Source organism: Castanea sativa, chromosome 6 (assembly GCF_040712315.1).
Source record: "Castanea sativa cultivar Marrone di Chiusa Pesio chromosome 6, ASM4071231v1".
NCBI lineage: Eukaryota > Viridiplantae > Streptophyta > Magnoliopsida > Fagales > Fagaceae > Castanea > Castanea sativa.
The window spans coordinates 43,020,414-43,151,338 of record NC_134018.1 but is presented as its reverse complement, the minus strand read 5'-3'; the positions used below and the strand labels follow the sequence as shown (position 1 = coordinate 43,151,338).

General features: G+C 34.7%; 11 protein-coding genes, 1 non-coding gene and 1 pseudogene across 18 annotated transcripts in view; 6 read left to right on the top strand and 7 right to left on the bottom strand.

The window, feature by feature from the left end:
• Window positions 1-3,517: 3,517 nt before the first annotated feature.
• On the top strand, window positions 3,518-6,285 carry LOC142637939 (putative serine/threonine-protein kinase-like protein CCR3). 2 transcript variants are annotated; one of them, XM_075811916.1, is made up of 2 exons: window positions 3,518-4,546; window positions 4,640-6,285. In XM_075811916.1, exons 1-2 carry the CDS (start codon window positions 3,652-3,654, stop codon window positions 6,007-6,009), a joined length of 2,265 nt encoding a protein of 754 aa, XP_075668031.1. In that variant the 5' UTR covers window positions 3,518-3,651; the 3' UTR covers window positions 6,010-6,285. The 2 variants fall into 2 exon arrangements, with proteins under 2 accessions (XP_075668031.1, XP_075668030.1); XM_075811915.1 differs by having other exon boundaries at window positions 3,519-6,285.
• An 8,086-nt stretch (window positions 6,286-14,371) lies between these two features.
• Window positions 14,372-23,121, bottom strand: LOC142640982 (NF-X1-type zinc finger protein NFXL2). The gene is made up of 13 exons (XM_075815328.1): window positions 21,914-23,121; window positions 21,006-21,119; window positions 20,865-20,920; window positions 20,518-20,584; window positions 19,694-19,786; window positions 19,183-19,268; window positions 18,911-19,073; window positions 18,591-18,764; window positions 18,192-18,382; window positions 17,892-17,973; window positions 17,527-17,733; window positions 14,951-15,040; window positions 14,372-14,863 (listed from the first exon to the last, which is right to left on the bottom strand). The coding sequence occupies exons 1-13, from the start codon at window positions 23,054-23,056 to the stop codon at window positions 14,705-14,707; spliced, it is 2,625 nt and encodes an 874-aa protein (XP_075671443.1). The 5' UTR covers window positions 23,057-23,121; the 3' UTR covers window positions 14,372-14,704.
• Window positions 23,122-28,717: 5,596 nt separating this feature from the next.
• LOC142639304 (phosphoinositide phospholipase C 2-like) lies at window positions 28,718-34,520 on the bottom strand. The gene is made up of 9 exons (XM_075813509.1): window positions 34,079-34,520; window positions 32,939-33,135; window positions 32,124-32,259; window positions 31,805-32,050; window positions 31,485-31,717; window positions 30,729-30,846; window positions 30,049-30,201; window positions 29,836-29,922; window positions 28,718-29,306 (listed from the first exon to the last, which is right to left on the bottom strand). The coding sequence occupies exons 1-9, from the start codon at window positions 34,373-34,375 to the stop codon at window positions 29,013-29,015; spliced, it is 1,761 nt and encodes a 586-aa protein (XP_075669624.1). The 5' UTR covers window positions 34,376-34,520; the 3' UTR covers window positions 28,718-29,012.
• A 7,958-nt stretch (window positions 34,521-42,478) lies between these two features.
• On the top strand, window positions 42,479-45,872 carry LOC142638770 (pentatricopeptide repeat-containing protein At3g16610-like). 4 transcript variants are annotated; one of them, XR_012845049.1, is made up of 3 exons: window positions 42,479-42,779; window positions 42,870-45,387; window positions 45,461-45,872. XR_012845049.1 is itself a non-coding variant. In XM_075812835.1 (2 exons), exons 1-2 carry the CDS (start codon window positions 42,687-42,689, stop codon window positions 45,054-45,056), a joined length of 2,280 nt encoding a protein of 759 aa, XP_075668950.1. In that variant the 5' UTR covers window positions 42,479-42,686; the 3' UTR covers window positions 45,057-45,872. The 4 variants fall into 4 exon arrangements, 1 of the variants encoding a protein (XP_075668950.1); XR_012845050.1 differs by having other exon boundaries at window positions 45,458-45,872; XR_012845048.1 differs by having other exon boundaries at window positions 42,870-45,723; window positions 45,846-45,872.
• Window positions 45,873-47,402: 1,530 nt separating this feature from the next.
• LOC142637869 (phosphoinositide phospholipase C 6) lies at window positions 47,403-52,702 on the bottom strand. Its single transcript, XM_075811819.1, has 9 exons — window positions 52,127-52,702; window positions 51,033-51,229; window positions 50,690-50,825; window positions 50,384-50,605; window positions 50,081-50,301; window positions 49,854-49,971; window positions 48,596-48,748; window positions 48,430-48,516; window positions 47,403-47,995 (listed from the first exon to the last, which is right to left on the bottom strand). The coding sequence occupies exons 1-9, from the start codon at window positions 52,460-52,462 to the stop codon at window positions 47,702-47,704; spliced, it is 1,764 nt and encodes a 587-aa protein (XP_075667934.1). The 5' UTR covers window positions 52,463-52,702; the 3' UTR covers window positions 47,403-47,701.
• Window positions 51,705-51,776, top strand: TRNAC-GCA (transfer RNA cysteine (anticodon GCA)). The gene has a single exon. It is a non-coding gene; the product is annotated as a tRNA-Cys (tRNA).
• Window positions 52,703-54,967: 2,265 nt separating the features above from the next.
• On the top strand, window positions 54,968-58,389 carry LOC142638466 (peptidyl-prolyl cis-trans isomerase CYP20-1-like). Its single transcript, XM_075812495.1, has 8 exons — window positions 54,968-55,122; window positions 55,227-55,280; window positions 55,410-55,488; window positions 56,680-56,727; window positions 56,832-56,855; window positions 57,049-57,231; window positions 57,370-57,445; window positions 58,028-58,389. Exons 1-8 carry the CDS (start codon window positions 55,045-55,047, stop codon window positions 58,164-58,166), a joined length of 681 nt encoding a protein of 226 aa, XP_075668610.1. The 5' UTR covers window positions 54,968-55,044; the 3' UTR covers window positions 58,167-58,389.
• A 2,662-nt stretch (window positions 58,390-61,051) lies between these two features.
• Window positions 61,052-64,040, bottom strand: LOC142637957 (protein EARLY FLOWERING 4). 2 transcript variants are annotated; one of them, XM_075811943.1, is made up of 3 exons: window positions 63,533-64,040; window positions 62,362-62,403; window positions 61,052-61,350 (listed from the first exon to the last, which is right to left on the bottom strand). In XM_075811943.1, exons 1-3 carry the CDS (start codon window positions 63,935-63,937, stop codon window positions 61,324-61,326), a joined length of 474 nt encoding a protein of 157 aa, XP_075668058.1. In that variant the 5' UTR covers window positions 63,938-64,040; the 3' UTR covers window positions 61,052-61,323. The 2 variants fall into 2 exon arrangements, with proteins under 2 accessions (XP_075668058.1, XP_075668059.1); XM_075811944.1 differs by lacking the exon at window positions 61,052-61,350 and adding an exon at window positions 61,832-62,258 and having other exon boundaries at window positions 63,533-64,038.
• A 9,083-nt stretch (window positions 64,041-73,123) lies between these two features.
• LOC142640942 (DNA replication complex GINS protein PSF3-like) lies at window positions 73,124-75,857 on the bottom strand. Its single transcript, XM_075815274.1, has 7 exons — window positions 75,748-75,857; window positions 74,810-74,993; window positions 74,655-74,723; window positions 74,473-74,573; window positions 73,952-74,044; window positions 73,687-73,826; window positions 73,124-73,594 (listed from the first exon to the last, which is right to left on the bottom strand). The coding sequence occupies exons 2-7, from the start codon at window positions 74,852-74,854 to the stop codon at window positions 73,485-73,487; spliced, it is 558 nt and encodes a 185-aa protein (XP_075671389.1). The 5' UTR covers window positions 74,855-74,993; window positions 75,748-75,857; the 3' UTR covers window positions 73,124-73,484.
• Window positions 75,858-83,356: 7,499 nt separating this feature from the next.
• LOC142638124 (uncharacterized) lies at window positions 83,357-87,434 on the top strand. Its single transcript, XM_075812122.1, has 2 exons — window positions 83,357-86,063; window positions 86,959-87,434. Exons 1-2 carry the CDS (start codon window positions 83,369-83,371, stop codon window positions 87,432-87,434), a joined length of 3,171 nt encoding a protein of 1,056 aa, XP_075668237.1. The 5' UTR covers window positions 83,357-83,368.
• Window positions 87,435-113,785: 26,351 nt separating this feature from the next.
• LOC142638391 (uncharacterized) lies at window positions 113,786-117,862 on the top strand (annotated as a pseudogene).
• A 2,152-nt stretch (window positions 117,863-120,014) lies between these two features.
• Window positions 120,015-124,127, bottom strand: LOC142638876 (GDSL esterase/lipase CPRD49-like). Its single transcript, XM_075812943.1, has 6 exons — window positions 123,900-124,127; window positions 122,402-122,479; window positions 121,711-121,851; window positions 121,131-121,207; window positions 120,896-121,045; window positions 120,015-120,436 (listed from the first exon to the last, which is right to left on the bottom strand). Exons 1-6 carry the CDS (start codon window positions 124,008-124,010, stop codon window positions 120,223-120,225), a joined length of 771 nt encoding a protein of 256 aa, XP_075669058.1. The 5' UTR covers window positions 124,011-124,127; the 3' UTR covers window positions 120,015-120,222.
• A 3,325-nt stretch (window positions 124,128-127,452) lies between these two features.
• LOC142641256 (putative ABC1 protein At2g40090) overlaps window positions 127,453-130,925 on the bottom strand; it is a 6,917-nt gene continuing 3,444 nt past the window's right edge. The window contains exons 8-13 of one of the 2 annotated variants that reach the window (XM_075815656.1): window positions 130,418-130,529; window positions 129,265-129,356; window positions 128,986-129,165; window positions 128,556-128,669; window positions 128,261-128,359; window positions 127,899-128,033 (exon numbers count right to left, since the gene is read on the bottom strand). In XM_075815656.1, coding sequence (XP_075671771.1) covers window positions 128,291-128,359; window positions 128,556-128,669; window positions 128,986-129,165; window positions 129,265-129,356; window positions 130,418-130,529 — 567 coding nt within the window. In that variant the 3' untranslated portion in view covers window positions 127,899-128,033; window positions 128,261-128,290. Of the gene's footprint in view, window positions 128,034-128,260; window positions 128,360-128,555; window positions 128,670-128,985; window positions 129,166-129,264; window positions 129,357-130,417; window positions 130,530-130,925 lie in introns of both variants that reach the window. The other variant, XM_075815655.1, reaches the window with a different exon arrangement.

Here is a 130,925-nt window from a genome sequence, read left to right as displayed (position 1 = left end):
GCAACTTATAAGACTATAAACAACTTTAACATGTAAAAAAAAAAAAAAAAAAATTAGACCTAGCAAACGGGTATGGTCGGGTTAATCAAGTTTGGGTAGAAATTTGATTGTCTTAAAATAGGTTGTGACTTGTGAGTAAATGAGTTAATTGAGTTCGGGTAGAAAATTGGTTTTTTTTTTTTTTTTCATGCTAAAAAAAAAAACAATAATAAAATACTAAATGTTAAAAATACAAATACTAAAAAATAAAAAATTCATAAATTCTTAATAATTCTCAAATTCTTTGAAGTTTGAACCTCTCGGTAGTCAAATTAGAAAGTGTTTTTTTTTTTTTTTTTTGTGACTGCTATTTAATTGAATGTGGTTATTACCTTTGGATGATTGACATCATATTATATTTACGTAATTTAACATTTGAAATTATTTGCTAACTTATATAGTTTGAATTAAATATAAAAATAAAAAGTTGTTGAAAAAAAGATCAACACATTTTTACTTTAGATTAAAATTGAAAATTCTTGAATTCGACTCTAATATTTTTCTTCAAATTTAGGTGGGATCCAATTTTGTCAAGTTTAAAAAAACACATAATTCCTTTTAAAAAAAACAGATTCGTAGACTTTTTTGGTCAAATTGCGCCACCTGCGTTTTACAAATTTGCTTTGGTTTGTTTATCAAAAAAAAAAAAAAATTGCTTTGGTTTTTATCGCATGCACGTGCTTCATATCCAGGCGCGTAGGCAATAACGATGTTACGTGTTCGTCAATGGCAGCCAGTATTTGAATTTTAGTTTCGACAACCGTGTTTGGTGATCCCCGTACTACCAACGAACCATTAAGGATGTGTTTGGTTCCTGATTAAAATCAGTGTTTTTAGTTTTTACCAACATTTTTAAAGCACCTTAAACAAGAAAAAAAAATTATTTAGAAAAAATTACAAGCCTCTCATGTATCTCTATTTTGAGTATGAATTTTGAAAATGTAACCATTAAATGTATATCAAATTTCATTCAAAATGGATGTTATTTATTGTTCGATAAATAAACTTATTTTTCATATACAATTTTAAATCATAAAAACTTGAAATTTGAGGGCCTAATTAGTAGGATATTTTTGTTTTTGTTTTCAAAATAGTATAAAAAATCATTTTCAGAAAATTGAACTTGAAACTAGTTTTCTAATATTAATTTTATATTTTACGTGTTTGGCTCCCACTTTTAAGAATAATTTTCAAAATACTAAAAACAAAAATAATTGTTTCGAAGGCAATTTCTATTTTTGATTTTTTTAAAAAAAATATTTAAAAAATTAATGTGATGAATCTGTAAATTACTTTTTTTGTGTGTGGTAATGATAAAGGAATATAGCTCATCATGTTTTTTTTTTTATTTTTTATGATAAGTTTCAAATTTGAAGTGTGAAAATTATTATTGTGATAAAGATAAATTCTTTAATTTAAGAGATAAAATAGTTTCGACAATATATGTGGGGTCCACTATTTTCAATTTATTTACAGCTATGTCATTAAAAATATTTTTTGTATCCTAAAAACACCCCTTAGCCGTTTTCAAAATCTTGTTTTAAATCATGATAATAGAATGAGAGGTGTTACGTACACAATATTTTTACAATATTTTTACAACAAATTATAGGTGGTTAGTTGTTATTGGTTCAAATTTGAACCTACCACTAATATTACTTTTTTGTTATAACAATAACAATTAGTAACAATCAGCCACTTAGGATTTGTTGTAAAAATGTTATGGACATATCATTTCTCTAATAGAATACAATTTTTAAAAAATTATATTTAGAAAATATTAGCCAAACAATAAATTCAAGTGTGAGACCCACTATTTTATGAATTGCAAAACAAAAAACTATATTTAAATACTCTTACCAAACAGCCCCTTAACATTTGTTTAATAATATAGCAATTAATATCTGATCTAATTGAAATTTTGCAATTATGAAAAATATAATAATAACGTGCAATTCAATAGTTAGATTTTTTAAATTTGCATTCAATATAAAGATACTATACGATGAGTTTAAAGAATTTCTCTCTAAACAAGTTTTAAAAGAAACGCTGTTAAAAATTACCTAAGAGTTTAGTATAATTTATCCATAAAATATGAACCTCTATAATTTTTCTTAAATTATTTCATTTCAGTATCTTATATTCTAGGTAACAATAATTTTTAATCTCTATTCTCTCATAATCATTATTACAGTATACCATTCTTCTCCAAAAAAAAAAATCATTATAGAATACCACAAAACATACTTCTAATGTGTTTAGATAGAAACTCAAACTAATTTTAATTATTTTATCTAATCTTAATTTTAAATGAAAATTTTAAATTTAGTAGATTGACTTCAGGTTGATAACAACTCAAACATTTCCCAAATAAAAAAGAATTTTAACATTATGAAAACTCTTTAAAAAAAAAATTCCCAATACAATATAAATCACATTCGCTCATGATGATAGATTTTTTAAGAGTTTCAACCTATGGCGTTCACTACGAATGATATCTTTTTATTATCAGATTAAGATACTAATCGGTTTTTAACGTAAGCGTGGATTGAACCCCAGATTTCTTATTCAACTTTTAAAGACTTTACTAATTGAGCTAACTAAAACCCATAGATAAATACGATATTAAATGCTAGAATTAAGTAAGTAGTTTGTGATTTCTGTCTAATAAAAAATTCCAATCAAGAATGTTGGTTTACAAGACTATTTTTAGAAACTATTTTTAATTAGAAAATGATAAAACACAATAATTTTTTTGACAGTTTTTTATAGTTCCGATGAAAGTGGGGTCAAAACTTTCTTAATATATTTTATTAACAATTGACTTAAAGACATCTGTTAACATGACCTTATTTTTATAGTTTATATAATTACTTGTTGAATGTAGTTTTAGTGTTGATGTGCGAGTGTATTATCTTATCTCATCTCCTTTTCTTAGCATATATATATATATATACACACACATGTATGTATATATTTACTTGTTATACAAATTTTGGTAATACTATTCCTTCTTTTTTAAGATAAGAATTAGGATTCAAATATTCTTTTCTATGGCTGTAATTTACAAATTCCAAAAGAAAAATCGCATCTTACTGCTTCTAGTTAACATGAACCTTTCCCAAATCCTAATTCACAATGGCTTTTTTGCAGTGAATCTCCTGAGTCCTGTGACAGACTTCTGTACATGACAAAATCAGGATCTGGAGTTCCATCTTCTTTTCAAATCAAAGTCTCTCCCACGACCCAAGTCTCACTCCTAAAAAAAAAGAAAGAAAAAAAAGACAAACCTTTGATACATATTGTGAACACTGTTCACACAATAAAAGTTGTCAATACCAAACACTACCTATAAGCTTTAACTTTCATGACTTTTTACTTACTGCTACAGTTCTACTAAACCTGTAACTACATATATCTCTCTCTCTCTCTCTAAATCTCTCTTTTAAAAAGATACGCCCTGTTCTTTCTCTGCTAAAAATCCCACTTTTACCTCTCTCTCTCTCTCTCTCTCTCTCTCTATCTCTCTCTGTGTGGCTTGGCCAAACTCCGCCCAATGAAGCACACCAAACTCAAACCCACCACACCCTTCAGAAAACCCCACTTCTTTAAATGACGAAACTACCCTCCATCTTCCTCACCGTCATCCTCATCTTCCTCCTCCTCTCCAAAACCCACGCCCTTGGCTCCGGCTCCACCCTCGCCGTTATCTCCTCCTCCGCCACCGTTTGCGGCATAATAGCCTCGCAACCAACCCAACGCATCCAATGCTACCAACGTGGCCAAGTCATAGCCGTCGATCCCAACACCAACTTCACCTCCATTTCCGGCGGCACCAACTTCCTCTGTGGCCTCCGCTCCGGTGGCTACAGTCTCCTCTGCTGGGACCCCTCTAACAACTTCAGCTCCAAACGCCTTTACTTCAACGACACCGTTTTATTACACAATCTCGCAGTCGGTGACGACCAAGTCTGCGCCACTTTCAATGGTACAAACTCAGTCAATTGCTGGAGACGCAATAAAAATTTCCGTTTGCCATCTGAGTCTGATTCGTTTTCGTCAATCTCATCTGGGTTTGGTTTCTCTTGTGGAATTTTAAACGGCAGTCAAAAAGTTAGGTGTTGGGGAAGCAATACTGTGTTATCGACTTTGATAGAGGGAGATTTTACGAACATGTCGATGAATAGTATTGTAGCTGGTGGTTCACACGTGTGTGGGTTTAACTCAAATGGGTTTGTTGTTTGCAAAGGAGATAACAGTTCTGGTCAGTTAAATGTTCCTTCGAATTCGGTGGGAGACTTGTCTAAGTTGTCGCTCGGAGATAGCCATAGTTGTGGGATTAAGCAATCGAATCAATCCGTGGTGTGTTGGGGTGGGAGAGACTATTCTTCGAATGTGACAGAAGGGGTTTCGTTTGAAACAATTGTGTCGGGGTCGAATTTTACTTGTGGATTAAAGACGGGCGATTTATCGATTATGTGTTGGGGACCCGGGTGGCCTAATGAAGGTAATTTGAGTTCTGGGGTTGAGTTATCTTTGCCTAGGATTCTTCCAGGTCCTTGTGTGGATCAATCTAATTGTTTGTGTGGTGAATATCCAGATTCTGAGAAATTATGCTCTGGTTTTGGGATTATTTGTTCGGATTGTAATAATGGAAGTTCAACGCAACAGCCAGTACCTTCACCAACCCCCTCATCGACTTCATCACCATCCAAGGGTTTGAGAAGGGGTTTATTGGCCTTTTGCATTGTGGGATCGATTGGAGGATTTGCGGGAATTTGCACTGTGATTTATTGCTTGTGGACTGGTGTTTGTTTTGGGAAGAAGAAAGTGCATAATTCAGTGCAACCTACAATCACTAGAGCTGCCAGTTCTAACATTGGAACAACCTCAAACAATAGCCCGCCTTCAAGGTCATCCACAATTAGGCGTCAAGGGTCAAGGATTATGAGGCGGCAGAGGAGTGGTACCTCGTCAAAGCACGCGGATAAGGCAGAGGAATTCTCACTAGCTGAGCTAGCAGCAGCCACCAACAATTTCGCTTTGGAGAACAAGATTGGTGCTGGAAGCTTCGGTGTTGTGTATAGAGGCAAATTGATAGATGGCCGTGAGGTTGCGATCAAAAGGGGTGATACTAGTTTAATTATGAAGAAATATCAAGAGAAAGAAAGCGCATTTGATTCAGAATTGGCATTCTTGTCACGGCTTCACCACAAGCATTTAGTTAGGCTTGTTGGGTTTTGTGATGAAAAGGAAGAGAGGCTGTTGGTTTATGAGTTCATGAAGAATGGTGCACTTTATGATCATTTACATGACAAGAACAATGTGGAGAAGAGTAGCAGTGTTTTGAATTCTTGGAAAATGAGGATCAAAATCGCATTGGATGCAGCTAGAGGGATCGAATATCTTCACAATTATGCAGTCCCACCTATAATTCATAGAGACATCAAGTCCTCTAACATATTGTTAGATGCTTACTGGACAGCCAGAGTATCTGATTTTGGATTGTCTTTAATGGGTCCAGAATCTGATCGCGATTATAGGCCAATGAAAGCAGCTGGAACAGTTGGGTACATTGATCCTGAGTATTATGGTCTTAATGTACTAACAGCAAAGAGTGATGTTTATGGTCTAGGAGTAGTATTATTGGAACTTTTGACAGGGAAGAGAGCTATATTCAAGAATGGTGAAAATGGAGGGGCACCCATAAGTGTGGTGGACTTCACAGTGCCAGCAATTATGGCTGGAGAATTGGGAAAGGTCTTGGACTCGAGGGTTGGGCCTCCAGAACTGAATGAAGCAGAGGCAGTAGAACTGATGGCCTATACAGCACTGCATTGTGTGAATTTGGAAGGGAGGGAAAGGCCAACCATGGCTGACATTGTTGCTAATTTGGACCGTGCATTGGCTCTCTGTGATCATAGTCATGGCAGCATCTCTAGTGGTACAATCTCCATTGTTTCAGAATGAAATTCCAAAGGAAAAAAAAAAATATACATTTTTTCTTCAATTTTTATTGATTTTTTTTTTGGATAATTCACATTGGGTACAAGTGTGTTTTGTAAATTTTAGGATTTTCATCTAACATTGAGCTGTAGGTGTAGGATTTTGTGAACACTGACAGCTAGGAAGAAGGATTACATGATTTATTTTTCAGGAAAATAGGCTTTCTTTTCTCTCAAGTTGTTACCTTTTTTAGTTTTCTTTATTATCAACGTATATAATGTGTTGTTTTCTGTTTGACCAAATAATTTCCGATTACAGTAGAGAGTATTTTTCACTCATAAATTTGATAAGCATATGACAGAAAGAATGATAAAGTACGGTGAAGTTTGAGAACAAAGTTTGGGGGTATGTCCTTCGTTCCCACAGTGCAGGTACTCAAATTTGTCAACCATGCTATTTCTTTATGGTCCCACTAAACAACAGGGTTAGATGGGAAATGTGGTCCGACAATTTGAAAGGAGAGAGTGTAGTCCACACTTTGACACGCTGGGCACACTTTGACTTTGAAAATTCAATGCGAGCAGTCAATAAATATGATATGGCCTGGTAGTTTCTTAACTCCAACGACGCAACAACTCTTCTGGACACTTTTTTTTTTTTTTTTTTTATTTAATTTATAGTCCAAATGATGGCATTGGCTTGTGATGATTGTGCTGTGCTTTTTATCATCAAATTAAAATATCAATCAATTTTTATTGTAGGCTTAATCCCTAAATCTCTTATTCAATTATAAAAAATTTTATTAGTTGGGCTATTTGGATCCTACACACATTTCTTTTTTGATGTATTTTGCATTTTTTACCGTCTTAAATGGATTTTTTGGTTAATGAATCACATAATTTATTTTAATTATTTTTATAAAATATAATATTATTTTTCCAGCAGAAATCAATATATAACTATATAATTGTATCAAACAGAAAACTATATAATTAAATTTAATTGAGAATTAAAAAAAAAAATTGAGAGAGTTTTAATCTATGATGTTCGCTTATAATAATACTTTTTTATTATTAGATCAACACACCAATTATTTTTTGGTGTAAGCAATGATGAACCTCAGATCTCTTACTTGAGTGCAAGATATTTTACCTGTTCAATTAACTTGGAACCCACAATTTAATTGAGAATCTAAGATAACTTTGTAAATTTAATAAAATGCAGATTATCAACAACTGTGAAAATTCTTATTCCCTTATGGCCTGTTTGGGTCTCTTAAATTTGGATTTGGATTTGGATTTGAGAGGACTTAAAATCTGAATTCTTTATTTGGAAAGTTTAAAAAATGTCAAAGATTTAGATTTGACAAATCTACAAAGAATTTTCAATATTTAAAATGCTTGAATTTGAAATAACTCCTAAAATCAATGGATTTGAAATTTCTTGATTTCAAATCTATTAATTTCAAATCCAAATCCAAATTTAAGTTCTCAAGCGGAAGCTTAGCTAGTTAACATTACTCCTGCTCTGTTCAAGATCCCAATACTCTGGATCTACATTACTATCATGCTAAGCTATTGGACTTCAGCTCTGGGAATAAATTCATTAAATCTAACGGTGCCTCTTAAACTTTAATAGCCAAGCATGGAATTTAAAAATATTTAATGTACATATGCCATATAGTTAATACCAATCAAATCAAGAACTCTATAAATTTAATACTAGCATCTAATATAGCAGACTCACAGTAAGGGTGAGAGTCTGAACTCTAAAGTGGCCGGTGGCCACCACCACCCCCATTGTTCATATTAATTTAGATATTTGGTGAAGACTATGCACAAATTTTAATGAGACTTGGGTGTGTATTACACCCCCAAAAAAATGCAATAAATTATGAAACACAAGTGTATAGAAGACCCCACCACTGCACATGAATAAAGTTATGAATCATTCATTTCTTGCCAATTGGAATTATATGCCCAAATCTCTATATGCAAAACAACCAATCAGCAATTATTATTTTCTTTTTGTCCATTAATTAGCCATTAGTATTTAGCTCATTTAATTATGGGCGGCTGTAGCTAAGTGAATCAAAGATTGAAGGATGTGACTTGAGAATAATGCAGATACCATTTGCTCAAAAATTCATTCGGATAAAAATTTGGATAATGTTTACGACGTGCAAATCAGACGACACACCTTACGGCACCCAAGGTAACAATATCCAAACACAAGAATTAGGGTATTTCTATGTTTTATGACTTTATCTATTGTAATAAGGAAAAAAAGAAGTAAAATCTAAATTTTATCCTAGAGAAATGATATGTCCATAAGATTTTTGCACCATTTTTAAATTAATCTTAAATGGTAAGTTGTTACGGGCTGTTATGAATGAGCAAAAAAGTAATTCAAATTGTGAATTCAAATTAGAACAAATAACAATTTATCATCTATGATTTATTGCGAAAATGTTATGGATGTCGACTTCTCTTTAAAAATATATCAAAATAATAATGATTATTGTTTGAATTTTGATAGTATAACAAGATTCAATCCTCTCATTTTAAAATGGATGGATATTTAAATTCTAGATCATTTAATTATAAGTAGTTCTAGTTAACTGAATCAAAATTCAATGCAACAATTCCAAAATCTAGATACCATTTGTTGAAATCAATCAAAAAAAGAAAGAAATAAGATAGTACTAAATTTGTTACAAATTTTATAAATTCACATGTCAATGCATATAGTCGGTAGATTTTAAAAGTCGAAGTTGTACCAAGTGGATTCACCAAATTATACCAAAATTTTGGATAAAAAATAATTTTTTAGATAAAAACAACAATTTATTTGTTCTTATCAATTTCTTTAGATAAAATAATAATAAATTTTTTTAACAAAACATGCAACATACATCTAAGTTTCAATTGATAGAAACAACAACTTATTTATTCACATAAATTTCTTTAGATAAAGTAATAATACGTGTTTTAATAAAACATGTAACATGCATTTTAGATAAAATAACAATAAGTGTTTAACAAAACATACTACATGCATCTAAATTTCAATTGATAGAGACTAAAGTAACAATAAATGTTTTAATAAAACATACAACATGCATCTAAGTTTCAATTTCAGTTGATAGAGACAACAACTTATTTGTAAATATTAATTTCTTTAAATAAAGTAACAATAAATTTTTTAACAAAACATGCAATATGCATCTGAGTTTCAGTTAACAAAGATAACAACTTATTTGCTCTTATCAATTTCTTTACATAAAGTAACAATAAGTGTTTTAACAAAATATGCAACATGCATCAAAGTTTCAGAAATTTAAATCCTATTTCAACTAAAAATTTATTATCAAAATTTCAAAACTTATATATATTCACCAATGGTCTTTGTCTTTCCATAGAATCTCTCTTACACCTCATGCTTTTGTTTTTTGTTTTTTTGTTTTTAGTTGCAACTTACGCATATGTATTTGTATTGGAATGATATACATGTTGTATAAATCCATTGAAATTGATATATTTATATGATACTCTCTCCCTCTCTGGAGCAAAAAATTTTTCTTTATAAACAACTGCTCTCATTAATTATTAATTATTAGTATATAATTCCTCAAATTAAGGGATAAAATAAACAATAGTTTAATTTACCAAAAGTCTATTATATTTATATATATATATGTGTGTGTGTGTGTGTGTGTGTGTGTGTGTGTGGGGGGGGGGGGGGATAAAAGTGCTTGAATATGCGTTTGGGCTTTGGGCCTGATTAGTTTATACAAATCTGTTCAATCAGGGTCTCTAGACCCACAGGTCAATCCGCACTATAGTAATCCGAGGAGGTGTCCGAGGAGGAGTCTCTCCTCGGACGGGCCCAGCAAAGGCCCTGAGACTTGCTAAACGGTTTAAAAGCAGAATTCTGGAAGATCTATTGGGTAAAGGTGTGGTCTAAGCACCCTTTAGAAGCAGGAACGTGTGAGAAATATCAAGGAAAAAGCTACTACCACTGCATTAAAGGCCCTGCATCTACCTCCCTGGCCGCATTAATGGAGAAATGACCTCTGAACAGTAAAATTCAGCCTTCCAGCTACTACTTGAAGACTTTAAGAAGGTGGTAGATGAGACAAGTATCTAGGAGGAAGATTTGTGTTACACGTGGATGAAACAGGGAAGAAGAAGAAGGATATAAGAAGACGAGAGAGGAAAGAAGAAAGGGGATCTTCTTTTTTGGAAACTAAAAATTGTAATCTTTGGCTTAGAGAAAGAAAGGCTATACAAATTGTCCTCGGCTTACGTCCGAGGAGGGTTTTCTTGTTACATTTATCTATCACTTGCATAGATTGCGACATTTTAGCCTGTTGATCAACTTCCAACATCTCAAACCTAAGTTTCAAACCCATACTCTACAAATTTCATTTTATAAGGCTCTTTGGGTCTGAGCCCATCACTTGTTTTTGGGTCCGGGTACAAATTGTGCACTTACAATATATATATGTATTTTTAAACTTCCTTCCCTAGAAAAAAAAAAAAAAAAGTGTAAACTTGTTATTTCCCCCTCACATACACATCCCACACCTTTTCCCCCTCAAGTTGCACCTTACGTTTTATTAATCATTTTTAAAAAAATATTTTATTAATTATTAGGATATAATTCCTCAAATGAAGGGATAATATTTAATTATAATTTAATTTAGCTAAAAATTTATCATCTAAGTTTCAAAAATTTAAATCTTACTCCAACTAAAAATCCATTATCAAAACTTTAAAACTTATATATATATATATATATATATATATATATATATATATATATATATTCACCAATGATCTTTCCATAGAATCCTTCTTGCATCCCACTTTTTTTTTTTTTTTTTTTTTTTTTCAAGTTGCAACTTATGCATACATGTTTGCATATGATAGTTTTGATTAAACAAAATTTATCTTACTTATTAGTATTTGTTTCTAAATTTTCATTGTAAAAAATGTACTTTCATAAAGTATGAATTTTTTTAATAAAATATTATAATTCATGTAATATGCATAAGTTATATTCCAAATTCATTATAACTAATTCTCAAAATACCAAAAAAAAAAAAAAACTAACAAAATTAAAATATAGGTAATAAAATGAACTAATGCATATAGTGGGTCATTTGAGTTAGATGGATCGGAAAAAAATAAATCCAAATTCAGTCCAACTTGCAGCTCAAAATAATTTTACAAGCCAATCCACCAACCCGCAAAAACTAGCCCAAGGTATCAGGTTGTATTGGGTCGAGATTTTATCGTGTTGGTTGGTTGGATGCACACCTCTAGCTGCTATCAAAATTCATGAGAATTCATGGAATATTCACTCAAAATCAAAGCAAGGTTTAATGTTAGGGACATTTTTTGACACAAACATAAAGTATAAGAATTAAAATGAAACATTTCAAGGATTGGTACCATTTTGAAAAATGGGATAAAGGTGGAAGACTAAATATGTAATTATACCTTAAACCAACGATATGCTTCAACCAACATTTAATATCTATGTGGAAGTATTGGACTAATTGATGCAGGACCGTTAAGAAGTTCAGCGCTATACTAGATTTCTCGATGAATTCTTGAATAAGGATTATTGTTTAAGAGTTTAGGGGGGCGTTTGGTAACGTTGTTCTAGTAACGTTGTTTGTATTTTTTGGAAATACGTGTGGATGAAAAAGTGTGTGAAAATGCATGTAATGTTATTTAAAAATTGAAAACACTTTGTTAAACTATTATACCAAACGGGGCCTAGGTTAGGAAAAGTATGAATGTTGACAGCTGTTTAGGGGCTAAAATAGGGGATAAACAGAAAATAACATAAATAAAACATTAGGCAATCACACCTAGATCTTCCTAAACATCATACCTAGGGTTCCTTGGCATCACACCTCAAAGAAGTTTGCATCATACAAACAAAGCTTAATATAAGCCGCTGAATTTTATTAATCAAAATATTCTGCCATAACATGATCACAAAAGAGCCTTTATATAGAGGCTATAGTTATCCTTTTCCTAGTAGGACTTGGACTCTAAATAACCTATTCCTAGAATGAATAGGAATACTAATAATAATTAAATAAAAGACTTAATAATATGTAAACATAAAATAAGACTTATGGCCTTTGGTACAACCAAGGACAATCTATTCCAGATTTCTTGAAATTACCAAATTGCCCTTATTCTAATAAACCTCAATTAAAACTGATCCAGCAGCTTCTCAACTTAAAAGACTCAATACTAATAACTAAAATGACCTATCAAAAATGCAAAGAAGGTCCGACATCAAAATTAGACCACAATTCTTGAATCTTTGTATATTTAATCTTTTTTTTCCTTGAGCTCTTCCTTGTCCTCGTCACTAATTGTGAACCATATAGTAGTAAGTATCAGATTTCAATTAAGCGTCCAGTTAATCATTTGAACCTGTATCATAATCAAATTTTAACTTGAATTTGATTATATAATGCCTAATCTTTTTTGTATCAAATTAATGATCGATTTGTTCAATTAGCACTTCCTAGTGTCCTTTAACAAGGTGGTCATCATTTGATAGGAGTCATAATCCATGGGTAGAGTTTTGGGTTAAATTGTAGCCCGTTATTGAATTAGTAATTTTCAAAGCTTGACCTAATCCATGGAATCATAGCAGTAGTCATACGTTAGTAAAACCTTATAAAGCCCCAGAATCCACGACGTTGACACAAAATTCTCACACTCCCTTGTGTTTGTTTTCTAGTCCTAGAAGCCTTAGAACACACCAACTTTGTGTTGCTTTCAGGTGTCATCACTCATGCACATTTCACACGGCCGAAGAACGTGAAGAAAATTGCGAGGGACGGAGTCCAACGCGTTTTGCTTTATTCGATAGCAGCATTCACACGTGTGCGCTTCATTTCATACTCAGTCATCATCTGTTTTCATATAAGAAGACTGAGTCTATGACAACACCGTCCAAATTTAACTGCAGCTCAATTCATTTCAAGCATCTGAACCAATATGAGCTCTCAAATTTATAAAGCCCAGAAACAAGTCCAATATAATACATATTGTTTATGGAAAAAGTTAAACACTATAAACTATTTCTTATCTTATTGTGCTCAATGCAACCAATAAGCTAACCTGCACAAAATGACCTCTTAGAAGGGGTGTTTGACATGTCATGAAACCTGATTAGCTAAGATACCATAACTGGTTTTTAATTATTTTCAGTTTGATGACTTTTTTTTAGTCCAGTCAATTGAATTGAATAAAATCCTATTAAAAATACAAAACTAGTTTTAGATTTAATTCTTTTAAACACACATTCTCCCCAATAGTGGATTTTTTTTTTAAAAAATTATTTTAATTTTAGTGTTTTCACATTCATTTTCAACATAAAACTAGTTTAAAATTTCACTTGTTCAGGTACTTATTCGCACGAAACCCAACCTGAGCAAAATGACCAATTAAAAGTGGCGTTTAGCATGTCATGAAACCTGGTTAGCCAAGATTTAATTATTTCATTCCTCATGAAAAATAGAAAAGAAAAGAAGATTTAATTATTGGACAAATTTTAGCTATAAATTTAGTTGTAGCCTAAAGGTTAAGGTTACAAACTTATTCAATATTTTTTTGTTAGAAGTGAATTTTGAGAAATCTACTATTAGATTTTCATCTTCTTCTTATATTTTTCAAACTTGCAAAATTTTAAAAAAATTAAAGATCAATAGTTATGTCATCAATAAATTGTTTAAATTGAAAGTTTTTGTAATCTAAAATTATGCATAATATATAAATTTATAAATCATATAGTAAACAATATCTGATTGACACAAAACTTGGCATGTGTAATAAGAGTATGTAGAACATGCAATTCAACAGTTAAAATTTCAAAATATGTAGTAACATTTATTTTATTAAATAAAGTTGAAACCTTAAGCTACAACAAGTTTTGTAGCTAAACTTTGTCTTTAATTATTTTAGTTTTATAGTTTTAGAATTGATTCTTCCAAATGCACATCCTATCCACAAATGAATATTTAAATTTTAGTGTTTTCACATTCAAATAGTCAAAGTAGTTTAGAATCAATCAATCAGTGAATTTTTATTTTTTTTTTATAGATAATCAAAGATTTATTGCATAAAAAGGACTTCATGTTCACGATGGTGAACATTTTGTACTTAAAACAAATATAAGTAACTCAAAAAGAAATACGAACAGAAAGGAGAAAATAAAAAATGGAAATACATTGTGTAAAATCAATCAATCAGTGAATCAATCATATATAATTGTTGTATCAGCCTATCAGGTTTATAATCAGTAACGTAGTTGGTTCTTTCAAAAACCAGCTCAGGTAGCTCGACAATTCTTGAAAAGTTATGCAGTAATTACTAATGGCTCCATTATTTTCATGTCACAGTTTTTCACCAATTAAGGTATCAGTGTTCAAGAACTATATTCATGATTTGGGAATACATAATATCAATGCTATGGTTCACACTATTAATTTAGCGCAGGAAAAAAATTCCAAAACTTTGACTACTTCCAAACTTTCTTCTGAAAAATGGTGAATGATCATCTTCTTGCTGATAAGGAAAGGAATCTTTGGTGAGTAATCAATGCATATAGGATTTCGTGTACTAACCTCCTGTAGATCTATTCACATTCAAGTTTAAAAAAAGCCTCACGAATGGTTAACTTAGACCCGACGGTATGTTCTTCTTTGTCTTTGCTCTTCAACTTCGTTCATCCAATCAGAGAGCCACATGAGACCCTTGTAACCATAATTTGCTATAGCAATTAGGACCACCACAAGGGTGACAATAAGAAGTATCCACTTCATAGCCGCAACAATTTTCTGTTTATAAAGAACAGATTCTGTTAATGAGCAAATAAACGGGCACTTGAAAGAACTCACTTTTTTCCCTTTGAAAAAATGACAAACCTGCAGTCTTGATATTTGCTTGCCTTCTTGCACCTGTTGTCGTCTCTTTTTACGCTTTGGTACATTCTTTTCAGTTTCTGGCTCCTTTTCCTGTAAACAAAATTTCCATGGTATTAGATTTGACCTTAATAGAGCTCATCCACCAAAATGCTACTGAATTTTATATGCAAAAAAGTAAGCAAGATTCATGTATGAAAAGTTTCGTGCAATCATTTTCAGAGATGGACATTAATTTTTTAGGCTGATATTTTCAGTAGCATAGATTATTTATTTATTTACTTTTTTTTTTTATAAGTAGTATTATTCAGTCAAACAAAGATTACTTCATGTTCATGATGATGAACACAAAAGTATCTAAAAGATTACAAAGAAATCAACTAGGAAAATAAAGAGTCTTGGATCTCCAAAATAGAGTGACAATGAGTAAAACCCCAAGCATGAGACTAACCAAGCATGGTTCAGATCAACAAGGCTTTCAAATGATCACGGGATTGCTTGTTATCCTTAAAAGTTCGGGTATTCCTTTCCTTCCACACTTTCCACATAAATAAAAAAATAAAATGGAGTAAGATTCCAAACATCAGAGTAGTGTCTCCCAAACAAATTCCTCCATCCAAGTACAAGAGTAATATATTGGAGGATGCATTTGCTATACAAATCGCCTTCAAAGATCAAAGGATTAATGCAGTGGAAAAGATCAAAGGGATCTTGTGATTTCGAATAAGCCTAGTCTAATTTCACACATTGAATTTGTCATTCCCGATGAATTTAAGGATGTGAAAATCAAAGCTATTCTATTCACAAAAATGATTAAAGAATTGGTGCAAGTATCCATGGTCCAAATTCTTATCCTTTAATTCTTTAGAATTTGAGGTCAAGTTCTCTCTAGTTGGAAAGAAGGATATGGTGTGAGCAAGTATCATGTTTCGGAATCTTGAGGACAAGATTCATCTTGAAGGGGAAGGGAATATAATGACCTAGGTGTTGGATAAATTATTTGAATTTAGTTTAGAGATAGAATAAGGCTTCCTAGATAGATTAGTATTGTTATTTATTTGTATTCAAATTAATTCCTATGTTTTAGGACATGATTAGTTCCTATGTTTTAGGATTTGTTGACGAGGTTATCTCATCCTTGGCTATTTATGTACGTTGAATGCATTAATGAGAATTAAGCAGAAATTAAACCAAAAACTCTATTATCCCTCTCAAGTTCAAGAGGCCAATCATTAGTCAAAATCTTACCCTAACAAAGAAAAATACCCTCTTGGGGGTCTTAACACACCAAATACTCTTCCAAGGGAATGAAGACACACTTGTACCACAAAATCACCTTATAATAGGAACATATATCAAACTTACCAATCCCGTTTACGTACCATCTCAACCTATCATCCCCCAACCCCCTAGGCATCTAGGAATATAATAGGTCTAGAAAGAAATTCACTGAATCCAACTCCCAATCATGAAAGCCTCTAAGAAAACACATCCCAGCTCCTAGCCCCCTGATCTATTGGTAATCCGGAGAAGCAAAAATGGAGGTATCTTTGTCAGTTGCACAAACAAATAGGTCAGGATACAAATCCTACAAGGGAACGTTCCCACACGAACGAATGTGCCAAAATCTTATACATGTACCGTCACCAACCTCAAAAGACACGTGGGAGAAAACTGTCCCACCTCACTTTGATACTCTGCCAAAGACTACACCATGCACCCTTAGTCGAACCACCTGTCTACCCCATACTTCAAAGCTATCACACATCGCCACAACTGAGTAATTTCATGTCCAAAGCATCATAATCACTTCCCCAATAAAGCTTGATTAAACCTCCCTATCTTCATAATCCCCAAACTGCCTGCCTCAACAGGTAGACAAACTTTATCCCATGCCACCAACGGGAATTTTAACACATCCTTTGTGGCACCCCACAGAAAGTTCCTCTGAATTCTCTCCAACCTATTGGCGACCAACTTGGGAATGGTTAGTGCATAGATTTCACTGTCCACTGAATCTCCTGTTATCGGTTGTGCATGAAGAAACATGTTCTTTGTTTTGCCATCCCCACTATTTCCTATGTTTCCCAAGCGAAGAACAAGAACTAGAACTGTACCTATTTTTTATTTATTCATTTTTGTAATTAGAGAAATCATTCCATGGTACATGGAAAAAGTTCAACCTCTTCTATCAAATGATAGCTATAACAAGTTGCAAAATGTTTCAGGAGGCAGAAAATGACATCCTGGTAAGTAAGGGGCTCAAGAAACTAAAAGTTCCCATATCTGGTAGATATAAAACAACAAGCTGAGCTATTCGAAAGGTGTATACGGTGGCAACGCTGAGCTATTCAAAAGGTGTATACGGTGGCAACACTCTCTACCAAACTAGAGCTTCTTGTTGACTCTGGTTGAATTAATACACAATTACACATCTAATCTTGTAGCAGGAATGAGAAAACCAAGCAGAGATAGACTGCCTTTGAAGTTCAAAATAACTATACAATTAGAAATGCCAGTCAGAATAGATGATGCAGCAGGAAACCAAAAAAATTCTGGCAGAATTCAAAGGATATTACCTCCATGACTTTAGATTTACGTGAGTGTAACTCTGAATCAACAACTTGTACTTTACTCTTGCAAGCAGAATTGCAAGGAAGAAGTCCAATTCCATACTGATTTTTTGGTATATCTCTGGGATCAGAACCAGCATTCCGATGGGCTGCTTGCACATCTAGACAAAACCATTCTTTTTTCAAGGTTTGGCATTTACAACGAACAAAAACCTTGCAAGAGAAAGAGTTGACAAGGTAAATCAAATATACAAATGCTAGTTCCAACAGTAATGTTTTTGGGATATTTGAGATTCAAGACCAAAACAAGATATGACATTCATGTGTTCAATTAAACAACAAGATCGTCCTTAAGTTATTAACATTATTACCTTCTTGCGGCACTTGTCAGGAGATGGGCATACACCAGGATGACACGTCTCTGGGCATAGATGTGTACAATTGGGCAACTTCCTGCATAATCACAATCACCTCTAAGGCTCAATTCAGTCATATTTCTTAACCCAAAAGAATAAAACCAGAGCAACCATGAAGAATATATAAATTTAGACTGAGGCTCTATTGAATTTACTTTTCTTCAGTAAGTATGTTTAGTTTACTCAAGAAAATAGAATAAGTGAATCAACAATCATGCCCCCATATTCTAACATGAGCATATATCTTCGAATTACCTATGACAAGGCCCACCACATGAGCGAACAGCCATCTGCTCCTTTTCAGACAGGCTGTTGTAGTATAGGCACTCAAAAACATGGACCATTGAACCACAGTGACATGATCGTTTTACAAGTACTTTGCAAGGAGGACATTCTCCAGGATGACATGGCAAGGGGCAAGGATGAGAACACGTGGGTCTTCTCTCCTGAATGAGGACATTTAAAATAAGAAGGAAAATTATGAATTGTGAGAGTAAATGATGAGGCTGAAGAAATACATCCATTCTTCACTCAGGTATACAAGGGTGAAAAGTCACTTAGTAAGGACACAATTCAATCCACAAGATGAGGAGAATTCACGAGAAAATACAGAACATAACACTTGAGGAATGGAGGAAATATAAGAGTAAACACCTTTTGGCAAGGAAGATGACACTCTTCACAAGAATTGCTTCTTTCTTTCTGGAAGGGTGTTGCAGAAAGGTTCTTCAGGGCATGGCAAGTTTTAGTACAATAATGATTGCCGCAAGATAAAGGATTTCCGCATAAATTATCACAGGAAAATTGTGTTTTATCTGAGCACACCATCTGATACAAGGAGGAAACCATTAAAAAAAAAAAATTCCCAAGAAAAATCTGGGGAAAATAAGGCTAAAATGGCATTGATTGTTCTAGAAAATGAAGCCACAAGTTAAAATATTTTATCCATTTATAGCAAGGAAAATGCAACCAACCCTTCTATCTGCCCCAACATGTTGGCCAACACATGACCTCCAAACCAGTTCTGGGCAAGGAGGGCATGGAGAACCAGGCGTATATTCAGTCTGATGTATTGACTTCTTTTTCTTTGGTTTCAATGTAAAATCAGGATTAGGAGGAGATATAGGGCCATGACACCTGAACAAAAAAGGAAAACAAGTATAAGTTGCACAAGAAAGGCCATTATCTAGCATCATAATCTCAAGGAGATTTTAAGATAACATTCATGAACTAAAATACTGCAGACCTTAGATTGCACTTATGGCCACATGGATATTCTTCATCGCAAATTAACCGACATGGGGGGCAAGCACCATAATGGCATTTGTGTGGCTGGAAAAAAAGAAAAAAAGAAAAAAAAGTATTGTTAATTTTTTTTAAAAATCTCTGGGACTGAACAAGCAGTGAATTACTAATCTTTTCTTCTGCAAGAACTACAGGCATAATTACAGATTAAAACCTAAAACTTCTAAAGATATCAAGAACCATCTCCTCATCGACATCCCAGGGAATTTCAAGTATTCAGTTCCATTACTTTATTAACCACACATGGAAGAAAATGAAGATGGCCATTGGCTAAAAAATCAGGAAGAAGAAATCATGATGATTGTCAAATGCAAGTATGCTCCCAATGTAGAGGACCACTCATATTATTTTCTTAGAGAGTGTTGACATATATCTGAGGAAATCTAGAATGCTCTAAAGTCTTCAATTGATCTAACCAATCTTCATAGGAAATGGAACAAGCAACCGGGTACCTTGCTATTTGATCCATGCCTGCATAAACGAGCAATATGGCATTGCTTGGGACATCTAGGAGGCTTTTGATCCATCTCAGTACCACAAGGAACCTGATACAAAATCCATTACAAAGTACTCAGCAAAGACAGTCTAACTAAGAGCAAGCATGCATTCACTGCATGGAAGTCTTTTCTTTCTTTCTTTCATTTTTAGAAGGGGTTGATTTTGTTTTGGGGGGGGGTTAGGGTGGGAGGAAGCAAGTTATACAAAAGCTTAATACCATTATTGAAGACAGTGGCAATGTTATTTGTACATTTCTAACATTCTATATGACTACTAGCATGGGGTACCTACATTACAACTGTAAATAACAAGTACTAGAAGAGTTCTAATCCTCAATATAACAAAAGAATGGAATGGTAATATAAACTGCTCCAAGCTTCATAAAGCCTGGTGTTTAAGATCAAAACTTCACAAACGAAAAAGTCATCATCTCTACCGTAACATTTGAGCCCTTGTGAATTTTCAAAGGAAATGAGCATATTATACATGGTCATTATGTCCAGTGAACACCATCCCAGCACTAGGTGTTGTAAAAAAGGGTTTGTCATGAAAGACATTACCAACTATATCTGAATTTTCTCACTTGTAGGGACCAGAGACAATTAATGCAGAAAAAAGAGATGTTCCTCCTTGACACCAGAAAACAACAATGATTTCACAACATTCACAACCAATCCCAATAAAGAAAAATCATTCACGAATCCAAGTGAAATAATACGAGAAAAGCCAATTGCCAGTAAGAAACCAAATTACAGAATTTAAAAGATCAAAATCACACCTCAAAGTGTGTCTCACCACAAGCACATGAAATTGTCACCATCACTGGGCAAGGAGCACAGGCACCTCTGCAACAACAAACTGACTACCATTTACACTCACATTTTGATAATTCATGATTATACAAATCGAAACAATCCACTAATCACAACCTTCTTACATTAGCAGAACCTACTGTATCCTATTCCTGCCAAACAAATTTAATCATATTCAGATTAACTTAACCGTAGAGATTCCTCCTACTCCTCAAATTTAATGGTTATCTCAACAAACACCCTAAGCACCATATACCACATGACAACAGAATCACCATCTGTAGCTTACAGCAAATGTGAAAAGGCCACATACCTATGGCACGGAGCAGGGCATTTATGGTTCTTACATCTTAGCTTCCTGCCACAAACCTAAGATTTCAAAAAATCAATAGTCACAAATAGTTCCTCAAAATAAAGTAACAACACTGAATTAGCCACACACACAAACACAAACCTCTGAGCACGGAGGGCAATCCCCGTCACAACAACGACGCTTACAAGCATGACGTCCACAGTCCCGCATTATCTGACACTTCCTTTCACATGCCAAATCTTGATAACAAGGAACCTATTCTACATTCAATTACACTTTCCCATACTAAACTTCCAAAAGTTTAAATCCACACAAAACATTTTTCAATAAGGCTAGTAACACAAAATTTCAAAACGTTTTTCAGAATTATTGAGGTGGCATGTTGTGATGGGTATAAACTAAAAGTCGTATTAGTGGTTGGACCATGTGGAGGTGATGTTGCTCCAATCATTACTTGCTAGTGCCACTCCTATATATATATTTTATGACGTGTTGGTGTTTCTAACATTGCTCATACTATTTTTAGGCTTAAAACTCACCATTGGTCCCTAAAGTTTAGCCCATGAATGATTTTAATCTATGAAATTTAGAGTGATCGCTTTTAGTCCCTTAGACAACATGGCAAAATTTAAAAAAACTGACATGTCATCACTCTATTAGACTTGTTAGGAACTAAAATTGATCCCTCTAACTCTGCTAGAAACTAAAATCAATCACCTTAAGTTTTTGAGGGCCTAAAACAGGAGCTGGTATATGGTGTACCCGGCACACACACTGGCGGGTCCCACACACTGTAGGGCCCGCCTCTGTGTGAGAGACCCGGCATATATGCCGGGTACAACATATAATTTTCGCTAAAACAGACTACTTTAAACTTGTTAGAGAATAAAACCAACCACTACAGCACCAAATCAATTAAACCTAGCAACACAAAAATCTTCACAATTCATTCATTACAGATTAATGCATATGAAAATGATTTGTCCCTAGCATTGCTCGTTTCCAAAATTCAACAAAACTTCGAAAAGCAAACAAAGCAAAGCAAATACCTCTTTCTTGAGACTCCCACACCGGCACGACTTGATCACGACGATTCTACAAGTCTCCATACACGTCCCACGGTGGCACCGCTCGTGACACCTATGCAGACCACAGCTCAAAGTCTTATCGCAAGTCGCACCGCACAACGGCGTCGTAACATCGCAAGGCATGCCTTCATACACTCTCTTCCCGCACGGACACGCTCGTTTCCCTTGCAGCGGACACTCCCCGCACCCGCCAATTTCATGGCACCCTTTCTCGCACCGGTGCTTCCCGCATTTCAACGCCCTGTTGCACGCGCCCTCGCAGCGAAACTCGCGATCGTGACACTCCCTTTCTTGCTTTTCCTTCCCGCACCGGCACGCGTACGCCCCACGCGCCGCGCAGGGAGGGCAGGGCCCGTCGTGGCATGGCTGGGCGCATTTGTGGACCCCGCATTGTAACCGCTTCGAGCAGAGGTTGTTGCAGGCGAAGTTTTTGAAGCCGCAGCGGCGGACTTCGGAGACGGCGCCGCAATAGCATTTGGATTTGATGAGTTTCGGGCAGGAAGGGCAGGGGCCAGGGTGGCATAGCAAGAGGCAGTTATGGCCGCAGTTGTGTTTTAAAGGACGGTTACAGACCTCGCCGCAAGAGTGCGGTAGGACCCACGGGTCGTCGGAGGGCGGGTCTTGTAATTTTCCGCAAAAGCAGTGGTAGTGTTTGGGGATTTGGGATCTGGAGTATTGGACGCGGCACTTGGGGCAGTTCCAGGTGGAGATTTCGGAGGCGTGCTGGGAGGAGATGGGGAGGCGCGTGGTGGCTCGTGCGGCGGAGAGATCGGAGGACTGGCGGGACCAGCTTTGGATGCAGGCGAGGTGGAAGACGGCGAAGCAGAGGGAGGAGCAGGACCACGTCGGGTGAGAAGGTTTGATGCGCTCGAGGCATATGAGGCACGAGAGAGCGCCGGAGGAGGAGGAGGTGAGGAAGGATTGGATTTTGGAGAGGTCTGACGCGGAGGGAGATGATTGGTTGGTGAATTCGAGGTAGGATTTGAAAATGGAGTTGGAGAGGTCGGCGTGGAGGAGGGAGGAGGAGCCGGCGTGGCCGTGGTCTGACTCGGAATCGGAGTCGGAGAATTGGCGCTGGCGGTGGTCGTCGTTAGTTGAGGTCATTTTCACTCGTCCAGCTGAGGTTGATAGGCTTTTTGAATCTAAAATCAAAAGTTTTTATAGTTAGGCACAGATACGTGTTGGTTAGATTATCTGGGTTATTTTTATCCTTATCAATAACACTTTTCAGCAAAACTTTTTTGCTTCCAATTAAATAAATTAAATTGTTCCTAAATAAACACTTAGTCTTGTAATGACAATTTCCAGATAATGAGTTATAAGTGGTGAAAAAAAATGATGAGTATATAATTTCACCGCTTACAAATCACCACGTGAACAAATTGTGAAAAAAGTTATAAAAATGGTTGTAATATTTGACTTACTCTATTAATTAACACCATTTTTTGATTGTGTTTATTATCATCTCTATCACTTGTATTTTAAAATGAGTCTCAATTCAGTAAGGATGGGTTGTAAAAGTTATATGTTACATCATACAATAAGAGATTGTCACATCAATATTTTACTTAAAATTTAATTCATCTTATCACTCCTAATAATATCTCAATAAACTCCCAATTTGGTTGGATTTATATATAAGTATTAGAATTGATTAAGTGTGGTCATATTTATTCTTAAATATGTGATAAGATGATGTAATATATTTGAATTGGATGGATAAAATATGGATTTTACACCAAGTTCTTACAAAATTTAATCTCTTCTAAAATTTTTATATTACACTCTTTTACTTTATTTTTGGTAGTGTAAATTCCTTGGCCCAATACAGGTATAGAGAATAAATTAAATCGATATATTGAAATGAAAACATATGAATTTCACTATAAAAAGATGAACACTTCAATATTATTAAATTATCAATATCATCAAAGAAAAATAAAATACAAGGACAGAAATGATAACAGAATGAGTTTCACTATAAAGATAAACACTTCAATATTATTAATGTAGGGACATTGGGCTCAGTAATTTATGAAGGGTGACCTAAGAATATCTTTTGGGCTAAAAGCCCAATCCGAGGACATCAAGTAATCTAAGGGTGTGTGAATGTTAACTCATAAAGAAAATACTAAGTAAAAAAGCGATAGTGTCATAATAAATATGTCCGAGGAAGAGTGTGTCATCGGATAGTGAAGCCGAGGTAATAGAAGGGAAGGTTTGATATCTCCAGACTATGTTATAGAAATTCCTATGGTTTAGGGAAGATATGGTACACGTGGAGGATAAGAGAAAGGGCAGTGGAATATCTAAGATAAAACTGCTGCCACCGCCCCCGCATTAAAGATTCTACAACTGATATGCTGGCCGCATTAATGGAGAAATGGGACCTGAATATCAGGTTTGAAACTTGGCCCCTGTCTCCAGAGACTTCAGGAAAAATGGATGGGACAAGTATCTAAACCAGCGTTATAACCATGAGGTGGAAGAGGAGAAGGGGAGAAGGAGGGAGTATAAAAGAAAGAAGGGACCTTCGGTAATAGGGGGATTAGAGAGAGAAAAGAAGAAAGAGGAAATTGGAGACTTGACGATTCATAATTGTAATCTGTCTTGAGAAGCAGCATTATAAACTATTATCGGATTGTGTCCAAGGAGGAGTTTTCATTCATATTTATATAAACAACTCCTTGTTTGTGCCTTTGGGCCGTAAGCCCATCTTTCTTTATTGTTTAACCATCTTAAAACCTAGGTTTTAAGCCCACTCTCTACAAATTTATTGTAAAAAGGCATTTCAAGCCCTTTCCCTTCTGATTGTGGGTCAGAGGCTCGAATTGTATTCTTACAATTAAATTATGGGATGTACAAATGATACTATTAAATTATCAATATCCTCAACACTATTATTTTTGTTAACGATAATTTGGAGATCTAAATTGGCGCCATTATTATAATTATAATATAGTGGTATAATTTATATTGGGATTAAAAGTGAGAGAGAGAATGGGAAGAGAGTAAGTGGAAACATATATGAATTAATATGATTTGATTTGATGGTTTAAGTTCATAGTGAAAAGCCCTTGAAACATTTTTTTTTTTTTGTTGAGAAGTGCCCTTGAAACAACTATATTGTTAATGTCTTAATGTATGTTACAATAAATTCATTATAATGGATTACAATAACTTAGATCTTGGATCTTAATCTCTCTAAAAAAAAGTATAGTAAATATAACTAAATAATACCAAGACCAATACACTACTATTTTAAATATTATTGCATGATTTTGTTTGCACCCAAATAATAATTTATTGGAATTGGAATAGTGTGGTCAAAGACTAGTACACCACTACTTTATATATAAGTATACAAATAATACTTATCACTACATGTTTAATATTATTATTAAGAAATGAGAATTTTTTTTTAAAGTCATCTAAATAAATTTGTTTAAGTATTATGTAAAAAAAATCAATTTATATTCACTTTAAGTTCTTACATTTTATTGGTTTCAAAAAAAAAAAAAGTTTTTACATTTTATTTGCCGATAATTATAATTGCACCCTTATAGTTTTTTTTTGTTTGTTGGAGATCCCCATATAAGATTGTTTTTACTTCATTAAAGCAATGCTGGAGAGAAAAAAAAATTGGATCGTAATCTTAATTTACACACTTGAATGCCTTTTGGAAGCCCATAAGTAAATCCCAACTCATTAATATTGTTCATGATTTCTACGTCTATCAAGATTCTAAAAAATGTATGGAACTAGTAGATCAGGAAGTATAAAGAGTGTACTCAAAGTAGTTCAATTCAAGAATCTAACAAGTGTCTATTGTTCATAAGCCTTTTCTTTTAGATCACATGCCTTTTCGTTTAGTTTTTTTGACAATTGGATGTTGGGTATTTGAGTTGTAGTAAATTGGTGGAGTTTTGTTAGAAGTAAATGGAACGTGCAAAGCTGAATGATGAATATGGCAATGGGCCTATAGGTTCCAATTCTCTCAAACTCTTTTGCTTTTCACCACTCTTTCCATTACTTTACTCTCTCTGTATTGTTAATTTCTTCCAATATCTCAACGGTGATCCCTCATAGAACACTACTTTGTAAACCCATCAACTTTATCTTTGATTAAAATTATTTATTTGTATTAATACCACAATGATATGCCAAAATTTTGAAATTTTAACCATGTCATTGGCATGTTAAATACCTTTCATGTAAAATTTGGCCACATTGGTATGATTTTGTTTCCACCAATCCACTGTTATGTTGGATACCATTACGCGATTTTGTTTCCACTCGAATAATATTTATGTATCACTAAATATTAATTATTACTAAGAAATGATATTATTTTAAGGACAAAAGTTAGACAAAAGAGGTAAAGGAACTAAGTAAAATGGGGGCAAAAGCCTAACGATGAAAAAGAGAAGGAAAAGAACACATGATGAATGAACATTGAGTAATGATACAAACTTGAATCCAATGGACACAAAACAATTCACAACAAGTTTTACATTTGTTTATGTAGCAAATTGTTATTGGTAGATGATAAAGTGCTGTCAATATTGAGCTCATATGAGAATTAATGAAAACCTAACAACTTAGTTGTTAAGAAATTTGTTGTAAACAATGTCAATTTTGAGTTTAAAGAATCTCATTCAGTGGGGGAAAATGTCAAAATCCAAATTATCCTTCTCCTCAACATCTCCTTCACTAGTTTCTTTCATTCTCTCTCGAACTCTTTTCTTCATTGAGGAAAAGAAGCAAATATGAAATAAACACTTTTTCTCGATCTCTCTCCCATTGTCCTACAAAGCTGTTGTTGGCATTGCTCCATGACACCACCGAGTTTGTCTCAGGGTCATCCACCATCGCATAAAGCTTCTTCAGGAATGGTGGCAAATCATTGGAAGAGCTCACCATCGATCCCTCATCATTTGCAAGACCTTCCATTGTTAGAGAGAGAGGGAGAGAGGAAAGTGGTTTTGTGGGGTTTGAGGGAATTGAGGAGGAAGAAGGATGGAAGGAAAGTAGAAATACTGGGTTTTTCTGTTGGCTATATTTCAACAATATATTTTTGTGATAAAGTAAAAGGAATAATACATAGATCTAAGAAAAAGCAATAACACAAATAGATGTACAAGGCAACAGTAATAAACAAATACTGAATATATATATAAAGAGAAATCTGCAAAGAATTAAAAACTCACAGACCAGATGCGTGAATGATGAATAAATCAGATCAAGTCTTGTGTTTGACACAATCTTCTTAAAGCAGATTCCGCCCCTCACACAATCATTGTAGTACTTTGAGACTCACGGACGTTTGCCTCTCAGGATAAAATGATCTACAGCACGAAAATGAAGCATACAAGGTCGTGCTCTGCGAACTACTCAATGTCTCTTGCTCTCTCTTTGACACAGAATGAATGCACAAAAATTCTCACTTAAGAGTTTTTTCTTCAAAAACTATTTTTAAGAATGAGGGACTATGCAAAATCATACGTTACTGAACAAGTATTCTGTTTTAGTAATAACTGTTGTGCACAAACTAACTGACTCAAAAAATTAAAATAATAAAATATAAATATTTGGACAAGTAGGCTCAGTCCACATATGCCAAAAGCCCAACCCATGAGCATATAAACTCATATATTATCTTCTTCTTTTTTTCTATGTGGGACTCAGGATTTTTACTACTTTTAATAATATCTTTAAGTGAACATAGAAATATCAATTTCTTATTCACTCCATGCTATTTTTCCAACATTTTCTTTTCAAAATCCTTAAAATTTTCTTTTCTTTTCAAATCCTTAAACTTTGTTCCTCTTGTTCTAGGTTTTTTTGTTTTTGTTTTTTTCGAGAGGATGTGGAGTTTTTTGATTTTATGGGTTTTTTGTGTGTTTGTTTCCTAAGAAAATTTCTGGGTTTATGGGTTTGCTAGAGATTGGGTTAGTTACTGTGTATATGGGTTTGTTTCTTGGATTTATTTTTTGTTTTTCGGGATTTGATGGAGATTGGGTTGGGTTGCTGGATTTGGATTTGGGGTTTGTTAGAGATTGGTTTGGTTGCTTCTTGGATTTGGGAAGACCATGAAGAAAATTTCTAGTTAGTATTTAATTTTTTTTTTTCTTGTTTTTGTTTGTGTTCTTCTGAGATGGGTTTGAGTTCTTGGTTGTTGGGCTTGGTATGTGGAGAACACGAAAAACAAGTTGAAGAACATGAATATTAAGAAATTAAAATTTTAAATTAATTAGATTTAAGGTTTTTGTTTAAATTTAATTTTTTAAAATTCTAACGTGGCTTTAAAAAAAAAAATTAATATGCTGACATGGCATATAAAAATGCCAATTAATATTCTTAAATAATATTTTAATCATCATATCAGTGCCACATCAACTAATAAGGTGTTCCGTTTACCACCTAGGACTTTGACGTTAGGGCACTAACGGTAAGGACACAAACGAGATCGCTTTTTTTTTATTTTAGGGACTAAAAGCGATAAAAATAAAAATTAGGAGTGAAAATCGCGTGAAAATGTAGGGACAAAAATGTAATTTTCACCTATTTTTTTATTTTATTTTACTATATGGATTTTTTTTAATACATTTATATGTGTCCAACCTTACTAATTTGTTGAGAATTAACCAATACCAAAATTTTGGGATCAAGACTCCATGGTTGTATTGACTATCATTTTCAGAAGTCAGGAAGTACCTACTTTATTTGAGGACATGCTAGGAAACTTGTAAGCGACTTGGAGGCTTGCTCACAAAAAAAATCGACATTATTGTAACGAATATAATGAATTCCAGTCTGGTCATCTTACAAAAATACATTGACAATTTCCCACACAAATACACAATGAATACCAATCTAGTTATATTACAAAAATACATCGACAATTTCCCACAATAACTCAACATAATTTCAGACATTACATATGCATATATGATATATCACACATCGAAACTTTGATGAAAAAAGAAGTGCACATTTAAAAACTGTACATTATTTTGTACTTCTTCCTCGCAAATATGGAGTACAACTACTGATGACATTAAAAGTATTCAAAGCGCATAAGAAGCTTCACAGATGGGTACTTCTCACCCCTTTCATTATGGAGTGGAACTGCTCGAATCCCGCTTCTTAGCTCCGAAACTGGTATGCATGTTTGGCCTCCAAAGTCATCTTTTTCAGACATGTCATACTCATGAACTTCAATCCGAAGCAAAGCCAGTTCTGGCACAGTTAGTGGGAATTCAAACTCCTCATTCCAAGTAGGCACCCAGTTGTCCTCTAATGTCTTCGTTTTCTTCATGATAGAATCAGCAGACACTCCAGCAATTCCTACCTGCATACAGATTGATAACATCATATTTTACATCAAGAAACCTTTGAAGAAGGTCATGAGTAGTTTGGAATTTTCAGAAGGGCACCCTGAGAAGAGATAGTAATGGTTGGGGGCAGCAATTACATGTCAATAATACAAGATACAAGATATTTCACAACTTATTGAACTGGCAGATTGTGATTAGTGCAACATCACTTTCACTAGGACCACCAGTAACATCACTTATATTGTACACCAATCACATTTTGCTCTCCGCAGTTGTGAAAAATGTTGTGTCATTGGACTGATTGATTGCCTATATTTGGAGCTCTGTATGAGATGAGGTTGATCTCACAAGCGAACAGCAAAAGATGAACTAATTTCACTAAATCCAAAACTGCTCGATAAAAGGTAAGGCACCCATGTCAAACTTGACTGAAGACATTAATAAGAATTATAGCAGAGGAGGACGGTAGTCACACCATAGGTCAAACTATAACAGAATGCAGCTGTATAAATCAAATTACTTTTGAACATTCAGTTGACTTACCCTTGCATAAAAATCTGGTGGGGAATATGCATCAAAGTGCGTGTGACGGAAATCATAATACCATCCTTCCCCCATATACACAGTGACCTATAAAATAACAAGAGAACTATAACCCTTGGTCGAGACAAAAATAAAAAGAATAAATAAAAGCACTTCTGTTAAATGCTTAAGGAAACTAAATAGAGTCAAAAACCCTAGCAATAAAGCACTCACCTTTAAAGTTTTTTTCACCGGCAACTTAACTTTAGGATCAAAGACCTCATTATGTGGGCCAGTCTTCAATAGGAAATCTGGTTTTTTAACATAACCACACCCGCCATTTGCTCTGAACATTCCCTGCATCAACCAGAGAGATCGTCCGTGTCCCTGTCATGGGAAACATATTCCAGGAATTTAGCAGAGGTAAACACTTTGAGAAAACGTTTTTCTCAAGCTGAGATTACTATTAGAACCCAGAAAAGACTTAGCTTATCGACCAGTGAGCATCACGGAGACACTCAATGGTAACAGCATCTCTTCCTTTCCTATCATAATAGTAGTGCCATGTGGGAAATGAAACACACAGTCATGCACATACATGCACGCATTTCTGATCTAATAGCTCAATTTAAAAGCAAACACTACTATGAATTTTCTGGTATAAAGTTTCAGATTAATTCATGATTATTCTTGAGAACTTTAGAACAGAAGGATCCATTACACAATATAATGTCATAAACATATCATTGGTATTTTTAATGACTTACCCCCCCCCCCCCCAAAAAAAAAAGCATAAAAACTAAAAACCGCATATTTATCAAATGACAAGGAATCAGAAAAACAAGAAATCCCTGACTGACAAAGGATTAAACAAGAAATCGTCTAACAAAGAATTAAACAAGAAACAAACAAACCTGCATATTAAATGCAACCATTTGAGCTCCATGAGTCCACCCTATTAGTGGGTTGTAATTTGAAGAGTCAATGCGTGTACCCTTTGGATACACCCTCAGAATATTATGCTGGGTAAAGCTACAACAAATCAATCATCCAAACATGGAAATTTTTGTTATTTAGAAATCAAGACAGAAATATATATTACAACATATAATGTCAAATCATGTTATTATGTTACACTGGAAAACATATATGGTAGTTGCAGGAAACCACTAAGTGATACAGCACATAATGCCTGCATGTGGATCAAAGAATCAGAGTCACCAATGGATGTCACCCCTGAGACCTGTCTCAGACAATATATATTATTGCCAGATAATCGAAATCCCACCAAAAGAGGCCCTTCCTAACCATGATTATCAGAATTTTAAAGTAACTGATCAACCAAAATAGGAAGTGCCATCCTATTGACTCAACTGTTAAACAGGACCTCTAAAAATTTGTCCTACCTGTCTGTTCATTAATCACATCTACTGCATCAGTACAGTGCTTCAAAATCATCTTAAGGCCTTTCAATATCAAATATTTAAACTACTGTGAACTTATTTTCACTAAGCTACTCAAAAAGGCAGCCTGAATGATGCTCTTTTCATGAATATCAACAAATGGGCCACATTCTTGTAAAAATTAAAAAAAGAACATGCCACAGGCACAACAAAACTCTCTTTCCAGACCCCCATCCCCCAGGAAAAAAAAAACCCTTGTATCAATACCTGACAATCTCTTTTCCATAAGTGGCTACGGCCTTTTCAAGTTGTTGCTCACTTAAGCTAAGACGTCTCACTTTATCAGGGTCCACCTTGAAACATTCCTGTAATCCACCTTTTGGCTTCCCAGCATGAATGGTAATTAAACGTTTATATTCAGGTGCTTCATGTTGCTGTAACTTAGTATCTCCATTATCAAGATCTTCCTCTTCATTATGATCTTCTTCATCCAAATCATGCTGTCAGGACATGTTAAGACAGCAAGTGAGAATTAAAACTTGGTACCTCAAGTAAATCAGCATATTATATAAAATGCATCTACAAACCTTGTCATCTAATCCAGACATGCTTTTCTGGTGTGTGAATTCTTTACCCCAAGCAGCTTCATCACCTGACTCCTTTCCCTTTTGGGGATCATTTTCTTTTTCCTTAACTTCTTTGGCCTCAAGGTATTCCTTTGGAGGTTTGGTTGATATGATTATCCTTCTCTTTAAGGATTCCGGGGATGGAAACTCCTTCAAGCTTTCTGAGCCAGGAGTAAAGAGTATGTCTTGAAATGTTTGAGTGACCATCTAGAAATTGGTGAAAAATTTGTAAATTAATAGAGCAATAGTGCTGAAATACCACAGAAAATAAAATACTCACCTGAGCCACTTTAGCCTGAAGATCTGGAGTAAGGTGGTCTTCTAGAGTTATCACAACTGGATAATCAGATGCAGTAAAGGCATGCTCCTTTATACACTTCAAACATTTGAGGAGTTCCACAGGAGTAGTCAGTGTCCTATACAAGAAAACAATGTCCAAATTTGTAATATAGCAAGTAGCATAAAATTATTATAAAAAAAGCAAGTAGATATAACTAACTCAAGGAAACCCTAATCCCAACTACATGGGTCAGCTACATAAATCCACTCCATCCAGCCCAATCTAAGGGAATATACTTTGTTAGTATTGTTACCCTTATTTTTGAAATAAAAAGATACTTGTGAAACTGAACCCAAAAAAAAAAGGCAACTGCTGTGTAAACTATTAGAGAAAGTGCATTCATTATCCCAGCATAGAAGGATTTAAAAATTTTCCCATTTTGGTTTTTGATCATATTCTCCACTTTTGATTGTTAGGTGATGTGCAATTTTATGGGGAATTTTCAAATCTCATTCCTCGTAAGTTCAACTCATTTGCTCATGATCGTATCAAAATCTGAAAGGAAGAATGATACTATCTTTTCCTAGTATCAATAGTTGCTAGTTTCTCTTTTCTACTAGGTTTTTTTTTTTTTTTTGGGGGGGGGGGGGGGGGTGGGGAAGGGGCTGTTAGTATCTATACTCAAGACTCAAGATCCAGACAAGAATCAGGTAGATTTTCTCAAAGAAAATACAATTTCACTGAAATCTTATGTCTAAGTTTCACAAAAATGAGAGGTCTCTCCTACCTAGAACAATTTGTAAGCTAAACCATACCTTCCATGAAGAACATTTACATTATCTTTTGTGGTATTTGGCCATAAATCCAACTCAATTACCCTCACTCCTCTCTCCAGCGCTTGTTTGATGGGGACATCGCTGCAATCACTACTGAGTTGATTCCCAGTTAAATATGAATTGTGGCCCGTATATATGAAATAATGCGACAACGGCGCATTCATATCATGATGCACCTGAAACATACCATATGTTGAAAATTGAAAATGGTTACCATACAAAGTGTTGTACTGAAAAAAATTTAAAGCTGCAATTTTAATTACTTAACAGTTGCATTAGTCCTTAATCTGCTTCACTAATAGTTACAAAAAGTGAAACAACTAAAATGTAATGTAAGCTCTATACAACAAAAACACAAAATATAGAAATTTTAAAGGATAATTATTACTAACTCTCACAATTTAGTTCATTAACTCTCAATCGTTACATTAGAGTTCCCAGTTCCATCCAAATTAACAAATTTAGCAGCTTAGGGATAAACAATTTACCCATTGTGGTTAAGCCCAATCACAATTTAGTCTCACACGCCTTCTAAATTGAGACCTTTAGCACCCCTAGATTTTTATTTTGATAATCATAATTTAATAGTTACAATGAGGAAAGGGGATTTGAACACTGGATGCTAATGATACTTTGTACGAAGCCCTAACAATTTCATTTTAGTCCAAAACTTAGGGACTCAAATCTCAAATGTAACAATTAGCTCAACTAGTAAGATCTCAAGTTCAATCCCACTTACACCAAAAACTGATTAATGTCTTAGTCTGATGATAAAATAGGTTGGAACTCTCTTTAAAAAAAATCTCAAATGTAACAATTACAGGTTTGTGGACTAAATTATGATACGGCTAAACCGGAATAAGATGAATTGTAATCATCCAAAAAAACAAATACAAATACAGCAACCGTATACATTATGACAGCCATAATTTTTTTTAAAAAAACATAAATTTAGTCAAAATAAAATACTTCCAAAAAATAATTAAAAAAAAAAAATCCTTAGCTAAATTCTACTTTTACATTTAGTAACAACAACAAAACAGAATTGACCATAAAAGTCTTCCACAAAATGCGTTACTCAATTTAACCAACTCAGTGAGGGAAAAAGTTAGATTATACCGTCCGAGAATGGAGAGGAAGGTTAGAATCAGAGAAGAGGTACTTCAAGAAGGCTTCGAGGTTGAGTCCCTTGCGATGAATGTGCCTGAGCTGATCGATGATGGCCTGAGCATCCGATTCGGTTACTTTCTCTTGTTTCTGAACTTCGATCAGGAAGTTCCGTAACCGATCGGTGGTCATGATCCCATTCTCGGCGTACTGACTGAAAAGGTCCTTGATCTCCTCCGGTGCTTCCGTTACGGCTAGCCTGAACCGCCTATGGAAGCAGAAACAGACTCTGTAAGTCTGTTTGGACATTGCGTTAGTTCAATTCTGGAAAAAAAAAAATGGAAAATGGAAAAGTGGATTTTCTTTGTGAGTTTGGAGAGTGTGTGTCTGAGAGAGTGGCTTTAGATTTTTGTTGTTGCTATTTGGTTTCTGATAGAATGCGGTGGTTGTGTTTAATGATTCCATTTAAGATGGGGAACTGTTGTGGGACCGTATGCTTATATACTTTTTACGTCGGGAACTACTTAGGTGTTGGAGCCAACTTAAAATAATATACTATACTAAAAAAAAATAGTTTGCTTTGGTATATTCCCTTTTTTTTTGTTTGGCTCTTTTGCATCATAAAAATAAAATAAAAATTGTGTGTGTATGTGTGATCTGAATATATATCATGACTAGTTATTTTATTTCTTGTGGTTGGTGTCCTTAGGTGACTTATTGTGATTGATATAAAGAATACTACAATCACATTCTTTTATAATATTTTTACATGGTAAATTTTTACGGATTCTTATTTAGATCTGTCACTAACTTTACTTTTTTATTTACCAATAGTTATGGTAAAAAAAATTATAAAAAATTTATGATTTTAGCATTTTTTTTTAATGAAGTAATATCATTCTAATAATAACTTACTAACCTTTGAGCACGCATGTGCTCAGACGCTTTTTTATTTTTATTTTTTTTTAGAATTTGATAATTTGCATCCATTATTATTAGGAATTATTATATTTTTCAATCACAAAAAAAAAAAAACTTAAGGATGTGATAAGTTAATTTACAGAGCTAATTTCTAATAAAAATTACATAATTATCTTTGAAGTTGTACAATCAAGAAATAGTGCCTCTCAAAAGAATCCAATTTTTGACCTTTATGCAATCTAACAAATTTGTGAATACGTGAACCCTATTAAAGAGGAAAGGGAGAAAAAAACATCATCGTTTTATAAGGTAAAGTAATTGTTAAAATAGTCGCAAATAAAAATAACATCATCGTTTTATTTTTTTAAGCAATTTAATATCAAGCAATGAAAAAGTACAAACAAATAAACAAACTATATTTTTTCATAATGTCAAAATTCATCTCAAAATCGACCAGTTAATTTTTTACATTTATCAATTCAATGTACAATCGATCTGGCTAATCAAGGAGTTCAATAAAACAATTAGACAATATTAAAGGAACATTCAAAGACTTGCGAACATTGTTTTGGAACTTTTTTTTTAATAATAAATTTAATGCAACGGAATATGTAAACAATGTATTCTGTAATGGTAAATAGTGGCATCAGTTTGAAACGAATAAAACATGAAAAAAAAAAAAAAACCTATATATCATAATTTTTATTGAAGTTACAATGTCATCTTATATATTAAAAAAGTAATGGTATAAATTAAAAAATATATATTATATGATCTTTTTTTTTGAGTTATTAAAAAGAAGTAAACAATGACATAATTTAAATAAATAAATAAAAACCTTAAATTTTTAGGTTGACATACCTTCTTCTTATGAATGATCGTGCTGGCTTTATAAGAAAATTTTTCTGTCGAAAAATTTATAAACTTGCGAGTCTCTTTACCAACATATGGTGTTGTTATATATATTGGAAAAAATTCCAAAAAAAAAAAAGTTATAGTATAAATTAAAAAAAAAAACACGTCATATCATCATTTTTTGGAGTTATAAAAAAGAAGTAAACAATGACATAATTTTTATTAAAAAACCTTAAAATTTTAGGTTGACATACCTTCTTCTTATGAATGATCATGCTGGCTTTATAAGAAAATCTTTCTGCCAAAAACTTGTAAACTTATGAGCCTCTTTATCAAAAGACGGTGTTGTTATATATATTGGGAAAAAAAAAAACCCAAAGGAAGAAACAAAAATAAATAAATTCCAAATGTGAAAAAGGACAAAGGAGTTTATTGATATCAAAGGAGGATGTTACAAAAGTTTGAGGTTGACAAACATTTTTCCCAGATGAATGGTTGCGTTGGCTCTGTCATAAAATTCTTTTTTGTCAAAAATCCTGAATGACACATTTACAAAAAGTGATAAGGTTGTTGCTTATCTATACTACTATTTAAGGGGTTTCTCTTATTTGGGATCCTCAATTTTAATGTTCAAAATACCCTTAAAATTATTAGTTTGTAAAGCTGAAATTCTAGGGTTATATATGTAAAATTTCTAATTTAAAAATTCCTAAATTTGAGAGAGTTGGAACTAAAATTTAGGACCAAACCATTTGTATATTGCTTTATTTTTTAATTTAGATAAAATTTAGGAGTTTTTAAATTAGTAATTAACATATATAATCCTAGAATTTAAGGTTATGGTTGGTAACAATTTTTGTTTTCTATTTTCAAAAACTTGTTTTTGAGAATATAAAGAAAAAACAATTTTCTTGTATTTTTGGAATCAAAAACATGTTTGGTTAGTTGAAATTTAAAAAAAAATAGTTTTTTGAAGAAAAAAATAGAAAATACAAAAATATGTTGTTACTAGGATTTGAACTCTAATGCTAACTTATTAAATGAGTTAGATTCATTAAATTAAATGCATATTTTCATTGACTTTTGAAAACTAGAAACTGAAAACAACCTTTTGCATGTTTTCAGTTTCCTTCACAAATTGAGTTTTGAGAACATTTTTTTTTTTTGTCCATTTTGAGTTACCAAACAAGTTTTTTAGTCTCAAAAATAGAAAATTATTTATGGAAACGAAAAATAAAGGGAAAAATAATTACCAAACATACCCTAAGCTTTACAAACTGGTAAATTTGAGGGTATTTTGGGCATTAAAATTGAGAATCTGAAACAGAGGAAACCTCTTAAATAGTAGTATAGATTACTAATTTAATAAATTATTTTAAAAAAATAGAAAAAAGTTATGTTTGTAGTTCGTAGGCTTGGTTAACTATTTATTTGTTTAAAATACAGTACAAAAGAAAAGGGATTGTATTTTTTTTTGGGAGTGAGATCACCAAAATTAGCTCAAAAAGCTTCTTAAAAATATTGACCTTTTTTGGGCTTGTCAAACGCACTTGTCTTTGGTTAACTGGAATATAAATAAAAAGAAGGAAGAGACACCAGAGTTATTGCACTGCCACGACAATGCCAACAATAAAGAGTGCCCAAGGCATCAAGTCTAAATTGATCAAAATACAATTCAGGGATGAGCAATAACAACAAAATTCTAGGTCATATCTCCTCCCCTTTTGGCCATTTTGTTAGCTCATATATCGGCCTTTCTTGAAATAGTGTTGGATTTTGCAACGAGGAATTCTTCTTAGAAGAATTTTGCAGTCATCAATCATATTCATAAGAGATAAAGGTTTGGAGTATCTATTATCGACAATAAAAAACATCGACAATAAAAAAAGCAGTAGCATTTTTATGTTAGCTTATAAAGAATAAATTCAATAAGAATGAGGTGTAAACTCTTTGGTTTACACCAACCAACAAGGACATGTTACATCAACTTTTTTATTGAAGACTTGTTGTAAAATCAATGCATTCTAATACACCTAATAACATTTTTTTTTTTTAAAACCCTATCTCACATTATCATACTAGATGTGAAAATGAGTCCCTAAAATCTCATCTCCCTCCTCAGCTTCTCTGTCTCCCACCACAAACCTCGCTGGACCTCCGTTTACCACCGCATACCTCGTCGGACTTTTGTTCTCTGCCACATCAATTCGCCGGAGTTGCTATTCAAACCTTGACTATGGAATACGACACTTGAAGATCTGTTTTGCTATATTTGAAGGTCTCTTATCTTGTTGGCATTCAAATCTTGACAGTGGATTTGCACACAATTTTGTTTGTTGTTCCATAGTTAACATAAAATCTTGTCTTTTATTGAATGGGTTTATTGTGTTTATTGATACAGATATGTGCATTGAAGTCACGTATTCCCATTGTCAAGGTTGAATTGATTTGTGTGATTTCCGATTTGAAAAAAATTACTGTTTCATGGAAGTGATTTTCGTAATTACCTATCAGAAATTTTGATGAATGTTGATTTTGTATGGAAATGTACAAAATCACTTCCATGAAACATTTCTATTTTTTTATAAGTATTTGAAAATTTTATGATTTTTGATAGGTACAAGATGGGAACAATTGAGAAACGATTGAGAATGATTTTGGGAAAGAGAAGAAATCAAGAAAAATTAAAACTTAAGCAATAATGCTAGAAACGATAAGATTTCAGATTTTTATTTATTTTTGGATAGGAAAGGATGAGGTCCTGATCTAAGTTTGTTTTGAAATCAAAGACGTTGATGAAAGTGAGAGTTAATTGAGATATTATTAAGTGTGGTAGAATGTATTTCTTGTTAAGTAAAATACTGATGTGACTATCTATTATTAAATGTGTAAAACAGAGATTTTACCCATTGTCTTTACCAAATTCGGACTCTAGTTTCTATTAGTTAATATTAGTTTATGTGGTTTTACATTGTTTTAATAATTATAAATTTGAGAGAATTTTTATAAAGTTTTAACAAAAATTTAATCTAAATTCACACTTATAAAACACTAACCAATTTGATCACAAAATGCTTATAAAATTTATTTTTTTATTGGTAAGATTGAATTTTAACTTATGACTTTGGTCAATAATATGATAATAAATACAAATATCAACAATATATAAAAATATATTATTTATTTTTGCTCTAAGTTGTGTACAGCCGTACAGGTGTTACGTAGTCACTCATCACTATTCATTTAAGATAAGTGCAGTAGTTGAAAAATCCATGACAGAGAGAAAGAGTGATAAATCGTACCCGTATTACGTGTCACTATTATATGGTGGAAAATTCAATGACAAAGAACCTTCCAAAAAAAAAAATTCAATGACAAAAAGAAAGTGCCGAGTGCCAACATGCTTTTAATACTTGATGATGATTGATAACAAAACTTAACTTTACCAACTTTTTTTTTTTTTTTTTGGGCGTGTTTTTGCTGAGAACTTTACCAACTTTTCAACGTCAAAGAATGAAGAAACGAATAAAGGTACTGTATATCTTACGGCCTAATAATAATATAGTTCAAAATAGAAAATTCTGTCTCGGTTTATCCAAAACCAAAAGATAATCTTTGTTTTTTTTATATGATAGCGTAAATGTGGATATTTTTTTTGTTAGTACTTACTAGTACATTTAGGATTTGGTGGTATTTGGTATTTTTTAGTAGAGATACGATCACATGGTAGTCACTTTCGTATCAGCAATGAGAGTATGAGACTCCAGAAAGTATGATCATTCCAATGAGATTTTTAAAATCCTTTTTTTTTTTTTTTGGCTGACCAGTATAATAATAGCAATAATTAGGTAAAGATAGTTTTATATATAATAGTGCATGCCAGTGCCACACTTTATAGTTTGCTCAACTTTTAAGTAATTGATTTTTTTAAAAATGTATTAAGCTTTCTGTGTACGGATTAATATTGATATTTTCAATTAAATGGGGTAAATAAATAAAAAAAACCTACCAAAAAATTTTGGATTGAAATCTCACTCGGGTCTGCTTGAGTAGCTAGCAATATTTGGTAATTTTTTTTTATTTGGTTTCCCACAGTATATCTTCAAAGTTTTCAACTATAGACTAATCATTGTTCGCGACAAGGTAGGCTCTAGAGGCGTAAATCGCTGGCTCATGGAGTTTTTTCAAAGTGCAGGTATCCGGACTCGAATTGGAGAGCATACCCAATCCAACTTGGGACAAGCACTTTGAGACCAAGTGTCCAACCCACTTGGGTTGCAATATTTGGTAATTTATTTGCATAGTATTTATAAAAATATATATAATTTTTAAGTTAAATATGTGACAAAAAATAAAAGTTAGTTTAAAGTTACGTTTGAGATAGTTTATATTGGACAACTTTTTTTACTATTTAACTTATTTTTACTACTATTCATAAGTCCTATTGCACTTTTTGGTACTATTCATGGATTCTATTGTACTAATTTAACTAACTTTTAGTTTTATTTATCGTACTTTCAGCAAAAAATTTTAATTTTAGCTAAAAAATACTATTCCAAAAACGGACCCTAATCCTAAAAAATTGTTAAAAGTTAGATTATTGTTAATAAATCCGAGGCAACAGGCAAAACGCAATGCTTTTTCTTAAACACAATCTTATTGTAAGAAAAAAAAATGGTATACCCATCTAATTTCTTTTTCTAAAGAGTTTATCAGTCTCATATCACTTCTTTCTCACATTTTTTTCTCCCTCTCTCTTCTGAGAATTTTCATAGTTTTAGATGGCAAAATTGATTGATTTTTTTTTTTTTTATATGTATAATTTATTAACAATGACTGAACATTTGGGTGAGTGCATTGATGTTGGATGCGCTCCTAGTACCATAGATAATTACTGAAGATCAGTCGGTAGGTTCCCACTCTGTGTCTCTCACTTGTAAGTTCTAAGTTTCATATTCACGTTCATACAGTGTCACCTAGACTTCTCAAGTCAACATCACAATCTAACTGTGTCTTGAAACCAATTTCTAGCACGAGGAGCACGAGCAGTGGGAAAGTTTTAGTAAGATCTAGCACGCATATGGATTGGTACTTTGGTAGTAAAACTTGCCAACTATTTGTGGACAACAATGATTGTGATCCTTTAAATGTGGCCCACGGATGAAAAAAAATCTAACATGCCTCGAAAAGAGGGTGCATATATGTTAAAGGGAAAATGTAATGCTTATAATATTTTCACAATAAATATTATATGATAAATTGTTATTGGTGTGTAAAAAAATAATTTTAGTTATTGATTTAATTTAAAACTAATAACAATTTGTCATCTAAAATTTATTATGAAAATATTTTAGACATATCAATTCTTATTTGTTAACGGATGAGCATTGGTTTAAAAAATACTTTCAAAAAAAAACTTTTTATAAGAAAAGAAAAAGAGCTGTATTTCCTAAATAGACCACTAAATGGAACAACCTCATTCTATGATAGTAAAAACCTCATTCTAAATAGTTTACTTAAAAGGCCTTGAAGATTAGTACGAGACATTATCATTTTATGTATTGTTTTTTCTATGTATTGGGATCCCATTGTGTTTGACAGAGCATTGAGAGAATAGGGGCTGAATTATACTATCCTAGACTTGTGTTTGTAGTCTACCTCTTTTTTCTTTTTCTTTTTTCTTTATTTGAGAGAATTTTAACTTATGGTGTCTGTATTTTATGATACTTTTAATCATCAGACCAAGACACCAATTGATTTTTGATGTAGACAGTGATTAAACTTCAGATCTCTTATTTAATTATTAGAGATTTTATTAATTGAGCTAACTAGAACCTACTTTGATTACATATGGTGTTGCATATGTTGTAGTCTACTTTGATGTAGGCGGGGATTGTAGTCTACTTTGATTACATATGTTGTTGCATGACTTCAACTTCCAGGATAGGGGCTAAATGCTCCAGTGGATTTGGTATGAAATTGCTATACTGATGGCTTGATGGCTTGACCAAAAAAACAACACATTGGTAGCATCATGGTTCATGGTCATGGAATTTTGTTATTTACACTGAATATTACAACATTACATTAGACCTTACACACCTACTAAAACACATCTAGACACACCACCACCTCTAAGAGGATTGCTCTCAAATCTTAGAATAAATTAATACCACAGTTGTCCTAGTTTTGTCTTCAACAGTGAAAACTGTCCATGTAGCAGGTGTACAGTATCTATCTAAAATTGTTATGTAAATTTTCACACAAACTTGACCTAATTTTGCAATCAATTATACATCATCTTATCTTACACCTAAGTTATATCTCATCTTATTTTGCAGTCATATATCTCATCTTTAACTTGAAAAATAAATTTTTTTAGGGACCAGAAGTTTTTTGGAGGGAGAAGATTTTAGTTTATATATCTTAAATTAATAATAACTGTCACAAACTACTGTTCTCTATTTTTTGTTTTTTGTTTACATAACTGTAAAATAACAATAAGTTGGGTTGTTCGTCTGTTGAGATTGACCATTATGCCTTATGTGACCAACTTAGGTTGGGCGGGTTTGGCCATTATACCTTAGTGAACTGTTTGTGTTAGGCTCTTGTTTGAAATTGTTTGAATCCGTGGTTGTTTGAGGTCCAAGTCCAAACGTTTAAGCCCATGTCAGTTTGAACATAGTTTACAAATCTCAAATCTCAAGTAGCATCTATCAGCAATTTTCTGTTCGAAGTAGAACATCTATACTATCTACTCTCTAGTCTTTGCACTTTGCGGAGTTCCCATAAGTTACAAACAAGCCAACTTCTCATCTAGTCTGGAGCTGTATTTGACGTACAAATGAGTATTATGAGTTTGTGTGTCAAACTGGGTGTTCCTCAACCTGCTCATCCAGTCTTATTGCCTACCCTTGTTGCCAACAACAATAAGAAAGTGAGACAACCCTCCTCCTCCACTTGCATTTCTACAACGTAATTGTAGACTTGCAGAAGTACTAACTTGTATTTTTGTCTTTTTGGGCAGACTAGAAGTTCAGTTCTAACTCTACCATCAAATGGAGGCAAACTTGCTGACTCAGCTTTACAAGATGAAACTCACAAACACTTACAGTTTCAGCCATTAGTTGATGTCCTACGTGACTGTGCAGATAAAGGGTATGTAAAACAAGCAAAAGCGGTTCATGGGTTGTTGTCAAAATTGGATTTTTCGGATAGGGACTTGATGGTCTTGTTAAACCATGTAGCTCACGTGTACTCTAAATGTTCAGATTTTGATGCTGCTCGTCGAGTGTTTGATAAAATGTCTGAGAGAAACATATTTTCTTGGACGGTCATGATTGTCGCTTGTACTGAGAATGGCTTTTTTCTTGAAGGATTCAAGTTCTTCTGTGAGATGATGAATCATGGTATCTTACCTGATGAGTTTGCATATTCATCGGTTGTCCAGACGTGTATTGGTTTGGAGTGTGTTGAATTGGGTAGAATGGTTCATGCCCAGATTGTTATAAGAGGCTATGCATGTCATACTTTTGTCAGTACATCTCTTCTTAACATGTATGCCAAATTGGGAATGATTGAAGTGTCCAATAAGGTATTTGAGACCATGACTGAACATAATCAAGTCTCATGGAATGCAATGATATCGGGGTTTACAGGGAATGGTCTTCACTTCGAAGCATTTGATCATTTTCTTAGAATGAAGAAAGGAGGCATAACTCCAAATATTTCCACACTTATTAGTGTTTCAAAAGCAGTTGGAAACTTAGGTGATGTCAGAAAGGGCAAAGAGGTTCAGAATTATGTTTCTGAGTTGGGTTTGGAGTCTAATGTTCTTGTTGGAACAGCTATAATTGATATGTTCTCAAAATGTGGGTCATTGAGTGATGCAAGATCTGTTTTTGACTCAAGTTTCACCTGTTGTGGAGTTAACACACCTTGGAATGCAATGATTTCAGGCTATTCTCAGTATGGGTTTAGCCAAGAAGCGTTGGAACTTTTTGTAGAAATGTGTCGAAATGATATAAAATCTGACGTTTACACTTATTGCAGTGTGTTCAATGCAATTGCCACTTTAAAGCTTTTGCAATTCGGAAAGGAAGTCCATTGCATGGTTCTAAAGAGTGGATTAAATATGAAAGTTGCAAGTGTTTCCAATGCAATTGCTGATACATATGCCAAATGTGGGTTGCTTGAAGATGTAAGGAAGGTATTTGATAGGATGGAAGAGAGAGATATAGTGTCTTGGACAACCCTGGTGTCTGCTTACTCTCAATGTTCTGAATGGGAGGAAGCACTAGCCATCTTCTCTCAGATGAGGGAAGGAGGCTTTATACCCAATCAGTTTACCTTTTCTAGTGTGCTCGTTGCTTGCACCAGCCTTGGTTTACTTGAGTATGGTCATCAAGTCCATTCTCTTCTTTGCAAGGCTGGCTTGGACACTGATAACTGCATAGAAAGTGCTCTAATTGACATGTATGCCAAATGTGGTAGTATAACTGAAGCGCGTAAGGTTTTTGAGAAAGCATCTAACCCTGACACTGTTACATGGACAGCTGTTATATCAGGTTATGCTCAACATGGTCTGGTGGAGGATGCTCTTCAACTCTTTAGCCAGATGAACCAGTTAGGTACGAATGCCAATGCTGTTACCTTGCTGTGTGTCCTGTTTGCTTGCAGCCATGGAGGAATGGTGGAGGAGGGCCTAAATTATTTTCAACAAATGGAGGACAGTTATGGCCTGGTGCCAGAGATGGAACATTATGCATGTGTTGTTGATCTCTTAGGTCGAGTTGGCCGTCTGGATGATGCAATGGATTTTATAGAAAGGATGCCCATTGAGCCCAATGTGATGGTCTGGCAGACCTTGTTGGGAGCATGTAGGGTCCATGGCAACATTGAGTTAGGAGAGATTGCTGCCCAGAAAATTCTTTCAATTATGCCTGACTACTCAGCTACCTATGTGCTTCTATCCAACACGTATATTGAGAAAGGGAGCTATGAAGATGGACTAAATTTGAGAGATATGATGAAAGAGCAAGGCGTGAAAAAGGAACCGGGATATAGTTGGATTTCTGTCAAAGGTAGAATCCATAAATTTTATGCAGGTGATCAACAACATCCTCAAAAAGAGGCTATATATGCAAAGTTAGAAGAGTTGAGGGTGAAGATCACATCCATGGCTTCTGTCCAAGACTTGAACTCTGTATTGTGAGATGTGGATTACAGATAAAAGCTTTGTATGACTGGTGGAAGACCATTAAAAGATATAAACTTCTACATGCCAATATTTCTAGTAAATATAATCACATAAATGGGCACACATCTTTCACAAACACATGTACCTCTTTGAGTAGAACTTCCACATTTAGAGATGCCAAGGAGAACTTACAAATGTGGCTGATGAACTCCTGTTGATGAATGTTTAGTGATAGGTGTAAGTGTCATGCTTAACCTATGACTCCTATAGCCTTGTCTTTCATAATTGAGGACGGCTAAGCACCTAAAAAGCAGAGAGCCAATGGGAAATATTTTTGAGAACAATGGTAATGTTAACTTTAGTGCTGAACATCGTTTGTTGATGCATTTAAGGCTAATATTTCTGACTTTGTTTAGCAGGAAACTGATGTTGGCATGGATACCACTATTGACACTACTTTCAAGAATAAAGGTCTCCCCACAGACTTTGTGATCCATATGCTTATTATGAATGATTTGAGAGAGTAACTTGTGTATATTGTTATTTGTCATGGAGGAGCAATCTTGGCATTATATTTGCAATCAAACAGGGTGTTTTTGAGAACATCCTCAACCAGGTCATCCACCATTGCAAAGCAGTTGAAAACAGTGTGGAACAGTGGCTCAAGGTGTACAAAGACAAGGTAATGGCTTCCTTCTTCGATGCGGCAAAATAAGAATGAAAAGCTGGATTTCTATTAATTGATTTTTAGAAATGAGCATGATTCGTTCATGAGTCCTAATGCCTCAAATTATGTAATTGCAGATCTGAATAATGAATTGCACTTTGATCGTGTGACTGATTAAATAAAAAAGAAAGAATCATGCTTCTTTGGATAATGTGTTATTGAATGCTTTTTTGCATATATGGAGCTTGTAGTCAATTCTCGCTGCTGTAATTAATTTGCTTCTTTTACCACCATTACTTAGATGAACGTTGTCTTTGGATGAATACAGACTTTATTCAAAAGTCAAAACCAGAACAACCAACCTGCTAGAAGCAGAAACGAAAACAACCAGCAGCGGAGCTGCACTAAATGCACCCTTCTAAGTAACCATACTACAACAGAACAACAAAGTCCCATGCACTCAAAAAACAAAGCAGAAAACAAAAATTCCAGAAACTATTGGGTCTGCAGTACCCATATACAGCAAAGGGAAATAGCAGATAGCCTAAAACCACTTAATAAGAACAGAATGGGGAATCCAACAATTAACTCGATTTAAAACTCAATTTTTCATTTCTGTTCCAGCAGCTCATCTGCCCCACATTAGCCATTGCTGCAAAAGATGGCAAAAGATCTGAGACACAAGGCAAAAAGAAATACCTTTTCTTAAACACTTGGTGTAAGAAAAAAAATTGTATACCCATCTAATTTCTTTCTCTAAAGAGTTTGACAGTCTCCTGGAGTGAATATCACTTCTTTATCACACATCTTTTTCCCTTTCTTTTTGAGAATTTTCATAGTTAGATGGAAAAATTGATAATTTATTTAATTATTTATGAAAGACTGAATATTTAGGTGGGTGCATTGATGTTCGATGGGCTCTACTAGTACCATAGATAACCACTTAAGATCTTTCGGTAGGTTCCCACTCACTTGTAAGTCGCAAGTTTCGTATTCACGTTCATACAAGTCACCTCTGGCAAAGCAGACTTCCCAAGTCAACAGTACAATCTCATATATATATATATATATTATGGACTATGACTTACATAATTGTAAAAGTAAAATTACTACATTTGATCCATTTGATAGGTACATCATAAGGCCAATTATTCTATTTCAATTTTGTTTTCCAATTTTCTTGCACATCTTGAAATACATCCAATTATGAAAAAAGAAAAAAGATAAAAAAAAAAAAAAAAAGGTCTTGCACAAAATTCTTATCTTTATGGGATTTGAGAGAAGTAAATTGGTAGGCAGTCTTACTCCTTCTATCTTTCTTTTTTTTTTTTTTTTTTAAGATTGGTTTTTGGGACCTAAACTTGCCACTCGTCACTTTCGGTGAACTTGCCACTCGTCACTTTCAGTAGAAGACACTTGTCAGTTGTCATTGCACCAAAATCGGACCTCCCCAAAATCAAATAGTAACTATCAGGGCACTGACGTCTCAGTATTGGATTGGTCACGTTTCAAAGGCTTCCAAACGGGAATTTCTAAACAGACCACTTTAAAGGCCTTGAAGATTAGTAGTCGCTGGTTTTGCGTTGTTTGATGGATTCACAATTAACCTGTCGCCTTCTTTACCATGAACCGTGGTAACCTCTCACCCCCTTCCTCTCTAGTAATCTCTAATCCAAAATCACCTGCCAAGTATTCTTATTATAGCTTTAATGCAAAGCAAAATAAAATTAAAAGCAACGAGTAAGAGGGGGAAAAAAACTCATCCCATTAGGAGAGTAAGAAGCTGTGGTTGGTAGAGCATAGAATGGAGTACATGCATTGGGACATGTATGGATTTTTATAGTAACTAAAATTCTCTTCTAACAAATCTAAGGCAGTCCTATCTGTATACAATCATTGTAGCACAAAACCATGTAAGTAATGCATTATAGAGTATGGACGAAAGGGATGGATCATGGAGCACATATCCTGGATGAATGATATCCTAAAAAGCCTATACAAATTGAAACTGCATTAGAAGCCTAACAGATTTTAGTTTCTCTCCCTTTTTGTTATAAAGTGAGACAGCACGGATACCAGGTCTTATTTCTGAGACAGGTAAACATGTCTGCCCACCAAAGTCATCCTTCTCAGACACATCATACTCTCGTACTACAATCTGAAGCAATGCAAGCTCTGGAACTGTCAAAGCGAATGTAAATTCTTCATCCCAAACAGGAGTCCAGTCATCTTCAATTATCTTGGTTTTCTTCTTGATAGCGTCAGCTTGCACCCCAACAATGCGAACCTGCCAAGAAAGCCAATCATTAGGCAAACATACACTGACTACATGTTTTAAGACTCCCACCCTAATAGAACATATCAATAAAGCTCATCTGATGTAAATAAATGGTTTTTAATCTTTTGATCATCCGGGAACCAAAAATTGACAATTTAAAATCATAAATCATTTATAAAAAAGACAAGCATTGCAAATTGATGAATCATTTAAGACAATCAAATTTAATAAAAAGCATGGCTACAATCTAACAAAGGTCCGGATATGCTGTTATTCCTATAAGTTTAAAGGCAGTGGGACATACACATCCACACCAAGCTTCAGGTCTACATGACAAAGATACATAGAATCATTTTGCAAATGTTACCAATTCTTGCAAATATGCAAAGGGAATCTCAATTAGTTAGCGATTACTATTCCACATGCAGAACAATCCAACTAACCTTTGTATAGAAGTCTGGCGGTGAGAATGCATCGAAATGCGTTTGGCTAAAATCCAAGTGCCATCCATCTCCCATGTATACTTTCACCTGATAATCAGCATAGATGCTCTAAGAATAGTTCATCAGAACAATCGCATTCACTTCTAAGATTAAATGATGTGCTCACCTTTAATGTCTTCTTCACTAGCAAGGTTCTTTTGGGATCAAATACCTCGTTACGAGAACCTGTTTGCATCAGAAAATCAGGTTTTTTCACATAACCACACTCTCCATTGGCTCTAAACATCCCATGCATCAACCAGAGTGATTTGCCATATCCCTGATAAAGATAACTCACATATTGATAAGAATTGTCTGGTGGAGATCAGATGAATGGAAAACTCACTTGTTAAATATTTCTAAACAATATTATAGAGAAAAAGTAAACAACGAATTGGAACACCCTCAATGCATGATCAGGGAAGCATCTTTTATTTGTAAGGCCATGATATTTAATGGTGGTCTCGTTTCCTGATTAAAATTGGCCTTCCAAAGCATTGCTTATGAGAGTTTTCCTTCAGTCAAAGACATCTATCCTTCTCTTCATTATCTGTACTCTTTTGCATGATAGTTCTTTGTGCTAATTTCAAAATAGCATTCACTTGAGCAAATGAATTGGCAAATGAATTGACAAACAAAAGAGAAGCAAGAAGTCATTCTTGCCATAGAAATTTAAATTCAAGCGAGGAGGAGAAAATAAAAGGGCCCTCATGTGGCATGAAAGCAAGGTGATCAAGAAAGTTTAATAAAGTGGAAGGTCTTATATATAACAATTTTCATCTGCAAGCACGCTTTTTTGGGGGGGATGGGGGAGTTTATGATTTGGATGTGCTATTGCCATGCAATTAATACTTAGTTGTGAGATGTAGAAGTTAAGATGGTATATAAAAAATTTAACCTTTTAGCTTTTTATTACTATTTTAACCATCTTATCTTTACTTCTCACAACAAGTGGTAAGCATGGTGCAATAGCTATTGCAACGGATCTAAATCTGGGGTTAAGTGCATCCATGCTATTAAGGAAAAAGCAATATAGATGCAAGGATATTCTCCATTTAGATGCTACTGCAACCATTCAAACTCCAAGCAACCGCTATTACATAGGTGCATCGTGCACACACACAAAAACATTAACAGCCCATACCTATGGTCTATCAACTTGCTTTGAGTGAAACGTAGCACTAGTTGATCAGAAATTTACTAAGTTCACACTTCAATGAATGTTTACAAAGTTTCTACCATCAATTCATACAATGGAAACATCAAAAACAACAACAAAGCCGTAGTCACATGATGAAAAATATAGCAAAACAGATACTGGAGTACAGCCCAGCAAGATTCATTTGAATTATGCTTTTATTTGAACACTGAAACTTGAACCTGACCTGCATATTAAATGCAACCATCTGAGCCCCATGCATCCACCCAATGTGTGGCTTGTAATTAGAGGAGGTGACCCGTGTTCCTTTGGGGTACACTCTTAGTAAATTTCTCTGCGTGAACCTAGAAAGCATAAGAAGCAATATCAGAATGAATTTCCCAGGTAAATGTAGACAATAAGAGTGCTATTATGTCCTGCAATTAGCTACCATCAATTAAGCTAGAAATATACCTCACAACCTCAGTTCCATGAGATGTGGCAGCTTTCTCAAGTTCCTGTTCACTCAAACTAAGACGTTTAACTTCATCACCTACAACACTTAATGCATCTTTTAAACTGCCCTTTGGTTTCCCAGCATGAATTGTAATCAAATGTTTGTATTTTGGTGCTGCTTGCTGGACTAATTTGTAGTCGCACACATTAACATCTTCGTCATCTTGGTCACTCTCGCTCTGCCATCCATCAAAAGGGTCAACGTAAATACGCATGATTTGGGAATAAAATTGCAAAGACAAATATCATATCCCAGCTCACTCTCTCATCCACTTCAGGCCCCTTTGCTGATGCTTCTTCAGATGATTCCCTTCCATTAGTCAAGATACTTCCCTTGTCTTTGATATGCTTTGTTTCAAGGTATTCTTTAGGTGGTTTGGTAGAAATAACAACACGATGTTTCAATGATTCTGGTGAAGGGAATTCAGCTAAGCATTCTCCCTGGGGGTAATACAGCATTTCTCCGAATATTTGAGTCACCATCTACATGAAATATGACTTGAGGTCACAACAATAAAACACCTCGAATTTAAATATCAATGTGAAAAACAAAAAAAAAAGGCTAACCTCCGCAACTTTGGCCTGAAGGTCATGGGTAAGGTGGTCTTCTAGAGTTATGATGACAGGGTATGGAGATTTAACAAAAGCATGCTCTTTAATGGACTTCAAACATCTGATGAGCTTCACAGGAGTGGTCAGAGTCCTAAATTCAAACAATGGTGTACAATAATAAGATGGACAAAGAACAATGATAATAAGTTAAGAACATATGTTGTTGGATGAGGAATTCATCTCTCATGACATTGGCCACATATGGATACTTAAAAACTTATAGCACAACAAAGAAACAAATAGACACAAGAAAATAACTACATAATCAAATGAGATAGATTTGAGAATCAGCTTGTACCTTCCATGAAGAACATTAACATCATCTTTTGTAGAATTTGGCCATAAATCAAGTTCAATTACTCTCACACCTCTTTGCAACGCCTTTATGACTGGGGCATCGCTACACTCACTGCTGAGTTGATTCCCAGTTAGGTAGGAATTGTGCCCTGTATATATGAAATAATGTGACAATGGAGCATTCATATCATGGTGTACCTGGAATGACATAATTTGTCAAGAACAAACCTAAAGTGGTCCTTATACTAGAGTCCTTCAAATTAAGACAGGTAAACTGATTAGGAATCAAAAAGAAAGGTACATGATTAGTGTGACAAAGGGAATGACATATTTGTTTTATCATATAGATTTCCAAGAACAGGCAAGGTAAGTTGTTTGTATCTTTGATGAAAGTAAACTTATTTATTATATATAATTTGATTTTTAAAGTTACAAATAGTACTAAACTATTTTAGTTTAAACTAATTAGGATCATGGTCTTTTACTCTTTTTGAATAAAGCATCCAAACACGAAACTTAATCTAAAACTGAATTAGACCTTATAGTCAGTAGCATGAGCAAAACTACAATTCTAAAATTGGATTAGACCAACAAGCAGAACAAACCAAACTAGCGCGTGGTTAAAAAAGACAAACTAGTTTTCAACACTTTGTCACTAAGAAAACAAAACAAAGGGTCCATAGCTCAGTGGTAGAGCATTTGACTGCAGATCAAGAGGTCACCGGTTCGAACCCGGTTGGGCCCTTAGAGTAATTAAAATCTTTTTACAACGACACCCTTTTTTGCCTTTTGGCTAAGAAAACTAGCTAAAAAAAGTTATGCTCCACTATTTCAAAGAAGGAAAACTTTTTAAAGTAATTAAATTCTTTTTATACCCTTTTTTGCCTTTTGGCTAAGATCAAGTATAAAGAAAACTAGCTAAAAAAAAAGGCAACACCCTTACATTAAGAAAAGTAATTAAAAAAAAAAAAAACAATTTATTTCCCTAGATTTCATTGTGGATCAAACACATGTATGTTAAGAAAAGTAGATAAAAATAAAAAAATAAATAAAAATAAAAAGAAGAAGAAAGAAAGAGAGAGAGAGAGAGTTGACCTTGGATTTGATAGGGCCATTGAGATGATCAAGAAAGAGGAAGTGAAAGAAATCAAGGAGGCAGAGACCACGTTGTTGTTTTTGTTGAGTGGTGGAGGTGGTGGTGTCGTGTGGTCTACTACGATGAAACTCTTGTATGAATCGCTCCGCATCAGATACGGTGCAGCCCACCTCGCACTGGTGCTCCACCTTGAACCGGCGGAGCTGATCGGCCGACATTTGGTCCCCACCGTCGGCGAACTTCGAAAATGCCTCTTTCACGTCCGGCGGTGGCCCCACCTCGCTCATCTTGAACTTCCTGCTGAACCCCAACACCTTGTACTTGTAGCTCGCCATTTTATTTTTTTTCCTTTTATCCAAAACCCAACACACACACACTCTCTCTCTCTCTCTGGCTTTGTGTCTCTTTGTTCTCGTTTTATCAGAGAGAGAGAGAAATAGATGTACAGTTTTTAATCAAAGATATCTGCTTTGGGCAGGTTTCAGAGAGAGAGAGAGAGAGAGAGAGAGAGAGGTGGGCTATTATTTAGGAGTGTTTGAAGCTGCATCGTTGGACGTGACCAACAGTAAACGACCAAAACGTTTGTCTCTCTCTCCCTCTCTTCAATACTTGTACCAGTACAGCACCAATAAAATTTATAAAATTGTTTTTGTAAATTTCAACTCCAACCAACTTTTAACTAAAAAATAATTATTAAATTTATTTATTACTATTTAATAAGTACCATATAGCTTCAATTTTTTCATAATTTATGTATTATCGATTAAATGTATCACCATCTCAATTTGTAAGTATTTTTTTATAATAAAATTAATAATAACTTTAGTATTTTTTTTCTTAAAATATGCTCAAAGTAGCTTCAAATTTGTTATAAAATTTTTATAAATTGAAATGATAGTGAATATGATTGATTTTATATCATAATATGATAATTTTTTAAAAAAATTTGTTTAAAAATTAACACATCAATTTATAAAATTTAGGTAATAAAAATAAAAATTATAATAGCCTACCATCATTTTTTTTTTCTTTGTTATAGATTCGGCGACTTTTATCCCTCTTAATCTCAGAATTTAGTTTCTCAAAAAAAAAAATCTCAGAGTTTATATAATTATCTTTCCATTAAATATGTAAAAAAAAATACTAATAAAAATTATGTGGGGGTGGGGGTGGGGGTGGGGGTGGGGGGGAAGAGCCCCGAAGAGAAGGAACACTTGACAAGATCAACTCGAGGAGTAATTAAAGCCCAGCTGACTAACAAACCACGTTCGGCCCAATCAAGACAATCTAAGTACTCGCTAGACCAAAAAAACCAAGAGTTACGGCCCACTTGAGGAGGTTGAGGAACATCTGCCCCTCAGGAGACAAAAGGAAGGCCGCAAGAGCTATGAGATGAAAAAGCCAAGGAGGACCATGATGACGTATAGACAAAAGAGGAAGGAAATTTTCAGATAAAACATTCATCACCTCCACATTAAATACCCTCCAACAACTCAGTCTATCGGATTAATGGCAGAATGACCCTTGAACAATGTATTCACAACTTGTATCTTACTCTACTACTACCAACAAGGCAATAATAGGACAAGTATCCAAATAAAGATTAGAAACCCTCCGCGTGGAAGGCTAGAATGCAATTCAATGGCTATAAAAGGAAGGAAGATCCCACTTAAGAGGGGATTGAAAAAAGTTAGTAGAGAGATAGCGAATGAGAGAGAGAAAGAGACTAGAGTAATAATGTAAAGCTTTTTTAAGGCCAAATGACCCTCGGCCAGCCCGATGAGAGTATTAAATAAGAATCTTTTCTTTTTGTTTAAATTCTGTCAAGTGTTATTTTTGTAGTTAATCTCACTTATTTATTCTTTAAGCCGTAGTTTTAAGGAATCAAAGTATTGGCCTGCACTTCCATATTTACAAATTAATTGTATTAGGTTCTCTTCTTAGTCCGTCCTAAGTGGGCTGGGCCTGAGATTCAATTTTGCCCCCTATATGTATGTATGTAATGAGTGACATTAAAGAGGACTAAAAAAATTTAAGTGAGTTTTACAAATTGATGTGTAAACTTTTAAACGCAAAAAATTTTCATTAACAAAATCAAATGGTTGAATTTAATTGTTTTTAGGAAAGATTGTATACTTGTATTACATGGTCAATATAGTGATGTCTTTGAATATAATTGAGAAATACAACATCTATAGATTCTTTACAATTTATGTAGTGATGGTTTTTTAAACTAAATATAGTTTTAAAATGTAACAAATTACACCCTACCATTTAAAAAAAAAAATTAGACATTGAGGTTTCAAATTGTAATACCTTTAAATACATAGTTTCAAAAGTTAAAAAAAAAAAAAACAATAAGAGGTTTCCAAATTTTTTTTTTAAATGATTTATTTTTTTAGAAAACATTAATGTCAAAACAAATTGAACAATAGTAGAAATTTATAAATTTGTGAAGTAATATCAATTTAATCAAGTTTGATCAGCAAGAAATATAATCAAATTTTAATCTATAATCTCGGTTTGTATCCTGTAAAAAAATTGGTTGAGAACCAAAATGACTCCTAATAAAAGTTGACGGGTTGAGATAGGAGTCTTATGACAACCAACCACATATTTAAGTTTTTCTTTATTTATTTTTCCTCTGAATCGACTTCAATTGCTCTGTACGTAACGTCCTCTCTGACTTTTTTTTTTTTTTAAAGTCGGCATCTACTCCACTACCCAATGGATTTTCTCCACGTGGCACAATGTGAGTGAACATAAAGTTACTGATCTAACGGCTCACATAAACTCCCAAGATCCGGTTCTACTAAATCCTAGAGTACTTTTTTTTTTTTTGTTTTGAAATTGAAATCCTAGAGTACTAGAAACTAAAAAACTTTGAGACATCCTCGGAGCTGAGAAACCTGAAGACATGGCCTCCACAACAAAGTTGGTTTCAGTTGCTCTTTTGTGGGTCCTAATTTTGTTCGGAACGCTTGCAATCATTCAGGTATTTTTTAAATTCAATAATATTTCTGGGATATGAAACATGGGTATTCGTTTTTTGTTTCCAAAAAATTGTCTTTCATTTTTTTGTTTTGTGATCAATTTCAGAATAGAATAAGCGATGCTGGAGTCTCATCTGAGCAAAGTATCATAAAAAATCAGGTACATGGGGTTGGAATTATTTGTCATAGGGAATATATTCTGATTTTAAAACAAATAAAGTAAATCAATTAGTTTCATTTAAGATATGTATTTGATTCGAGTGAGCCTGTGTTTTGTGTTGTGTACCAGGATAATAAGTTGGAGGAGGATCTGGAAGAAGTGACCAATAAAGTTTACTTTGATATTGAAATTGATGGAAAGCATATTGGTATGCTCTATTGCTCTTTGTTTGTGTGTGTGTGTGTGTGAGACCATGGTTATGCTTTGTTTATATGTTCTGTAGTGTAGATGAGTAGATCCCACTTATACAAACACACACAAAATGGGGTATTTATAATCAGTAGCAATAATTTTTTTTTTCAGTACCACATATTTGAAATTGCAAATTGTATTCGAATTTGCACAACTCTTTATGTAAATCTTTAGCCTTTTGAATTGAGATTCTATATGGATTGGATTGATGCTATGTGATATGTCTATTATGCATGTATGATGCGTATATACAGTCAGATTTGATTCTTTGGTGAAGTGGCAAAGGTTAGGCATTGTTAGAGATTTTCTTTTCTTGAACAAAAATTTGTCTTCACAAAAATCCCCCTCCATGAAAATCATGAATCATTCTTGGTAATAACATATGGTTTGATAATGAAGTAGAAATGTTGTAATCCATGTGCAATTTGTGACGCTTCTAAAGAGGTTTTGTTGCAGCATTGCTGTATTTTGCTGCTTTGGGAATCATTTAGACGTGTATTCAAAAAGGTTGTTTTGCATTTTGATGTGAAAATGTTAACATCATTCTTTATATTATTGCTGCCATGACCATGATTTTTCATGTGGTGATTAGTATTTTAACATATAAGTAGTTGCAAAGTTTGAATGGACTAAACATCGCAATATGGCAGCCAGTGTTTGAACTTGGCTTCAATTTTTCTTAAGGATTCCCTTCTTTACTTTTCCTTTCTCTGGTTTTATTCTGCTGTGAAATTGAATTTTTTTGTTTCTTGCTGTCATGAAGTATTGGATCTGTTCCAATGGGCATTTTCTTGTGTTTTTCCTGACACTTGGAAGGCACAATTTAGTGCCATAGAGCAGAATCTGTACAAATAAAACAGGGATGTGTCTCTATAAAGATAACACCAATCGATAAAACCTAAAAGTATTAACTTCCACATGCATGCACACACCCATACTATATAATTATATGGATTGATGTGCTTATAAGAAATTTCATGTAAAACAAAGTGGACATTTTTGAAATGCCATGTCAAACACTATTCTATGGGTTTGATAAAGAGTAAATTGTTAATTGGTTGCTTGAATCAGGTTTCAACATTCTTATTCATATGGCAAGGATGTTATTGAAATATGTTTTTCAAATAACCCATTTTTTTTCTTTTAGGTCGCATAGTCATGGGCCTCTTTGGTAACACAGTTCCTAAAACTGTAGGTATGGTTCATAAGTACATTGGAAGCCACTGCCTAATACATGTCTCAACTTTAGAAATCTCACTGTTATAAGAAGTAACTGACTTTAAAATTTTTTCTTTGCAGGAAACTTTCGAGCTCTTTGCACGGGTAGCCAAGTAACTTTTGCTCCCTTATATCTTAAAATCACATGAAAGCTACTTCTATATTAATGACTGCTTTCTCTCTTCACTCTGTCTTTTTTTATTATCTTACAGGATTTTGATTCTATGGCCAGTAGGCTTTTGTGACTTTTATGTTGTGTACTTATTTGTTTCAAGTTTAATATGCCCTCTTATATCAGGGGAGAAAGGAACTGGGAAGAGTGGGAAGCCTCTTCACTACAAAGGGAGTACATTCCATAGAATTATTCCTAGCTTTATGATCCAGGGTGGCGATTTTACTCGTGGTGATGGTCGAGGTGGAGAGTCAATCTATGGTATGAAGTTTGCCGATGAGAACTTTAAACTAAAGCACACTGGGCCAGGCAAGTTAAAATCCTCCATACCAGAATTGTTTCTTCCCTTCAAAATTTCTTTCTAAATGTTTATACAATTGATTCTTAAATATATTGTAAAGTGTAAGTTGCAGAAGGTGTTAATCAATCTAGAATTTTTACTAACAGGAAATTTGTCAATGGCAAATGGTGGGCCAGACACCAATGGATCGCAATTCTTCATTACAACTGTCAAGACTGACTGGTAATTGTCTTTTTTGGGAGCATCTATTGCATACTTTTAGAATAGCATTATAAGAGTTCCCAGATTTATCATTCCCAACAAAGTTGGAAATGGCTAATACAGCATTTATGGTTACCCATTTGAAGAGTATTCTGTACAAGACATTGATGTCCGTAAAATAACAGTTAGGGTCTGTTTAGATACCGCTTATTTGGCTGAAAACTGAAAACACTGTAACAAAATAATTTTTAAATGTATGAATAGTGCCGTGGGACCCATTTTTAATGAAAGTTTTGGTGAAAAAAGAGGTTTGTGGATTCCGTGAACAGTGCACAAGACCCACTAGAAAGCATTGAAATGCGCTTCTCAATGAAAAAAAAAGCGTGAAACGCTGGAAAGCGCAGACACACTCAATATAATCAGTACCCAAACGGGTACTTAGTGTGCATTTGGATGAACTAATTTTCATCTTATTTCATTGCATAAAATTACAGTTACACCTTGAAAAATGATGCCTTAAACAAAGTTGTGGACTATTTAGCAGACATTTATGATTACTCGGATTTTTTTTCCTTATATGCCTGCTTTTGGTTTTGTTTAAAGGTTGGATGGACGCCATGTTGTCTTTGGCAAGGTGCTTTCTGGGATGGATGTTGTCTACAAGATTGAGGCAGAAGGAAAACATAGTGGTGTGCCCAAAACCAAGGTTGTCATTTCAGACAGTGGTGAACTTACTATGTGAATTTCCTGCATCATATGTTTCCTATAAACCCTAAAGGTTAAGGGTGTATTTAGATACCGCTTATTATTGAAAACTAAAAACACTGTAACAAAATAATTTTTAAATGTGTGAATAGTGTCGTAAGACCCAGTTTTGAAGTTATTTTTGCTAAAAAAAGTACTTGCAGGTCTTGTGAACAGTGCACGAGACCCATTGGAAAATGTGGGATGCAACTTATTGCTTAGTGCTCTCTCTCTCTCTCAATACAATCTTGAGTAGACTTATAGGTATATGTTACAAATTACCATTATATGTTAATTTAAAGCAATTATAATCACATTTTTCTTTCTATATGTTTTTTTTTAATTAACATTTTTTAGCGGTTATTGCCCGGGTTTTCTTGCAAACTAAATATTTTTCTTTATAACTAATTTACCATATTGTCTGTGATTTATTGTTATTGATAATATGTTTCGGTTGAGAAAATGGTTATCTCCATTTTAGAAGATTTCTTTAGCTATGGGCTGATATCTATTTAAAACAAATATATAAAATTAATAATTAATTATGATTGGAATGCCGAAGAAGATTACATTCAAACGATCTCAATTAGTCAGTTGACGATTCAGAGCTGCTTTTATATTTTTGGGACTAAGGTTTTGTATTAGTTGTTATGTTTTTTTCCCTTGGAATTTAACAAGTTGATTAACTTGAGTATTTGAGTTGATGGGGCATTGTCACCAACTTCTCATTGACAAAAAGTTAACAATGGAGAGTGTTGGCCTTTCTTATTCCTAGAGATTGAAGTTCACCCCATAATGGCATAAAAAAACACCATGCTTATATACTTCTATCTATTAAAAAGGTATGAATAAAAACAAAGTTGATTTTTAAACAATTTAAATTGTTCCATGGTGTTTATAATAAGCAACTGGGACGTAAGCCTTTTCTTAATAAAATGAGCTTAAAATATCTGCAAGGAGCACCCGATTAAAATGAGTTAAACAACCAATCAAGCTGCATATTTCAAGTGTTCTTTTAAAATTTGCATCATATTCCTAAGATAAAGTCGAAATTTTGATACAAGAGAACTATCATTTTATTGAAGGTATAAGAGATATATAAAACAAGAAAACCAACATACAATGTGTCAAGCACCACAAGCTGCAGACTCATAGACACTTCTAAAAGACCCTCTAGACCAGAGCAACAAATACAAAGCCAGTCGACCATACAGCTGCCTCCAAGCTGTTTCTAAAGAACAAGGAAGAACTCTAAAAGATCCATGGGGATATTTGCAACATAGTTCGTTAATAAGCACCTCTCTAAAACTAGTTAGGAATATAGCAGCTCGAGCCTATGAGGCTTGAGTTCAGTGATGTCGACCTGGACAAGTAATTCGTGTGGAACTCGAGTCTCTAAGACTCGAGTTCTATAAAGTGCAGCAGAAGAAGAAGAACCAGAAACGGAAGAAGGAAAAGAAAGAACAACCATAAATGGAAGAAGGAAAAACCCACAGGAAGAAGAAGAATCATCCACCAAACCCACCAATGATTACACACACAACCACAAAATCATAACCGACCCATCATTCAATTCCAAAAAATTAACCCAAATCAAACCAGACCCACCAAATTTTTCACCGTGAAGTCCACAATTTCACTTTCTGCAAAGACCAAATTCGTTCCCCCCTCCAGCAATGACCACTACACGAAAATCTTCTGTAGGAAGAAGATCTGAAGAACCCACATGAGGATGAAGAAGAAAGAACCCAAACCCGTAGAAGATCTGAAGAGGAACCCACATGAAGATGAAGAAACCCAAACCTAGTAAAAACTCAGATTTTCTTTATAAAACTCGAGCCTAAAAGGCTCGAGTTCCATGTGGAATGTTCTCCACACTAGCTGTGTGCTAGCGCACTGAAACTCGAGCCTTAAATGCTCAATTATTCACCAAACTCAAGATGCTATTTTTTCAAATCGTTTTTGAAACGTGACAGCTAATGAAATTGTTATAAAATAAATGTTAAATGCAAAAAAAAATTCAAAGATCCATATTTGTCACATATATGCCTTGTGAAATGGTGCCAATCATATTGGACAGAAGACACAAGTTATGCCAGCAAATGCTAGAGCAATAACGTAAATGCTCCTTATATAAATATAAATACTTCATTTCATTCCAATTTGTGTCTTGTTTGAAAAGTCAAACTTTTTAAGGGAATATCATTTATTGTATTGTCTACCTTATAAAAATGTATAAGTTTACAAAATTACCCTTAAATAAATTTATCAAATTTTTTTTAAAAGAGTTATTTTTAATAAAGCAACTGAAAAAAGTGCCTCAATTAATTGATTTTTTTAAAATATTTGTTTTTTTTTTTTCAAATAGTTTTGAAAATAAAGTAGGAGAATAATAGGAATATTAATAAACTAATAACTTTTATTTTTAGAAATAGGACAATATTTTGGAACATCCAAAAATGGTATAGAGGACAAACAAACTGAGACAGAGAGCATATTATATATATATATATATACCCCCCCCCCCATGTAAACTAATCGCTGCTGAAATAATTCCTGTTTAATTAACTACTAGACAGTGATGAACATACATTAAACGGTGCTGAGTTTTGACAGTTTACCAACGAAATCTCTACCATTTATAAATATTTATTTTTTTGGGTGTGTGCTATGTCCGTAATGAGTGGTTATGCATTTAATGCTTTATTTAAACATGCTTTTATAGATTTTTCAAAAAATAGAGTCAAACTATACACATATACCCAAAATAAAATACACAACTATAATGAATTTGTACCTATAAGCCAATAAATCATTAGCACGTGTATTTTATATTATGAAAAATGTGCATTGCAATTCATAATTGAGCATTTATTATTCTTTAACCTATGCTCTCACTCGTTAACATGACCCTTCTTTGATTATTAGACTTAGAAAACAAATCCAGTACAAATCCCAACAGACAAGTTGGATGGATTAAAGCCTCACTTAATACAAGACAAGCTCTCAAGGAATTTCCACCAAAAGTGAGATCAGAGAATCAGGAATTTCCACCAACTTGCTTCCAACATTCTTTTTGCCAGGAAGTGATTCTCCCATCACCAAAATAATCAAAAACAAAATTCTCCCACATGTTTACTCTGAGCTCACAAGCTTCATGTAATAGAATTCACTGCCAGTAACTGAAAAAGCAGCACAACTTGCAATCACATATTTTCATGCATGATATCAAACAAAGAATATGTGGCAAAGAATGGAACTTGCTCGAGATTACTTTGTAACCCCATGATTGTATGGCGAGAGCATGTGAATTGCTTGTGACGGAGGAGGTGGAAGTACCAACCTCAACAGAGAAAAAGGCCATGTCGGACTGATAAAACTAAGGCGGTTGGTTCAGAACATCTATTAAGGTAGAGTGAGAACAGGGCAAAAAGGAAAATCATGTTTAGACATTTCAATCCTCCTAGCCTTTGATATCCTCATTATGCCAATCTAATGTGATCAGACCATTGCTGAGAACATGGTGAAAGTGGAAGCCAAACAACTACACACATTTTACAAAATGCATTACAATCAAGTCTTCTGCATGACATGATCCAACTTGTAGGTGCTAATAGACCAGCTTTAAAAGCAAGGCACCCCAACCTTTGACATCACACAAAAGAAACAGAACTTCCTTATGTAATTTCCATTTCGTACAAATTAATTCCTACAAAATATATGATCTCCAATCATGGCAAGCAAAAGGATTAACCACTAAATACATTGAGAGTGAAAATTATTTGCTACATCAATAACCAGCTTAAGAAAGTAAGTAGACTGCAGAGCGGGTATCACTATCAGGGCAGTGCTCCAAAGCAAGTGGGGTTGCCAACAACAATCTTGCATCACATCATTGCATAATGAAGACACTTCATGATTGTGCTCACCGTAGCATTTAAGAAAACCCTAATTCTCAACTACTTGTGCTAAGCTACAGAAATCCTTTATCATCCACAAGAAAGATCTCAATCAACAACAAAGGCATTTGAAGTGACATTGTATCTTTTGCTTTGTTGAACACATCACATCTTTTTAATGGAGCTAGTTACTGTGATATCAAAACCAAAACCATGCAACCCACATCCCAACAAAATTAATTATCCACCACAAAGAGCATAGGCAAGAAATATGAGCAAATAGATTATAAATACCTCATAAGGTTGATGGATTGAACATGTAAGTAGGTGGTCCCACTGTAATCCTCCTCGTAAAACAAAACACAACACTGAATAAGCATCATAGATCTTTGCCAAGACCAGCAGAAAAGGGGGAATACCCATAAATATTAGAACAAATATTGAAACGCATGGCATTAAACTCAATCCCCATCTTATTTCTATCCTAGGATACCGGCCGACATAACATCAGTCATAACACAAATAATCAATAGGCGACTACTAATTAGGACTAGAAAGATCAATTCAAATATTAGATACAGCATTCAAGGTACTGAGGTTGACCAGTTCAAGCCTTGTTACTCTCTTCATACATCTCAAGCCCCCAAATCTTCTATGTCGACAGCCACATTCCAAAACAACACAACATGTTACAACCCAAGGAATTGCTCGCTAGACACATCCGCATTCTATCCCAAAAGATTAAATCCCAATTGAAGCTCCTTATAATCGCTAACATAACCCAAATCCACACAATCCGGGGTATTACAAACCATCAAATCAGAATAAAAAAGAACAAGATGTCATGAAAAGCATCACAAGTAGAACTTCCAGCCTTCTAAAAAAGCTCGCAAAGTCACCACCTTGGATTTCTTTTCTTTTTTTTTCGTTTTCCCCAATCAAGCATCCTAATAACACCGTAGCATATATTCAACTCCATCACTCTAAACATCATAAGCTCATGCCATACTTACACATCTAAGATAGACATTGTTCACAAAACTTCCCGCAATCCCATTCCTTCTTTCCCTAAATTAACAAACCTTATACTTTCACGCACCACAAGCTTCTTAGGACTACATACCCTTAATCCCATGAACCAATTACTCCTCGTGTTTGCATCTCTCTAAGTATTTAATCCACCAGAGGTTCAGAAACCAAGACTAAGTTCATCACAACCAAATCAAACATAAAATCAATACACAAACAGCAATAAGCAAACAAAGAAAATAAGTACTAGTACATTATTAACTCTGTCACTTAAAATAACACAAACAAGACACCCAGAGAAAACAAACTCACCTTGTTCTATATAGACTCAGTACTTTATTGAACTGAACAAACACTTGATAATAATAAAGACGGACCAATCATGGACTATATATTAAAAGAAATAAAGAGAAAATTAATATATATTTTTTCATGCCTCGGGCCCGGGGGGACTCTCCGACTTGTCGCTGCCGTCGCTCTTGTTAGTGCGTTGATGGAACTTAGAGGAGAAATCGGAGGAGAGATTGGAGTAAAGCGAAACGACCTTAGAGATGTTGCCGTTTATCTCTTGGATGAGAGCCACGTTCTTGACCATGTTGTCTGGGATTCTCGACTGGTGATTCTCGTTCACTTGTTGGATCAGAACTCGGTTCCGGTCCAACACGGTCTGAACCTGTCGGAAATTATGGTTCAAGCTGTTCCAAACCTCGGCGTCCCCGCGCTCCTCGGCGGTGGTTTTGGTCAGGTTTTGGTGGTGGTCGTGGTGGTTGGAGGAAGGGTTGGACATGGTGGACTCGGTGGTTGTTGTCGCGGTGGAGGAGCAGTAATCGGGTGTGGTCATGTGCAGCTGGTTTTACTTCTAGACATTTTTTGGTTTCTGACTTCTGCGACTTTGAGGTCAGTTTTTGTTAACTACGCGATTTAAATAGAGCGTGTAAATCTAGGACTGGAGCTAATAAGAATGTTTTGTTTTCATTTTTGCGTGGTGTTTGTATAAGACGCGCTTCATGTAAGAGTAGGATAGTGTTAGCTTGATAGATATCTTAAGGCATACGTGTATTGGAGGAAAAAAAGGGAAAAAGTATAATTGATTTTGCCACGGAGGCACTTTTCCTTGTCCGTATCAGAAAAAATATCTTCGGTAAATATCTTCCGACCAAAGTATGTAAACAAAACAAAAACAGGAAAAGCGGAAAACCCCATGATTTTAAAATTTGGATTGTACAACGAACCGAGACAGGACAAGTTTAAAGTTTTTGAGCTTAGATGGATGTTAAACCTGACAACGTTATAATTAATTTAATAATTATTTAAAATATAAATTAATATAAGTAAAAAAATGAATTAAAATAATCTAAATAAATATAAATATAAATATTTAATTTTTAAATGTCTTTTTTATATTATAACTTTTTTTAAATAAGAAATATTAAATCTTAAGCAAAAATAAATATCTTTTTGATAAAAATTAATATTGTAATCTTTTAATTTTTTCTTTTTATGAAAGCTTATGTCTAAATTATCTCAAGATATACTCAAGCCCATTTGATTATCCAATAAATTGTTTAATACCAAAGCCCATTTAAATATTCAATTATTTATGAAAATTTTTAAAATAAAAAATAAATAAAGGGTTGTGTTAACAGCAGTGGCGGAGCTAAGATTTTAGTTTAGAGGGGGCAAAATTAAAAGACGATATTAAAAGTGCAATTTATCTAAAAAACATTAATCAACAATAATAACAAAATAAATAAATAATTGTAAGCAAATATGAATATATTTCATATTATTAAAATAAATAAACAAAAACAACCAATTCATAGCTACTAAAAAATTTACAAACTGATGGAGTAAAAATATGATTAGTGTTACTTAAAAAATATAATGAATAAATGTTTAAAATTATTTTTTGTGATTGGTGACATGCTAATTTGTAAGACATAAGTAGTAAAATTTGTAATATCTCTAGCATCATTCAAAGATAAAATGTTGTGAAAAGTATCATAAATAATAAAAATAGTGTAAATAATGATATAAAATAAAAATAAAAATAGTGAAATAGGTGGTTTGGTCCCTTCAAGTTTCAATAAGTAGAAGTTTTTTTTTATTTTTTTTATTTATTTTTTTTTTTTCATGTGACTGCTAATAAATAAAAATAAAAAAAAAGGAGCCAGGGGGGCAGGTGCCCCCCCTCGCCCACTCTGGCTCCGCCAGTGGTTAACAGATACCGTAAAGTGCCCGTTAATAACACATTTTGAGTAATTTTTTGTGTAACTTTTTCAACTTTTAACACTTTTTCAGTTTTTAACAATTTTTTTTTTTTTTAATCTCTTTTGACAGTCTTTTTTACATTTTTTTTTTTTTTAAATGAAATATAAAAAAGAAAAGGTTAACAAGTACCGTACAATATTTGTTCACCTTCCTCATAAATAAAAGCTACACGGGTAGCCAGATAAAACATTAAAAAATTGATTAAATAAAGAACAAAGTCCAATAAGTTGGTTTTACTTGGATTCATATCCAGTGCAATACCTCAAATCTCAGCCGTCTATATAATCTAAGGCCCATTAATTTGACACGTTATAACTCCAGCCTGGCAATCCGTGTCTCCCACTTTTTCTTTTCATTTCAGCTACCTGTATTCCTCTTCAGTAAAACTCTTTCTCTCCCACTTCAACTGGGTTTTTCTCTCTCCCTAAAGCTCCATTCTCTCAACCCGACTGTGCTTCCGCCACTCTCTCAACCTCCACGCTTGCTCTATGCATCTCCCTCAAGTCCTCAACCTCTTCATCACCGTTACCAGCATACCCAACCCAGACCCGTCAGCAAAAACAAAGAAAAAATAGCAACTCACCAACTGAAACCAAATCCCCAAACACCTCGTAGAGCACTTTTTAGACCCAGATGAGAGAGAGTGCAAAATGCCCACATTGGATTTCTTGCCGTCGCTTTTGAGTCGCCGACCGTGCCATCCACGTCAGTTTTTGCCGTTAAGTCTACCTCTGCTCACCGTAAACTATAAACAAGTAACTTCCTTTCATTTCTTATTTCGTTTTGCTTCCTTTCATGATTCTTGTTGATTTATTGTGGAACGTTTTGAGATTTTGATAATGGGTATAAAACCCAGTGAAGTGTGGGTGTGGGTGTGTCGATGGCTGAGGACCGGCGGGTGACCGGTGGCCTTACTTCCTTTATCTTCGCTAGATTTGTGAGTTTGGATTGGTGGATGCTGACAGTGGTGGGTGTTTGGCGTTATTAGGGTCACGGTATTATTTTTGTGTCTTGCTCTGTCATGGGTTTAAAGGGAAGGAAAAAAAGGTGTTGTCTTGCTAATGAGTAGTTGGTTGTTCTGAAATTAGACTATGGATAGTCCCTTTAAAGATTTTTAGTGGATGACTTAAAATCTTAATTATGTGAAACAAAGATGTAGTATAAGGGGTTAATTTCAGCGTGCTTGACATCCTTGGGTTTGTGGTTTGAAGATTTGAGCTTTTTTTTTTCTTTTTTTTTTTTGGGAGATTAAAGGTAGAAATCTGAGCTTATTCTTAATAGTTCTAGTATAGGAGTTATTATCTATCATGATTTTTCAAGTTCAGCTGTTAGGCTTGTTCTCTTAAGGAATTATTGCTATTATAATGCCTATGTTGTGGTAGAACATGAAGTTTTCGTAGGTTGGATTGGGAGAACTCCGCTTGTTGCGAAGAGGAGTACATGAATTCTTTAGTCCTGCAACTTAAAATTGGAGCAAGTAGCTTGAATTATTGAGACCCTGGATGTCAATGGCACAAATTGTTGACATAAAAGTGCCATTTGTTGCACACAAACAAAAATCCATCCGAAATTCAGGTTGTGCTATTATAATTTTTAAAATTATTAACTCGTATAATTTCCAAGCCAATGTATGAAGTTGTGTTGGTACTTGTGTTTTTACTGGAAATTATACTTGTCATGGACATTGTATTATAAAAATTACATTGCATCATGCATAACACAGGAATAATATTGGTCTTAGATTACAAATCATTAGGGATTATCATAAAATTTTGTAAACGCTTTGTTGCTGATTGAGTTTAAAAAAAAAAAAATTTAATTAATTTGGTTACTGATGGAGTTGTGGAGATCATAATATTTTGATAATGGGTATGAAACTCAATTGAGTGTTTCCATAATTGAGTCAAGTACTTTCTAAAACTTAAACTTTATCATATGCTCTTATTTATTGCTTTTTCTAAGATTATGACTTTTTTTTTTTTCCAGGATTCTACCACATTAAAGGATAATACAAGACTTTGAAGTATCTTGGATAGTTTGCGGAGCATATTGGAAAACTTTTTAATAGCTTTATGAACCCCTTAGAGCAATTTTTTAGATAGCTTTATGTACAGCTTGTAGCACTTACAGTTTTGTAGTTCGCTTATGACTTATGAACCTACTCCAACTTGGTTTTTATATATGTATGTTTTGAGTAGCTACAAGTTAAACATTGATATATTCTTAACATAATAAAAATTACTTTTACTAAAGTCGTACTTTGATGTATCATTTGATTTTTTTTTTCTTAATCAATTGTAGAGCTTCAAGTTTAACAATTATGATATTTTATTACAATAACAATGTGATGCAAGAAAGGAGACGTAAAAAAGAAAAGAGTTTGCTCCAAGAATGAACAAAATTCTATTGAAATGCACATTTTTATTACAAGACTAAATAACAAGAGTTTTATTGCAATGTACACGACTATAGGCTAAGATTTACTCTTACTCAAAAGGCAATGTCACATGTTGTACAAAAACCAAAAGAAAAATTGTTAACACTTAGTAGAAGAGAGTAATCTGATTGTGTTGCACATGCCAATGTAATTTTATAGGCAGGAATCTATTAAATCTTAAATCAAAAACTTTAGCTGAAAGAGACAATTGTGATCCTTTGAAGCAAATAATGGTTCAGTTTTTCCCTTGTCAAAAGCTTGGGTATGTGAAGTTGAGGACTGGACAATCATGAAGCCATCCCAGCATGCCCTCCAAAGATGCGCCAATTTTAGAGTAGGTCATCATCAATAGCAACAACACCATGTTTTGACTCAACAACTTTAGCGGAATCAACTCCAATCCTCTTATCATTACTTGCCTCCTCATCAGTGTCCAAGCTCACTACCACTGATCATCAGGCATAAAACTGAAATGCAAATAGCATGCCCATGGTTAAATATATTACACTCCCATGTTCATCAACTGTCAAAAATTTAAGATATATGGTAAAAAAGAGAACTTCAACGAGAAAATCATATGAGAAACATGACCTTAGTTGTGGAATGGGGCCCTGCTAAAGGAAAAGTATCATAAACAAAATCAAAATAACCACAAGAAAATCCAATCTATTGACTTCAAAAGAATGGAAGAAACAAAATCCCATGGAAGAAAGAAAAGCATGCTATATAATTATAGTGTTAGAGAAATTGGTTATATTGTGTTGAATCTACTTCTAAAAGAATGCTCATTGCAATGAGCTTGTCAAGATATTTCCCTATGGTTTAATCTGCATTAAGCACTTCATTCTTTTAACACGTCACTTGAGTCTCAAAAACAAGCTAATAATGTATGTATTTTTGAGAATGAGGGGAAAATAAGCTTTTTTTTCCTTGTAAATAAGATTTACACTTAAAACCCCTAAATAAGATTTACAAGGAGCATGCAGATGCTACTAGGCAAAATGGCCAATGGAAAGTGGTTGTGATTTGGTTTATAGAGATCGCTTCTACAAGTTAAGAGGTTGTGATAAGGATTTTTAGAATACCTCATAACTAAGCAACAGAATTTCAAGTTAATGTCAAAGAAAAAAAAAATCCTGAAATTGCTCAAGTGGTACCAATACGGCGGTAACAAAATACTCAAAGGCAACAACAACAACAAAGAAGCAAGGCAATAACAAAAATCAAAGCAAAGGGGAAAAAACAACAAGAAGATTAATACACATTACTTTACCCTTTATAGATCCAGATTTTTAGATTTGTACTCACCTGCTGCATTTTTTTTACACTAATATAAGCACACTCATGAAACACAAAATTCACCCGCACTCAACAACTCGTGTGCACCATGACATGGTTTTACACAATAAAGCACATAAATAGAAACCCATTGTGAAATCAACCCAAATCTAAAAACGCCCATCCAACCACCATTCATTGGTTTCAAATCCAAATAAAAGCTATAACCATAATACATATTTACACCAAGGACACACAAGCTCACCATCAAATAGAAACTCAATGACAGCATATTCAGCCATACCCAAAGCATAGTAATGAGCTGTGATGGTTTTCAATTGAGTTGTGGAAGTACTACAAGTTATAAAAAAAAAACATGTAACCAAAGTGACTACAAATTAAATCCAGCAAGTCTAAGATTAAAGAACCAATTTCATTATAGAAATTATAATTAACAAACTTCATGGTTATTGATCTGCATCTGTAGCAGTTTCTGGGGTTGCCAGGACAATTGAAAATCTCAAAAAGTAAATTTTGTATAATTACGGATTTGATCATTTGTGCTACCCATTTAGTTTCTTCTATATCTAAGGAGTGACACTCAATATGGATCATTCATCACAATAAAATCATCTGTTTAACAACACGTCTACAAGAAGTCTTTTTTTTTTTTGATAAGTAACACGTCTACAAGAAGTCTTTAAAGTCAATATTGTGTAATTACCTCCAAATGGAAATATATGCTGTCAAAATTTTTCTATGAAAGCCTTTTAGTGTATTGAACATTCATGCTTTGGTCAAACAGCTCAAGATTCAAACTTTCTTCATTAGGAGCCTCATAATAAGCCCATTGAATACAAATTACAAGGATTTAGGCATTTTTAAACAATTGACAAAAATGCAGACAATGTAAGACTTGATTTCAATTCATAAGCTAAAAACCAAACACATAAAAAATAAGAGAAAATAAAATCAAATTCAGCAGAAATAAATCAATCAACAAAATTGGGACCCCATTATTTACTTTCCTTCCTTTCCTAGCAACCGAACAGAGTTTATAAAAAACAAATTAAAAAAAAAAAAAAAAGAGATAAAAGGGAAAACCTACCGGACCAGTCAGCCTCTTCCTCTCTCTCTGCTGCCATTCATCACAACCACCACTCACCACCACCTCCGATGGTGGCTTCTTCGGACCAAACTCTCTTTCTCTGTCTCTCAACCTCACTTCCCTCCCTAGATCAAACCCCAAAAGTATCAACTTCTCTCTACACCCGATTCTCTCCAAACCCCAACCCTTGCTCTCGCTCTCTCTCTCTCTCATCTGGGTCTAAAAAGTGCTCTACGAGGCGTGTGAGTGTTTGGGGATTTGGTTTCAGATGGTGAGTTTCATTGTTTTTGCTGGTAACGGTGATGAAGGGGTTGAGGACTTGAGGGAGACGCACAGAGGAAGCGTGGAGGTTGAGAGAATGGTGGAAGCACAGTCGAGTTGAGAGAATGGAGCGTTAGGGAAAGAAAGAGAAACCCAGTTGAGGTGGGAGAGAAAGAGTTTTACTGAAGAGGAATACAGGTAGCTGAAATGAAAAGAAAAAATGGGAGACACGGATTGCCAAGCTGGAGTTATAACGTGTCAAATTAATGGACCTTGGATTATACAGACGGCTGAGATTTGAGGTATTGCACCCCGTGCAATACCCTAAGTATTGCACGGGATATGAATCCGTTTTACTTCTAGACATTTTTTTGGTTTCTGACTTCTGCGACTTTGAGGTCGGTTTTTGTTAACTACGCGATTTAAATAGAGCAGGTAAATCTAGGATTGGAGCTAATAAAGAATGTTTTGTTTTCATTTTTGGGTGGTGTTTGTATAGGACGCGCTTCATGTAAGAGTAGGATAGTGTTAGCTTGATAAATATCTTATGGCATACGTGTATTGGAGGAAAAAAAGGGCAAAAGTAAAATTGATTTTGCCACTGAGGTACTTTTCCTTGTACGTATCAGAAAAAATATCTTCAGCAAATATCTTCCGACCAAAATATGTAAACAAAACAAAAACAGGAAAAGCGGAAAAACCGATAGTTTTAAAACTCGGACTGTCAATGAACTGAAAGAGGAAAAGTTCGAGATTTTTGAAGTTGGATGAAAGTGAACCAAGTTATACTCTAATAACATCATAATTAATTTAATAATTATTTAAAATATAAATAAATATATTAAATTAATATAGGTAGAAAAATGAATTAAAATAGTCTAAATAAATATAAATATCTAATTTTCAAATGTCTTTTTTATATTATAACTTTCATAAGATAAATAAGAAATATTAAATCTTAAGTAAATTAAATATTTTTTTGATAAAACTCAATATTGTACTCTTTTAATCTTTTTATGAAAGCTTATGTCTAAATTATCTCAAGTTATACTCAAGCTCATTTGAATATTCAACTATTTATGAAAATTTTTAAAATAAAAAAGAAATAAAAGCTAGAGGAGTAGCCGGATAAAGCATTAAAAAATTGATTAAATAAAGAACAAAGCGCAATAAATTTTTTTTTTCGAATTCAAGCCCAATAAATTTTTGAAGTGGTTGACAATTGACACTTGACAACATGTATTTAGTTAAATTTTAAAAATAAAAAATAAACAAAAGCTAGAAGAGTAGCCAGACAAACATTAAAAAATTTATTAAACCCAATAAAATTTAAAAATGGATAATTACAGTAAACCCACATGTGGTATGATCTGTTTTCACTTTGCCTATCCGTGATTTAATCATTTACACTTTACCTACTTAAGGTTACTTTTGTTTGAATATATATATATAAACAAATTTAAGTATTCCATTATTCCATTCTCTTTTTCTTTTTTTGGCGGAAACGAAATAATTTGATAGTGAAGAATAATTGGATTCCCCACTATGCCCATTATTATCTCTCCCCCTTTTTTGTTCTTTTTCTTTTTCTGTTTCTTTCAACCAAAAAAAAAAAAAAAAAACTAAACTAAATAAAGTTTTGAAAATACCTTGCATCATGCAAAGCTATCATACACTACAGTACGGACCTGAGTAACTATAAAATTGAAGAATTATGCTGGGACACAACTTTTGGCACAAATTTATGCTACAACTCGCCATGTGGCGACTTGTGATTAGTATTGTGATTGATAAGGGTGTGTCTCACATGGCCCATTGACATATCCTTATCAATCACAACTTGCCATGTGACAAGTTATAACACCAAGTTGTGTTAAAAGTTGTGTCCCTAACATAATTCAAAATTGAAACGTGTTATTTCTGCCACATACTGTAATTGAGGAAATTTGGAATAGTTTTTATCAGGCGCATAAATTGTGGGCAACTTTTTGTTTATAAGTGTTTATGGGCAGTGCAATGCAGGCTTATTTTCCACTCGAGAAACTAGCAAATTGCTGGATTCAAATATAAAACATTATATACTTTATATTGTAATGCCTCGAAGGATTTGGGTCGTGACATGTATACCTCATGTATCAAGATGGAGCCCAAAACTTCAGTGCACATACACATACTTAGATCGACATATAAATAGATTATAACTAGGATTTGCCACATATTGCAAGCCACAAATTACATGAAGTTAATAGCAACCCTGCATTACAACGAGATGATTAAGTGGTTATAATTCTCAATTTTTGGTTAATATATGACAAATAGCATCAATTATTAAAGTTGGATGTAATTGCAAGAATCAAACACTGATATCTGCTAGAAGCATCTAAAGAAACTGTCATTGCAAAGAGAGTAAGTATCATTGCTATATTTCCCTTCTTAACAGATTCAATTTGTAAAGTTCGAGCTGTTATTACTGATCCAAAGCCAAACCATTTAAGTTAACCTAATCAAAAAGGTTAATTCTAATGGATGATAGCGTTTTAGCTGTCATACGATCAAATTTCGGAAGTATCATATAGTGGCAATTCTTCACTAAAATTAATCAATCATTAAAGTTAAGAAAGCTACAAGAATGAATGGAATGGAGCACTCAGACAAAACATAACTGGCAGTCTCAGGTACAAACAAGAGCCAAAGGAGATCAAATACATTTCCAAGATCTAAAATTCCCATAGTAACAGATACATAGTTATTTTCCACTTTTGATTAGAACTATCAAATTGTCTGAACAATTCTTCAGGCCCTTTGGTTAATCAATGAAGTATTGCTTAACTGTTTATGATTGTTTTTATGAAGCTTAGATCAGAAATTAAGACCTAAAACGAAACTTGATAGATTGAGGCCTCTATCTGAATCAATATTTAGTATCTAACATTATCACCCTTTTTCGTAAACAGACATTTTGCACCAATCTCATACACTTACAGAGAAGACCCTCTTTGTGATGGAGATTAATCATAAAGTGAGAGATAGCAGCTACTCGGTTGATTTTCTCTTCCTTCCAAGAATGGAAGCTTTCTGAAACCTGGGGCCACCCATCCGCCACTTCTTAAATGCTGCCATAGAGGATTGAGCTGCCTCGTACACTAAATATGCATCACCAGTAGACAACCAAAGTAAATTCACAGAATGAGGATATAAGGATGGAAGTGCTTAAATATGTAACAATGAATCTCACAATTGGTTTCTTCTTTTGTCAAAATTGTCAAGTTTTTGGAAGCTGCTGTAAATGCTGCAGTGTGTGCCTTGGTGAGGACTTCCTTGTACCTGCTCTTAAATGCAGATAAGAGCAAAGGTCCAATATTTCTAGCACCAACCCTGTTGATCAAAATGAAAAGAAACTATATGTATTCTAGTGAGGCAATATAAGGAAACACACCAAGACTACACTAGGTCTTTATATAAGTGTATGTAAAGAAAGATAGGTGTGCTGAGAGACTCACAGTGGTGCTATCTTGCATCCAAATTCATAAAAGAATGGACATCGAGATCTCAGATCCACACATGCAGAATCAGCCTGGATTTCCAGCCTCGTGCTGTTATCAAAATACAAACAAGTAAATTATAGATATCACAATTTCAACAAAAATCTTAAATCAGTCCACAAAACTAGCATATGGATTGGCAACATTACAATTGAGTTGATCTCACCAAAGTCCTACAAGGGCTTAGAAGTAGTCATATGATATGGTTATAGTTATAACTTGGAATCATCACATAGTTGTTTATTAACAACGGATAAACAAAATAACTATAGAGAAGTAAGAATTTAGTGATGAGATCTCAGGGCCCAACATCAGGTTGAATTTTGGCAGCTATAGACGAGACCTTTGCAACAAAGGCTCCAATCACTACAAGTTTAACAAGATACCGCCAGCAAAATGCTTCTCCTATAACTCAGTCCTCTCAAATCAAAATATTAAAATGCAGTAGAAATGCCACTAAGATCTACTATGACCATTACTTTTGGTTGAAGCTAGTGGGGATATTCATTGATACTGCTTGTCTCTGTTGTAACTCATGAGCAAGCCAGAATGGAAGCTCTACCTTGGAACCCACTTCAACCTGAAAAACACACCCAACAAAGTATCAGAAACAGTAATTGACCATCCACTCTGACTCAACTCCAGTTTGTATGAAACTTACACAGTCTGTTTCAGAACTGGGATCAATTCCCACCCCAGATGCTGCCTTTTGGAATATAACTGCAACGATCTGTAAGCAAGAGCAGAACACGTAAAATAGTTAGATTGGGAATTTGGAAGCAAAACTACCCAGCGTAGGATGACATGAGTTTCAACCTCTTCATCCGTAATAATATCATCAATGTCATAATATTTTGCCATCCTTGACACCTCTGCTCGCTGCTCTTACAGTGTCTCTTTACTCATTAAAAGAAAGATTAATGAGGACCCAATTGCTGTTTTTTGAGCTCAGAACCATATAGCTACTGCCAAAACCTCTTTTCACTGAATCAGTGAAAAACTGCAAAGGCGAAAAATTGCCAACATTATAACCAGGAAAAAAAAAATCTAAATTAACATGTATTCTGCAATCAAAATAGAAAATCATTACATGAAGTCATGAATAATTAACATATTTACAAAATAAAATTACAACCCAATTTCATGAGGAACCAGTTGCTGTTTTTTTGAGCTCAGAATCATATAGTTACTGTCAATTTCACTTTCAAGCTGTTTCAATTTTCCAGCATTGCAAAATTCATAGAATACCCAAATCCACAAAAAAGACTACGATTTGAATTCCGAAACAGGTTTTGGCATGGATCTAAAAGACATGGGATTCACCAAATTTTGATCAATCACATACACAAGGATTTGAAATTTAACAAAATTAAAAAAATTCTTAACTGAGGACGAGTTCTCACACTGTGTATGAGGCATTTCAGCAAGCACTTTCCACGCAAGAATTATCAAAGAAAACATATACACACAAATGACAAAGTTGAAATATAAAGCAGAGCTAAAATAGATCTCAGCTTCAAGCAAGCAAATCCAGCATAGAGTCAACAAATTGTTGGGTTCTGATTAGCATAAAATGGAAAACTACATAATTATAAATTCATAACAAAACCATGAATTTTTTATATCTGAAGTGTGAGAAAGAAACCCTAGAATACCAAAATTAAAGGAGATCCGTAAGGTAGAGATTGAAAAGGAAAAAGAGAGAGAAAATGTTGATTGTAGATGAAATTAGAAAAGTTTATGCAGAGAATTACCAGAGATCTTGTTCGTCTTATGGTTTCACTGTGTGTGTCTGAGAGAGAGAGAGAGAGAGAGAGAGAGAGAGAGAGAGCGTAAAAGGGAGGGAAACTCAAAAAATATAAACACGAAACGCGGGGAGGGGCGTTTGTTTTATAATTGTGACATTATTGGTGCCTTTTGTCTTAAGTGGTATTTCCTATTTGACTAAATTCTATATTTTACCAAATATTTGGGGATGTTTTTATTTTGATCCCCTTAAATTGAACTTTTTTAAAAATTTTGTCTCATTTTCAAAACGGTCTACTCTAGGGTTTTTTTTTTCTTTTTGAACATCAAAATATTAAATATTGGGGTGTGGGGATTTGTATGGTAAATGTCTTAGTTTGATACATCTTTAAGACTAATATGTTTGTTACAGTGCCGGCTGAAGCTATAGGCGAGTTAAGCGGCCGCCTAAGGCCCCCACCGGTAAGAGGCCCCCAATAATAATAATATATTATATAATATTAGTTTTTCATCTAAAAAAAAAACCGTTTCTTACAAAGAAAAAATGACTGAAATGACATGAAGAGTAATCCCATCACCGTCATCAAATCTTGTGCTCTGCAGTTCTCATCTGAAGAAAAAAAAAAAAAAAGCCGTTTCTCACAAAGAAAAAAGACTGAAGGGGGATGAAGAGTAATCCCATCACCATCATCAAATCTTGAGCTCTGCAGTTCTCATCTGAACAAAAAAAAAAAAAAAAAAAAAGGCCGTTTCTCTGAATTGATATGAAAGCTAATCTCATCACTAAATCTTTAGCTTGCAGAGGAAAAGATTACAAAGGCAGAGAACTTTAGCTTGCAGAAAAAAAGATTACAAAAGGCAGAAAAAAAAAAAAAAAAAAAAAACACTCTTCACTCTCTGACTCTCCATCTTCATTCATTCTTAAAAAAAAAACTCTTTTTAATTGGCTTACTCACCAATTGGTGTTGGCAATAGACTCGGTATATTCACAGATCTTCATTTCAGGTTTGTTTCTTGTTTTCTCTTACGTTGTCTCTTTCGTCTTCTTCATGGTTTGCTATTGGGTGTATGGGTTTTTTTTTTTTTTTTTTTTGGAAGAGGAGTTTGCTGTTGGCTGCCTGCTGGGTTTTTTTTTCCTCTTTTTGGGTTTTGGCCGAAGTTGAGTTCAGTTGCTGCAACTCTTTACTTTTTTGTTTTGGTTTGCTTTCTTAAATTTGGATTTGTCTAGAAGGTTATGGAATCAAATGGTCATTGGTCAATCCGTCAATGGGCCCGCCGCCCATTTAAAGAGTTAAACGTGAAAGACTTCTCTAGAAGTCTTAACACGTTTTGTTTTCTTCTCTTTAGAAGTCTTTCACGTTTTGTTTTCTTCTCTTTCTTTTTTTTTCTTTTTTTTTTTTAAGAAATCAGATTAGATTTAGTGGGTGGAGCCATGGAGTGGCTGGTCTTAGTCTTGGTGAATCAAGTTGGGTCCTTGCTACAAAAAAGGTTTATTGCTAAAAAAAAAATATTGATAACAAAATTATAAATTTAGAATAATTTATTTTGTATTAATATTAATTTTAATTTTTTGTTCAGGTTTAAAGTGTAAAATAATCATATTAAGTGTGCTTTTGATAAACAGGTTTTATTGTTTTATACATTAAATTTATATTTTTCTAGTTAAATTGTAATTTTTTTATTACAAATTGTGTTTCATTTATTTATAAATAGTTTTTAATTACAAATGTCTACTAGAAAATATTTATCTGGATATGAAAAACTAAAAAAAAATAAAAGACAGAGAAGAACTAATTGAATCTCAAAAAGGAGCTATGGACAAATTTATTACTAGTAAAAAACAAAATCTTGCAGAAAATTTGAGTGAAGGTTTCATAAATGAACAAGAAATTCATCAAAAAGAGTTAGAAGATAATGAAAATATACAACAAAATGATAATAACAAAGGTAGTCATGATAATGTTCAAACATGTAATGTCACTATTCTTGATAATGAAGCTCAAAATAATTAAAAGGAGAGTGAAAATATTAATGATCAACCTAATTATATTCCTACAAATATTTTTTATCCAAGTCAATGGAAAACTATTGATATAAAAACTATTGATATATGAATTTATAATTAAATATAATAAAAGGCCCCGTTTAAAGCTTTTGCCTAAGGCCCCCAAATTCGTTGAGCCGGCCCTGGTTTGTTAAAGTACAAACAAAAGGAATTTTTTTTTTTTTCAGTTCTTTTCATTTCTCTTTTAATGGCTCATGGAGATAGCCGAAAGGTTTATTTTAAAAAAAGGAGTCAAACTTAGGAGACTAAAATTAAAAAGGGTAAGAAAACAACTCCAAACTTTAAGGTTTTTACAAATTATTCTATCCAATTAGGTAGAAATAATACCTCATGTATCTTTTGATGATTTAATTTTTGGTTTTATTTTATTTATCTTGTTTATGCCAAGTTTTGTGAAAGCTAAACCATTACTACTTTTTAAAATATAATTTATTGTTTAAAGAAAATAAGTCAATAAAAATAATTTCATCTAAACTTGCTTTAAATAATGATAATACAGAGAAAAAGTTCAATTTAACCGTTATGGATAAATTATTACAAAAATATTAGAAAACTATTACATTATTTAAAATGTGCTTGGTAAATTATACATTTGACCGTAACACGATAATTCTACACTCTTTTGAGTAATGCTTATCTCAAACTTTGATGATTTTGGCAGAGTGGACTTGGGACAAAATTCTTTCCAAATAATGTTGCTAATGTGTCAATTTAAAAATTAAAGGCGTAAATGCACTTTTGATCCCTACATTTTAGGTCAATTTTCGATTTGGTCTCTAAATTGATTTCGCTCCTAGATCAATCCCTGATTTTAAAAAATTGTTTTTATTTTGGTCATTGTCGTCAACCCAGTAACAGAAAAATCTGAGGTGATAGGCAGAATACACTGTATGCACAGTAAATATTGACAAGGTTAATAAAATAATAATAAAAAAAATTATTTGGCTTTTAAAAAATAACACATTAGCATCTTAATAAAAAAAAAGCCATGTCAGAAAATTTAAAAATAAAATGAAATAAAAAACAAAATCTTAAATCTCATTAAATTAAATAATTAAATTTGTATTTTTTTTTATTGCTTTTCATTAATTTTTTGGAAGAACATAAGAACATGTTCTTCCCTAACATATCTAACACAATCAAACTCAACAAACTCTATCACAATCAACACCAAATTCTACAGCAAATCAAACCCATAAACTCAGTAAACAAACTAATCTCCAACAAACCCAAACCTATAAATTTTCTTGGGAAACAAACACATAAAAAAACCCAAAAAATTCAACAAAGACCCATGCCTGAATCTCCATAGCTTTCTTGTTCTTCTTCCCTAAGACCCATGGCTGAAAACCCATCTTCCCCACCGACCCATGGCTGAAGAGTGAAGACCCATGGCCACGCCCCACCGATCTGAGCCCAGATTAAACCCACAACCACCGATCTCCACCTCAACAATCATCACCACCACCAATCTAAGAGAGAGAGCTTTAGAGATTTTCGTTCGGGTAAGCAAAACACCAGTCTGTCGAGCTTTAGAGATTTTGATCTGAGGTCCAGTCCATTGACTTACACTCTGTCCGCCACTACTCCTTCATGTCCTCATCGTGGGATGACTCCACCACCACTAGTAAGAGAGGAAAAGAGAGAGAGATAGAGTGAGTTATAGAGAGAGATCTGAGCTTGCTTTTGAAGAGAGAGGGAGCTTCATAGAGTCAAATTGAAAAATAAAATAAAAAATACTGAGATGAGCTTGAGAGAGAGAGCTTGAGATCTGAACTTCCCTTATTTTTGTTTTTTTTAATTAAACTAAAATTGAAAAATAAAAATTTATTTTATTTTAAATTTAGAAAATATTGACGTGGCTGTTTTTAATTTAGAAAATGCTGATGTGGCATTTAAAAATGTCAAATAAAATATTTTATTAGCCACATCAGCATTTATTGTACACACAATGCATTTCGTCTGCCACCTCAGATTTTTCTGTTACTGGGTTGACGGCAGAGATCAAAATAAAAACAATTCTTTAAAATCGGGGACTAACCTAGAAGCAAAATCAGTTTAGAAACCAAATCGAGAATTGACCCAAAATGTAAGGACCAAAAGTGCATTTACGCCAAAATTAAATTGAACATAAAATAATCCCGTTTAAGTGTGCTTTACAAGAAATAATTGCAACAATGATAACCCCTTCCCCTTCTTTCTCTCTTGCTACTTGTTTTTCTAAATATCTTATTCAAGATCTTCATTCTTCAAATTCAAGTAGGCAGCTTCTACATGGGGATGAAGGCAAATGACATATCTTATGCTCTGTTTAGATTGAGGGGGAGTGCAGGGAAAAGGAGGGAGAATGATTTAATTTACTTTGTTTGGATGTTTTTTAAAGGAGGAGGGGGAGGGGTTTGGAGAAATTTTAAGAACTTTTAACCCCTTATTTTTAATTCCCCTAAATTGGAGAGATTTGGAGGGGGAGTAGAGGAGAGTAATTGTAGAGCTAATTTAACATTTTGATTACCTATTTTACCCTTGACCATTTTAAAAAATTACAAAATATACTCACGTAGAAATTTCTCTCTCAAATCAGACACACGCTCCCTACCCCCCCTTCTTTCTCTCTCTTTCTTCTCTTACACATTGCTCTCTTGCTCTTCCCTCTAACGTTGCTCTCTCATTCTTCTTTCTCACACATAGCTCTCTCTCATAGGTAAACTTTGTATTTATTTCTCTCTTGGGTTTTATTGTTTAATCCCTTATTTTGAATTCTCCTAAATTGGAGAGATTTGAAGAGGGAGTAGAGGAGAGTGATTGTAGAGCTAATTAAATATTTTGAATTATCTATTTTACCCTTTACCATTTTTAGTAATTACAAAATATACCCACGTACAAATTTCTCTCTCAAATCAAACACACGCTCTCTATCCCTCTCTAGCTTCTCTTATGCGTTGCTCTTCCACGCTGATCTCTCACTCTTCTCTTTGAAGTTGCTCTCTCTCGGTCTTCTTTCTCACACAAAGCTCTCTCTCATAGGTAAACTATATCTTTATTTCTCTCTATTGGGTTTTTATTATTTAACCCTTCATTTTTAATGCCCCAAATTGGCGAGATTTGGAAGGGAGTAGAGGAGAGTGATGGTAGAGCTAATTAAATGTTTTGAATTACCTATTTTACCCTTCACCATTTTTTGCAATTACAAAATATACCCACGTACAAGTTTCTCTCTCAAATTAGACACACACTCTCTACCCCTCTCTCTCTCTCTCTCTCTCTCTCTCTCCTCTTACATGCCGCTCTCTCACTCTTCTCTCTGACGTTGCTCTCTCACTCTTCTTTCTCACACCCAAATTTCTTTCATAATTAAACTCTATCTCTCTTGGGTTTTATTGTTTAATTTTGGGTTAATTTGGATTTATAATTTTCATAGATTCATATGATTTTGCTGGATTTTTTCAATCTCTAATTATTTTGTGGTTTAAGGTATGTATACTAAACATATTTGTAGGGGCAGCACCAAGTACAAATGAGGGTGGTCATGGGACCACCCTAATTTTTTTTTAATATACCTTAAAAAATTTTGAGTTTTAAATTAATATGGGTCTTTTGACCACCCTAGAAAAAAACTTGACCACCCTAAAAAAAAACTTGAACACCCTTAATAACAATTGAGCCCATTAAAAATAAAATTCAACCTCTCTAAAATTTTGGGCCCATTGAATGTTAAACAAAAAATTGCAAGAAATCAATGTTCACAATATTTTGGTAACAAATCCTATATAACAGGTTGTTACTGGTAAACAAAAAAATAATTTCAACGGTAAGTTCAAGTTAGAACCAGTAAAAATTTACCACCTAGGTTTTGTTGTAAAAGTGTTGCAAAAATGTTATGGATATAGTACTTCTCAAAAATTGCCCAAACAAACAAATTAGCCTAAAATCTAAAATCAAATGTTTAATTGTGATTTTTTAAATTGTATTTTCAAATGACATATTTTAAAATCGTTATTTTTTATATATATAAAAAGTGCACACTTTTTAAATAGTTACTCTGTTAGTGCTTGCTTTAGTCTTTAGCCGAATTTGTTGGATTTATGTGATATATATATTTTTAAAAATAATACATTTTGTTTGTATTAGTACTTATTTAGGCAATATGTTAGTAATTGAATGAAATATCAATAACTTAATAATTGTTTGGTTATGTACAATGAAAAAGATGTAGCTAATAACATTGATAGTGAAACTATCATATCACACAATAATTTTAAAATATGAAAACTTGTGAAAGGAAATTTTAAAACTTTATGTATTTGCGTATATTTTTATTTTGTGATATTAATATATTCAAGTTTTATTATTATTAAATTTTTTTAATGACCACCCTGAAATTTTATTTTGGAGCCGACACTGCACATTTGGTTTATGGGTTATGTAGAAATGGTGATTTTTGACCTGTTGGGTTTTTTTTCCTAGAATTTTAAAGTTTGGAAGAGTTGCTCACAATGTGTTTGATTGATAAATTGCTAGAGTGACTGTGTATAGAGATAGAGTTGCTATTTTTTGCAAGCTCCAATAGTAAGAGGACAAAGCCAAGTTTTAAGTTTTAACTCTGTTGCGTGAATCGTGCTTTGTGTTTGTTCTTATATTCAATTAACAAGATGATCCTAAATAAAGTGTTAAGTAAAGAAACTGAAATTCTTTTTAGGCACGTTGTCTTTTCTTTTTTCTTTTTTTAAACCTTTGGTCCTTCCTTCTAAATAATTTCAATTGACACTCCCTTAAGAAATGTGAAGTGCTGTCATTTGTAACTTCGAAGTTCTTTGTGATTTTGATGATTGAACTTTTGGGATGTCTTAAATATTTGAATGGTTGCAATGGTCTTCTTGCATCTGCTTAACAATACATAGGGAGCCATGATGTATGACTTTGTCATATATGCTTAATTCTAAAATTTTTGTAAATTTGTAATGCAAAAATTTGCTGCCTTAGTGATTCATAATTTGTTAATGACAATAGCAATTTTACATAGAGGCTTAAAAAAGGCATCATATCAAGAGAAACTTAAATTCATATAAACCTTTTTAAATTAATAAGGAGCAGTAATGAGAAAATAATAACGGTAGAAGTGCATTGATTAATATATTCCATAATTCAGTTAGGAGAAGGGAACGTAGCAAACAGGCAGAAAAGTTTGTGGATATAATAATGTAATAAACAGAGCGGAAATTTTAAAAAATTTGCCGGGTCAGACACGGGGGAAAATGATCACTGTTTAAAGTTCATCTAATGTGGAAAAGGGAACGTAGCAAACAGGGCAGGAAATTAATATCTTGTGAAGTGTCAAACAAGATTGAAAATGATCGTGGTCCACTTCAACCAATGTGGAAAAGGCAACGTAACAAACAGGGCAGAAAAATTTAATATATTGTGAAGTGTCAAACACGGGGAAAATTATTTGCTCCTAATATAACCGCCCAAGCTTCAAATTCAAACGTTATTGAGCCCACATTCCACTAGTTTGCCTATACAACACCAAATATATCACCAGCTTCCTTAATCCTTCTCCAAACCAAATGACGCTTCACCAAACCAATTTGTGTGCATCGTCGTCTCATTCTATATACCTCCATCAGATGATTCTTCTCTTCCTCATTTGCCTACTCTGCTTGCTACCCACCATTACAGCCGCTGCTCCCACAAACGAGACTGATCATTTTGCTTTGCTCAAATTCAAAGAATCTGTACCTCATGATCCCTATAACATATTGAGCTCATGGAATGACTCTATGCACTTCTGCAACTGGCTAGGAGTCAAATGCGGCCGTCGGCACCAAAGAGTCACAGTCTTAAACCTACAAGGCCACAAGTTACGCGGAACTCTATCACCTAACATCGGCAATCTCAGCTTTCTAAGGTCCATCATCCTCCAGAATAATAGCTTCTATGGCGAAATTCCACAACAAATTGGTCATTTGTGTCGACTGCAACAGCTCAATCTTAGCTATAACGCATTGGAAGGGGAAATACCATCCAGCTTGTCCAACTGCTCCAATCTCAGGTTCTTAGATCTTTGGGGGAATAAGCTTAAAGGGAAGATTCCAACTGAGCTAGGCTCTTTAATGAAACTCAAAGTACTTCAGCTTGTCGATAACAATTTGGTAGGAGGGATCCCACCTTCTCTAGGAAATCTTTCTTCACTCACACATTTCGGTGTAGCAGAAAATAATTTGGTGGGAAATATTCCAAATGCCATAGGCCAATTAAAAGGCTTAGTATGGTTCAAAATTTCGATTAATAAATTGTCAGGTACGATCCCTTCCTCTCTTTACAATGTGTCATCTCTCCAAATCTTTTCAGTTTCAGACAACCAACTTAATGGCACACTTCCAGCCAACATAGGCCTAAATCTTCCAAATCTCCAAGTTTTCTATTTTGGTAGAAATGAGTTCTCTGGGCCAATCCCTACTTCATTATGCAATTCAACTCATCTTCAACGATTTGATTTAGGCGAGAATAAGTTTTTGGGATCAGTTCCAACAAATTTGGGAAATCTGCTGAATCTTTTATGGTTTGATTTGAGTTTCAATTATCTAGAAAAGAGCCTCCATTTCTTAACATCGTTGACAAACTGTAGTAGACTTCAAAAATTGGGTTTAGTTGCAAACCAATTTGATGGTGTTCTGCCCAATTCTGTATCAAATTTGTCCACCCAACTCATTGAATTATATTTTGGAAACAATGAAATATCTGGAACTATTCCTGGATCATTAACGAATCTCGTTAACTTAATTAGCTTGGGCTTAAATGAGAACCATTTCACAGGCGTCATTCCTACTTCTTTTGGGAAGTTTGAGAAGATGCAAAGGTTGGGTTTATTTGGAAATAGACTATCGGGAGAAATACCAGCCTCCTTAGGCAACCTTACTCAGTTGTTTGAAATCGACTTACTTGATAACAGATTCGAAGGAACCATACCTCCAAGTTTAATAAACTGCCAAAATTTGCAACACTTGGACATTTCACAAAATAACCTTAATGGATCCATTCCGCTGCAGCTTATTGGTACTTCTTCGTTACTACTAATATACCTCAATTTATCTCACAACTCACTCACGGGCAAACTACCATTTGAAGTAGGTAATTTGAAAAATATCAACCAAATGGATATCTCTAACAATAATTTGTATGGTGAAATTCCTAAATCTATAGGAAATTGTTTGATCTTGGAATATCTCTACCTGCAAGGGAATTCCTTTCATGGTGTCATACCGTCATCTATGGCTTCTTTGAAAGGTCTTCGACTTTTAGATGTTTCACAAAATAACCTTTCAGGATCCATTCCAGAGGGTTTAGAGAAGCTGCTCTACTTAGAAAAATTGAATCTTTCATTCAATGATTTTGAGGGCGAGGTACCAATCGAAGGGGTTTTCAAAAACGTAAGTGCCATATCATTGAATGGAAATACTAGACTTTGTGGTGGTATACCAAAATTGCAGTTGCCAAAATGCCTAGTAAATGTTATGAAACCAAGAAAATCCAGTGGATTCAAACTAGCAATTGTAATTATTTCTGTTGTTCAAATTTTCCTTTTCTTTTCATATTTTCTTGTTTGGATGAAAAATTCAAAAAATAAATCACCTTCAATGGTTTCAACAATGGACCTCCTTCCAAATGTTTCATACAAAGAACTCTATCAGGCAACTAGTGGATTTTCTCCAAGTAATTTAATTGGATCAGGCAGTTTTGGCTTTGTATACAAAGGACTTATTCATCCGGAAGAAAGATCAATTGCGGTAAAGGTCCTTAATCTTCAACAAAAGGGTGCTTCCAAGAGCTTTATGGTTGAATGTAATGTCTTGAGAAATATCCGGCATAGAAATCTTGTTAAGATATTAACATGTTGCTCTAGCATGGATTACAATGGGAATCAATTCAAAGCTCTAGTATTTGAATTTGTGACAAATGGAAGCTTAGATTTTTGGCTTCATCAAGGGCTAGACAAGGAAAACCAATCAAGGAAATTGAGCCTTCTTCAAAGATTGAATGTTGCAATTGATGTGGCTTCTGCAATAGATTATTTGCACAACCATTCTATGCAACCAATCATTCATTGTGATTTAAAACCAAGCAATGTTCTTCTAGACAATGACATGGTTGCTCACGTAAGCGATTTTGGTTTAGCAAAGCTCCTTCCAATCACTGATGATTCTTCTGGAAAGCAAACTAGTACAATTGGGATAAAGGGGTCAATTGGTTACGTTGCTCCAGGTAACTTCTTTTGAATTCTTCTAGTTGTACCCTTAGAAACATCTTTACATGTATTGTATTATTTTATTTTAGGAAGTTACCTTACTATCAAGAGAGGATACACAAATTCTCTCTCTTCATGCACACATAGAAGCCCACCTAGCCACTCAATTTACAATTTTATTTTAATTGAAGAATTTAGAGGAAACAAAAGCAGATTCTCAAAACAAAAAACAAAGAAACAAAAAGCAAACAAAAGCATTAAGCATGTTTTAAGCCTTGATAAATTTGATTAGTTGAGACACTGCTTTCTCCATTGACTAAGTATCTTCGTTTTTCAGGCATTTATTTCCCCAACACTATATGTTTGTGATGACTTATGATCGCTTGTCAATTTATTATAGCAAATATGGTAGATCTGGTCTCAAAACAGTTTTGTGCTATAGTTTTGTGACATTAACTCATGTGTCCTATACTGAAAAAGTTGTCAACAGACATTATTGAAGTAATGGAAACTAATAGGAACCATGATTTTTCTTGAACATGGGGCTGCCGAGGCATTCCTACCTAAGGAGTCCAACTAGTCCATAACATTAACCACATTTTCCGTGCTACACATACATCACAAATATTGCCTGCTTGATATGAGTCTAATGTAGAATAACAGAAACACCAACAAATATTTGATAGATAGAATCTATGAACATATCGCACTCGAACATGCACATGCGCACAAATTATCAATGCCTCTAACTTGAAAGCTTGAAACAATTGCTTTTGTCTTCATGTTCTTTAGGTTCAACATTTGTTTTTCTGGTTTGAATATACAACCAATTGAAGTTGTACTTGCATTAAATTCGAAATATCATTGTAAGAAACTGAAAATTTTCCCTTACATGTCATGATTAAATTGTAGAGTATGGCATGGGTGGTGAGGCATCAATAGAGGCGGACTTGTATAGCTATGGTATATTACTACTGGAGATGTTCTTAGGAAAGAGACCCACTGATAACATGTTTAAAGATGGTCTCAATCTCCACAATTTCGCTAAGATGGCATTGCCTGAAAAACTTGTTCAAATTGTTGACCCAATCCTTCTTCCAAGAGAAGTTCATGAAGCTCCAACAGCAATAGTGGCAGCTAGAGAATATAATAATGGCAATGAAATTCAAGTAGATGTGGGAGCTGAAGGTATTTCAAACTTGTGCCAAATGGATCTCAGTGTGAGTAAATGCTTACTATCAATCCTTGAAATTGGACTTGCATGTTCAATGGAGTCACCAAAAGATAGATTGAAGATGAAGGAAGTTACTAAGGAACTACATTTGATCAAAAGTGCTTTTCTTGATTCTTCTATACGGAGACGTGAATTGAGGAGAAACCAACTTTAAGGTACTTCCTGATATTTTAAATTTTAATTTGCCTAAATAATAAAATCATCAATGACAATTACATCAAATCAACAAGGTTTTTTTTTTTTTTAAATTTATTTTTTATTTTATTGGATGGGTTAATTTTTTGATCTTGATGAATCATTAAAGAAAAATTTTCTTTCTTATCAATTTTATTGATTATTTGATAATTATTAAACTTGGTCTTATTATTTTTATTCCTATTGGTGACGTTATCAATATCGACACATGCCTTAATATTGATCTTCTTTCTAAGGAAAAAAATTGAGAATTTTCCAATACAAATATTTTCTATATGAATATTTTTCTATATATCTATACTATCATCTTTGATGAGAGAATTATAGATTTACTAAAATGATTGAAGACCATCTTAAGAGTTATAAATTGGCCATTAAGTTTTATAATATTTCTTTTGTTTCCTATTAAATTTGCATATACGAAATCGTGGTGGACGTCAATTTTATTTTTTTATTTTAAATCGTGGACGTCTTTTATTATTTTGATAAATGATCTTAACTGTATAAATAGCAATATTTTTCAATTCTCACCAATGATCAAATTTTAGACTAAAGTTTTTCACACTTTTAGATCCAAAACCTTAGAATAGGTTCTTTCATATTCTATTTTTTAAAATGATCTCAAGCAGATGCAATAGTTGTTCTTGTTTCTACTTTCATGGTTTTTCTTTATAGTCCGGGAAATAATGAATATAACTAACTTGGTATTTGGACTGCAGAGCAAGAAACTATTAGAAGAGGTTACTAAAACATCTTTCATGTCATTGTTGAGCATATATGGGTGTGCTAGTTCAATCTCCTTTGCCGAAATGTTTAAGGAATGATTTCCTTATATTTTCTTCTTTGGGATATGTCAGTCCTACTTGTGTATGCCTATTGCCACTTTTTGACAGTACAAGCGTATTGAACACTTCTACTATATGTTTTAGTATGGTGTGTATGTACGTATTTTGTTTTCTATTGAAATCAATCCTATTACAAAAAAAAAAAAAAAAAAAAAAAACCCTTTTGTATTGGGAATATCAACTATGATGCTTTTATTTGAATGTTTATTAAGTATATGACTTGTATCCAAAATTCTTGAAATATTGAGCAGCGAACATTTGCTGAAGGGCACTGAGAATTGTGAATCTAGTCCTAGATTAGACTACCTTTTTTTATAATTTTTTAGTATTACCATAAGACATGGATATAATATTATTCTATTTCAATTTTTGGGGTGTGTAAAATAATGTGAGTAATAAATACTACACTCCTATTTTAGAGGGTCTTCTTCCATTTGGGCACTTTTAGGCTATTGCCTTAATGGCCCACCCCTAGTCAAGGAGAAAATACACCTTGTTACGTGTGTATGTTTCTCTTCTCTCACCAGCTGTGGGTCTCACCAGCTGTGAGAGGGAGGAAGCATACACCTGTAACAGGTTATACTTCCTCCTAGTCAAGGAATTAGTACTTAAAAGGAATTTTGTGCTGTTTAACAATCCTATTGGGAAACAAGATGTGGAAAAATCTAGGTTCAAAATGGTGAAATGGATGGTAAATAAGTCAATAATCATTACAAACTCAAGAGACACTCTAAAATAAAACCAACTCAACACATCCACGAAAAAACAAACAGCAGAACGACATCCAAATTAATAATTCTCTCAACTGGAGGATATATTTTGCAAAATTAAACTTAAAAATTCTCCAAAAAACAAAATATTTCTAAGGTAAACCATCAAGAAATAAACACCAATAACATAAGGTTTAGTCAAATAAACTAAAACCCATGTCACCATCAGACTCTTCAGCAGGCTCTTCCTTCTTCTCTTCCTTCTTCGCAGCAGCAGCAGCAGCAGCAGGGGCACCACCAGAAGGGGCTGCTGCAACAGGGGCAGCGGCAACAGCAAAAACAAACTTGCTAGGAACCTGCATTTATACTCAAAACAATCAATCTATTGAACAAAGGTTACCTCCTGGTGGCAATGTGTAAAAGAGGCCCACTGTGACCAAATGCTTGTCAATTAGCCCAGACAAAATAAGGTGAAGTAAAACAGCAACAGCGCAACACAACTTGACGTTAATTGAAAAATGCAGTTTGCTGTCACCAACCTTAATGTGATCCTAAAAATCTACACCAAGACCACTTATTATGCTACCCACAAGTATTAAAAATTAATGCGCATGCACTCACCTTACGAAACTAATGGTGGTTTACAGTGTGCACCACTTTGCAAAAATCAGTAGCAAGAACTGGGCCTATCCATCCGCTCTATTCTATTCATTTATAGAAAGACAAACAGCTAAGAAAGAAAAGACAAGGGGGAAAAAATCATAAAAGATATTTAACTTTGATGATTTTGGCAGAGATATTCTATAATTCCATAAAGGGGTAGAGTGGACTTGGGACAAAATTCTTTCCAAATAACATTGCCAATGTGCCAATGTAAATGTGACCTTTAAAACTAAATTGAACATGAAATAATCCAGTTTAAGTGTTCTTTACAAGAAATAATTGCAACAATGATAACCCCTCCCCCTGCTTTCTCTCTTGCTACTTGTTTTTCTAAATATCTTATTCAAGATCTTCATTCTTCAAATTCAAGTAGGCACCTTCTACATGGGGATGAAGGCGAATGACATATCTTAGTCCCATTGATGCTCCATGTAGAAAGTCCATTCTGAGGGATTTAATGTTGTCTTTCCATCAGTGGCAACAAGATCATATGGTGAATCCTCCGCAAATTCAGTTGGCATGGACTTCCAGTGTAGACCAGGCCCCCAGTCAGCTTCCTTGATCACCTTCAGTATCTCTTCAATAACTATCTTGCACCCTTCAGCTGATAAATGAATTCCATCTCTGAATTAAAATTTTTTTTTTATACCTAATCACTTAAATTACAATCAAAACACAGCCAATAAATAGAATGATTACTCTGTTACATCACTCTTTATATTCTAGGAGAGAGTTGACTGTAAAAGAAATTAGAAAAGTTTATGCAGAGAATTACCATAGATCTCGTTCGTCTTTTGGATTTAGTGTGTGTATCTGAGAGAGATAATAAAAGGGAGGGAAACTCAAAAAATATAAACATGAAACGCGGGGAGGGGCGTTTGTTTATAAATTGTTTGTCTTAAGTGGTATTTCCTATTCTAGGAGACTTTTTTTTTTTTTTTTTTTTTTCATCAAAATATTAAATATTGGGATGTGGGGATTGTATTGTGAATGTCTTAGTTTGATATATGATGAGAGTGATTGTAGAGCTAATTAAACATTTCGAATTATCTATTTTACCCTTCACATTTTTTGTGAATGTCTTAGTTTGATATATGCTGAGAGTGATTGTAGAGCTAATTAAACATTTTGAATTATCTATTTTACCCTTCACATTTTTTAGTAATTACAAAATATATCCACATACAAATTTCTCTCTTAGATCAAATACACGCTCTCTACCCCTCTCTAGCTCCTCTTATGCGCTGCTCTTCCACGCTAATTTCTCACTCTTCTCTCTGAAGTTGCTCTCTCGGTCTTCTTTCTCACACAAAGCTCTCTCTTGTAGGTAAACTCTATCTTTATTTCTCTCTTGGGTTTTTATTATTTAACCCTTCATTTTTAATTTCCCAAATTGGAGAGATTTGGAAGGGAGTAGAGGAGAGTGATGGTAGAGCTAATTAAACGTTTTGAATTACCTATTTTACCCTTCAACATTTTTAGCAATTACAAAATATACCCACGTACAAATTTCTCTCTCAGATTAGACATATGCTCTCTACCTCTCTCTCTCTCTCTCTCTCTCTCTCTCTCTCTCTCTTACATGCTACTCTCTCGCTCTTCTCTCTCACTCTTCTTTCTCACACCCAACTCTCTTTCATAAGTAAACTCTATCTTTATTTCTCTCTTGGGTTTTATTGTTTGATTTTGCGTCAATTTGGATTTATAATTTTCACAGATTCATATGATTTTGCTGGATTTTTTCAATCTCTAGTTATTTTGCGGTTTTAGGTATGTATACTACACACATTTGTAGGGGTGGCGCCAAGTACAAATGAGGGTGGTCACAGGACCAACTTGAATTTTTTTTTAATATACCTTAAAAAATTTTGAGTTTTTTTATTAATATGGGTCTTTTGACCACCCTAGAAATAAAGTTGACCACCCTAAAAAAAAAAAACTTAAACACCCTTAATAAGAATTGAGCCCATTAAAAATAAAATTCAACCTCTCCAAAATTTCAAAAATTGCAAGAAATGCAATGCTCACAATATTTTGGTAACAAATCCTAAATAACAGGTTATTACTGGTAAACAAAAAAATAATTTCAATGGTAAGTTCAAATTAAAACTAGTAAAATCTTACCACCTAGGCTTTGTTGTAAAAGCATTGCAAAAAAGTTATGGACATAGTACTTCTCAAAAATTTTCCAAACAAACAAATTAGCCTAAAATCTCAACTCATATGTTTAATTGTGATTTTTTAAATTGTGTTTTCAAATGACATATTTTAAAATCTCTATTTTTTTGTATATAAAAAATGCACACTTTTTAAATAGCTAGCTTGTTAGTGCTTGCTTTAGTCTTTAGCCGAATTTGTTGGATTTATGTGATATATTTTTTCAAAAAGATAATGCATTTTGTTTATATTAGTACTTATTTAGGAAATATGTTAGTAATTGAATGAGAGATCAGTAACTTAATAATTACTTGGTTGTGTACATTGAAAAAGATGTAGCCGATAACATTGATAATGAAACTATCATATTAGACAATGATTTCAAAATATGAAAACTTGTGAAAGGAAATTTTAAAACTTTATGTATTTGCGTATATTTTTATTTTGTGATGTTAATATATTCAAGTTTTATTATTGTTAATTTTTTTTAATGACCACCTTGAATGAATTTCTAGAGCCACCATTGCAGATTTGGTTTATGGGTAATGTAGAAATGGTGATTTTTGACCTGTTGGGTTTTTTTCCTAGAATTTTAAAGTTTGGAAGAGTTGCTCACAATGTGTTTGATAAAGTGCTAGAGTGATTGTGTATAGAGATGGAGTTGTTATTTTTTGGAAGCTCCAATGGTAAAAGGACAAAGCCAAGTTTTAAGTTTTAACTCTGTTGCATGAATCGTGCTTTGTGTTTGTTCTTATATTCAATTAACAAGATGATCCTCAAATAAAGTGTTAAGTAAAGAATTTGAAATTCTTTTTAGGCACGTTTTCTTTTCTTTTTTCTTTTTTAAACCTTTGGTCCTTACTTCTAAATAATTTCAATTGACACTCCCTTAAGAAATGTGAAGTGCTGTCATTTGTAACTTCAAAGTTCTTTGTGGTTTTGATGATTAAACTTTTGGGAAGTCTTAAATATTTGAATGGTTGCAATGGTCTTCTTGCATCTGCTTAACAATACATAGGGAGCCATGATGTATGACTTTGTCATATTTGCTTAATTCTAAAATTTTTGTAAATTTGTAATGCATAAATTTGCTGCCTTATTGATTCATAATTTGTTAATGACGATAGCAATTTTACATCGAGGCTTAAAAAAAGGCATCATATCAAGAGAAACTTAAATTCATATAAACCTTTTTTGGTTAATAAGTGATGAAGTACAAACTCGTCTATGGAAGTTGATTTTGTCAATCCCATCAGCTGCCCCCGGATTCTGTGATCGTCATGAAGTGTCAATGACGGTCACAAAATTTGAAAGGTCCATGGTCTGTATGTGACTCTTGGGATTTCGCTCTGCATTAATTGTGTAGTGGTGGCATCACACGCGTTGTGGCCACGTGGCTTATTCTGATTAGTGGAGTTAATGCTCCAGTTGCATGACCCTTTGGGTTTCCTGCTAAATTTCAGTTTTTTGGGCTTTTAGTTTTTAAACTTCTCCTCTCCTCATTTTTCCTTTTCATCTTTTCAAGTTCCCAATCATTGCTCTGAGTGTTTTCCCTTCCGATCTTCCTCTGTGATTTTTCTCCGGGCTAGTGCGTGGCAAAGCTTTCTACATTTTCTATTTGAGGTATGTCTTTCTTCTCTTCCTTTAATTCTTCTCCCTTACAGATGTACATTGTGCTGAATTTCTGATTTCCTCTTCTTCTTCTTTTGTGTTTGTTTCTAGGATTTTAGGATTTATCTTTTTCCTTGGCTTTTTTGGTTTTTCCATGGTTAGTGGCTCTGAGGTTAGGATAGCTTGCCCTTCGATTTCTTTTCTCTTTGCGCGTTTAGGGGGGGTCTTTAGGGGTTTTCCCATACCTTGAGAATTTCATTTTTGAGGGTAGCAGTTTGAGCGTTGCTTTGGCCGATTTATGGCCTTTGCTTCTTCAATCAATCGATTGGTTCGAGAATCTGGTGAGAGAGCAGGTGATAATGTCTGAGGTTAGGTCTAGTGAACTCGAGACTGGGTTATCGTCTAGCGATGATCCAATGGAGGGAGATACAACCGTCTCTGCTCTTCGAGAAGTTAGGGCTTTTCACGCCCTCAAGGAGGTGTGTGGGCTGGACGCTGATACGTTGGGTAGGTTTAAAGATAGGTTTCAATTCCCAGAGCGAGTTAGGGTTCGTCTGCCCAATGAGGGGGATCGGGCATGTCCCTTCTTCCTTGGGGAGGTATGTTTCTACAAATCTGCCTTCATCTGTGGGTTGAGGTTTCCTGTCCACCCATTCTTTATGGAGCTGTTAGACCGTTTTGGTATTGCTATAGGGCAACTCATGCGCAACTCATGGAGGATAGTGGTCAGCTGTATAGGGATGTGGCTGGCCGCTACGGACGGAGGCATGCTTAAAGTAGACAAGCTTGTCTACTTGTATCGCTTAAAAGAGTCCAAGGAATACGGGTACTATGAACTGGTGCCTTGGGAGAGGAGGACCAGGATCGTCAGGTGTTTACCTTCGTCTTTCATGTATTGGAAGTCCAGGTTTTTTCTTTGTGTCTAGGGACGACTTTGAGACTTCCTCCAGCGGGGTTTGGGGTGAACTTCCGAGGTTACTCCGTCGGTGGGGAACCCCAACCTTAGGTGCGTCATTATTTACTCTTGTGCTTGAGTTTTGTTGCGTTTACTTCTACCGTATTTAACTCCTTCGTTCATTGTCTCGTGCAGTTAAGAAAAGTCCCAAGCTTAAGAGCAGGTATAAGGAGCAGGTGGAGAAGGTAACTGAGTACGCGAAGACGATCGAGGATTGGGACGATCTGGTGGACCCAAGGACTCTCTCCTTCTATTGTCTTGGTCCAGAGCCTTCTGCCTTCGTCTTGCGTAACCTTAAAATTGAGGGAAAAAAGAGTAAGTGTTTGGTTCGTCAGTCTTTGTTTTCTTGTGTGTACCCCCTTTTTTTTTTAAACAAGTGTTTTCCTCTTCATAGGGATGACGACCAAATTCAACAAGGATCTATATGCCAAGATGAGGTCAAAGAAGGACGAGCCTTTGTTCAACATTGGGAAGAAGGTGGTGCGCGTCACAAGGAAGAGTACCTCCGTCACTCTCATCGTATCTGGCACTGAGACGGCGAGGACAGCCTCTCCTGCCACCTCGATTGAAGAGATCCCTACTCCTGTCTCAAAGAAGCCGCGTTTATCTGACAAAGGGAAGGAGAAGGCTGATTCTCGCTCATCCACCATGTGGGATGACGAGAAACTGGCGGTAGAGAGGGCTCATGGGGTTATCACTGCTGAGGACTTGAAGATCTTTTCTGGCATGCCCTTCAACGAGGTTGCGACTTGCCACGTCCACAAACTTGTTCAGGTAAAGGGCTCGTGCGACCTTGAGCTTTTTTTCTTTTTCTTTCTCATTGCACTGACAACTTCAATCTTTTTTTCAGGTGTTGGGGGAGAGTCTTCATATTACTGCCGAGTATCTTACTCAGGAGGCCAAGGTGGCGTCTTTAATATCCAGGATGGAGGCTTTGGAGGCGGAGAATTCTACGTTGAAGAAGGAACTCATCGACTCCATGGACGAGGCCACCACTCTAAGGGAAAAAGTCAAGACTTTGAATGACGACCTCAGAGCTGAGCGTTAGCTGACCTTGGAGAAAGATGAACAACTTCTGGGAGCGAAGGAGAGGATCAAAACCATTGCTGCTGACGTTGTTGAGGCCTTTCAGCAGACGGGCGAGTTCAACATCGTCCTTTTCAGTTGGTATTTCAAGGGTTTTGAGCTTCTGAGGAGATATCTTGTCAATCACCCCACCGGAGTGGATCTGGAGACCTTAGATTTGGAAAAGGTGGATAAGGAGATGGCGGTTGACGAAGCTACTCAGTCCTCGGCTCCAGAAGGTAATGTTCTTGAAAGTGCCCCCACCAGAGATGACGTTGCCACCGACTCCTGAACTTATCACTTTATCAAACATTTTTTTTTGTGCGCGTTATGTTTTGGGCCTTTTGTCAGCCTATTTTGAGGACAATATCTTCAGCCCAGTGTTTATGGGCCTTTGATTTGGATGTAAAAACAATGATAACAGCCCGCTGTTTTTGGGCTTAAATTAAATTGGCTATTACACACTTACTTGCTTGTGATTTATGTTCCTGTAGTTTTTCCTTCCCACGTCAATGCTTTAGCAACGAATTTTTTGTTGTGACCTTTCCTTTGCTTCGTCAACAATTTGCTCCCGTCTGTGCAGGTCGGTTGATTTCCTGTGACAGATATCTTCTCAAGGGTTTTGGTGAACTGGCTAAGAACTCAGATTGAGCCTTTTTCAAAAGAAGCTTTCTCTTGAACATGTTTGTTACAAGGTTCTTGCCTTTTTGTCTTTTTGGGTTTCGTTGTGACTTACACCTTTTTAGGGATCTTGTTAATCTTTTGGCTTCGTCAGTAACTTACATCCATCTAGGCAGAATCTTGTTACTTAACCATTTTTGTGACTTACACCTTTTTATGAATCTTGTCAATCTTATGACTTCGTCAGTAACTTACATCCGTCTAAGTGGAATCTTGTTATTTAGCCATTTTTGTGACTTACACCCTTTTTGGGATCTTGTCAATCTTATGACTTTGTCAGTAACTTACATCCATCTAAGCGGAATCTTGTTACTTAAGCATTTTTGGGCGACCTTAACATTACAAAATCTGCAATCATCAAAACTTTGGTTGAATAGTCCATTTTATTGCTTTCGAGAACAAGTACAATCGTCTGTTACATCTATTGGTGATATTTCCTCAAATGTTCAATATTCCATGGTCGCAGAAGTCTCTGTCCATCTATGGTCTCCAGATAGTAGCTGCCTTGTCTGGAATAATGGACGACCCGGTAGGGACCTTCCCATGTGGGGCCGAGCTTTTCTTGGGTGGAGTCTCTGGTTGCTAGGGTGACCTCGCGTAAGACGAGGTCACCTATGTCAAGTCGTCTGAGCTTCACTCTCTTGTTGTAGTATTATGCCATCTTTTGCTGGTACTTCGTCATCTTCTCGGAGGCCTTCTCTCTTATTTTTTCTAGACAATCCAGGTTGACTCGTAGTTGTTCGTCATTAGTCTCCTCGTGGAACATTTCTCGCCTCATACTGGTTATTCCCACCTCGACCGGGATAACTGCTTCGGTGGCATAGGTGAGTCTGAAAGGGGTTTCTCTTGTTGGGGTTTCTCTTGTTGGGGTTCTTGCTGTGGTCCTATAAGCCCACAATACATTGGGCAACTCTTCAGGCCAGGCGCCCCTCGCGTCGTCCAACTTGGCCTTGATAATCTTGAGTAATGTCCGATTTGTCACCTCTGTCTGTCCGTTTGCCTATGGATGTTCTGGGGATGAGAACTGATTCTTGATCCCTAGGCCTGAACAGAAATCTCTGAAGCTTTGGCTGTCGAACTGCAGCTCATTATCTGATATGATCGTCCATAAAATCCCGAACCTACAAATTATGTTCTTCCATACAAAGTTCTGGATTTTGGCTTCAGTGATGGTTGCTAATGCCTCTGCTTCGACCCACTTTGTGAAGTAATCAATGGCGACTAGTAGGAATTTTACCTGTCCTTTACCTTGAGGCAGCGGACCGACGATGTCGATTCCCCATTATGCAAAGGGCCAAGGGGAGGAAAATTACCTTACTATCAAGAGACTGAGAGAGGATATACAAATTCTCTCTCTTCATGCACACGTAGAAGCGCACCTAGCCGCTCAATTTACAATTTTATTTTAATTGAAGAATTTAAAGGAAACAAAAGCAGATTCTCAACAAACAAAAAAAAAAAAATCATAAAACAAAGGAAAAAAAAAAGCAAACAAAAGCACCATGCATTTTTAAACCTTGATAAATTTGATTAGTTGAGACATTGCTTTCTCGCCCCAGGAGGGGTGGCCCAGTGGTGTGAGATCCCGCGTGCATGCATGGGATCCCTCATTCGAGTCGTGGCAGGTACCATGTGGGGGTGGGTTCCTAGCATGCATTGCGCCTCATCCACTAGCTCTCTTGGGTGCTAGGGTGAGGTCTGTGGCACCCTGGTCACAGTAGTTATGGTTCAATCCAACATTCCCTAGCGCGAGAGGGGGTGCCCCTATTAGGTCACGCCTTGGGGGGGAAGCCACATATGGTTGCCCCTGCCCTCCCTTTTGATTATAAAAAAAAAAGAGACATTGCTTTCTCCATTAACTAAGTATCTTCGTTTTTCATGCATTTATTTCGCCAACACTATATTTCTGTGAAGACTGATGATAGCTTGTCAATTTATTATAGCAAATATGGTAGATCTGGTCTCAAAATAGTTCTGTGCTATAGTTGTGTGACATTAACTCATGTGTCCTATACTGAAGAAGTTGGCAACAGACATTAATTATTGAAGTAAAGGAAACTAATAGGAACCATGATTTTTGTTGAACATGGGGCAGCTGAGGCATTCATACCTAAGGAGTCCAACTAGTCCAAACCATTAACCACATTTTCCGTACTACACATAAATCACAAATATTTCCTGCTTGTTATGAGTCTAATGTAGATTGTGAATTGTGATACTGTTATGGAGGGAAGTGAATTTGTTTTTAAAATAGATTTGTTCCGCATGAAAATGTCCACAAAATTTATATAAAATAACAGAAACACCAACAAATATTTGATTGATATAATCTATGAACATATCGCACTAGAGCATGCACACGCGCACAAATTATCAATGCTTCTAACTTGAAAATTTGAAATGATGGATTTTGTCTTCACGTTCCTCTTTAGGTTCAAAATTTGTTTTGCTATTTTGAATATACAACCAAATGAAGTTGTACTTGCATTAAATTCCAAATATCATTGTAAGAAACTGAAAATTTTCCCTTACATGTCATAATTAAATTACAGAGTATGGCATGGGTGGTGAGCCATCAATAAAAACGTGTATAACTATGATATATTATTACTGGAGATGTTCTTAGGAAAGAGACCCACTGATGACATGTTTAAAGATGGTGTCAATCTCCACAATTTTGCTAAGATGGCATTGCCTGAAAAGCTTGTTCAAATCCAATCCTTCTACCAAGGGAAGTTGATGAAGCTCCAACAGCAATTGTGGCAGCTAGAAATTATAACAATGGCAATGAAATTCAAGAAGACGTGGGAGCTGAAGGTATTTCAAACTTGTGCCAAATGGATCCCAATGTGCATAAATGCTTAGTATCAATCCTTAAAACTGGACTTGCATGTTCAATGGAGTCACCAAAAGACAGAATGAAGATGAAGGAAGTTACCAAAGAACTCCATTTGATCAGAAGTGCTTTTCTTGGTTCTGCTATACGCAGATCTGAAATTAGGAGAATCCAAGTTTAAGGTACTTCCTAATATTTTAAATTTTAATTTGCCTAAATAAAAAAATCATCAATGACAATTACATCTAATCAGAAAGGTTTTTTATTATTTATTGGATGGGTTAATTTTCTAATCTTGATGAATCATTAGAGAAAAAATGTCTTTCTTATCAATTTTATCGATGACTTGATAATTATTAAACTCGGTCTTATTATTAATATTCTTGTTGGTGACGTTATCAATATTGACCCATGCCTTAATATTGATCTTTCTAAGGAAAAAATTGAGATTTTTCCAATACAAATATTTTCTATATGAATATTTTTCTGTATACATATATCCTATCATCTTTAAGGAGAGAATTATGGATCTACTAGAAAGATTGAAGACCATCTTAAGAGTTATAGATTTGCCGTTAAGTTTTACAATCTTTTGTTTCCTATTAATTTTGCATAAACGAAATCATGGTGGACATCAATTTTATTTTTATTTTAAATCATGGACATCTTTTATTATTTTGATAAATGATCTTAATTGTATAAATAGTAATATTTTTTAATTCTCACCAATAATCAAATTTTAGACTAAATTTTTTCACACTTTTAGATCCAAAACCTTAGAAAGGTTCTTTCATATAGCTGAAGAAGTTCCAATAGCTGAAGAAGAGAAAAAATCACCTGATGGCTCTGAGTTCTCCTTTTCAGAAGATATCCCTACTTCCAAGCTTATGGATTCTCCTCGCTCTGTTAGTTCATCTGCCATGCCAGTCATGATGACTAACACAACATCTTTGGAGGAACAAGTCTCGACTATAGCTCAGACTTTAGAAGAATTAATGAAGTCTATGAAAGAAAGGGAAGCATTGAGAGACGCGCAAATAACTCTCCTAATGGATAAGATGGGGAATACATCTGGATTGAATCGTGAAGATGAAAGCTCTAGGCTAAACCAAACCCATAATGACAAACCCGAGAGTTCAACAAAGGATCTCAATTTCTCTACAGATGGATCTATCTCTCCTAACCAGCTCAAGGAGTTAATCAAGGAAGCTATCAAAGATCAAGTTGGGGGCGGAAGTCAAGCATCCATTGCCTATGCTAAACCATACACTCAGAGGATAGATCTCTTGAGGATGCCTTAAAACTATCAGCCACCGAAGTTCCAACAATTTGAGGGTAAAGGCAATCCAAGGCAACATGTAGCCCATTTTGTGGAAACTTGTAATAATGCTGGAACTTATGGGGATCTCATGGTCAAGCAATTTGTTCGCTCTTTGAAGGGAAATGCATTTGATTGGTATACCGATCTAGCACCTGGCTCCATTGATAGTTGGAATCAAATGGAGCGAGAATTCCTAAATCGTTTCTATAGTACTCGACGTACTGTTAGCATGATAGAACTCACCAATTCAAAGCAATGGAAAGAAGAGCCTGTCATTGATTACATTCAGCGGTGGAGGAATCTTAGTCTCAACTGCAAGGATCAATTATCAGAGGCGTCCGCAATTGAGATGTGCATTCAAGGAATGAATTGGGCTATAAGCTATATTCTTCAAGGAATAAAGCCTAAAACATTTGAAGAATTAGCAACACGTGCTCATGACATGGAGCTTAGTATTGCCTCCAATGGCCACCAAAGTCCCCCTGTTCAAGAACCCCGTAAGGGGAAAGAAAGACAAGATACTCGCAAAGGGGGCAAATTCCCTCCTAAACCGGAAAACAAGCAGTCTTTAATTGTAACTACTGCTCCTCTCAAAGTTCCGATTAAGTCCAAGATGAAAGAACAAATGCCTACTTTCACGCAAGATAAAGGAAGAAGAAGACCAACATTACAAGAGATGCAAGAAAAACAATATACATTCCCCGATTCCGATATCTCCAATATGTTGGATCATTTACTTGAGTTGAAGTTGATTGAGCTACCAGAGATGAAGCGTCCTGAAGAAGCTGACCAAACAAATGATCCTAAGTATTGCAAGTATCATCGCCTCATAGGCCACCCTATAGAACGATGTTTTGTGTTGAAAGATAAAATTATGGAGCTAGCCTACCAAGGAAAGATCACATTTGATAATGAAGTTGTGACTTCTAATCTTGCCATGGTGGCCTCAAAAACCACTTCTACTTTTCTTACCATTCAATTTGGTTCATTTGAGCCCATTGAGGTAAAGGTACCTTTCCCCCCAATACCAATTCTTGAGATATCTGATGACGACCCTCATAGGGATGAACACGCTTATAAAGATGAACCTTCAGTTACCGATGAAGAAGGATGGACCCTTGTGACTCGACGAAAGAATCATAAAGCAAAATACAATATACATGCAAAGGAGAGTCTAAAGACACCTTGTGCAGTAAAAAGGCCAACGAAGGTGATGAAGCCTAGAACTGAAGTAGCAGTACTATCTCTTGAAGGTAAGTCCGTGCAAAGCCCACGACAACCAGTTACTTTACAAGAATTCATCCCCCGGCATTTTCAAGATTATGTCTTTTCATCTCTCACATGCTATCAAATAAGTGATGAGGAAGAATCAGATTGCGAGGAGGAGACAGAACGAGCTATCGTGTACAGGGCATGCTGGTCTTCAATCATTTTCACTGATGATGATCGTTTATTGGGCCCCAAGATTCACAATCGCCCCTTGTTTGTAACTGGGTACATTCGAGAACAACGAGTTAATCGTATCCTTATCGATGGAGGGTCTGCAGTCAATATTCTCCCACTCAAAATATTGAAAGAATTAGGAATCTCCTTAGATGAACTACTTCCCAGTAAGTTAATGATTCAAGGCTTTAATCAGGGTGGACAAAGAGCTATTGGGAAGATTAGACTTCAAATGCTCATTGGTGAAATGGAATCAAGCGCACTCTTTCACATCATCGATGCCAAGACCACTTATAAGATGCTTATTGGAAGACCATGGTTGCATGAGTATGGTGTTGTGCCATCTACATATCACCAATGCCTTAAATATTTCCAAGATGGACAAGTCAAGAAGATAGTGGCTGATGACAAGCCTTTTACTGTAGCTGAGTCACACTTTGCTGATGCAAAATTTTACTTGGAAGATGATAAGATGGAAGAAACCCAAGTTGTGGCTTCACCATCTAGCAAAGAAGAAAAGCCCCACTCCAAAGTTTCAAGGATTAATTCTCCAATTGAGGAGAAGGAAACCAAGCAAACCGAGACTTTTATAGAAAACAGGAAGCATCATACTCCAGAAGTAACTAGAGTAGCCCCTGTGCTACACTATGTTCCAGTCGCCAAAAGAAAAGAAGGCCAATCCCCATTTTCAGGAGATGAGGAGTCAATATCAAAGGATTTGCAAGGATTAAACTTGCCAGTTACTAAAATCATAAAATCGAAATCCTCAAGTCAACCATTGAAAGGGTTTACAAGACCATCTCAAGGGCCGATTGTTTAGCATGGGACTTTGCCCATTAAAAGAACAGAAGAGGGTTTTGACCCTAATGCGTATAGACTCATGGCTAAGGCTGGTTATAACCATGAGAAGCCAACTGGTTTGGGTAAGCTCATCCCTGAAGCCTCTGGAAAAGGACAAAAGACATCGAAAGCCCAAGGTGTTGGGGCAACAAGTTCTAAGGCCGGAATTGGATATACTCCACCAACCCCCATCCATATCCCCATTCGGAAAGTTAGTGTTTTGGTGATTTCGGCAGATGATAAAGAAGAAGAACAATTTTCAAAGCCATCAAAGAAACCATCTGTTTTTGATCGCATTGGCCAACCCACTCCCCCTATCTCAGTCTTCGACAGGTTGGGGACACAAGAAGATGATAACTTTGTTAACGGCACTCGAAGCTCTGTTCTTATAAGACTCAGTCGTTCAACTTCTTCCCAAAATGGCACTCGAAGTTCCGCTCTTACAAGACTTAGTTATGCTACTTCTTCTCAACTCTCAAAGGATGAGAAGTTAAGACAAAAGCAAAATAAGATGTCAAATTTCCTTCATAGAGATGTTGACGAGACACTCCTTATGGATCAAGATTCAAATGAGGTTCGCAGCTCCATTCCATCTCGCATGAAGCGTAGAAGTATTTGGGAAGTAAATACTGGAGAAACCTTGACTGCAAAAAAACGTACAATGGTGTCCACAAAACAAAAGGTGGAAGACGAGGTTGCCGTTTCAGTAAATCATATAACAATCACTGAAGTCACAAAGGTGGAGTCCCCTATTGAAGACAATGCTGAAGATGCTCCACCCACATTTGAAGAAGGCGTGCAGGCTACAGTTGATGAATTGAAGGAAGTTAACATTGGCGCTACTGAAGACCATAGACCAGTCTTTTTAAATGCAAATTTGTCCCTAGAGGAAGAAGATGCTTATGTTGAACTCCTCAAAGAATATAGGGATGTTTTTTCTTGGACATACAAAGAAATGCCAGGCCTAGATCCAAAGGTCGCTGTTCACTATTTATCAGTAAGGCATGGGGTGCGACCAACGAAGCAAGCACAACGTAGGTTCCGACCTGAGTTAATCTCCCAGATTGAAGGAGAGGTCAACAAGCTTATTGAAGCTGGCTTTATTCGTGAAGTCAAGTATCCCACATGGGTATCAAACATTGTCCCTGTAAGAAAGAAGAATCGGCAAATTCGTGTTTGTGTCGACTTTCGTGACCTTAACAGGGCATGTCCAAAAGACAAATTTCCTCTTCCTTTAACAGAAATTATGGTTGATGCTACAGTAGGTCATGAAGCTCTTTCATTTATGGATGGGTTCTCTGGTTACAATCAAATTCGCATGGCTCCAAAAGATGAAGAGCTCACTGCTTTTCGTACTCCAAAAGGAATATACTGCTATAAAGTTATGCCTTTCGGATTAAAGAATGCAGGCGCCACTTATCAAAGGGCGATGCAAAGAATATTTGATGACCTACTTCACATGAATGTAGAGTGCTATGTTGATGATCTGGTTGTGAAGTCGAAGAAAAGAATGGAGCATCTGCAAGACCTTCGTCAAGTCTTTAAGCGACTTCGTAGGTACCAACTTAAAATGAACCCCATGAAGTGTGCATTTGGAGTTACATCAGGAAAATTCCTAGGATTCATAGTTCGACACCGAGGAATTGAAATTGATAGATCGAAGATTGATGCTATTCAAAAAATGCCAGAACCTCGAAATATTCACGAGCTCAAAAGTCTTCAAGGAAAGCTTGCTTACATCAGAAGGTTTATATCCAACTTGGCAGGACGCTGTCAACCTTTCAGTCGCCTTATGAAGAAAGATGTCCCATTCAAGTGGGATCAAGCATGTAGAAATGCTTTCGAAAGCATCAAAACATACTTGCTAAATCCCCCTGTTCTACGAGCACCCATACAGGGGTGGCCACTTATTCTTTACATAGCAGCACAAGAACGATCATTAGGAGTGCTTCTGGCTCAAGAAAATGAAGAAGGAAAGGAGAACGCTCTCTATTACTTGAGTAGAACCTTGCATGGTGCTGAATTCAATTATTCACCAATTGAAAAGACATGTTTAGCTTTGATGTTTGCCATTCAAAAGCTAAGACATTACTTGCATGCACATTCAATACGGCTTATCTCACGGGCAGATCCCATTAAATACATTATGACTAAGCCAGTTCTCTTGGGAAGGCTAGCAAAATGGGCTCTCTTACTCCAAGAGTTCGAGATAATATATGTCCAACAAAAAGCAGTGAAAGGACAAGCTTTGGCCGATTTCCTTGCTGACCATCCTATTCCTGATGATTGGGAGATGTCTGATGACCTTCCTGATGAAGAAGTAATGCTCGTTGAAATTTCACAGCCTTGGAGGATGTTCTTTGATGGAGCTGCTCAACGTTGTGGTGCCGGTCTTTGGAGTAGTGTTTGTAACTCCAGAAGGGGATATACTCCCATATGCATTTACTCTTACAGAATGTTGTTCAAACAATGTTGCTGAATATCAAGCACTAATCCTAGGTCTTGAAATGGCAATGGATGCAAAAACAACTCGTTTGGAAGTTTTTGGTGATTCAAAGTTAATCATAAATCAAGTGCTTCTGCACTATGACGTGAAAAAGCCAGAATTGATTCCATATTGCAAATACGCCAAGAGGCTTTTGGGATGGTTTGATCACATTAGTATTACTCATGTCCCAAGAAATGAGAATAAACAAGTTGATGCCTTGGCAAAATTAGCAACGGCTCTTACCTTACAAGATCCCGAAATAAAGATTCCAATATGCCAAACATGGGTAATACCTCCAAACTTTGATGAGGATGAGATAGAAGAAGAAGTAAACGCAATTTCAGTTTTTGACATAGAAAGAGAAGATTGACGGCAACCTATCATTGATTATATAGAACATGAAAAATTGCCCAATGACCCTCGACATAGAACTGAAATTCGGCGACGAGCTCCACGTTTTGTTTATTACAAGAACACTTTATATCGCCGTTCTTTTGATGGTCTTCTCCTTCGTTGCTTGGATGATGAGGAAGCTGCCAAGGCACTTGAAGAAGCTCATTCAGGGATTTGTGGTGCTCACCAGTCAGGTCCTAAACTTCATTTTCAAATTAAGCAGATGGGTTATTACTGGCCCACTATGGTCAAGGATTGTATGGAATATGCAAAAAGATGCTCAGCATGTCAATTCCATGCAAACTTCATTCATCAACCTCTAGAACCCCTATATCCTACTGTAGCTTCATGGCCATTTGATGCTTGGGGATTAGATGTGGTTGGGCCATTGACGCCAAAATCTTCTGATGGACATTCATATATCCTAGCTGCGACAGATTATTTCTCAAAGTGGGCTGAGGCTACTGTATTTCGTGAAGTGAAGAAGGAAACTGTCGTGAACTTCATCAAAAGAAATATCATCTTTAGGTATGGTGTACCCCGTTACATCATCACTGATAATGGGAAGGAATTCTACAACAAGTTGATGGACAAACTTTGCAATGACTTTGGTTTTAAGCAGCATAATTCCTCCATGTATAATGCTCCAGCCAATGGTCTTGCAGAAGCCTTTAACAAGACTCTATGCAATTTGCTCAAGAAAGTTGTAGGGAAGTCAAAAAGAGATTGGCATGAAAGAGTTGAGGAAGCCTTATGGGCGTATCGTACAACATATCGAACACCTACCCAAGCCACGCCCTATTCTCTTGTTTATGGGGTAGAAGCTATTCTACCACTTGAACGCCAAATTCCTTCATTAAGGATTGCCATTCAAGAAGGTCTTTCTAATGAAGACAATGTTCATCTACGACTTGAAGAATTAGAAGCATTGGATGAAAAAAGATTGGAGGCACAACAACGCCTTGAGTGTTATCAAGCTCGCATTTCTAGGACTTTCAACAAAAAAGTTCGTCCTCGATCTTTTGAAGTTGGAGATTTGGTTCTTGCTGTACGAAGACCCATCATTATCACCCATCGCACTAAGAACAAGTTTGTTTCAAAATGGGATGGACCGTATGTTGTTCAAGAAGCCTATACAAATGGAGCATACAAGTTGGTTGCTGAAGATGGTTTAAGAATTGGTCCTATCAACGGTAAATTCTTGAAACGTTATTATGCCTAAAGATTGAAGCATTCCTTGGTAGGAGCCTAAATTGCCTACCTCAACACTCAAAGGGTACATGATGTTTTTCCATTACTCTTGAAGGTGTTCACCCAAAAAAAAAAAAACCTCCTTGAACTACGTAATGACTTGATCCCCCTCAAGGGGTACGTAGGCAGCTTGGCATTCTATGCTAAGTTCAGTCACATGTCCAAAAAAAAAACCTCCTTGAACTACGTAATGACTTGATCCCCCTCAAGGGATACGTAAGCAGCTTGGCATTCTATGCTAAGTTCAGTCACATGTCCAAAAAAAAAAAAAACCTCCTTGAACTACGTAATGACTTGATCCCCCTCAAGGGGTACGTAGGCAACTTGGTATTCTATGCTAAGTTCAGTCACATGTCAAAAAAAAAAAAAAATCTTTTAACAATCATTGAAGCAAGAGCTAGAGAAATAAACAATCCATTAAAAAAATTGACATGATAGAATTCCTTTATTGTTCACAAAAAAAAAAAGAAAAAAAAAGAAGAAAAAAAGAAAAGAAGAAGATGGTTATAATGATTATCTATTACAAGTCAATATTTCCAATTGTAATTCTCTAATTCATCACGGGCGGTCCTTAATTCTTGTTCTAACAATTCCAAGGATTCAGTGTCTGCATTGCTTAAAGTATGAGAAGTCTCTACGGAAGAAATCTCTTCTCGAATGTTTGAAACAATTACTTTCTGGCTTGACAGCTTTTCATCATTTTCGAGGGCGGAAGCTTCAAGTTCTTGCTTGTGGGTGAATAATCGTTTCAGTTCTTCTTGAAGCTCGGCTATTTTAGAATCGGTGTTCACTAATCCATCCTTAAGTGCCTCACCATGTGCTAATAATTCACCCTCTACCTTTAGCTGATCATCAAGTTGAACTTTATATTTTGTCAACTTTTTGTCACGCTGCTCGGGCGTCATACATGAGGAAAAGGAAGACTGTAGAGATGTAAAAGTATTGGCCTTATCGAAATATTCTGCAACCAATGTTTCTAATGGTGAAGGATCAATAGCTTGATTGGTTGTTATGGCCTCAAAAATCTTGTTAGCCCCATCAAGGAGTAAATATGTCTTGTTAAATGGAGTTCTAACAATCTTTTGTTGAAGACTTTTCCAAAGATTCAATGCAAGATCAATGTGGCGCTTCAAAATTTCATCATTAGGATTATATTCAGAAACTTCAGGAGCACAAGACTTAGTTCTTTGAGGAGATCTTGTAACATTCTTCCTAGAATCGGTATTAGCCACCTCTTCTATGCTCCTTGGCAATGCAGTAGATGACCGTGGACCGGAAATTGAACTTTCACTATCATTTGAGGCCACATCATTATCAATGTCCAGTGGCAAGGTTCGTTGATCGGACTGAAAAAAAAAAAATAATAATAATAATACATAGTTCATAAGGAGTAACTTAAAAAAAAAAAAAAAAGAAGCAAGAAGAAGAGTCAAAGACTAATCATGAATACCTGAACTTAGTTTCTTGGTGATGTAGCAAGAGATTGTGGATGTGAAATATTCTCAAAAGCCGCCTCATTGTCAACCTCCATGTTCAAAACTTGTTGACCAGACTGCAATCAAATACACATTGTTCATGTAAGATATACTTTGCATAAACAAAAGGAAAGTTTCTTCTAAAAAAAAAAAAAAAAAAGACCTGATCCTTTGCACCCTCAAGGTTTTCAGAAGCACTTGTGATGCCTCTAAGGGAATTTGGGTTGATAGGTATTGTCAATTTGGGCTTTTTAGTCCGATTCCAATGATGATCACTATCATTATCATCACTCATTTCTTCAAGGACTGGATTTGCTCCTCCTTAAAATGCATCATGCACTTCTAAGGATCTTTCAACAGATGGGGCCCTTGGAGGAGGCTTCTTCAATTTAGTTGTGACACCTTGAGACTCCTTGGGCTGAATATGGTGGTTCACAGGTGTTGAGATGGTGTTTGCCCCATGAACTTTGGGTAATCGAATATCCTTATTATGGTTGCTCTTGACATTGATAGGCTGAACTACCTTACTCTTGGAAGGAGGAGGATGTGCACTTGCAATCAAAATATTTACACCATCATCAAGATACTTCCCATGAATATGATTCCACCACTTTTTGTAGCCACTTGTAGTATGAAGTTTGAAATTAGCTGGGGTAGGAGGCACTGGAAAGAATGCTTTGCAACCAGTCTTATAGAGAGTACATAATCTCCAAAACTCCACAATTTTATCCAAAGTTCCTTGACGAATGTCCTCTTTAATGGTACCTGGAATGTCTTGGCAAAGTCCAAATTGATGGCTAAACCGAAAAGGACTATAAGGTTCCACTATGAGATGACCCTCTTGACGCATAGACAAGTAAGAAGAACGGATACTTATAAAATATGACGATGAATTACGAGAAAGTCCTCCATCATCAAGAAAAGTCTCCTCCCTATTCCTGACATACAAATTTGCGTCCCATTGCATAGAAGTACCTTGTATCAACTTCCTTGCTTCGTGTTCATCAAAGTGTTTGGCCCCTCCTTCCCCAGAATATACAACCATCTTGGGTCCTGGGACATCAATCTCATAATGAGTCCTAAAATAAAGACCTAGCCAGCCATAAATATAATGAACAAGGAAACAGGCACCCGAACGACTAATCATTGGAGAAGAATGAGCAATCTTGTTTAGTCCTCGGTAGAGACTAACTAGAACTGGTATTGCTAGACAACAAGGGCGACCTGTTGCCATGAAGCTTGCAATCTTGAAGGTTCCAGGGCGAATTGTATTGGGATCTTCACTTGGCAAAACAAAGGTGCAAAGCCAACAAGAAAGTAATGCAGCTAAGTAGGTCTCTTCCTATAGCCCATCCTCAATCTTGAGTTCAATAAAAGGCTTTTTCCCACATTTGGACCAACCCTGAATTTTATTAAGCGAACCATCGGGATTATGAGTCTTGATCGCACGACTTAACCTCTTTGTCCTTCGACTTGGTGGTTTTGAATATTTCATTCCATATCTACACCAAAAGTTAACCCAATCGCTCGCCGAAACACGCGGGTCTTCTCCTTCCTTTTTAGAATTAAGAAGATGAAAGGCCGCGAATAGGTGCTCACAACTCTTTGGGATGAACCTCTCTACCTCGTCACTTCCTGTCAATTCCTCGCAGCAAGGGATGGCTTCATCGTAAAGACGACCAAAGATAGGAAGCCCGCCAAGTCGATACAAATCCCAAAGTGAGATAGACATCTCACCAAGTGATGTGTGGAGGGTGTTGGTTTGTGGACACCATCCTTCGCAAAATGCTCGTATTACATCAGCATTTCGATCATATGTGTACAGAGATGCTGAAACTGCGTCATAAATATGGGCCTTGTCAAGAGTCTTCTTGCTTCTAAAAAGAACATCTTCGAGCCATTCCCAATATAGAGGTATGTAACTCCACTCTCCATTGATCTTGAAAAGAGTGCCCCAACGTGTTCCGCCTGAAATTATACGACGGCCAAGAGTCACTAGATAACGGGACTCTGCAGTGTTCTTGTGAAGAGAGCTATGCAAAGACCACGCTCTAGAGGGGGAATTAGAATTCCGAGAGGCATCATAGGTCCACTCCACAATGTCTCTTGAGTCTTTAAGTTCAGGCCACCTTTCCGCAAATCGACCAATAATCGGCCTTTCAACGAGCATTGATATGTCTACTTCCTTAGTGTCATTCGATTCTTTAGTAACAACGAGATACTTCTTGCCGGATGAAGAGAAGTCCTTGAAGAGCACCATGATGAAAGGACGGACCTAAAAAAAATGTACAAAAGAATATAAACTACGGTGCAAAGAAGGTTAAAAAAAAAAAGGGGCATGGACATGCAATAAAAAATAAAAATAAAAATAAAAAGAAGCAAAGTTATTATATCCTCATATGCAAGTATTGTTCCATTGCAAGATATCAATGGACACACATCTTGGCATAGACAATTTTCATCCTCAAAGTAGCCTTCTTCTTCAATGCAATCTTCGTCTTCAAGGAAGTCTTCGTCTTCAAGGAAGTCTTCGTATCACAGATTGACTTCGTTGTCAAGATTGTCTTCGTCTGCAAGGAAGTCTTCGTATCACAGATAGACTTCGTTGTCAAGATTGTCTTCGTCTGCAAGGAAGTCTTCGTATCACAGATAGACTTCGTTGTTGTCTTCGTCTGCAAGGAAGTCTTCGTATCACAAATAGACTTTGTTGTCAAGATTGTCTTCGTCTGCAAGGAAGTCTTCGTATCACAAATAGACTTCGTTGTTGTCTTCGTCCGCAAGGAAGTCTTCGTATCACAGATAGACTTCGTTGTTGTCTTCGTCTGCAAGGAAGTTTTCGTATCACAGATAGACTTCGTTGTCAAGATTGTCTTCGTCTGCAAGGAAGTCTTCGTATCACAGATAGACTTCGTTGTTGTCTTCGTCTGCAAGGAAGTCTTCGTATCACAGATAGACTTCGTTGTTGTCTTCGTCCGCAAGGAAGTCTTCGTATCACAGATAGACTTCGTTGTTATCTTCGTCCACAAGGAAGTCTTCGTATCACAGATAGACTTCGTTGTCAAGATTGTCTTTGTCTGCAAGGAAGTCTTCGCATCACAGATAGACTTCGTTGTCAAGATTGTCTTTGAGGTCGTTGTCTTGGTAGCTACTTGGCTTGAGGACTACTTGGCTTGAGGAACAAAATAAACTCTTGCAAGTTCTTTGTAGTGCCACTAAGTCATCATATTACCGATTCTAAACAGAGGTGGAACAATACAAAACAAAAATAGACATGTAGGAAGAGAAATTCACAAGTAAGGAAAGTTTGGTACAAAAATGTACCTCCAAAGATTAGAGTGATGGAACTCTTGCAAAATTTGAGGCTAAAGTGTTTTAAGATGGACCGTAGCTGCACAAAGAAAGGGGGGCAAAGAATAAAGTAGATTCATATTTTAAAAAGAAAAGAAAAGAAAAGAGAACAGCTTCATAAAATAAGTTTCATTAGTTCTACTTGTTGGATATTGTGAAAAAAAAAAAAAGATAACACATGATTTACCTAGAAATATTCATGTGAGTGGATCTGTGGTATCGGAAAAAAAAAAAAAAAAACATAAAAGCATGCATGAGACAAAACAAGGATAAAAGAAGGTTATTATACCTGATGGAGAGAAAAGCACCTGCCTTCTGTAGTTAAGATACTAGCATTGGCATGGAGGATTTCAAGAAAGCTTGAGATTAAATCTGGAACAGCATATTTAAATCAGCATATTGTGCCAAAGAGAAGAAGAAAATAAAAGTAGAGACCTCATACCTCTATTCGACTTGTGAAAAAAATAGTGGGGATTTGCTCACCGAAGGCTTGCTTTTATAGTGGTCACTTTGTTATGAGGCATTGCACTTCTAAGTCAAGAAGGTCTCTAAATTGGAGATAAAGAGCTTGACCAGCTTGGAGAGTGCCGATATTTCAGTCAAAATATAATATTAGAAAGTGCTTAAATATCAGTTGGCTTCATCCGTGACCTTTATCTGGCAATGTTTGGATTAGGTTGGACGACTTAGAAAGATAAAGTTTCAGTCCATATTAAGTTTGGACTTGGCTGACTTGGCCTATTTGTTTAACTTTAAAGGTTTAGAAGTCGTGCAGCTGAAAAACTCGTTAGCTAGAGAAGTTCTTCTTGTTAAAAGTTATCTATATGAGACTTTGAGTAAGAACAAAATTCTTATCGAAGTAATATCATGAGGATGTGGTTTACATATACAAGGGTCTGTTATTACTGGGAAGAGTGCGTGGATCCGTTGCCAAGGCATAGGCCACTTCCACGTTTGAATTCTTTTCAAACAATTCCTATTTGAATAAGAATTCTATTCGATTGCACTCGCTTTGAAGAGGCCAAGTGATGATACTATCATCACATTAAAACTCCTTGAGGTGTGGATTATCAAGTCACTCTCCTGTTTGGATTTATCCAACCTACGGACTCCACCTTGCTAAATGTTGGTTACACGATTCCAAGGAAGAAGCATGGTGTTAGACACTCTGGAATAATGTACATGGGGAACTTCCTATCATATTGGAAATTATATGGGTTCTAAATTAAGTTTGCTTGCAAATTTTCAAGATCAAAAAAAAAAAAAAAAAAAAAAAAATATATATATATATATATATATATATATATATATATATATATATATGAAAGGTTTTGAAAATAATAGCATCAAAGCATGAAGTTGTCGAGATTTGATCACTTCCCACGTTCAAAATTGTGAAAATGACCAAGTCTCGAGGGGGCATTTGTAAGAGGCAAAATTTTAAGCCAATTATAAAATGCCACATTAAAATTTAGTGGCAAATTCCAAATTAATGTCATTAAATTAATTAAATTAGATAATGACATGTGTCATCCAAATTGACATCACACTGGCATATCAAAATTTGCCACATGTCATTTGGCCCACAAGATAAAGATAAACTTCCTATTCAAAATTTATGGATAATTATCTTTATTAAAATAAACTAAACAGAGATAATGATTTATCTTTGTTAATTATTATCTTTATCAAAATATGATATAGATAAATAGAGATAATTATCTCTAAGAAGAATTTGGGCCAATCAAAAGTCTACTACATACTTTCAAGCATATCAACTCAAAGTGGAGCTTATCCTCTAAAATCACTATAAATAGAGAACATTCCCTCTCATTTAAAAAAAAAAAAGTTTTCAAGAGGCCCAAGCTCTGGAGAAATTCTGTCAAAAGAATTTTTGAAGAACTTGAAGAACATTTGAAGAACTTGAAGAACATTCGAAGGGTTTGAAGAACTTGAAGGACAACAAATCTCTAACAAGCTTAAAGCCAGAGATTTGTTGTGAAGACCATTTGATCCATCTTTCAACCAAATTGAAGAAAATTTCGCGTTTGAGTCAAGACCATAAAGAAGATAGAATCAGAGGAGCATTTGTCAAAACTGAGATTGAACTCATTACTTGATTAATACAAAAAAATATATTTGTAGAACTCATTTTTTCAATTTGTTTGATTTTTCTTCAATTGAAAAATTTGTGTTTACAATATCACCAGCTTCCTTCTCCGAACCAAATGACGCTCCACCAAACCAATTTGTGTGCATCGTCGTCTTATTCCATATACCTTCATTTGATGATTCTTCTCTTTCTCATTTGTCTACTCTGCTTGCAACCCATCATTACTGCCGCTACTCCAACAAATGACACTGATCGTTCCGCTTTGCTCAAATTCAAAGAATCTTTGCCCCAGGATCCCTATAACATATTGAGCTCATGGAATGACTCTATGCACTTCTGCAACTGGCTAGGAGTCAAATGCGGCTGTCGGCACCAAAGAGTCACAGTCTTGGACCTACAAGGCCACAAGTTAGGTGGAACTCTATCACCTTACATTGGCAACCTTAGCTTTCTAAGGTCCATTATCCTCCAGAATAATAGCTTCTATGGCGAAATTCCACAAGAAATCGGTCATTTGTTCAGACTGCAAGGGCTCTATCTCAACAATAACACAATGGAAAGGGGAAATACCATCCAGCTTGTCCAACTACTCCAATATCAGGTTCTTAAATCTCAGTGTGAATAAGCTAAAAGGGAAGATTCCAACTGAGCTAGGCTCTTTTATGAAACTCAAATTACTTCAGCTTGGTGTTAACAATTTGGTAGGAGGGATCCCACCTTCTTTAGGAAATCTTTCTTCACTCACAAAGTTCGCTGTAGGCCAATAATTTGGTGGGAAATATTCCAGATGCCATAGGCCAATTAATTGGCTTAGTATTTTTCACAATTTCGATTAATAAATTGTCAGGTACGATCCCTTCCTCTCTTTACAATGTGTCATCTCTCCAAGTCATTTCAGTTTCATTGAACCAACTTAATGGCACACTTCCAGCCAACATAGGCCTAAATCTTCCAAATCTCAAAATTTTCTATTTTGACGTAAATGAGTTCTCTAGGCCAATCCCTACTTCATTATGCAATGCAATTCAGCTTCAAATTTTTTTTTTTAAGTGAGAATAAGTTTTTGGGATCAGTTCCAACAAATTTGGGAAATCTGCCGAATCTTTTAGAGTTTGATTTGAGAACCAATTATCTAGGAAAGAGCCTCCATTTCTTAACATCATTGACAAACTGTAGTAGACTTCAGATGTTGGATTTATCTGCAAACCAATTTGATGGTGTTTTGCCCAATTCTGTATCAAACTTGTCCACCCAACTCGCTAAGTTATATCTTGGAGAAAATGAAATATCTGGAACTATTCCTGAATCATTAACAAATCTCATTAACTCATTTGTCTTGGGCTTAAATGAGAATCACTTCACAAGCATCATTCCTACTACTTTTGGGAAGTTTGAGAAGATGCAAGCATTGGGTTTATTGGGGAATAAACTATCAGGAGAAATACCAACTTCCATAGGCAACCTTACTCAGTTGTTTAGAATCAACTTATATGATAACAGATTCGAAGGAACCATACCTCCAAGTTTAGTAAACTGCCAACATTTGCAGCTCTTGGACATTTCACAAAATAACCTTAATGGATCCATAACCCAGCAGCTTATTGGTACTTCTTTGTTACCACTACTAGCCATCAATTTATCTCACAACTCATTCACTGGCAAACTACCATTTGAAGTAGGTAATTTGAAAAATATCAACCAAATGGATATCTCTAACAATAATTTGTCTGGGAAAATTCCTACATCGATAGGAAATTCTTTGATCTTGGAATATCTTTACCTGCAAGGGAACTCCCTTCATGGAGCCATACCATCATCTATGGCTTCTTTGAAAGGTTTCGACATTTAGATGTTGCACAAAATAACCTATCTGGACCCATTCCAAAGGGCTTAGCGAAGCTGCTTTTCTTAGAAAAATTGAATCTTTCATTCAATAATTTTGAGGGTAAGGTACCAATTGAAGGGGTTTTCAAAAACATAAGTGCCATATCATTGAATGGAAATACTCGACTTTGTGGTGGTATACCAAAATTGCAGTTGCCAAAATGCCCAGTAAATGTTATGAAACCAAGAAAATCCATTGGATTCAAACTAGCAATTGTAATTATTTCTATTGTTCAAATTTTCCTTTTGTTTTCATATTTTCTTGTTTGGATGAAAAATTCAAAAAAGAAATCACCTTCATGGAGCCATACCATCATCTATGGCTTCTTTGAAAGGTCTTCGACATTTAGATGTTGCACAAAATAATCTATCTGGACCCATTCCAAAGGGCTTAGCGAAGCTGCTTTTCTTAGAAAAATTGAATCTTTCATTCAATAATTTTGAGGGTAAGGTACCAATTGAAGGGGTTTTCAAAAACATAAGTGCCATATCATTGAATGGAAATACTCGACTTTGTGGTGGTATACCAAAATTGCAGTTGCCAAAATGCCCAGTAAATGTTATGAAACCAAGAAAATCCATTGGATTCAAACTAGCAATTGTAATTATTTCTATTGTTCAAATTTTCCTTTTGTTTTCATATTTTCTTGTTTGGATGAAAAATTCAAAAAAGAAATCACCTTCAATGGTTTCAACAATGGACCTCCTTCCAAATGTTTCATACAAAGAACTCTATCAGGCAACTAGTGGATTTTCTCCAAGTACTTTAACTGGATCAGGCAATTTTGGCCCTGTATACAAAGGACTTATTCATCTGGAAGAAAGATCAATTGCGGTAAAGGTCCTTAATCTTCAACAAAAGGGTGCTTCCAAGAGCTTTATGGTTAAATGTAATGTCTTGAGAAATATCCGACACATAAATCTTGTTAAGATATTAACATGTTGCTCTAGCATGGATTACATTGGGAATCAATTCAAAGCTCTAGTATTTGAATTCATGAAAAATGGAAGCTTAGATTTTTGGCTTCATCAAGGGCTAGACAATGAAAAGCAATCAAGGAACTTGAGCCTTCTTCAAAGACTAAATGTTGCAATTGATGTGGCTTTTGCAATAGATTATCTTCACAACCATTCTATGCAACCAATCATTCATTGTGATTTAAAACCAAGCAATGTTCTTCTAGACAATGACATGGTTGCTCATGTAAGCGATTTTGGTTTAGTAAAGCTCCTCCCAATCGCCAATGATTCTTCTGAAAAGCAAACTAGTACAATTGGGATAAAGGGATCAATTGACTACGTTGCTCCAGGTAACTTCTTTTGAATTCTTCTAGTTAACCTTCAAAACATCTTTACATGTATTGGATTATTTTATTTTAGGAAATTACCTTACTATCAAGAGAGGATATACAAACTCTCTCTCTTCATGCACACATAGCAGCGCACCTAGCCACTCAATTTACAATTTTATTTTAATTGAAGAATTTAAAGGAAACAAAAGCAGAAATTATCAATGCTTCTAATTTGTGGTCACTGAAAGTCTGAAACTTCTTTCATGTTCCCTTTAAGCATATATAGGTATAAACCAACAAATATTTGATAGATATAATCTATGAACATATCGCACTAAAGCATGCACACGCGCACAAATTATCAATGCTTCTAACTTGAAAATTTGAAATGATGGATTTTGTCTTCACGTTCCTCTTTTGGTTCAACATTTGTTTTGCTATTTTGAATATACAACCAAATGAAGCTGTACTTGCATTAAATTCCAAATATCACTGTAAGAAACTGAAATTTTTTCCTTACATGTCATAATTAAATTATAGAGTATGGCATGGGTGGTGAGGTATCAATAGAAGTGGATGTGTACAGTTATGGTATATTGTTACTGGAGATGTTCTTAAGAAAGAGACCCACTGATGACATGTTTAAAGATGATCTCAATCTCCACAATTTTGCTAAGATGGCATTGCCTGAAAAGCTTGTTCAAATTGTTGATCCAATACTTCTACCAAGAGAAGTTAATGAAGCTCCAACAGCAATTGTCGCAGCTAGAGATTATAATAATGGCAATGAAATTCAAGAAGACGTGGGAACTGAAGGTATTTCAAACTTGTGCCAAATGGATCCCAATGTGCATAAATGCTTAGTATCAATCCTTGAAACTGGACTTGCATGTTCAATGGAGTCACCAAAAGACAGAATGAAGATGAAGGAAGTTACTAGAGAACTACATTTGATCAAAAGTGTTTTTCTTGGTTCTGCTGTACGCAGATCTGAAATTAGGAGAATCCAAGTTTAAGGTACTTCCTAATATTTTAAATTTTAATTTGCCTAAATAATAAAATCATCAATGACAATTACATCTAATCAACAAGGTTTTTTGTTATTTATTGGATGGGTTAATTTTCTGATCTTGATGAATCATTAGAGAAAAAAATGTCTTTCTTATCAATTTTATAAATGACTTGATAATTATTAAACTCGGTCTTATTATTAATATTCCTGTTGGTGACGTTATCAATATCGACCCATGCTTAATATTGATCTTCTTTCTAAGAAAAAAAATTGAGAATTTTCCAATAAAAATATTTTCTATATGAATATTTTTCTATATATCTATACTATTATCTTTAACGAGAGAATTATGGATCTACTAAAATGATTGAAGACCATCTTAAGAGTTATAAATTGGCCATTAAGTTTTACAATCTTTTGTTTCCTATTAATTTTGCATAAATGAAATCGTGGTGGACATCAATTTTATTTTTTATTTTAAATCATGTACGTTTTTTATTATTTTGATAAATGATCTTAATTGTATAATAAATAGTAATATTTTTCAATTCTCACCAACAATCAAATTTTAGACTAAATTTTTTCACACTTTTAGATCCAAAACCTTAGGAAAGGTTCTTTCATATTCTATTTTTTAAAAATGGTCTCAAGCAAATGCAATAGTTGTTCTTGTTTCTACTTTCATGGTTTTTCCTTATAGTCTGAGAAATAACGGACATAACTAACTTTGTATTTGGACTGCAGAGCAAGAAATTATTTGAAGAGGTCACTAAAAAGTCTAAAACTTCTTTCATGTTCCCTTTGAGCATATATAAGTGTGCTAGTTCAATCTCCTTTGCCGAAATGTTTAAGAAATGATTTCCTTATATTTTCTTCTTTGGGATATGGCAATCCTACTTATGTATGCATATCGCCAATTTTTGACAATACAAGCATATTGAACACTTCTACTACAGGTTCTAGTATAGTGTGTACGTATTTTGTTTTGTATTGAAAATCAATCCTATTACAAAAAACCCTTTTGTATTGGGAATATCAACTATGATGCTTTTATTTGATTGGTTATTAAGATATGACATGCGTCTGAAATTCTTGATACATTGAGCGGCGAACATTTGCTAAAGGACACTGAGAATTTTGAATCCAATCCTAGATTAGACTACAAGGCATGAATATAATATTATTCTATTTTAGTTGTTGGGGTGTGTAAAATAATGTGTGAATAATAAACACTGCACTCCTATTTTAGAGGGGCTTCTTTCATTTGAGATAGTACTTAAAAAGGCATTTTGCATTGTTTACCAATCCTATTGGGAAATAAACATTTGTGGAAAATTCTAGGTTCACCAAGGTGGCATGGATGAGAAATAAGTCAATAATCATTATAAACTCAAGAAACACTCAAAAATAAACCCAACTAAACACATCCACGGAAAAACAAACTGCAGAACGACATCCAAATTAATAATTCTCTCAACTGGAGGATATATTTTGTAAAATTAAACTTAAAAATTCTCCAAAAAACTAAACATTTCTAAAGTAAACCATCAAGAAATAAACACCAACAACCCAAGGTCTAGTCAAATAAACTAAAACCCATGTCATCATCGACTCTTCAGCAGCCTCTTCCTTCTTCTCTTCCTCCTTCGCAGCAGCAGCAGGGGCACCACTAGAAGCAGCTGCTGCAACAGTGGCAGCGGCAACAGCAAACTTGCTAGGAACCTGCATTTATACTCAAAACAATCAACCTATTGAACAAAGGTGACCTCCTGGTGGCAAAGTGTAAAAAAGGCCCATTGTGACCAAATGCTTGTCAATTAGCCCAGACAAAATAAGGTGACGTAAAACAGCAACAGTGCAACACAACTTGACATTAATTGAAAAATGCAGTTTGCTGTCACCAACCTTAATGTGATCCTAAAAATCTACACCAAGACCACTTGTTATGCCACCCACACGTATTAATATATTAATGCGCTTGCACTCACCTTACCAAACTAATGGAGAGGTACAGTGTGCACCACTTTGCAAAAATCAGTTGCAAGAACTGGGCCTATCCATCCACTCTATGATTTTGGCATCAATATTTCTAGAATACCATAAAGGGGTCGAGTGGACTTGGGACAAAATTCTTTCCAAATAACATTGCCAATGCGCTAATTTAAAATGTGACGTTTAAAAATTAAATTGAACATGAAAAAATCCAGTTTTAAGTGTGCTTTACAAGAAATAATTGCAACAATGATAGCCCCTCCCCCTTCTTTCTCTGTTGCTACTTGTTTTTCTAAGTATCTTTTTCAAGATCTTCAATCCTCAAATTCAAGTACGCAGCTTCTTCATGGGGTTGAAGGCAAATGACATATCCTAGTCCCAGTGATGCTCCCTGTAGAAAGTCCATTCTGAGGGATTTAATGTTGTCTTTCCATCAGCGGCAACAAGATCATATGGTGAATCCTCTGCAAATTCAGTTGGTATGGACTTCCAGTGTAGACATGGCTCCCAGTCAGCTTCCTTGATCACCTTTAGTATCTCTTCAACAACTATCTTGCTCCCTTCAGCTGATAAATGAATCCCATCTCTGAAAAAAAAAAAATTATACCTTTTATCACTTAAATTACAATCAAAACACAGCCAACAAACAGAATGATTACTCTGTTACATCACGCTTTATTGGCGAAAGTCATGACTGAAGACAAGTTAACTAACATGGTGCGTATCTAGAGAAGAATGTGAATGCAATTGGTTTAAATTCAATATCAAAATGACTCCTCTCAAAAACTCAAACTACAAACCTATTACTTGATAACATGAGTGCCAAAAACATGATATGACAAACTGTCACAAACATAACTAGGAAAGAAACCATGGGTAAAGTGCTTGCACACACACACACACACACAGGACTTGGACCCAAGACCTGAACCACAATCCTATACTTATGAGGGGTGGAAGTGCCATCTGACCCAAAGGACGTTGGCTGTAAACCAGATTATTTATTTATGTTTATAAGAAGTTCCATTGCAGCACTAAAACTTACGTGAAGCAAGCATCCATCCAATCATCTCTTTTCTGAAGTGCAGTAAAAAGATCAACAACCTTCACACCCATTTCTTGGCCAAGCTTTACACAGGCATCTGAGTATCTTTGGCATAACTCATTTGTTCTAACTAGCTCGCTCAAAAATTGACTGGTTTAAGAAAGAAAACTTGTGTTAGAATTCACATTATTAGAAAACCAGGAAAACAACACACTCAAGATGTGGCTCAGAGCACCTTATGTTTCCACGAATCTTTTCCTCATTGACTGGAGGACAACTTAATAAAATGATGCGAGTTTCCTCTGAAAGGCTCTGATATTAAGCTTTGTGTTAGAATATATATGCATCAGATATAGGAAATGTGAAGCGGTCTAACAACATATACCCAACACTATGAAAGCACATTAACATGAATTTACTTTCTTGACATTAAAATAGACATTTTATGATTTTATATACTTAGAGCAAGAGAGGTCAAGATGATCTAATTTGTTTCATAAATATCAATCTGGTAAGTGATTTAAGGCACAGTTTAACAAGAGGGGCTTGTGCCATTTTCAGGAACTTAAAATAAATCACTTCTTCCCTAAGCAGGTCCAAGGAGTAGATACATTATCTTCAATGGTTCCCGGGGCTAGTCATGATACAGGGTTCAAGTCATAGAAAATCCAAGAATTCAATTAACTGAAAGTGTTGTTTGTCAAACTTTTCAGTCAGTATCTAGTCCCCCCATGGTCTGAAGTCTACAACACATACATTTAACTCAAACATGAAACACTGTAGTATTATATCAATTGCTGTGTGATAAAAAGTACCTGGAGATGAATCACAATCTTTCTCATGCTCTCAATATATTCAGGAAGTGGTACATGAGGGCCTAGGCCAGAGGGGTGAGGCCCCATTGAATCATTACCACCAAAATAAGCTATCACCAAAGAGGGCTGTATGGCAGCATCCTAGAGCCAAGAAATGTAGTGTTTGGAGTCAAATCATAGTTGTTTTTTTATAAATATCAGAGAGCTATCAAGATTGATACAAACTAGAATCCATTTTTCACTGTCTACAGTCATTAAGTTCTTCTGGAAGGCTAACAGAAGAAAGTAATTCAGCCTTGATAAATAACAAGAACAGCAAGATTGCTAACTTCTACATAGATATGGACATTACTGTCCAAAATTATACTAATGTATATGTGCATGTTCATCCAAATTCCAATTGGTAATCACACAAGAACTTGAAAAGTCAAGAGAGACCCACAGGCATACAAAATTACGGAGACATTTCATCTTTTAAGATCTATCCTTGGTTGACCTCGCAAAGAAACCAATTTTCACAAGAAAACATTCACTAGCTTATACCGTCTTGAGCATTGATGTCAAACATGTTCCCCAAAAAATTTCCATAGTTGACACCACCAAGTATATCTGAGGTACCATTAGAGTTTTGATAGTATGGTCACCTAAATCCCTTTAAGGCAAAAGGTATTTTCCACTAGAAGTATAATACCTTTGGAAAAACTTGATCAAGGACCTGGAGAGCACGTCGTGAGTTCCACCCAAAGTAGCCTCGCAACAATATGTCTGCCTACAATTTATCATGAAGAACATAAGATTCTAATATAAAAATTATGATATGCATAAAACAAGCTATTCCTAATAGAAACTCCATAGCAGAAACAAATATAAGACAGACAAGGTGTTCGTGTGAGAAAGTAAAGGGATTATTTATGTGAACCTTTTGATACTAGCATGGTATTTTCTTCTTCCTTTGATTTAATTTTACTTACCAGCTGGTTTAAACCCACACCAAAAAGTCCATGTATACCCGAATACTCAGAAAGTTAAACTTGTATGAACATTTAAATTATTTAGAATACATCAAGGCCGTTTTACATATAACTAGTAGACAATAATTCGTGAAATTTTAGAGATGTGACTTTCAGACTAGTCAGCATCTAAAATCTTGAACTAAACAGGTAAGCTAAATTTAAAATATAGTTCAACAGGATCTCAGACACTATTCAATTTCTTACAGGGACAATCCTCTATACCTGTGGCTTCAACTACGTTCAAACTAATTACTAGTAAGACGAACAACCAAACTATACAGGAAGTATACAAGGCAGTCCTCCCAAGAATTATGAACAAATATAGCCAATGAAATCTACAAAAGGAGGTGATATGTTAACAGAATTATGCAAACGACTCCTCCTCACAGTGGCCTCTGTAGATGATCTTGATTATTAAAATATGACCAGAATCTCCCATGCGGAAAGCAACATATCCATTATCCACGAAATGTTAGGCATTCAAGTGCAATTTACAATAAAGAAATTTCAGGCGTATGTATGACAGAAATAAGATCAACAAAATATGTGAAATGCAAATAATGAATTCTGTAGTGATTCTAGTGAAGAATGATATCACTTCAAATTTGACTTGACTAAACCTTATCAAATTAACGAAATATTAGGCATTCGTACAATTTACAATTATGAACATTTCAGGCATATGTATGACAGAGAAATAGATATAGAAATACACATGACCGACCCTGATTAATTTGTTAAGGATCCATAATCAACCACAAATTTTTTGTTATTTTTGATGTTGTATGACAGAGAAATAAGAGGTACAATATAAGTGATTAGTGAAATGCAAATTCTTCATCACCTCAAATTGGACTCCACTGAGCCTCATCCAAATTCATGGAATGGGATTACAATTACATGAACCCTTTTTCCTCAAAAGTTCATAGAAGCATAATATACAAATATACAAAACACCCATCAAGCCCAAATTCTTAACAAACACAAAACAAATATACTCATAGCGTCATAGCAAGCTCCCACCAAAATGGGTTCCTTTTTAACATACAAAAAGATGTTTGTATTCCACAATCAAAATGGTTGATCAACCATATTCACAAAACTCAACATATTATTCACATAGCTTAAAGAAACCAACACTGAATCAAAAATCAGAGAGACAGAGAGAGAGAATACTTTGCGAGCATAAATGTCAGAAAGAATGGCACCCCAACCGCCATGGCTGAAGCTAAGTTGGACAATGGAGGATCCAAAGAGAACGAACTGAGGCCTAGTTGGTCCCACCATGTCTCTCTAAATTTCCAAAACTCTCTCTCTCTCTCTCTCTCTCTGAACCGAAAGAAACTCACGTCACGGCCACCTTTGTTTGCTAAACTCTGCTCCCTTGCTCTCGGAGGATAGCGAAAAATGAATCACATGAAGCGTACCTTTTTGCATTTATTTGTGTTGAAAAAAATTTGGTAACTTTTTTCAACTTTTGATAAATTTTTTCCTACGGAATGGGTAGGCTTCAGTGCAGCGAAAATTTTCACTTGACACATTCGAAATCGGACATATGTTTATGAATGGACACGTGCCCACCATTCAACGCGTCTAATAAAAACTTTCACTGTACACAAGCCACACCCAGAATAGTATATTAGTGTTGCTCCTTAAGACACTCGTTAATAAATTTCATTTGTGTTTTATTTTAGATTTTGTGTGCTGTGTGCAAGTGCTTGTGGTACTTTCTCGCGTATGTAGAAACAAAAGTACTCGCTGTCTTGTAAAGACAACTGGCCAACCCAACGCCTATTGCTTCAAAATTTACAAGAGAGAATAAACCAAATAAATAAGTGAAAATAAAGGGGAAAAATAGTTTTATTATTCCTTAGAGTTAGAGACATCAAAATTTCACACCTTGATGATATGATAAGTTGTAATTAGAAATATATAAATATTAATTCGTTATCGACACAATTTTATTGTATATTCACAAAATGTCAACTCAATAATTGTGAACAATTTTTTTTTGTCTTCTTACTTATTTTTACATCTTTTATATAATTTTTTCTAAACTTTGTTCCTTAATAAAATATTTTAAAATTTTAAATATAAAAAAATTCCTTTCACATATGTTCCTTTTTAATTTTAGTTACAAACTAAGAATTAGAATTTAAAATAAAATAAATATAATGTTGCTCTCTCTCTCACAAATGAAAATCTTAATTAACATATCACATAAATTGTCACAACTTTTGTTACAACTATCTTACGTGTCAGATTGTGACTGGCTGTCTATCACTTTCACATGAACTTACCACTTTTTCTTCATCATTCACAGTCTGCCACGTGGACAGTTGTCACACAAATTATGCCATTTTATTTGGTCTTAGAATTTTTCATATTGACTAGTTGATTTGGACAGTTTTTGGATGAATATTATCTTAAAATGTCAGTTTATAATTTTTTTATGCACATATGGTTAGTCAATTGTACAAATATTTTATTTTCTTATTAAAAACAATTGAGGATTGGGGGGTTTATGATACCTATTGTTATTTTTTTATTAATGTCATTATTTTTTTTATTGTTGACGATTTTTGATTTTTTTTTTTTTGGAGATAATATAGACAAAAGACACAGGAGATGAAGAAATAAGAAGTGGAAAGACAAGACTTATAAGAGATGTACTAAATTTGTGAGATATTATAGAGTAATTATATATCCCTTGACCCTTTATCTCACAATCTTAGATAACATTATTTTTCTAGACTCTCCCAAGATATTCAAAGCTTCCAAAAAAATGGAAGTTCAAATTTTTATGTTACCTTCATATTTTCAAAATGAAAAAAAAAAAAAATTTTAGTCAAAAATCAAATTATTTCTAATAGTGTGCATATCTATAAAAGAGAGAGAAGTTTATACAAAACTATATTTTTAGTTTTTATTAACAATCTTTCTAGTTCCTATATTAAAATTTTTCTTTGAAATGAGACAAAAAGCAGCTTTAGGACTTGGCGGTAAAAACTAGACAGTATAGTGGCAATATTTCAAAAGCGAGTATGTATGAAATTGCAAGAGATAAATTAGACAAAAAAAACTGTGAAAAACAATATCTGAGATGGGATGGGTTTGTTTGGCAGAGACCATATAATAATGCAGTTAATGACCCACCAAACTATTCAACTAACCAATGCTCCACCATAAATGAAACTATATGAGTTTATGAGTTATGATATGACACTTTAACCAAAAATAAAGAGAAAGAGTTATGATATGACGCGTTTTGCAAGTTTTCCACCAAGTGCAACCTCCCCAAAATGCAAGCTGAACGGCCACATTACTCTACTCTACTCCTACGAATGCATCCTCGGGATTATCGTTTTTTTTAACTCATCAGTAATGCAATTTTTTACCATTTTTTTTAATATAGTTGTTGATTTAATTTATTGTAGTTAATATTTATAGCGAATAATAAACATGTTATATGTGAGGCAAGAGGCATGTAACGTTTTAATATTTTCAACAGAAATAATTAAAATTCAAATCTATAATTTATATTGGAATTTGTAACTTGTAACTATTAAGTTATCAAAATAATAATAATAATAATAATAATAATAAACATGTGATGTTATTTCGATTCCAATTTATGGATTGAATTTTTTTTTTTTTTGAATCTTGGATTGAATTTCAATTTGTGCAATACCAATCAAGGATCTTGATTCAAGTATCAAAAAATTGAGATTTAAAGTATAAAATAAAAAATAAATAAAGTTTACTTTCTAACTTTTTGATTGTTTATCTTATTTATCTTGGATCAAGACTTGAGAGAAATAAAAACTTCAACCTTAACCATGTTTTAATTTTTAATTTTTTAAATCTTTTATATTTGTAGTCATTGCATAGTAACAGCACGTCTCCAATTGTGTCTCTAGCAACGCTCTTTAATAGTACTAGGCAACTAGCTATTGGAGCAATTGGACTCCTAAAATTCCACAAAAGTGATGTTTGGAGTTTGGACAACTAATATACAGCATAAATGGACAGATTTAGCAAAACAAAACCATCAGAGTCAATATCTGCGAAACCTACTAATAAACAACCAACTACCAACTTTATGTGGCTCTCATAATTAGCGAAGGTGAAAAAAACCCGAAAAGGACATGCAACAATCCAACAACAATGTTCAAGAAAGCAGACCTTTGAATAATAACTCGAGTTGGAATGATCATAAATAAATAAACCTTTTTTTTTTTGGAAAAATAAATAAACTCTATTGAGTATTTTTTTTTTTTTTTGAGAAAAAATAAACTCTATTGAGTTGGAAACCTAATTTAACATAGGACCTTATTCTATAATAATCAAAAGCCCGAATTATTAATTTTGATTAATTAATTATTAGAGAAGTTTCATTTAAGAATCACTTATAATAGTTGACGGAACTTTTGGATGATGTTCTTTTTTCTTTCTTTCTTTCTTTTATATATATAAAAAAAATGATTATCAGAACATTCTACTTAAATCAAAAAGGATTTAACAAAGACATATCAGGCTGCAGTGACGTACCAGTATGAACCTCAGAGGAGGAGAGCATGCACGATACACCTCATTAGCTGAACATTCTAATTAAATAAAAAAGGATTAACAATACTCATCAACACAAAGGTGATTGCTAATAATTAATAAGAAGTTTCAAATCCTTTGATTACTATACATGACATCCCAATCCCAAATACTCCATAAATAGCTTCAAAATCTTTTATCACTTGCTTATTAATAATCCCAATAAATATCTTCTCTTACAATATCACTCGCCTTATTGATGGGCTTTTTAGTTTAACAACACATCGGCACCAAAACTTGGTGCCCAAGAAAAAGGGGAAAAAAGTATTTCGATCCTTTTTTTTTTTGCTATAAAAATTTCAACGTCATTAGTCAATCCGTGCTCAGAATCCCCGCAATTAAATGGGTGAGACCACGGAGACAAAGAATGTGTGAGCCTATTTTGGGTGGGAAAAATGAAAGAAAAATTACAACAGGGTCTTGAGAAAAGTGTTTGCTGATCCTTGGCTTCACCAAGAGGGAAGGTATCACCTGCATTAGATTGCATGCATGAGATAATTATCGCCAAGCAAGAGACTTCCTGAGTTGTAAAAGCCACAAAGCCATCTGCATTCCAAAGAGTCGAATTCCCAACAAGATTTCATCCAAAAAGACATTCAACCAACATAATAATGATTTATTTTGAAACGATTTCGCCTCAATGACTGCCTCAGATGAGACCTTTCCAATGATTAGGAATGTCTGAAGAGAAGATGCCTGCAACTGCTCAATAAACATTTCAATTAATATAGTACAAGATTTTACCAAGCAACACAAATTAAAATAATTTCCACAGAAGATGGTACAAGTAATAGAGAGAAAATATTGCATGAAAATTGAAAATCCTCTATTCTGCATAATAGATTTCTTGCCCAAGGTTATGCATGAAAACTTTTAACATAATTTTACAGAGCTGTGTGGTAAAAGGACATTTAAATGAGTGAACTAACCAAATCAGACAAATGCTAAAATCTAACCAGTCAAAAAGACTGCCATGAACTGTGACTAACAATGCTGACCAGAGAAAAACTGCAACTATGACTAAGCTCCTGAATTCAGACGAAAAATAGAGTTTATAGAGTCAAAACCAGGTAGTTGGAAATCATTCTTTTGTTTGCTTTGGCTTTGGCTTCATTTATTGAATTTAAGTTCTTCTACCAAACAGAATGCCTTTCATTCAAATGCCAAAGATCACTCAGCATAATTAAAATATGGGCAACAAAGAGGTAGAAAAATATATGATACCAGAGAACTGTTAACTGCTCGTAAACAATCATTTGTCTTCAGCATTAACAGAATTACACGCGGCAGTCTCCGCAGGAGTTCTGAGATTTGAGGGAAATACTGAGAAGCATACATCTGAAAGAAAGGGTAGGTATGGTTAAACAATTAATAACAACTATTACGTTAAAAAATATCAACCGCATCTAAGAATGAGCAGAGCAATGCTTCACATCATAGAATGTCCCAATTAATAAGCTAAAATTAAATTAGAGAATAACAAGAATATATGGTACATAATTGCAGATCTTTTTTTCTTTTTTGAGAGAGAGAGAGAGAGAGGGGGGGGGGGGGGGGAGAAAGAGAGAGAATCAGCAAAATAATATGTAGGAGCATGTAAATCTTGCATGAAACTTTAGAACTGCACACAATGATTCCTTGGACAGAAGATCACCTGTAGTTCTGAACGGTCACCATCATTGCTTTTTATGACCAAATGATCAACAGATGGATCAACAACCTTATTCCATGGCCTCATAGTAAGAATTCCTGCAAATAGTGCATATAGATCCTCCCCAGCACCCAATTTCACACAATTTTCCTTTATTGCAGTAGCATCAGCGAATATTAATGCCTGTACCAAATATTTAAACAAGAAAAGAAGCAAGTTGCTTATAAAAGGAAACAATGGCTGAAGAGTGGAAGACACCTTTTAAGGAAAGCAATGATTTACCTTCCAAAGTGCAGCATAGTTGGCTCTTGTATGGAAGTCAAGTTCTTTATACAACCCATGGTCTAGAATTATCAACTGTGGTTTTCTTTTTCCTGTATATGAGAAGGGAAGTACATAAGAAATACTTAAGTATATGTCAAAATCACAAAACTCTGAGAGGGAATGAATATGAAAATTTGTAAAAAAAAAAAAAAAAGTTACACAATTGAGGGTGGGGACATGGAGTAGATCAGATTAAGGGTTTTAGAATGCAGTACCGTACAGTTATTGGTGTATGAGACAATTGCAATAAATAGCATCTCAAGTTTTGACAGGCAAAGTGGCAAAGCTTTACTTTTGAAGTATTTTCTATTAAGTTTTTGCCTAACGTAACCATTCAAGTTTTACTTCACTATACGTAGTAATGAGAGATCCCATGATTATTAAAATAAAAAAAATATATATAAATAAAAGGTCATGAGAGATCCTAAGGAGACTTCAATTGTCGTGTAGTACAGAAGCATATGAACACAAACCCTTAGAATGTTAGGCTAGTAAACAGGCTGGCAATCTATAGAATTAGGTGGGCTTCCGCTGAATGTTATTTATTTATTTTATTTATTTAAACATAAAATAAAAATAAAAGGACAGCACCTTGGTGTGAATTTTTCTTCTACAGGAGTATCACTGAGATGAAGATTCATTTGCTGAGTCAGCAGATCATCCGAACATTGTAAGGTTTTCAGAACAAGTGCATTACATTTCTACACGTTTCAACTCAACAAATTTGTTCTTTTTTAAATTTTGGATAATCTATGTGGGTTTTGTTTCTGTTATGACTGGAACACACGCATAAAGTAATGTGGAACTCACCATAAACATCAGATGGTTGGAAAATCAATATTCTAAGGAATTACAAGGATGCAGCTAAATCCATTTTTTCAGCAGATTCTACTTGTTCACAAATTTTCTACAGCTTTTTTGTAATATAATATCATAAAAGGGATGATATGCCCACAAGGACTGTAATAATTTCGTGCCAAAATAGTTACCATCCCAGTGGGCTTCTGTTAAGGCTAGGCATGTTTGCAGTTGACATGGCTAATATATATATATATATATATAATCAGAACTAATGCCTTAAACAGTAATTTAACATAAAGAGAAGCCTCACCCAGAATGCTCCTTTTGCTGGAAGGCAAAGGGCGAACTAGCAAGTTGGCTGCATGGGGGTCACAATGCACAAACCCATGTTTGAACATCATCTCAGCAAAAGCTTGACTAACCTGCATAAAGTACAATAAAACCTTATTTAAATTCTACTGTGTGGTTTAGGCCTTTCAACAACTATCTTAGCCATATTTTCATACAACTAAGACATCAAACATATATATGTTCTATTATAAGTAGATACCAAATACTTTCCCAATGCAATATTCTATTTGTCTCATGTCTGCGATGTATGTAGTCAAAGACATGAAAGTGCAACTAATTTATAAAGACCTCCAAATGAGCCTTAATTGTATACCATTAGTCAAGACCCCTACATCCAATTACAAATGTAAGTTATGTGACAAAATTAAGTTAAATTACCAGGGTCAATCAACATCGGATTAAGGAGATGACATCTCTATATGTAAGTCATTCTTGATATTGGAAAGGGAAATTTCTTCAGTCTTTAA

What these genes read in the sequence shown, in the direction of transcription:
- LOC142640942 (XM_075815274.1), bottom strand. Translation starts at nt 74,854, where the DNA reads ATGGCAAAATATTATGACATTGATGATATTATTACGGATGAAGAG. An exon ending in CCCACTAGCTTCAACCAAAA is followed by an intron (nt 74,045 to 74,472) that starts GTAATGGTCATA and finishes TTTTGATAACAG; the next exon opens with CACGAGGCTGGAAATCCAGG. An exon ending in GGATGCAAGATAGCACCACT is followed by an intron (nt 73,827 to 73,951) that starts GTGAGTCTCTCA and finishes TTTGATCAACAG; the next exon opens with GGTTGGTGCTAGAAATATTG.
- LOC142637869 (XM_075811819.1), bottom strand. Translation starts at nt 52,462, where the DNA reads ATGGCGAGCTACAAGTACAAGGTGTTGGGGTTCAGCAGGAAGTTCAAG. An exon ending in ATGGCCCTATCAAATCCAAG is followed by an intron (nt 51,230 to 52,126) that starts GTCAACTCTCTC and finishes ATGTCATTCCAG; the next exon opens with GTACACCATGATATGAATGC. An exon ending in TTCAGGCCAAAGTTGCGGAG is followed by an intron (nt 50,606 to 50,689) that starts GTTAGCCTTTTT and finishes TATTTCATGTAG; the next exon opens with ATGGTGACTCAAATATTCGG.
- LOC142639304 (XM_075813509.1), bottom strand. Translation starts at nt 34,375, where the DNA reads ATGTCCAAACAGACTTACAGAGTCTGTTTCTGCTTCCATAGGCGGTTC. An exon ending in TTCCTCTCCATTCTCGGACG is followed by an intron (nt 33,136 to 34,078) that starts GTATAATCTAAC and finishes GGTATGTTTCAG; the next exon opens with GTGCATCATGATATGAATGC. An exon ending in TGTCTGGATTAGATGACAAG is followed by an intron (nt 31,718 to 31,804) that starts GTTTGTAGATGC and finishes ATGTCCTGACAG; the next exon opens with CATGATTTGGATGAAGAAGA.
- LOC142638466 (XM_075812495.1), top strand. Translation starts at nt 55,045, where the DNA reads ATGGCCTCCACAACAAAGTTGGTTTCAGTTGCTCTTTTGTGGGTCCTA. An exon ending in CTTTCGAGCTCTTTGCACGG is followed by an intron (nt 56,856 to 57,048) that starts GTAGCCAAGTAA and finishes CTCTTATATCAG; the next exon opens with GGGAGAAAGGAACTGGGAAG. An exon ending in ACAACTGTCAAGACTGACTG is followed by an intron (nt 57,446 to 58,027) that starts GTAATTGTCTTT and finishes TTTTGTTTAAAG; the next exon opens with GTTGGATGGACGCCATGTTG.
- LOC142638876 (XM_075812943.1), bottom strand. Translation starts at nt 124,010, where the DNA reads ATGGTGGGACCAACTAGGCCTCAGTTCGTTCTCTTTGGATCCTCCATT. An exon ending in AGATTGTGATTCATCTCCAG is followed by an intron (nt 121,208 to 121,710) that starts GTACTTTTTATC and finishes GCTTAATATCAG; the next exon opens with AGCCTTTCAGAGGAAACTCG. An exon ending in TGGATGGATGCTTGCTTCAC is followed by an intron (nt 120,437 to 120,895) that starts GTAAGTTTTAGT and finishes TTTTTTTTTCAG; the next exon opens with AGATGGGATTCATTTATCAG.
- LOC142638124 (XM_075812122.1), top strand. Translation starts at nt 83,369, where the DNA reads ATGACGCTTCACCAAACCAATTTGTGTGCATCGTCGTCTCATTCTATA. An exon ending in AATTGGTTACGTTGCTCCAG is followed by an intron (nt 86,064 to 86,958) that starts GTAACTTCTTTT and finishes ATTAAATTGTAG; the next exon opens with AGTATGGCATGGGTGGTGAG.
- LOC142637939 (XM_075811915.1), top strand. Translation starts at nt 3,652, where the DNA reads ATGACGAAACTACCCTCCATCTTCCTCACCGTCATCCTCATCTTCCTC.
- LOC142640982 (XM_075815328.1), bottom strand. Translation starts at nt 23,056, where the DNA reads ATGACCTCAACTAACGACGACCACCGCCAGCGCCAATTCTCCGACTCC. An exon ending in GGCCATAAGTGCAATCTAAG is followed by an intron (nt 19,074 to 19,182) that starts GTCTGCAGTATT and finishes TTTTTTGTTCAG; the next exon opens with GTGTCATGGCCCTATATCTC. An exon ending in CTGACAAGTGCCGCAAGAAG is followed by an intron (nt 17,734 to 17,891) that starts GTAATAATGTTA and finishes TTCTCTTGCAAG; the next exon opens with GTTTTTGTTCGTTGTAAATG.
- LOC142637957 (XM_075811943.1), bottom strand. Translation starts at nt 63,937, where the DNA reads ATGACCACACCCGATTACTGCTCCTCCACCGCGACAACAACCACCGAG. An exon ending in AGAGTCCCCCCGGGCCCGAG is followed by an intron (nt 62,404 to 63,532) that starts GCATGAAAAAAT and finishes GGAGGATTACAG; the next exon opens with TGGGACCACCTACTTACATG. An exon ending in CAATCCATCAACCTTATGAG is followed by an intron (nt 61,351 to 62,361) that starts GTATTTATAATC and finishes CTGCTTTTTCAG; the next exon opens with TTACTGGCAGTGAATTCTAT.
- LOC142638770 (XM_075812835.1), top strand. Translation starts at nt 42,687, where the DNA reads ATGAGTATTATGAGTTTGTGTGTCAAACTGGGTGTTCCTCAACCTGCT. An exon ending in TTGCCAACAACAATAAGAAA is followed by an intron (nt 42,780 to 42,869) that starts GTGAGACAACCC and finishes CTTTTTGGGCAG; the next exon opens with ACTAGAAGTTCAGTTCTAAC.